The sequence below is a fragment of the Erythrolamprus reginae genome, chromosome 7 (genome assembly GCF_031021105.1).
Source record: "Erythrolamprus reginae isolate rEryReg1 chromosome 7, rEryReg1.hap1, whole genome shotgun sequence".
Taxonomy (NCBI): Eukaryota; Metazoa; Chordata; class Lepidosauria; order Squamata; family Dipsadidae; genus Erythrolamprus; species Erythrolamprus reginae.
The window spans coordinates 7,572,290-7,682,289 of record NC_091956.1 but is presented as its reverse complement, the minus strand read 5'-3'; the positions used below and the strand labels follow the sequence as shown (position 1 = coordinate 7,682,289).

The following is a 110,000-nucleotide window of genomic DNA, read 5'->3' as shown; positions in this document are numbered from 1 at the left end:
CGGCCCTATTTGGACAGGGGGTCATTGCTCACAGTCGCTCATGCCTTCGTCACCTCGAGGTTCGATTACTTCAATGCTCTCTACATGGGGCTACCTTTGAAGAGTGTTCGGAAACTTCAGATCGTGCAGAATGCGGCCGCGAGAGCTATCGTGGGCCTTCCTAGATTCGCCCACGTTTCTACAACACTCCGTGGGCTGCATTGGCTGCCGATCAGTTTCCGGTCACAATTCAAAGTGTTGGTAATGACCTTTAAAGCCCTTAATGGCATTGGACCAGAATACCTCCGGAACTACCTTCTACCGTACAAATCCCAGCGGCTGATAAGGTCCCATAGAGTTGGCCTTCTCCAGGTCCCATCGACCAAACAATATCGTTTGGCGGGCCCCAGGGGAAGAGCCTTCTCTGTGGTGGCCCCGGCCCTCTGGAATCAACTTCCCCCGGAGATTAGAACGGCCCCCACCCTCCTTGTCTTTTGCAAGTTACTTAAGACCCACCTATATCGCCATGCATGGGGGAACTAAGACATCTCCCCCAGGCTTATTATATTTCATGTTTGATGTGTATGTGCTGTATGGTTTTTAATTGCTGAGGTTTTTATATATTTTATTATTAGATTTGTTCCATTGTTATACTGTTTTTATTCTGTTGTGAGGCGCCCCGAGTCTTCGGAGTGTATGTGTGTATATATATATAAATATTTCTGTTAACTAATCAAATTAATCCCCATTATTTACTTACTTTGAAGCATACTTTCTGCTGGGAACAAGTAAGTTGGTAAAATAAGGAACCACTGCAGGATACTGAACAATTCTAGAGGAAATATGGCTAGAACTCTGAGCAAAAACTGTAGAAAGACAAAAACAATAACAATCCAAAATGCTATACCAAAAGAAAAGATATTGCTGGTCATATCACTTAATTGTATAAATTGGTATGGCTTTTCTAGACCTTTGTAACAGAAAAAGATCCAGAGACAACACAGTGCCGATATCTGCAAGTACTCCAACATGTTTTGGCAGAACTAACTAGACTTTTCCGTTCTCAAATTTTAAAATATATTTTAAATAACTGTTGGATGATTTTTTTTCCCCCAAATTAAAAATTACAACCATTTACCTTCATTTGATCTGCAGCCAAATGAGACACTGGAGAAATCAGTTTACAATTAAGAACTGCTCTCAGAACTGACCGTATTTTATATAAGAATAGAATCTAAAATGTCTATTTCTTCAGAAGTACTCATAGGTTTTCTTTAGAATTATTCACCCATAGCCAGGCTCTGTCATTTTTGATGGCTGGTGGGGAGGATGAAGGCCAGCCTGCTCTGAGTACAGTATATCTATAATTAATAAAAACACACCCTAGATTTGGGGAAATTAGCTTTACTTTTAGATTTCACACCAATTTCACCAACTTCCCTACTACAAAATAATTTGTCTGCTTTCACCCTTTTACCAATGACCGAAGGATACCACTAAAAAGACACTCTTTGAACAGTTGACACACCTGGATTTACAATTAACACTTAATCAAAAAGCAATTACGGTAAGTAGCTTCTCATTCAATGGGGAAAAAATCCCTTCTGGGTTAGATATAAATTGTATATTACAGTATATTAGAATAGTTAATAATTACATGTAAGTCACCCAAAATAATAATAATAGTAATAGTAGTAGTAGTAGTAATAATAATAATAATAATAACTTAGATATTAGATTAGATTAAATATTAGATTTGTATGCCGCCCCTCTCCGCAGACTCGGGGCATCTTATAGAGAGGTAAAAATGTAATAAAATAATTATATTTTATACTGCAGTTATATTGCAATATTTACATTATACATATATTATATGCATTAATCATATAAATTGAGCATGACCAACTAGCCCGGCCCAAAAAGTATGAATGTTTGTTGAACGATTGTTGTATTTTGGAGTTTTTAAACTGTCTAATACTGTCATTGTCTTATTATGTTGTTGATTATTGTTTTTATATATTATCAATTTTATTACTGTACACCGCCCAGAGTCCGCAAGGAATTGGGCACCTTAAAAGTCAATTAAATTAAATTACATTACATTAAATTACATTAAATTTAATTTAATTGTTAAATTATGACGGTGGGTTCAATGAGCTTTAAATTAGCTCCATGGCTTTGCTGGCAGGCATGTGTTCGTAGAATATTTATCTTGCAAACCTAACCATATTAACCCCATTAGATATTACCATAAATATATTTTCATTAAAAATCCTACTTTCAGCAAATTAAAACAATATGATTTTTGCAAAGACCTTTACTATTTGGCAACTGATTAAGAAACGCTGCAATAACCCCATTTCAAACCACCGTTCCTGATCAATGTATTTCTCATCAATGGAAAATTCCAAGCTGAGACATTTTGGAGACAAATTAAGCTGGGAAGGGGGTGGGGGAGGGCTTCTACTGATTTAATCCATCGGCGGATCGAGACTCTCACCTCTCTGGAAGCAGAATCGTACTACGGGCAGCGCCATCTTGGTCGGGGGGGGGGGGGGAGCGCAGTGGTGCTTTACCAAAAGCGGTCCGACCAGAAACACGGAGTCGGCAGGAAAGGTTCCGCCTCCCGGGAAAGAAAAAGTGGGACAACGAATTGTTGCATTAATTTAACGGGGTTGCGCGAACAAAGGCTGCTCTGGTGCTTGTTTGTCTGAAACTAAAGACTTAATTCAGGCATGGCTGTTAGGAAAGACACCTTACAATCCTTTCAGTTTCAACTCCCTGTGGTTTATAAACCATGATTTATTAACCAACAGCAGTTTACTGAATGAACTGTGGTTGCACCAAAGACAAATTCCTTGTGTCAGAATTGGCCAATAAAGAATTCTATTCTATTTTATTCTAATCTAATCTAATTAAATATTGCATGATTGTAGTTAGAATGAATGGGAATGCCTGGTTTTTATATCTTTGGGATTTTAATATTAGTTTTATATTTGGGTTCCTCTTGCTATAGTATTTTGTATTTTATTCCCATTTTGTAAGCCGCTCTGAGTCTGCGGAGAAGGCCGGCATTGAAATCCAAACAAACACATAAACAAACAATGACTTAGCCTGATATGTAAATGTTTAAGTGATGCATTTGTTAATGCTAGTAGAGGCACCACTGTATATTGCTCAAAAAAATAAAGGGGGACACTCATGTTGTTAAGCCGCCCTGAGTCTAAGGAGAAGGGCGGCATAACAATTAAATAAATAAATAAATAAATAAATAAATAAATAAATAAATAAGACACATCCTAGATCTGAATGAATGAAATATTCTCATTGAATCCTTTGTTCTGTACAAAGTTGAATGTGCACAACAGCAGGTGAACTTGATTGTCAATCAGAGTTGCTTCCTAAGTAGACAGTTTGATTTCACAGAAGTTTGATTTACTTGGAGTTATATTGTGTTGTTTAAGTGTTCCCTTTATTTTTTTGACCAGGAAGCAAATCCCAGACTCACTCACACTGATATTACCTATTTGGGTAATGAGACATTTGCAAGTAAGCAACCAAACAAACTCAGAGAGCACTAAGGAGAACACAACACAACCCTGAGCTACAAATATGATTCACCAAAACAGATAGTTGTCTGTGTTAAATAAATGTTACCATTTTATCAGTTGTACTAAGGATGTTTTTTCATAGAAACATAGAAGATTGACAGGAGAAAAAGACCTCCTGGTCCATCTACTCTGCCCTTATACTATTTCCTGTATTTTAACTTAGAATGGATCTACAGTATGTTTATCCCAGGCATGTTTAAATTCAGTGACTGGGGATTTACCAACCACGTCTGCTGGAAGTTTGTTCCAAGCATCTACTCCTCTTTCAGTAAAATAATATTTTCTCACATTGCTTCTGATATCTTTCCCCCAACTAACCTCAGATTGTGTCCCCTTGTCCTTGTGTTCACTTTCCTATTAAAAACACTTCCCTCCTGAACCTTATTTAACCCTTTAACATATTTAAATGTTTCGATCACCTCCCCCCTTTTCCCTTCTGTCCTCCAGACTATACAGACTGAGTTCATTAAGTCTTTCCTTGTAAGTTTTATCCTTAAGACCTTCCACCATTTTTGTAGCCCGTCTTTGGACCCGTTCAATTTTATCAATATCTTTATTATCTTTATTATTTTTATGTATTACTCATTAATTTGTGCTGGATGAAAGGAAGGGAAGAGCCATAACACATAAAAAAGGGGGACATGATCGAAACATTTAAATATGTTAAAGGGTTAAATAAGGTCCAGGAGGGAAGTGTTTTTAATAGGAAAGTGAACACAAGAACAAGGGGACACAATCTGAGGTTAGTTGGGGGAAAGATCAAAAGCAACTTGAGAAAATATTATTTTACTGAAAGAGTAGTAGATCCTTGGAACAAACTTCCAAGGTTGATAAATCCACAGTAACTGAATTTAAACATGCCTGGGATAAACATATATCCATCCTAAGATAAAATACAGAAAATAGTATAAGGGCAGACTAGATGGACCATGAGGTCTTGTTCTGCCGTCAGTCTTCTTTGTAACACTTGAACAACTGTAATAAAAGGGAAAATCCCTTGAGGTCTGACAAACCACAATGTCTGTCTAAGAAAGCTACAAAACTATTATTACACATCATTAACTGGTTCAGTTGCCAGACCTCTTAATACTAGAATGTTGAGTTTTGATAGAGAGGTCAACAATGTGAGATCTGCAGAGGCAGCGTAGGTAGAAGAGACCTATCATTTTACCTGGAGTGGCTTAATGGGATTCTTTTAATCTATCTTTTGTGGACAAGGAACATGTTACCCAGGTAATAAAAGACGATCTTAAAGTAGTAATTGCAGAAGTAAATCTTGATTTTTACTCCCATAAGGGTCATGTATTTGCTATTTTTTCTCCGATGGGCTGGGAAAAAGTATAATACAGCAGGATATTATGTTATCAGATACAGCCTAATAGATTGAAATCTAGCAAATGGGCCGATGATCCCTGCGGAGACAGGCAGTTGATGATGATTCTGTTGCAGCTTGTAGACAAAAACACATGATTTATTAAGAGTTAGGAGTCACACTGTCTAGAAGCAGCCTTACCAGGTATCCCAAGTTGAAGAGATGAATCATTAAGATCCCGATTTTGTGAAATATCTGAGTGTTGTGGTTGGCTCTGGCCCAGCTCCTGCCCCAAGGAATGTGGAGGTGGAGGTGGGGAAAATATTCACATGCCACAGGTCTGTTTTGCTCCCGATAGAATCTCCCGACGAAGTCTCCTCTGACGAAGGAAGTGTGAGTAGCAGGGAAGGGGGGAGTTTGGCAGACAGCCCAGGAGATCAATCATCCTTATCATCCCTGGATTTTGAACAAGAACCTATGACAGATCCACGCATGCGTAGAGTGATGCATAGGAGAGAACAACTGAAGGATTATTACAAGAGAAAATGAGGCCACCTGTGGTTGGGTGGGGCTGCTGTAATTAGTGCTACAGATAAAAAGAGCAGCGTGCTGGTTTAGCCTCGTGGACGTTTATCTGATTCATAGTTTCGTCAAGATCGTGGTTTTGCTGTTTCCCTCTTCAAGACTTTGTGTGGACTTACTGGACTTTGGAATTTGGACTCAATTTCCCAGTTAGTGGATGAGAAATTGGATTGCATTTCACCTGTGCCTTGTGTGTACCAGAAAATCCCTTTGACATTTAAAAAGGGAGTTTTTTCTGCTTTTCTGTTGATAAAGACTTTTGGTTTTCCTTCTATCGTGGGGACACACCGGCAGAACAGATACAAGCAACAAATTACAGTCATAAGTGGGAGGAGATGGGTGATAGGAATGATGCGAAGACTAATAGTAATGCACCTTAGTGAATAGTTTGACAGTGGTGTGGCTTAATGGTCATGTGACTGGGTAGGAGTGGCTTGCCGGCCATGTGACTAGGTGGGAGTGGCTTGCAACCTGACAAGCAAAGTCAATGGGCTGCGCACAAGATATATGAAATAAATAGACTAGGCCATCAACCGATAGAAATAAACCTTACTTAAAATACAATTTGATACAGAAACGAACAAATACTGTATTAACCCGCTGACCACATGACAATATATATTGCCTCTGCTTTTATCTTTATTCATATATTACTCTAAATAACTGTATCTTACTGTACAAAAACGATGTCTATAGAAATTAAGAATTCACTAATAGCATAAATCTATTCGGAAACAGTTGGCTTAAATACGTGAGTCAACGGAAACAGTTGACCAAAAATATCTCTTTCTTTTTCTATCTTCCCCTTTCTTTCCTTTCCTTTCCCTTTCTTTATCATGTACAAATTCAACTTAGGCTTATTATAACAAATATATTTAACGGATTTAGAATCTATATAGAAAAAAGAATGATAAACAGCTGAAATAAAAGCCTAAAAACTTCAACCAATGTGAAGCATGTTTGTCAACTTTAATTGTTTAATAAAGTCTGTTTTATTTATTTATTTTTTAAGTCGCTTCCTGTGCATGGGCAGAAGCCGAGTCTAGCGTCAGCGCATGCACCCACCCTCGCCAGTCACTAAGAGCGCACTGGTAACGCACTGGATATAGGCTAGAATTGCACATGGATCCACCCACAGATCGCCACTACCGGTTCCGGCTGAACCAACCCGAACGGGCTGAATCCCATCACTGGTGGTGACCCAACACAATTTCTCAATCCATTAGCCACACCGGCTTCCCTTCTTTGACACATAATCTTGCAATTTTCAGATCTGATGCAACGTATTGCCACAGGCTTCCTTTGTCACCTACAGTATAGCCCTGTGGGCTGCAGAGGTTGTGTACAAAAATAGACTATAAACATGAGCCAAGTTTGAAAAATTAATGCAAGAAAACATTTAAATTCTTTTTGGAGGAGGAAAAGGGCGATCCGAGCAATATATTATTTGGAAGGAACAAATTATAGAGTGGATCCAATCAGGTTTCACGTAAGCCAAGGTTCCCTCAAAATATGCCTGCAGACCCTTGAAGGTCAAAAAGAAACCCAGCCCAGCGTGAGTCATTTCCTGTTTTAATAATTCTCTTGTATAATTATAAGCATTCAGATTTCACAGGTTACAATTATTTAGGACAGTTGCAATGATATCACAATACAATTGTCAAACTATACTTGGTTTCGAATAAATTATCCTGGCACTGCTTCAAATTCAGGATCAAGATGATTTTGGAGTGGGTTTTTCCAATTTTCAGTTGTATTTTGACAGTACTTGGTTGTCATCTGAATCCATCAATCTATATTTATTTATTTAAATTAATTAATTAATTAAAAATTCCTTTCTTTCTTTCTCTTTCTTTCTCTCTCTCTTTCTTTCTCTCTCTCTTTCCTTTCTCGCTCTCTCTCTTTTCTTTCTTTCTTTCTCTTTCTTTCTCTCTCTCTCTCTTTCTCTCTCTCTCTTGCAGAGTCTCCTTACTTTTTGGTATAAATTTTCTACATTTCCACAATTTTGGAAGTTCTAAAATAGAAATAGGCAAACCTGTGGCCCTTGCCCAAATTCTTTCAAAATCCCAGTGTAACTAGGATTATTCTATCTGCCTCTTTCCTGCATTGCCCTATTTAAAACAAAAGGCAGTATCAAAAACAGCCTTCCTCAATTACTTTTGGTATTCATTCATTCATTCATTCATTCATTCATTCATTTACTAGATTTGTATGCTGCCCCTCTCTGTAGACTCGGGGCGGCTCACAGCATACAATAAGACAATTCATAACAAATCCAAATAAATTTAAAAACCCCATTATTAAACCAGATATATACACAGACACACCATACATAAATTATATAAGCCCGGGGGGAGGGAGGGGGAATGCCTCAATTCCCCCATGCCTGATGGCAGAGGTGGGTTTTAAGGAGTTTCCGAAAGGCAAGGAGTGTGGGGGCAATCCTAATCTCTGGGGGGAACTGGTTCCAGAGGGTTGGAGCCACCACAGAGAAGGCTCTTCCCCTGGGACCCGCCAGATGACATTGTTTAGTCGACGGCACCCGGAGAAGGCCAACTCTGTGGGACCTAATCGGTCGCTGGGATTCGTGCGGCAGAAGGCGGTCCCGGAGATATTCTGGTCCGATGCCATGAAGGGCTTTATAGGTCATAACCAACACTTTGAATTGTGACCGGAAACTGATCGGCAACCAATGCAGACATCTTGCAGGCAACACTCAACAGTTTATCTCTGGAAATGTAGTTTTCAACATCCACAAAGATTTTCCACTTCTGACCCCCTAGGAAGGAGGATAATTCGACTGGAAATGTGGAAAGTCATGTAAAAACTGAGGCTTTGAATAAAATACTCGTGGATGAAGGAAGAGTAAAGAAACACTTAATAATCAGAGAAGGGCTGCCCGTCGGCGGTGCTACCGGTGCACTCCTGGTGACCGGTGTGGGCACAAGATTCAGCTTCTGTGGATGCGCCACAAGCAAAATCTCACGTGAGGATGCTCGCGTCCGTGAGGTTTTGTTGATTTGTGGCGATTTCTTTGCTTCCGTGCATGCGGAAGAGTTCGAAAGGGAACTCGGAGGTCATCTAGTCCAACCCCCTTGCTCAAGTAGGTGATCCTACAAGTGAACCTGGCTTCCCCATTGTCAGGTCGCAAAAGGGGATCACACCATCTGAGGTCACTGCAACCATCAATCTTGGTCACGTGACCATGATTATTATTATTAATATTTATTGGATTTGTATGCCGCCCCTCTCCGCAGACTCGGGGCGGCTAACAACAATGATAAAAAACAACATGTAACAATCCAATTTCATAAAACAACTAAAACCCCTTATTATAAAAACCAAACATACACACAAACATGCCGTGCATAACTTGTAATGGCCTACGGGAAGGAATATCCTAACTCCCCCATGCCTGGCGACAAAGGTGGGTCTTGAGTAATTTGCGAAAGACAAAGAAGTTGGGGGTCGTTCTAATCTCTGGGGGGAGTTGATTCCAGAGGGCCGGGGCCGCCACAGAGAAGGCTCTTCCCCTGGGGCCCGCCAAACGACATTGTTTGGTCGACGGGACCCGGAGAAGGCCAACTCTGTGGGACCTTATCGGCCGCTGGGATTCGTGTGGTAGAAGGCGGTTCCGGATGTATTCTGGCCCAATGCCAAGTAGGGCTTTAAAGGTCATTACCAACACTTTGAATTGATGATGATGCTGCAACCGTCATTAAGTGTGAAAAGCAGTCATAAGTCATCTTTTTCAGTTCGAACAGGCACTAAACCCAACTGTAGTTAAGTCGATGTTGTGGTTGGCTCTGGCCCAGCTCCTGCCCCAGGGAATGGGGAGGTGGATGCAGGCGGAAAATTCAATATGTCACAGGCCTGTGTTATTGCCGATAGAGTCAGTTCAGAGTTTAGTTTCCTCGGACGAAGAAGGTGGGAGTGACTCGGCAGAGGAGGGCTTGGCACACAGCCAAGGCAGTCAATCTTCCTTATCTTCTATAGCTTCAGATAATGACATTTTGGATCCCCGCAAGTGCAGAATTATGCGTAGAAGAGACCAAGTAAGAACATATTACAGGAAATAAGGGAGGCCACCTGTGTTTGGGTGGGGCTCCAGCAATTAGGGCTGCTGCTATAAATAGCAGCATGTGGGTTTGGCCGTTGTGGAAGAATATCTGTTGCAGTTTCGTCAGGAATCTTGTGTGCTGGACTTTGTTGCTTTTTCAAACGCCTTTGAAACCAAAGCAGAGCAGCGTGTCTTTGTTGGAAGAAGGGGTGTGAAGTTTCTCCGCAGCTGCTGGCTAAGTACTTAATGACTGCTTAAGGGAAATTGTACAGACTACCTGGTTGTTTTGGGAAGAGTGCTCTTTGCAATACAAAGAGAGTGCTTAGTTTATTTTGACTTTTGGGATAAAGAACATTGTTTTGAATTTTCAAATGTGTGTGTGTGTGTCTGAAATTTGTATCATTGAATTTTCAGGAGGCTCCTATCAGAGACCCCGACAGAACAAGTCGAGGACTACTTTTACAGAATATCAAGAGCTGGAAGGGACCCCAGAGGTCTTTTAGTCCAACCCCCTAGCTCAAGCTGGCCTGTGACAAGTTGGCTTTTCTGTGACATGTGGACTTCAACTCCCAGAATTCCTGAGCTAGCATGATTGCCTCAGGAATTCTGGGAGTTGAAGTCCACAAGGCATAAAAGAGCCAAGTTTGCCTACCCCTGGCCTATACCATTCCAGCCAAATGGCTTTCCAGTGGGCTTAAAAAAACCTCCAGTGACGGAACATCCATAGCTTCTGCTCTGGCAATCTCACACTACTCACCAGAGCCTACAAAACCTTTGCCAGACCCATCCTTGAATACAGTTCATCTGTCTGGAACCCATACCACATCTCGGACATCAACACCCTTGAAAATGTCCAAAGATACTTCACCAGAAGAGCCCTTCACTCCTCCTTTCAAAACAGAATACCCTACGAAAATAGACTAACAATCCTGGATCTAGAAAGCTTAGAACTACGTCGCCTAAAACACAATCTAAGTATTGCCCACAAGATCATATGCTGCAACGTTCTAGCTGTCAATGACTACTTCAGCTTCAACCGCAACAACACAAGAGCACGCAACAGATTCAAAGTTAATATTAACCGCTCCAAACTTGACTGTAAAAAATATGACTTCAGCAACCGAGGTGTCGAAGCATGGAACTCATTACCTGACTCAGTAGTGTCAACCCCTAACCCCCAACATTTTCCCCTTAGACTATCCACGATTGACCTCTCCAGGTTCCTTAGAGGTCAGCAAGGGGCGTGCATAAGTGCACCAGTGTGCCTTCCGTCCCCTGTCCAATTGTCTCTCCTTTATCTTTTCTTCCTTTCAAATTTGTTCACCTATACTTTTATATCTTTTCTTCTATTCTTTTCTTTACTTATATTACTACATATCTATTCTCGTCAATGTGTATTATGTATTGGATCTAATAAATTAATTAAACAAACAAACAAACAAACAAATAACACGTTGCAAGGCCAAGCCCTTCCCCTTCTGTCCCCCTTTTCACCTGCAGCAGCCCACCGGCACCCTTAAGGCCAGCTCTCCTCTAGTATTTCAGGCTAGGGCCCGGGGGTAGGCAAAGTTGGCTCTTCTACAACTTGTGGACTTCAACTCCCAGAAGTCCTGAGCCCATCATGCTAGCTCAGGAATTCTGGGAGTTGAAGTCCACATGTCACAGAAAAGCCTACTTTACTTAACCCCTGGGCCGCTAGGCCCGAACTAGGCCTTACCCTGGCGGGGGGGAAAAGCGCGGGAAGGAAGGAGGGAGGGGGCGCACGAGGGACCCGCCACACGCCCCGAGGAACCGGCCGGGCCGAGAATCGCGCAAGCGCGCGCGCGCTCCCCTCACGGAGAGAGAAAGCGCGCGCGGGGTGGCGGTGGGTGAGGGGGGGGGGACAGGAGGAAAGCGCGTGCGAGGGGGGGTTCCCTTCATGGTTGGTTGGGGGGGAGGGAGGAAAAAGGCGCGCGCCATGGCGCGAAATGGGCCTGCGCGAGGCGCGGGAGGAGGAGGAGGAGGAGAAAGGCGGCGGCGGCGAGGCGGGAAGGAGAGGCGCCGCCGCAGGAGGAGGAGACGGCGGTGGCGACGGACTGAGCGCTCCTCCTTCTTCACGCCGCGGCGTCGAGGCAGGCCAGGCTCCTCCTTCGGCTGTAATCCCCGCGCTGACGCCGTCGCTGCTACTGCTGGTGCTGGCGAGGCCTGAGGAGAAAAAAAAGAGGAGGAGGAGGAGGGAAAGACAGCCCGGGGGGGTGTCCGCCTGCCCGCTTCGCCGCCAACCTCCCCCCCTCCCCGCCGCCGCGTCAGGCCCGTGGCTTCTTCGAGCCCGCCCTGCGCTCGCCCCGGCCCGGCCGCTGCCTCCTGCATGTCTTTCTCGCCCTCAGCCCCGCCGCCTGAGCAGCCGCCTCAGCCCCGTCGACAGACGCCCCAGGGGCTGGATGCAGGTGAGCGCCCAGGCAGGGCCACACGGGGCCTGGTCGGCGGCGAAGGGAAGGAAGGGATCAAGGGATGCCGGCCCGGCTAGCCGGCCAACCTGCCTCTGAGGGGGAACCCCGGGCGTGAGGAGAAGGGAGGTCAAGCGCGCGTTAAGTCACGCCGGCGTGTATGTATGTGTGTGTGTGTGGGAACGCGCTGGCCGGACACGCGGGGAAGGTTGCGTGTCAGCCGAGGTTTTGCGCAGGCCCGTGTGTGTGTTTGTGTATTTGGTGTGTTCGCTGGCATTACAACTTTCCTGGCTTTTTTCGGGATTGCGTTTGTGGTGGGTTTTGTTTCGTTCCGCAACTTTCCCCTTTTCGGTGCTTCCACGCGCTTTGGACGTGTGGAAAGGCCTTTCTTTCTTTCTTTCTTTCTTTCTTTCTTTCTTTCTTTCTTTCCTCCTCTCTTTCTTTTTCTTTCTGCCTGTCTGTCTTTCTCTTATTTCTATAATAATGATAATAATAATAATAATAATAATAATAATAATAATAGTTGGATAGGGGTCTTCTAGTCCACCCCCCTGCTTAGGCAGGAAACCCTACACTGGTGTTTCCCAACTGTGGCAACTTGAAGATATTTGAACTTCAATTCCCAGAATTTCCCAGCCAGCAAATGCTGGCTGGGGACTTCTGGGAGTTGGAGTCCAGATATCTTCAAGCTGCCAAAGTTGGGAAACACTGCCCTACACTACCCTCCCTCCCTCCCTTCCTTCCTTCCTTCCTCTCTTTTCTTTCTCTGTCTTTCTCCCCTCTCTCCCTCTCTTTTCCTTCCTATTACTATTACTCACCCTTAAAAGTTACTCCAGCTGCACATGCGGCCCAGAAGTTGCTTTGGAAAACTCCCCATGTCACTAACTTTTACTTTTGCTCTGTAATGTGGTTTCCTCCCCTTCCCATTCCAGTTGCTGTTGCGAGCCTTCCCCCATAACAGCACGTAACTTATTGCCAATATATAATCTGGGTGAAAATTTAGGAAGGAGAATGGCTCTGGGGTGTGTATGTGTTGCGGGGTTGTTAAAAGGCTGTTTCCTTACAAGAGACCTCGGTCTACAAGTTTGCTTCGCATTGCATGACATTTGTCCCACGTGACATGTTTTCAGCCAAAACTGTGTACAGTAGATGGAAGGAAACAATGCTCACTTCTGAAGACTTTGTGCAAGTGTGACATGTATCCACGACAATGTGGTCTTCCAGGTTTTTTATTTGTGTAGGCTTTTATACCCTGCCTTTTGGCCCTTGCAAAAGGCTTTTTTCAAGATTTGTAGTTAATGTTTAGAATGTTTGTATTCAAGGGGGAGGGAAACTCCAACTCTGAATAAATGTGTTCACTCCAGAGGAAGAATTTTGTGTGTACCCGCAGCCACTCGGTCTTGTCTGGGTTAAGTCTGATCCGGTTGATACCCATTCAAATCCTCACAGCATCCAGGCACATCACATGCACTGCTTTACTTAAGTGACATGGGGTGGAGACATACAACTGGATATCATCAGCATATGGTTGCTACCTCACCCCAAAATGTCAGCTGACCTCACCCAGTGGTTTCATATAGCTATTAAATATGACCTAAAAAGCCCTTCATGGCATCGGACCAGAATATCTCCGAGACCGCCTTCTGCTGCAAGAATCCCAGCGACCGATTAGGTCCCATCGACTAAACAATGTCGGTTGGCGGGCCCCAGGGAAGAGCCTTCTCTGTGGCGGCCCCGACTCTCTGGAACCAGCTCCCCCCAGGGATTAGAACTGCCCCTACCCTCCTTGCCTTTCGTAAACTTCTCAAAACCCACCTTTGTCGTCAGGCATGGGGGAACTGAGATATTTCCCCCGGGTCTATATAATTTATGTATGGTATGTTTGTATGTACAGTATGTCTTTTTAATAATAGGGTTTTAAAATATTTTAAATTGTAAATTATTAGGTTTGTCATGAACTGTTTTATTGTATTGTGAGCCGCCCCGAGTCTACGGAGAGGGGCGGCATACAAATCAAATAGATAGATAGATAGATAGATAGATAGATGGATGGATGGATGGATGGATGGATGGATGGATGGATGGATGGATTGGATTGGATTGGATTGGATTGGATTGGATTGGATTGGATAGGATAGGATAGGATAAGATAGATAGATAGATAGATAGATAGATAGATAGATAGATAGATAGATAGATAGATAGGAGGGGAGAGAGGACCGAGACCTGAGGTACCCCACAAACAAGGGGTCGACCTCTGTCCTCCTGCCAGCATTGTCTGTGAACGACCAGAGAACTAGGAGGAAAACCACCGCAGCACAGTGCCTCCCAACCCTAGCGCCCTTAATTGTCCCAAAAGGATATCATGGTCAATGGTATCGAAAGCCACTGAGAGGTTAAGTAGCACCAAGATACAGGAATGGCTCGCGTCTCGGGCTCGCCCAGAACATCCATCAGCATGACCAAAGCAGTTTCCATGCTATAGCTAGGTCTGAAGCCAGATTGACAAAGAGTCCAAATAATCTGTTTCCTCCAATGACCATAGGAGTTGACGTGCCACCACTTTCTCTACAATCTTTCCCACATCTTTTTGTCCCACTGGATGGAAGTTTTTTAATTCCGCTGGATCCAGGGAGTGCTTCTTGAGAAAGCGTCTCACCACCGCCTCCTTTAAAGGTTGCGGGGGGGAACCCCTCACTCAAGGACATGTTAACTAAAACCTGAAGTCAGCCTCATGTCACCCCCTTGCTGGTTGAAACCAGCCTGAAGGGGTACGGGTCCAACAAACAAGTGGAGGAACTCATAGCTTCCACAGCCTTGTCTATTTCCTCAGGAGTCACAGGCAGTGTTCCCTCTAATTTTATTTGCGGGTGGGCTGAAAAGTATAGTGTCTGAGCGGCAGTCCCTTCGGGACTGGGCGGCACAGAAATAATAAACAAACAAACAAACAAATAAAAAACCCACCCTGTTTTGCCTCAGAGAATTTCAAAATAAAATACTGTACTGTGTGTCTATAACAGTGAGCTCATAATAGGGCAACTCTATCAATATCAAAATGCCACTTAAATAGTTGAGCTAGTTTCAAACTAGATTTTGATTTTCTTTCTCTCTTCCTTACTCCCATTCTTTTTCTTTCTCTTTTCCTTCCTCTTTTCTATCTGTTTCTCTCTCTTCCTCTCTCTCTTCTTCCCTCTCACTCTTTCCCTCTCGGCTTCTGGGCAGGTTTGGAAAACTCTGAGTTGATGATGATTTTTAAGTGAGCGATTGCTCACTGCTCAGCTTAGAGCAGGGGTCCCCAAAGTTGGCAACTTTAAGACTTGTGGACTTCAATTCCCAGAATTCTTCAGCCAACTATGCTGGCTGGAGAATTCTGGGAGTTGAAGTCCACAAATCTTAAAGTTGCCAAGTTTGAAGACCTCTGGCTTAGAGGGAACTATGGTCACAGGCTCAAATTTATCCCATATAATAGAACTAAGACCTGCCCCTGTCATTTCGTTTGGAATTGCCCAATCGGAGTCCAGGTGCATCCAAACAATTTTATCCGATAGAAACCGAGCAGACTTCTCAGTTCTACCCTGCAGGGGCTCTTCCGTTTCCCCTACATTAAGGAGAGAACGAGTCACCCTAAATAGGGCGGATGCAATCAGCAGATGCAATAAGTGCGGGAAAATGTTGGGAATGATATGGGCAGCAAACGTAAGTTGGGAAACAGGCCATTTCGGGCCTCCTGGGTGACATGGGGAAGGCTGTTTTTGCCCTCCTCAGGCTCCTAGAAAGGCTCTGAAGCCTGGGGGAGTTTAAAAAAAAAAGGAACTTCTGGTTCAACCAGAAGTTGGCAAATGGAACATTTCCAGCCTCCGGAGGGCCTCTGGGGGTGGGGTGGAGGAAGCCATTTTCACCCTCCCCAGGCTCTTAGAAAAGCTCTGGAGTTGGGGAGAGCATAAAATGGGCCTTCTCACCATCTCCGGGGGCTGAAAACAGGCTGTTTCCTGACTCCTAGTGGGCCCAGAAGGCCTGAAAATCAGCTGACCAGCGCATGTATGCACACTGGGCCTGAGCTTGCATGTCCACTGATATGTCTCCGTGTGGCACGTGTGCCAATGTCATTTGGCGGGACCCAGGAGAAGAGCCTTCTCTGTGGCGTCCCCGACCCTCTGGAACCAGCTCCCCCCAAGATATCAGAGTTGCCCCCACCCTCCTTGCCTTTCGCAAGCTCCTTAAAACCCACCTCTGTCGTCAGGCAGGGGGGAAATTTCCCCCCCCTTCCCCCTAGGCTTATAGAATTTATACATGGTATGCTTGTTTGTATGATTGGTCTCTTAAATTGGGTTTTTTTTAGATTACCCTCTGGAACCAGCTCCCCCCAGATATCAGAGTTGCCCCCACCCTCCTTGCCTTTCGTAAGCTCCTTAAGACCCACCTGTGTCGTCAGGCATGGGGGAACTGAGACATCTCCCCCGGGCATATACAATTTATGAATGGTATGTGTGTATGTATGTGTGTTTAGAAAATGGGTTTTTTAAATGTTTTTAGTAGAAATTTAGATTTGTTGTAAATGGTTTTTTCACTTTGTTGTGAGCCGCCCCGAGTCTGCGGAGAGGGGCGGCATACAAATCTAAATAAATAATAATAATTAAAAAAAATATTAGATTTGTTACATTGTCTTCTTTATTGTTGTTAGCCGCCCAGAGTCTTCGGAGAGGGGCGGCATACAAATCTAATAAATTAATAATAATAATAATAATAATAATAATAATAATAATAATAAACTATTAAATAAGGATGTGATTTGATGGTTGGTTTTTTTTCAAAACCAGGGGCCTTTGCCTTCTTAGTTGTTTATTGTTAACACATTTTTAATGGTAGCAAGTAAAATGAATTTTAACCTTTTGCATTTGCTTGTACTGAATGGTTTTCTTTCTATTGTTCCTTATTGTATTGTCAATTGTCCAATTAGAATGTCAAAACAATCTAAGGTATGTTCTGTGATATTTTCAGAATTGCCCTATTGGGAAATTTCAATAGGCTTTCTGGGTGAATGGCAATTCAAGTGCTTACGTTTCAAGTTTAATACCATATTTATTTATTTAATAACAAAGAGGCAAAGAACATACATAATATTTCTTTCTCCACAACCACCCTATGAGCTGAGATGGGCTGACAGAAAGTGACTGGCTCAAAGTCATCCATCCAGCTTTCATGCCTAAGGCAGGATTAGAACTCGTGGTTTCCCACTTTCCACCTGGTGTCTTAACCACTAAACCAAACTGTCTCTCCAGCCCTAAATTAGAGATGTGGTGGAAAATAATATGAAAACCTACACCGATCCTGTTTTTCCTCAGTCTACGATCTGGAACATTTTTGCTCAGCAGCACATTTTGTAGTTAAACTTTCCAAATTCGCTAAAATTATTTTAACAGGCTTATTCCATGCTGCTGTATTATTTTTCGGGTATCTTGTATCCTGCTTTTATTGTCCTTTAAACAAAAAGGACATTCCACATTTTCTTTATGTTTCTTTCAGATAAAAATTGCACAGCAGACTTTGATGCCATGAAAGCAACATGTTTGTTCTTCCGAAATATCATTTTTAATTCTTAGGGGAAAATTAAGGAAGACATATATATATATGTCTTATATATATACACACACATATATATACACACACATACAACTATATTCAAAGCAGCACGAAGCTAACAACTTCAGCCTGATGATGGTGAATGTGATTTCACCGAAACGTCGCATAGACACTCAAAATATTACACGGGGTAAAACCCGAACTCAGAACAATCTACATACATACATACATACATTTCATAATTTTGCATTAATTGTAAAATTACCTAATAATGACACTTTTTTCAAAAAAGAATTCTTTTGAAATACTTTTAATTTCACTAAGCATTGCATTTGCCTAACATATTTTTACAATTTACAACAGTTGAGCCCAACATTTATGTTGTTAAGTGAAACAGTTAAATAAATGTTGCCCCATTTTATGACCTTGCCATAGTCGTTAAGTGAATTAGTGCCATTGTTAAGAGAGTAACATGGCTATTATTAAGTCAATCTGGCTTCCCCATTGACTTTGCTTGTCAGGTTGCAAAAGGTGATCACATGACCCCAGACAGTGCAACCATCATAATTACGAGCCAGTTGTCAAGCGGCCAAATGATTGGTTGTAATTGTAAAAAATGATGATAAATCACTTTTCTCAGTGCTGTTGTAACTGTGAAGAGTCCCTAATGGACAGTTATATCTATCGCTGATTTGAGATGTTTGTGTAGAAGCTCTGAATTCTCCATTTTATCTGATTTTTCCATACACTTAATTATATGAAATAGCACTCAGTTATCTTTATCTTTTAAGAGAGAGAAAAATCAGTATACATTCTGAGTTCCAAGTTGGTTTTGACTTATTAGTCTTGACTGTTATTCAACAGCAGTTCTGTTTTTAAATTTTCCATAACCCCAGTGAAATTTCCTGTGTAAACAAGTAAGACCTTCATAATATAGCAGACACAATTAAGTGCACATGTCGCTCATAAAAAATAGCCCTGTTTTCTTTAAATAGTTTTCAAGAACTAATCATTTTAACCTGCATTGTGTCTAGCTCTTGACAAATTCAGGTGTTATATTTACTTTATAAAAGATTGCTATTTGGAGTTAATTTAGGGAAGGTTTTATTAAAAAATAACATTATTGGGAGAAATGTAACTGGTCCTCCAGTAGAAACCTAACTGTCAAATAAACCAAGAGCAATTTTGTTTTTCTGAAGTCATTAACTACTGATTTCTAAAAGCTCTCTTTGGGAGAACCTTCCGTGAAATTAACAATAAAGTATTAACCTGATCTTTAAAAAAAGTATAGTAATAATGGCTGAAAGACTTTTAACGAATCCCAGCGACCGGTTAGATCCCACAGAGTTGGCCTTCTCCGGGTCCCGTCGACTAAGCAATGTCGTTTGGCGGGACCCAGGAGAAGAGCCTTCTCTGGTGCCCCCAACCCTCTGGAACCAGCTCCCCCCAGATATCAGAGTTGCCCCCACCCTCCTTGCCTTTCGCAAGCTCCTTAAAACCCACCTCTGTCGTCAGGCATGGGGGAATTGAAATTTCCTTCCCCCTAGGCTTATAGAATTTATACATGGTATGCTTGTATGTATGAGTGGTTCTTTAAATTGGGGTTTTTTAGATTGTTTTTAATATTAGATTTGTTTACATTGTCTTTTTATATTGTTGTTAGCCGCCCCGAGTCTTCGGAGAGGGGTGGCATACAAATCTAATAAATAATAATAACAATAATAATAACAACAACTATATGTCCAAAATACAGGTGGTCAGTCCTTGACTTACAACAGTTCATTTGAAGTTATAAACACAACAAAATAGTGATTTATGACTATTTTCCCACACTTAATGACCGCTCTAGCATCTCCATAGTCACATGATCAAAATTCAGACACTTAGCATCTGATTCATATTTATGACGGCTGCAGTGTCCCATGGTATGTGACCATCTTTTGCCACCTTCTGACCAAGTCAGTGGGGAAGCCATTGTTACTAACATAGAAACTGCTGTGATTCTCTTAACAACTGTGGCAAGAAAGGTCATAAAATGGAGCAAAACTCACTTAACACACTCAGCAACAGAAATTTTAGGATCAATTATGGTTGTAAGTTGAATACTTAAGCATAACAATATACTTTAATATTTCTGCGTGGTTTGTTTAATCGTGAGAGTCTGTTTTGCTTGATTAATTTTCTGACAGTAAAACACTAAAAATACTCTAAATAAACAATAATGGTGGGATCTTGGCATAAACTATACAAGATTTTCTGCTCTCAATTGAATCCTTTGACATACTAAGAATATACAACAGATGTTTTTGAGCAATTGGTGTTTTTCATCGAATAAGGGTTACAGACATTCAGGCTGAACATCAACTGCATTTCTTATTTTTTTTCAATTCTTTTATTTGATTTGGAAATAAATAAGCATTTACTAAATAACCAGGACTTACTTGCGCAAGTTATGTTTCAAAATTAAATCTAATGTTCAGTTTACTCAATTCTCTAGGCTTTTTTTAGCATCATCATTCAAGGTTGCTCTAATCAATACAGTACATGCATCAACAGAGTAATCATAGATTTTAACCTCTTTTGTTTTGTATTCTTCTTGAACTTTGCTTCTCTTTGGGAAAAATACGTTTAACCTGTATGTTTTAAAGATAATGGCCCAATGTCTTACAGTACGTCATAACTAACCCTGTGATGTAGATAGACTGTTTTGTATTCGTCAACTCTAGGGAGAAGTTAGAGATAGGGAATCCTATGTCTTTGCAGTATACATATGATAAATCTGTTTGGGTAACAACCAAAGCTTTTTTTTAAACATACATTTCCATGACAAGAAAAGCTTCATTGACCCATACTTCATTTTAGGTCTTATTTACAATTGTTAATGGTTTTTGAAGATGAATTATATGTCTAATTAGAAAACCTCTTCTTTATATTTGATGTGACTGCCAAGCTGACTTATTGTGCTTAACCTTGCAGCATTAGTACATTATTATCTCTCTATAACAATTAAACACGGTAATAACTTTGAATGGTATCCTTGGTTACTGGAGCAAGAAAAGTGGACACTGGTCAGCTTCTCTGCAGAAATGTCACAGAACAGAGTGTGGTATCAACTCTATGAAATTACTTAGCCTGTTATTACTTGATTCTTTTTCTAACACATCCTTCCAGAGTAAATCTGTTATGAAAAATATGCTTCTGAATCACTAATTTGTTGCATCAGCATTGCATAATGATCAGTTTCTAGTTTAGTTAGGCATTGCACCTGTACAAGAAAATCAGATGCCATCTTTTAAGTGCAACCTTCTTAGTCTTAGACGTATTAGTGTTTTAAAGCAATTCTGCAAATTCATTACAAGTAGACCTCTTGTAATTAATATTTAGTACTTTAGTAGACTACTAAACAAACTTACAATAGTTTGTTTAGTGACCTTTTGCAATTATAATGGCAATGAAAAAGTGACTTATGATTTTTTTTTTAACATTTATGACTGTTTCAGCATCCCTAGATCAGGTGATCAAAATTTGCTTGCTTGGTAACTGATTATTTATTCATTTATTTATTTATTTATTTATTTATTTATTTATTTATTTATTAGATTTGTATGCCGCCCCTCTCCGAAGACTCGGGGCGGCTCACAACAGCAATAAAAACAATATAACAATGGAACAAATCTGATATTAAAAACATATAAAACCCTATCATTACTTAAAAACCAAACAGCAACATTCATACCAAACATAAAGTAAAGTATAAAAAAGCCTGGGGGAAAGGTGTCTCAACTCCCCCATGCCTGGCGGTGTAAGTGAGTCTTAAGTAGTTTAAGAAAGACAGGAATGGTGGGGGCAGTTCTAATCTCCGGGGGGAGTTGGTTCCAGAGGGCCGGGGCCGCCACAGAGAAGGCTCTTCCCCTGGGGCCCGCCAAACTACATTGTTTAGTCGACGGGACCCGGAGAAGGCCAACTCTGTGGGACCTTATCGGTCGCTGGGATTCATGCAGTAGCAGGCGGTTCCGGAGGTACTCTGGTCCAATGCTATGTAGGGCTTTAAAGGTCATGACCAACACTTTGAATTGTGACCGGAAACTGATCGGCAGCCAATGCAAGCCACGGAGTGTTGAAGAAACGTGGGTGAATCTTGGAAGCCCCACGATGGCTCTCGCGGCTGCGTTCTGCACAATCTGAAGTTTCCGAACACTTTTCAAAGGTAGCCCCATGTAGAGAGCGTTGCAGTAATCGAACCTCGAGGTGATGAGGGCATGATTAATATTTATGTTGGTTACAGTGTCCTGTGGTCATAGGATCAACTTTTGTGGCCTTCTGACAAGCAAAGGCAGTGGGGAAGCCAGATTCACTTAGCAATATTGGTACTAACTTAACTAAAGTGACTGTCTTAACTCTGGCAAGAAAAGTTGTAAAATTAAACAAAATTCACTTAACTTTTGTTTAGCAACATAAATTTTGGGCTCAATTGTGGTTATAAGTCAAGACTGCCTTTATAATGTTTAGAGCGATTCTTTTTTGTTTTGTAATTAGAAGGCAAAAACATCCCACTTTTTGTGAAAAACTGGCTTTTTTTGCCTGATTTTTTTGTGAAAAAAATGGGCTGGGCAAAGGGTATGGAAAGCCTACAGAGAGTTCCTGGGTTCTGGAGGATGGCAAAAATGCCCCCATTTTTTGCCCATTTTCCCACAAAAATTGGGGAAATTTTGCCTTCCCAAACTCCCCAGGAGCTCTCTGTGGGCTTCACAGACCCTCTGTCCACCCCGTTTTTGGGCTTCCCAAAAATGGGATATGGGGATGGCCAAAAACGGCTGTTTTCAGTGTATAAGATGCACAGACAGTTTCACCTTCTTCTCTTTTTTTGGGGGGGGGGGTGTGCATCTTATACACCGAAAAATATGGTATTTGAAGCATTAGGGTGGTAAATATTCCATAATACCCAATTTGATGAAAAGGAGCCTGATCTTGCATAGGGTTTCTTAGATATCTTGGTTTAAACTAATAGACTGCCATGTTTATTCCCCTTAAAACACTTCTCTAAATTATTTTAAAAGAGATCCAAGGAGTTTGGTTAGTTTGTTTAATATTTGTTTTGGGCAAATTGGTAGCAGTCATAATAAAAATAAGCACATAGACTTTCTGGCTAGCCTTGTTTCACCAATCTTCTAAACTTTTTAAGGGCATCAGCAGGCAGATAGATGAAGTTGATTGATCCGTTTTGTATGTTTGGTTTTTCAAAAAAGCCTTTGACAAAATTCCATCATCAAAGACTCCGAGACTAAGTAAATCACCATCTCCATTCTTCATACTTGCAGGGTTTTTTTGTCACACTTAAAAGATATACATTTGATCTGGAAAAATTTAATTACTTGATTCAGCTGGTTTCTTTTTCTGAAAATTCTTCCGGGGCTGTTTATTTATTACATTTGCTTGGCAAACATGAGACAATAATCAATGTTCTGGCCGAACATGGCTTCCATCTTTCTGTTCTCTCATTAATACAATTTTTGTCCAATGCCAGGGGGCCATTAATGGTTGAAGTAAGAGCCCTGTAGACCTCTGAGTGTTGTTCTGACATTCTTTGTTGATTTTGTCAATAATTTTACGCTGCACTCATGTTTCAAAGTTGTCCCAAACCTTCTCCATTTAAAGGTTGTGTCTCTGAATGTAAATCAGTGAAGACTCAGAGTTTTACAAATGATTTTATAATTTTTTGTAGAGTCAAGAGCATGAACTACTTTCTAACAGAGGCATTCAATCCTTAGAACTTTATTTCCCAATTGTGGCAAATTTTCTTGGTGTATGAATTTCAGTGATCGGTACTCTCATCAATGCCAGTGCAATAGAAACCTGGGGTTTGAAGTTCCTTCAAGAAGAAATTGCTGAAGTGGGGAAATAGTGCTCTATATTAAGAAATTTACAAGAGGAGAGTAAAAGTTTGTGAAATTTATGAAGTTCAGTTGTTAGGCTAGATATATGAAGGCTTCATTAAAATACATTCCTCTTTTAGTAACATAGAAACATAGAAGACTTACAATGGATATATGTTTATCCCAGGCATGTTTAAATTCAGTTACTGTGGATTTACCAACCACGTCTGCTGGAAGTTTGTTCCAAGGATCTACTACTCTTTCAGTGAAATAATATTTTCTCACGTTGCTTTTGATCTTTTCCCCAACTAACTTCAGATTGTGTCCCCTTGTTCTTGTGTTCACTTTCCTATTAAAAACATTTCCCTCCTGGACCTTATTTAACCCTTTAACATATTTAAATGTTTTGATCATGTCCCCCCTTTTCCTTCTGTCCTCCAGACTATACAGATTGAGTTCATTAAGTCTTTCCTGATACGTTTTATGCTTAAGACCTTCCACCATTCTTGTAGCCCGTCTTTGGACCCGTTCAATTTTGTCAATATCTTTTTGTAGGTGAGGTCTCCAGAACTGAACACAGTATTCCAAATGTGGTCTCACCAGCGCTCTATATAAGGGGATCACAATCTCCCTCTTCCTCCTTGTTATACCTCTAGCTATGCAGCCAAGCATTGATTGAACTAGGCTAGGGGGTCAATAAATTTTTCACATTGACATATCTCACAGTTTGTTTTTATTTGTGTTTATATAATATATGCAACAAGTACCAACACATAGATAATTATCTAGCTCAGCAGTTCTCAACCTGGGGTTCACGACCCCTTTGGGTGTCGAATGACCATTTTGCAGGGGTTGCCTAAGACCATGGGAAAAGACAAATTTCCCATGGTGTTACGAACTAAAGCTTCTATTCTGGCGACTTGGAACCTATTTTTACAATCTGACCAATCAGGCATTTACAGTGGGGGTGTCCCTCTGACCTTCCTTTCAATCAGCTTAAAGCTCTGATGGAGAATTGGCACTAGACTTATGGTTGGGGGTCACCACAACATGAGGAACTGTATTAAGGGTCGTGGCATTAGAAAGGTTGAGGACCACTGATTCTAACTCAATCCTCTGCTCAACTCAAGGGTCAATAGTACAGCATTGTCAACGGATTTAGCCTGTGTTGAATTGATGGAAACACTCCATTGATGGGAACGCTAGCACCCGAGGCAAAAATATAAAAAATAGCGTTTATTGTTAGGAAATTCTTCTTCATGTCCACCGGAGATAATTTGAAATTTGCATTTCTTATCCTGTCTTACGGAACATTCCTGAGTAGTTTTGTTCCACCTCATAGCTTTTCAGACGCTTGAAGACAACTACCCTGTTTCCCCGAAAATAAGACGTACAGTGATCCCCCGATCATTGCGAGGGTTCCGTTCCAGGACCCCTCGCAATGATCGGGTTTTCGCGAAGTAGCGCTGCGGAAGTAAAAACACCATCTGCGCATGCGCAGATGGTGTTTTTACTTCCGCCGCAGCAGCGAGGAGCCGAAGATTGGGGTTTTAAAACACTCGCGCGGCTTACAAACTGAGCCCTAAAGCCAAGCGCCAAAGGCGAACTTCTGCGCTTGGCTTCAGGACTCGGTTTGGAAGCCGCGCGAGTGTTTTAACAGGTCTCCGCCATCATGGGGAGCTTCCTAGCACCCCCCCCGAGCCCCCAACCCGGGTTTGGGGGGTGCTAGGAAGCTCCCATTGTTGGCGGAGACCTTTTAAAACACTCGCGCGGCTTCCAAACTGAGTCCTGAAGCCAAGCGCCAAAGGCGAACTTCTGCGCTTGGCTTCAGGACTCAGTTTGGAAGCCGCGCGAGTGTTTTAAAAGGTCTCCGCCAACAATGGGAGCTTCCTAGCACCCCCCAAACCCGGGTTGGGGGCTCGGGGGGGGGTGCTAGGAAGCTCCCCATGATGGCGGAGACCTGTTAAAACACTCGCGCGGCATGCGTGCAGATGGTGTTACTTCCGGGTTGAAAACTCGCGATATAGCCGTTTCGCAATGATCGGGGTCGCGATACCCGGGGGATCACTGTACCCCGAAAGTAAGGCATGTCAGAGGTTTTGCAGAATTTGCTAATATAAGGCACCCACAGAAAATAAGGCGTAGTCAAGGTTACATACGGTACGGTGGAAAAACATACGGTACCATTCAAAGCTGTTCATAGCGGTACCGTAATAATGTGGCGTCCCCTGCTGGCCCCTTCCATCGCTTTGTACCGTCCAGTACAGCAGACACAGTCTGCTGCTGTCTCACCGCCATTACAGTCTCTACTACAGTGCGTAGACTGTAGTTCCTCTGGTGGCCGGAAGCTGCAATAGCGGGAGTATACGGTTGTACCGTATAAGTGCCGTCGTTTGTGTGTGTGGGTGCCATACTGACAGGTACCGTACTGTAATCAGTGTATCGTACGGTACACTTCCTTTGGGGGTGTCAGCTTTTCTGCCTGTGAATTTGCCTTATTTGAGAAATGTAAGGCACCCCCCAAAAATAAGACGTAGCACAACTTTTGGAGCAAAAATTTATATAAGACAGTGTCTAATTTTCGGGAAAACACAGTATCATGTCTACCTGCAAGTTAAATATACCTAACACATCCATTGGCATTGACATTTTTTTTCTTTTGACCCCTTATTATTGTTTTCCTATGAACACAGTCCACTTTGTTAATGTCACTGTAAAATAATTATCTGAAGCTTTATTTACTCAGACTTCCTTTATGTATTTAAGTAGGGCCTACCAGTAACATTGATAACATTTTTTAAAAAAAATTCCAAAAGGACACAAATACTTCACAAAGGATTACTATCTGTTTAATAATGAGAAAGCAAGGCATAGGAGTAAACGGGTAGTTTTTTCAAAGAAGAAAGGGCTGGAATTCTTTCCAGAAGAAGTTTCAGTATTGAAAACAACGATTTCCAACTTGTTCATAAATCTTCTTGACTTGAGATAAACAATGAGTTTTGGGATGAAAACCAAAACTGATGGTAAAAAACTCTAGGTTCAGCTGGATAAAAATTAACCAAATAGCCATGCTCTTCAATTCTGAAAGTTGAGGTCCACAAGTCTTTAATGTTGCCACGATTGGACACCCGTGCACACAATGAGTACACATAGCCCTCAATGTACATGGGGAAGGGCCTTCTCTGTGGTGGCTCTGGCTCTCTGGAACATGCTGCCCCTGGAGATCCGTACCCTCCCCACCCTACTGTCCTTACGCAAAGCTGTAAAGACCTGGCTTTTCCAGCAGGCCTGGAGCCGTTGACCGAGTGAGATACCATCTAGATCTGGCCATGAGAGATACAGTATTGAGATATATGTATGGCTTTTACTAGGGCAGTTATGGCAAACCTATGGCACGAGGGCCACAGGTGGCACGCGGAGCCATATCTGCTGGCAGGTGAGCTGTTGCCCTAGCTCAGCTCCAACATGCATGTGTGTACTGGCCAGCTGATTTTTGGTTCACACAGAGGCTCGGGGAGGGCATTTTCGGCTTCCAGAGAGCCTCCGGGCTTGGGGGGTGGAAATGATGGAGGGTGTTTTTATCCTCCCTCGGCTTCAGGGAAACCTTTGGAGCCTGGGGAAGGTGAAACGTGAGCCTACGTGGCCCACCAAAAGTTGAGAAACAGGCCATTTCCAGCCTCTGGGGGGGGTGGGGAAGCTGTTTTAGCCCTCCCCAGGCATCGAATTATGGGTGTGGGCACCCGCACATGAGCGATAGTGTGCACGCGTGCTCTTTCAGCACTTGAGGGGAAAAAGATTTGCCATCACTGTACTAGGATTTTGTAATTGTTTTTTAAATTGTTCTTTTAAATACGTATTCTTTTTACTTGTTGCAAGCCGCCCAGAGTCATTGAGTTGGCCGGCATTTAAATTAGAGAGAGAGAGAGAGAGAATAGAGTCCAAAATCTATGTTACTAAGTGGGACATTTTGGTAAGTGAGTTTTGTCCCATTTTATGACATTTATTTATTTATTTATTTATTTATTTATTTATTTATTGGATTTGTATGCCGCCCCTCTCCGTAGACTCGGGGTGGCTAACAACAGTAGGATAAACAGCATATAACAATCCAATATTAAAACAGTTAAAAGCCCTTATCATAAAACCAAATATACATACAGACATACCATGCATAAAATTGTAAAGGCCTAGGGAGAAAGAATATCTCAGTTCCCCCATGCCTGGCGGCAGAGGTGGGTTTTAAGAAGCTTACGAAAGGCAAGGTGGGTGGGGGCAATTCTAATCTCTGGGGGGAGTTTGTTCCAGAGGGCCGGGGCCGCCACAGAGAAGGCTCTTCCCCTGGGTCCCGCCAAGCGACATTGTTTAATTGACGGGACCCGGTCGCTGGGATTCGTGCAGCAGAAGGTGGTCCCTTTTCCTGCCACATTTGTTAAGCAAATCACCGTAGTTGTTAAATTAGTGTTCTTAAATGAATTTGTTTTCCCCATTGACTTTGCTTGTGAGAAGCCCGCAAAAGAGGACCACATGATTCTGGGACACTGCAGCTGTCATACATGTGAGTTTGTTGTCAAGCATCCAAATGTAAATCACATGACCACGGGGATGCTACAACTGTCTACACAACTGTGAAAAATGGTCATAAGTTACTATTTTCAGTTCCATTGTAACTTTGAACAGTCCCTAAGGGAACTTTTGTAAATTTAGGACTACCTGTATCTGACTTTCCACCATAAGACACACATGCAACACTGGGATGAGTCTTTGCCGGATCTAGAAGAGCTATTCTTATGTTCTTAGCAGGAAATATCTTTAATGGAACAGTCTTGCTATAAATAAAGACATCACACCACTTCAGATATAGCACAGTTTGCATTGCAACATCAGGATTATTATAAAGGAAGCACCTGCTTCTACTACAATACTAAAAGAATAAGAGTGGGAGCTAATTAGAAATACTGCTTATAAGATGTAGGAAATGTTAAAATGTGTAAGGTTTTTATTTCTGTATACTGTAATCAATTGCATGGCTTTTTTTTTAAAGGCCACAGATCGGCACATGTGCTATTTGGAACTAACCAATGACGATTTTGTGATAAATGAATTTATGTAATTTTCACACACACACACCCTTAAATAATAATTTATTTCTGTTAGGTCAGGGAGTGGGAGTAGCTATTTTAGTCTATATAGGCAAAGAATATAAAGACTGAAGCTTGCAACTTTGTAGAATAAAAGTTTATCTGGAAAAACAGTAAAATCTTACTTAAAATTGTATTTCTGACGGGCAGAATAAATGTTTTCTGTTGAAGACATTTCGCTTCTCATCCAAGAAGCTTCTTCAGTACTGATTTTTCTTGGATGAGACGCGATTGTTTTTCCTTAAGTAAACAGGTAGTCCCTCACTTATGACTGGTTGCATAGCTACCATTTAGACATGGCCCTCCAACTTATGACCCAGTCCTGATAGTCACACACATGTTTGCTTTGCATTTACAACCATCTGTAACATCTGGGGATCTAGAGCTGTAGAAAATCATATTGGGGTGCTATAAATTATTACATTGACCGATCGTGGCAATAATGAATTAGTACAGGCAGTCCTTGACTTAACAACAGTTCATTTAATGATTGTTCAAAGTTACAATAGCACTGAAAAAAGTGACTTAGAAACATAGAAGTCTGACGGCAGAAAAAGACCTCATGGTCCATCTAGTCTGCCCTTATACTATTTTCTGTATTTTATCTTAGGATGGATATATGTTTATCCCAGGCATGTTTAAATTCAGTTACTACCACGTCTGCTGGAAGTTTGTTCCAAGGATCTACTACTCTTTCAGTGAAATAATATTTTCTCATGTTGCTTTTGATCTTTCCCCCAACTAACTTCAGATTGTGTCCCCTTGTTCTTGTGTTCACTTGCCTATTAAAAACAAGACTTATGACTGTTTTTTTCACAGTTACAACCTTTGCAACATCCCCATGGTCACGTGTTCAAAATTCAAGTGCTTGGCAACTGGTTCATACTTACGACCCTTGAAGGATCCCGGGGTTGTGTGATCCCCCTTTTGCAATCTTCTGACAAGCAGAGTCAGTGGGGAAGCCAGATTCATTTAACCAGATTACTTAACCGTGATAAGAAAGTTTGTAAAAGTTCACTTAACAAATTTCTCACTTTAAAAACAGAAATTTTGGGCTCAATTGTGGTTGCAAGAGGACTACCTATCTATCACTTTCTTCTTGACTACTTCTGTTGCAGTGATGGCGAACCTATGACACGCGTGCCACAGGTGGCATGCGTAGCCATATCTGACGGAATGTGAGGCGTTGTCCTATGTCAACTCCCGCATGTGTTTGCAAGTTGGCCAGTTGGTTTTCAGCCTTCTTTTCACCCGGTTTTGCTGACCCCGGGCTTCGAGGAAGCCTCCTGAACACTGGGGATTGTGAAAAATGACCCAGCGGGCCAACCGGAAGTTTGGAGATGAACTTCCGGTTGGCCCGTTGGGTCATTTTTCACTATCCCCAAGGTTCAGGAAAGCGTGGCGGGGTGGGGTTGTACACATGAGCAGGATGAGGAGGGCATTACATTATGGGTGTGGGCACATGCCTGCTATTGCACACCCTTTTAGATTAGATTACATTTATTGGATTTATATGCCGCCCCTCTCCGCAGACTCGGGGCGGCTCACAACAATGGCATAAAACGGTAGGGAAAGCAAGTAGGATGCTTGGCTGCATAGCTAGAGGTATAACAAGCAGGAAGAGGGAGATTATGATCCCGCTATATAGAATGCTGGTGAGACCACATTTGGAATACTGTGTTCAGTTCTGGAGACCTCACCTACAAAAAGATATTGACAAAATTGAACGGGTCCAAGGACGGGCTACAAGAATGGTGGAAGGTCTTAAGCATAAAACGTATCAGGAAAGACTTCATGAACTCAATCTGTATAGTCTGGAGGACAGAAGAAAAAGGGGGGACATGATCGAAACAGTTAAATATATTAAAGGGTTAAATAAGGTCCAGGAGGGAAGTGTTTTTAATAGGAAAGTGAACACAAGAACAAAGGGGCACAATCTGAAGTTAGTTGGGGGAAAGATCAAAAGCAACATGAGAAAATATTATTTTACTGAAAGAGTAGTAGATCCTTGGAACAAACTTCCAGCAGACATGGTAGATAAATCCACAGTAACTGAATTTAAACATGCCTGGGATAAACATATATCCATTGTAAGATAAAATACAGAAAATAGTATAAGGGCAGACTAGATGGACCAGGAGGTCTTTTTCTGCCGTCAGACTTCTATGTTTCTATGTTTCTACATAGTGACAAATCCAATACCCACCAATCCAATTACAATTTTAAGTTAAGAAATTCATAAAACAATCCCAATATATATATAAAACAAGCACACAATCAATCAAACACCAAAACAACATGGGCAAGGGGGAGATGTTTTAGTTCCCCCATGCCTGATGGCAGAGGTGGGTTTTAAGGAGTTTACGAAAGGCAAGGAGGGTGGGGGCAATCCTAATCTCAGGGGGGAGCTGGTCCCAGAGGGTCGGAGCCACCACAGAGCAGGCTCTTCCCCTGGGTCCCGCCAGACAACATTGTTTAGTCGACGGGACCCGAAAAAGGCCGACTCTGTGGGACCTAACCGGTCGCTGGGATTCGTGCGAGCTAAAAAGTTTTGCCATCACTGTTCAATTGTGACCAAGAAGGATGGTTAGACTTATTATGAAGTATCACTAGAAGAATGGATCCAGAAATTTCATCTTATTTAGACTAATGAGAAAGAGAAGGTCCAAGCTGTTCAAAATTTGAGATGGAAGCAATTTCATAGAAGCATGCGGGCTCCTCCTCCCAAACAATTCTACAAGTTGCAAGTTTTGATAGGTTCTATTACAATGCAGATTAGAAGGAATTGAAGCGCTTTGGTCTAAAAGGGAGGAGTTTTGCTTGTTTGATAGGACAAGAAGAAGCTTTTTTTAAGTCCTGCCTTTTCAACTTTCGATTTTACTTTTTCCAGAGGAAGCAACCCTTTCCTGTTGAATCCATCTTCGAGTGAAAAGTATTTTTCAGCTGGGTTGATATGGCACGGAGGTTAGTTTGGGCAATCATCCCTTGCTGTGTAGGAGCTTCAAGATAGTGACAGTTATAGGCAAAGCAAGATGGATATTTGAAATCCTGTCGTGATTTTTGTATGCTATTCCATCATCTTTATAAAATACAGTACTTACAAAAGATTTAGAGTTTTATAAGCGGGAATACCGGATTAATTTTAGGAGCCAGAATTGATTATGTGACAAGTATGAGCTTTTTAAATTTAGACACACATTTCATGATGTTTGAATCCTTTAAAAAAGATCCTTTGTTGATTAAATTTGTTTGCTTCGAGGCATTTTTCTTCATCATGTAGACTTTTAAATAAGTTTTCAGTTCACCAGATGAATTTCTTAGTATCCGTTGTTTTAAGATAGAGGTTATTTATTCTATAATGCAATAGAAATATCTTATTGTAACTGAAATTGGATGTCAAAAGGACTTTTGAATTATAAATTTGTGTCTGATAATTGCTGTTATGTATAATTATAAAGCTGGGTTTCTGAGGTCTGGCAGAATTTGGGATAGAGAATGTTTTCTCAGAAATAGCATTATTCAAAGTTCACGAAATATCTTCCAATAGCCTGATTAGGAATGGCAATATTTTAAGAAATTGGGGAGTTTGATTAAAGAAATGCATTAAGAGTATGTTACGATGAGAGCTTTCTGTCTTGTGACTGCAGGTATAACATACTCTTTCCTTGTTCAGAAATAGCCTTAAAAGCATTGCTTTTCTCAACATAGCTGAGATGTTTGGCAGTGTGAAATTTTGGGACATTTAGAGAAAGAGTTTTTGCAGAGCAAGTCAAAATCTGTTTATATAAAGGCTACTTGGATCAGATCCAAATTCTATGTGGATCTGTGACAGTGTAGAATGAATTATTATTACACACTTGTGTGAAAGTATCATATGATCCTGCCCTAAGTTCCTTTGCCATCTATTTTAGAATGTAATAAAATTAAATTTCTTGGGGTGTTTTTTTTTTTAAAATAATCTTTGAAGAGGAAGTAAAATTGAAATGGTGCGTTTTGCAGATTTTCACCATGGCAGATAACTGAATGGAGATTTGTTTGTGTGGATGGACATCATTTTGTTTCTCGGAATGAGCGGCTCGGGTTTCAAAGGGCCCTGTTCATTCCAAGAAACCTGAGCAAATGAAAAAGCCGCTCAGTTTTGTTGCTGTATAGATTCAGTAGCTTCTACTCAGGTTAAGTAAAAAGAGGTTGTAAATTGAAGGTACCTGATGAATAGGTTGTTGGGCAATTGTACATAAGACTTATAATGATTTAGCTTTACTAGATAAATGGTCAAAGCAATGGAAACTGCAGTTTAATGTTTCCAAATGTAAAATAATGCACTTGGGGAAAAGGAATCCTCAATCTGAGTATTGTATTGGCAGTTCTGTGTTAGCAAATACTTCAGAAGAGAAGGATTTAGGGGTAGTGATTTCTGACAGTCTCAAAATGGGTGAACAGTGCAGTCAGGCGGTAGGGAAAGCAAGTAGGATGCTTGGCTGCATAGCTAGAGGTATAACAAGCAGGAAGAGGGAGATTTTGATGCCGCTATATAGAATGCTGGTGAGACCACATTTGGAATACTGTGTTCAGTTCTGGAGACCTCACCTACAAAAAGTTATTGACAAAATTGAACGGGTCCAAAGACGGGCTACAAGAATGGTGGAAGGTCTTAAGCATAAAACGTATCAGGAAAGACTTAATGAACTCAATCTGTATAGTCTGGAGGACAGAAGGAAAAGGGGGGACATGATCGAAACATTTAAATATATTAAAGGGTTAAATAAGGTCCAGGAGGGAAGTGTTTTTAATAGGAAAGTGAACACAAGAACAAGGGGACACAATCTGAAGTTAGTTGGGGGAAAGATCAAAAGCAACATGAGAAAATATTATTTTACTGAAAGAGTAGTAGATCCTTGGAACAAACTTCCAGCAGACGTGGTAGATAAATCCACAGTAACTGAATTTAAACATGCCTGGGATAAACATATATCCATCCTAAGATAAAATACAGAAAATAGTATAAGGGCAGACTAGATGGACCATGAGGTCTTTTTCTACCGTCAGTCTTCTATGTTTCTATGTTTCTATTATTATTATTATTATTTATTGGATTTGTATACCACCCCTCTCCGTAGCCTCGGGGCGGCTAACAACAGTAATAAAAAACATCATGCAAATCCAATACTAAAAACAACTAAAAACACCCTTATTATAAAACTAAACATCCATATAACAAACATACCATGCATAAATTATAAAGGCTTAGGGGGAAAGAATGTCTCAATTCCCCCATGCCTGACGACAGAGGTGGGTTTTAAGGAGCTTACGAAAGGCAAGGAGGGTGGGGGCAATTCTAATCTCTGGGGGAGTTGATTCCAGAGGGTCGGGGCCGCCACAGAGAAGGCTTTTCCCCTGGGCCCCGCCAAGCGACATTGTTTTGTTGACGGGACCCGGAGAAGGCCCACTCTGTGGGACCTAACCGGTCGCTGGGATTCGTGCGGCAGAAGGCGGTCTCGTAGATACCCTGGTCCGGTGCCATGAAGGGCTTTATAGGTAATGACCAACACTATTATAGGCATCAATTCATGTAGCAACCTTATTTAATAAAGTCAACATGGCAGATATATTGCAGAAACACTCCGTTCTATAATATATTAAAATAATTATCTAATCTCTGCTTTTGAAGAACAGTTTGCAGCTGAGAAGCTTGTTTTGACCCAGGGAAAAACCTTGCATCACTTGGTGACCTGACACTGAATTAACAGAAGTATTTAATATCTTTTGGAACAAAAGGTACCTCACATGTGGGCACAAAACCTTGATTTATAGACCAGCCAACTGCCAGCTAATTACCCCTATTGCTTTGCTGCTCTCAGTCTGATATGTGGATTAACAGCTCGCTGTGTGATCTTTTTGGTAATCCCATCCAGATTTCATGTTGTAAAAAATCAGTTCGTGCAAGCTGTTAACCTTGAGTAAAGTTGAAGCAGTCCTTTCAAAGTACAGAGAGTTAAAAAAAAAAAGTGGGGAAATTCGACGTCTGGAAAAAATCCCAGGGGCTTATAAATGCCTTTTCCTCTCACAAACCAAAATAAACAGGATACAGCTAAATGGCCACAACACAGAATTAATGCATGCCATATTAATAATTGGAATAGCTCAGTGTGGAAGTAAGTGACAAGGAAAGTCACTCCAGTAGTTCATTTATTTAGATAAGTTGCATTCACGCTGGCTTTTTGGGTGTTGTTGAGCTATATTTTCTGCTGTTCTCCACCATTTATTATACTGTTTCGGGTTGCTTGGGGTTCTAGCTCCATAGCAACTAGATAGTCACAAATTCTCCTTCCTACACAAGCATATATATTAACCATATATAATTATACATATTTCCCATTTCTGTAAAAATATATATATGTGACTATGCAGTTACTACACTGCATTCCTTATGGGTTTGATAAAATTGGCCAGGCAGATAGTAAGAGAGGTGAGTGTTCCCATATGTAGCCAAGACCTATGCCATGTAGAGTTGTATAGGCAATAATCAATGCCTTCATTCTGCATGGCATCCAGTGCAGCTTGCGAAGCAGAAAAGTTACACAGGCAACGTGAGGGTATGTCCATCACTGTCTGTGCTGCTTCATTCTGGATCAGTTGAAGTTTCTGGATGGTCTTCAAGGGCAGCCCTATGTAGATAAGAAAGAATGTGGCTTATAAGCCTGATTCTATCATCATCATGGTTTTCTCCAAGGCAGTGCCAGTTGATACATAAATACTATAAGTTGACTAATCCTAAACTTTTATTTATTATAAATGAGATGTGTTTATCTATCTATCTATCTATCTACCTACCTACCTACCTACCTACCTACCTACCTACTTACTTACTTACTTACTTATTTATTGGATTTGTATGCCGCCCCTCTCCGGAGACTCGGGGCGGCTAACAACAGTAATAAAACAATGTACAATAATAATCCAATAAATACTAAAAATGATTTAAAAACCCATTAATATAAAAAAACCCCAAACATAGATACAGACATACCATACATGAAATTGTAAAGGCCCATGGGGAAAGAGCATCTCAATTCCCCCATGCCTGGCGGCAGAGGTGGGTTTTAAGTAGCTTACGAAAGGCAAGGAGGGTGGGGGCAAGTCTAATCTCTGGGGGGAGTTGGTTCCAGAGGGTCGGGGCCGCCACAGAGAAGGCTCTTCCCCTGGGTCCCGCCAAGCGGCATTGTTTGTCATAGCCAGTCACACTAATTGTTCATTTTAGCATGAGCATGAATAGAGCACAGTTTGCGCCATAGATTTAAAACCGTGCTATCTGGAATTTCAAAGCCGGCCTTTTTCAGCGAATGCAGATGCAGATAGAAAAGAATATTTGTACTTCATGGTTGGAACTGTGAGGTCCTTGCTGCTCTCAGCAGAACATCTGCAAGATAACCAACCTCAGAGCACCAAGGACCTCACACATGCTGATAATACACTTGGCCGGAGATTGCACAAAACATAAACAGGATTGTGGGCAGAAGTTCACATCTCTATCTTACTGGCCAAAGAGTTGTGCTAAAGGCATCTCAAGGCCAGTACAATACACAGGCACATTTCTTTAAGATAAATCGTTAAAGCTAGCTCTAAAATCAGGTTGGTCTCCAAACTGTGGCAAAGCTAAGATAAGCTACTGATACATTTTGGTCGTGACAGTTTTCAAGTTGCCCTTTGATGGAAATTATGGTATATTTCCTCCCTTCCATTGAGTCTTGTCTAATGGTTAAGAAGTTACATATCAGGCGGTAGGGAAAGCAAGTAGGATGCTTGGCTGCATAGCTAGAGGTATAACAAGCAGGAAGAGGGAGATTATGATCCCGCTGTATAGAGTGCTGGTGAGACCACATTTGGAATACTGTGTTCGGTTCTGGAGACCTCACCTACAAAAAGATATTGACAAAATGGAACGGGTCCAAAGACGGGCTACAAGAATGGTGGAAGGTCTTAAGCATAAAACGTATCAGGAAAGGCTTCATGAACTCAATCTGTATAGTCTGGAGGACAGAAGGAAAAGGGGGGACATGATCAAAACATTTAGATATGTTAAAGGGTTAAATAAGGTCCAGGAGGGAAGTGTTTTTAATAGGAAAGTGAACACAAGAACAAGGGGACACAATCTGAAGTGAGTTGGGGGAAAGATCAAAAGCAATATGAGAAAATATTATTTGACTGAAAGAGTAGTAGATCCTTGGAACAAACTTCCAGCAGACGTGGTAGATAAATCCACAGTAACTGAATTTAAACATGCCTGGGATAAACATATATCCATCCTAAGATAAAATACAGGAAATAGTATAAGGGCAGACTAGATGGACCATGAGGTCTTTTTCTGCCATCAGACTTCTATGTTTCTATCAGAATAGCTCATATCCAATGTCACTTCTGGCTGTTTACTGGAAAGTAATATATCTCTGACCCAACAGGCTACAAAGGCTTGTTTCTCCCCCTCCCCAAATAACTGGATTGTTTATTATATTTGCTATAAATTGTTCAAGGTGGGCTTTTCGCAGACATCAATGGGAACAGCATCAAAGAAGAGAGAAAGTGTTTTAGCCACTGCAATGTATTTATAGCTACGTATATATGTATGATGTAGATACAGACTGGCTACTTAGCTTGTTTCCCACGTATTTTATTAATGTTTTAATTACCAGGTTTTGCACCCCCCCTCGTTTTCTAATGTAAAATGAAGGAGGCAGAGCCTACTTATATTGCAAATTCAATCCTTTAGGTAATGAGTGATGGCGAACCTTTTTTCCCTCGGGTGCTGAAAGAGCATGCACGCACACTATCGCACCTGTGCGAGTGCCCACACCCATAATTCAATGCCTGGGGAGGGTGAAAACAGCTTCCCCGGCCCTCTGGAGGCCTCCTGGAAGCCCCCTGAAGGATGGAAATGGCCTGTTTCCCAATTTCTATTGGGCTTGTTTTTTTGCCCTCTCCAGGCTCCAAACGCTTCATTGGAGCTGGGGGAGGGTAAAATACCCTTCCCCATCCCCCTGGAGGCTCTCTGGAAGCCAAAAACGCCCTCCGGAAGCCTCTGTGTGCGCCAACAATTAATCAGCTGGCTGGCACACACATGCACATTGGAGCTGAGCTAGGGCAATGGCTCTCGTGCCAGCAGATATGGCTCCACGTGGCACCTGTGCCATAGGTTCGCCATCCCTGGCCTAGGACATCTTCATTTATACATACAGTTTGAAATCTACAAATAGAAGCTACTGCACTAGTTTTATTTGGGAGAGATACCACCGTGCCATAACAATTTTAAAAGTTTACATCAAGTGTAGAAAATAAAAATGTATAGGGGGCCTAGTGTAAAATTACTAAAAAATGGTATTACAAATGCATAGTCAAAGATTGTTTGAAATTTTTTTAAACTCCTTAAGAACAGAATTCAATAATTAACTTTTTGCCAGATTTTTTCCATAGCTGAGCCTACTTTGTGGAAAAATCTCTTCCCAGCAGACTCCATGTTTCCAATAAGCATTGGAGCTACTCTCCAAAAGATCCTGTCCCTGGAAATATTCAATTTTGAGCTTTTGGTTTTAAATCAGGATATTAAATTCAACTTGGAAACGAGCTGATTGTCTGTCTATCCATCCGTCTGTCTGTCTATCTATCTATCTATCTATACCAGGGGTCCCCAAACTTTTTACATAGGGGGCCAGTTCACTGTCCCTCAGACTGTTGGAGGGCCGGACTATAAAAAAAACCTATGAACAAATCCCTATGCACACTGCACATACCTTATTTAAAGTAAAAAACAAAATGGGAACAAATACAATATTTAAAATAAAGAAGAAGTAATAAGTAATTAAGTAATTAATAATTAAGTAATAAAGTAATTTATATTTCTTTATTAACAAGTAAATTTAAACTTAAATCAACAAACTCCATTTCTCCTTCCTTCCTTCCCTCCCTCCTTCCTCTCCACTTCTCTCTTCCCTCTTCCTTTTCTCTCATTTGTTTCATTTTCCTCTCCCTCGTTCTTTCCCTCCATCATTTACTAATTTTTCTCTCTCTCTCCCTCTCTCCCTCTTTCTCTTTCTTTTTTCTCTGTCCCTCTCGCTCTTTCTTTCTCTCTCTTCTCTTTCTCACTCACTCTCTTTAACTCTCCCTCTTTGTATCTCTCACACTTTCTCTCTCTCCCCCTCTCTCTATTTCTCCCTTTCTCTTTCTCCCTTTCTATCTCTCCTCTTCATTTCTCTCTCCCTCTCTATTTCTCTCTCTTATTATATCGATCGGTAAAATCTCGTGTGCTGCCACGGGCCGGTTAAAAGACCTCAGCGGGCCGTAGTTTGGGGACCGCTGATCTATACTGTTCGGCTTATATCTTTGTAGTTCCTGGTCTCGATGTCACTTTAGACATCAATCCCTTTCACCCCAGTTGTTAGGGTGAGAAAAGTTGTAGTCTAATAACAACTGGGTCTCTAAGACTGGAATAGTTCCAATGGTTGTGTGTTGTAGCAGTTGGAAATTTCCAAGTGGTCTTTAAAGGCAGGATGTCTTTGTGCATTGTAACAACTGTTTGAGAGCTAAATGAAAGAAATAGATCAAATGATCTTAAGATAGTAAAACTCCAGATCCAAATGCTTGTGCATCTGAATTCGATAGAAATCTGATTTCACAGACAACAATTCTCCAGGTTGTGTCAGGTTTAAAGCCTTCTTTGATCTTCTACCCCAAATCGTTTAACTTGAAAATCTTGGATTGAATCTAGAAAAGTTTTTGTGCAGAGAAACATATACAGTGATCCCTCGATTATCGCGAGGGTTCCGTTCCAAGACCCCTCGCGATAATCGATTTTTCGCGATGTAGGGTTGCGGAAGTAAAAACACCATCTGCGCATGCGCACCCTTTTTTTCATGGCCGCGCATGCGCAGATGGTGGAGTTTGCGTGGGCGGCGGGGAAGACCCAGGGAAGGTTCCTTCGGCCGCCCAACAGCTGATCTGCTCGGTAGCGCAGCAGCAGCGAGCAGACGAAGATCGGGGTTTCCCCTTTGCGTGGGCGGCGGGGAAACCCCGATCTTCGTCTGCTCGCTGCTGCTGCGGCCGCCCAGCAGCTGATCTGCTTGGTAGCGCAGCAGCAGCGAGCAGACGAAGATCGGGGTTTCCCCGCTGCCCACGCAAAGGGGAAACCCCGATTCGGCTCCTCGCTGCTACCGCGCTGCCAAGCAGATCAGCTGCTGGGCGGCCGAAGGAACCTTCCCTGGGTCTTCCTCACTGATGCCCCCGCTCGCCCGCCCACCCGCCGCCCGCCAGCAAGAGGGGGAGAGATAGAGAAAGAGAGAGAAGGAAAGAAAGAGATGAGAGAGGGAGGAAGAGAGTGTGAGAGAGGAAGAAGCAAGATAGAGAAAGAGAGAGAGAAAGAAAGATGAGAAAGGAAGGAAGAGAGTGACGTCATCGGGTGGGAAAAATCGCGATATAGCGTTTCGCGAAGAACGAGATCGCGAAAATCGAGGGATCACTGTATTTCATATTGAGATGGTGTCCTTTCCATAAGTCACCAAAAATCTAATTGCAATGGTCCAGAACTCAATTATGTATGTAAGTTGTACTGGTTGTTAAACAGGTCAACACATCATCATGTCTGTAATTGTACCCAATTTTATGTCCCTTTTTTGTGACAGTCATTAAGTGCCATAGTTATTAAGTATAGCCATTGTCCACAGTGGGGAAATGCTGGTTTCTTATTTTTTTAAAAAAGGTTGTAAATCATGCTTATGTGACTGGTCCCCTAAATGGGATCACATGACCATGGAGGGGGTTTGGCCATTGGAACTTCAAATCTGAGACTTGACCACATTTTTGGAGGTGTATCATACATTCAAATTGGTTGGTAAGCAACTGATTGTAAATCAAGACTACTTATATATGATATACAGTGATACCTCGTCTTACAAACCCCTCGTCATGCAAAATTTTCAAGATACAATCCCGGGGTTTAAGGTTTTTTTGCCTCTTCTTCCAAACTATTTTCACCTTACAAACCCAAGCCACAGCCACTGGGATGCCCCACCTTCGGACTTCCGTTGCCAGTGAAACACCCGTTTTTGCGCTGCTGGGATTCCTCTGAGGCTCCCCTCCATGGGAAACACCACCTCCGGACTTCCGTGTTTTTGCGATGCTGCAGGGGAGCCTCAGCAAAATCACAGCATCACAAAATCATGGAAGTCCGGAGGTGGGGTTTCGAGGATTTCCGTGTTTTTGCGATGCTGCAATTTTCTTGAGGCTCCCCTCGTTGGGAAACCCCACCTCCGGATTTCCGTTGCCAGCACCCATTTTTGTGCTGCTGGGATTCCCCTGCAGCATCACAAAAACACAGAAGTCCAGAGGTGGGGTTTCCCATGGAGGGAAAGGGTAGTAGATGCTTGGAACAAACCTCCAGCAGACGTGGTTGGTAAATCCACAGTCACTGAATTGAAACATGCCTGGGATAAACATAGATCCATCCTAAGATAAGATACAGGAAATAGCATAAGGGCAGACTAGATGGACCAAGAAGTCTCTTTCTCCTGTCAATTTTCTATGTTTCTAAAGTGACTTGTGTCTTTTTTTTTTTAACTAAGACCATTACAATATTCCTATGGAAATGTGATCAAAATTCAGATGTTTGAGAGCTGGCTCATATTGATGACATCATGTGATCCCCTTTTGCAAGCATAGTCGTTTAACAGCCGTCTTACTAACTGAACAACTGTGATGATTAAGTAAAAGTAGCCAGAAAGTTCATAAAACGAGATAAAACTCACTTCACAGCTGCCTCACTTATTAGGAACCGAAGTTTTTGGCTCAGTTGTAAGTCGTACACCGAGGGCTACCTGTAAAATGTTTCCAGCTCATGGATTAAAGCGCACAGTGATATTTGTGCCAAGTGTTAAGGATGGATAACACAAGACAATTGTGCTAGGTTCAGGTTGCAGGAATGGTTTTAGGGTGTTCGTTTTTAAAATGAACTTCTGTATAAAGTTCACATTTGGGTGTTGTTCCTCTGAAGTTGCATGGAAAAGAGGATTTGACTGCAGTGGTTATGGTTAGATCTGGAATGGTGGCTATTTTAAGAAAACAATCCACCCACTCCCTTTTGTCCTTGATACAATTTGCTTCACTGGGGAATGCAAGTCTTTTGGCAGCTTGTGTTTTCAAGGATGCCCTTGTAAATCTATAGCCTGGAGTGTAGCTTTGTCTTCAGTGTGTACAAATGCCAGTTGCTAAGGTACATATTTTGTGCTCGTGTATTTTTGTGTGTCGGCCAAATAGAGCCACTGTGCATAAAATTCTTTGAAAACTTTTGAGTTCGAATAGAGTAAGCATAGGGCAAAGAGCAATTAACCATTAAAAATAGTCTCAAAATGGGTGAGCAGTGTGGTCGGGCAATAGGAAAAGCAAGTAGGATGCTTGGCTGCATAGCTAGAGGTATAACAAGCAGGAAGAAGGAGATTGTGATCCCCTTATATAGAGCGCTGGTGAGACCACATTTGGAATACTGTGTTCAGTTCTGGAGACCTCACCTACAAAAAGATATTGACAAAATTGAACGGGTCCAAAGACGGGCTACAAGATTGGTGGAAGGTCTTAAGCATAAAACGTATCAGGAAAGACTTAATGAACTCAATCTGTATAGTCTGGAGGACAGAAGGAAAAGGGGGGACATGATCGAAACATTTAAATTTGTTAAAAGGTTAAATAAGGTTCAGGAGGGAAGTGTTTTTAATAGGAAAGTGAACACAAGAACAAGGGGACACAATCTGAAGTTAGTTGGGGGAAAGATCAAAAGCAACATGAGAAAATATTATTTGACTGAAAGAGTAGTAGATCCTTGGAACAAACTTCCAGCAGACGTGGTTGGTAAATCCACAGTAACTGAATTTAAACATGCCTGGGATAAACATATATCCATTGTAAGATAAAATACAGGAAATAGTATAAGGGCAGACTAGATGGACCATGAGGTCTTTTTCTGCCGTCAGTCTTCTATGTTTCTACCTTTAAAAACAAACACATAACAACAACATATCTTAATTCTGAATGGAGCCTCACAATGTACAGCTGTTTGGAGAAGAAGAATGTACATGAGCTCAACCCAGCTGCCTGAGTTATAGAAATTATAGTTAAATTCTTCTATTTCGTTTGCTTAAGGAAATCTATGTCCACAGTTGTATGTGTCTCTCCATACAGGTAGTCTTCAATTTATAACAGGTCATTTGGTGACCATTTGAAGTTACAATGGCACTGAAAAACCTTACTTATGACCCTTTTACACACTTAGGACCATTACAGTATCCACATGTCACGTTATAAAAATTCAAACACTTGTGCCACTGATTCGTATTTATAATGATGGGAGTGTCCTGGTGTCACGCCGTCACCTTTTACAACCTCCTGACAAACAAAGTCAATGGGGAAACCAGATTCACTTGGCAACCGTGGTGCTACTACTACTACTATTATTATTATCATTATTATTATTATTATCATTATTATTATTCATTAGATTTGTATGCTGCCCCTCTCCGTAGACTTGGGGCGGCACATAGCAACAATAAAACAATGTACAACAAATCTAATAATTTAAAAAACACTAAAAAACCCATTATTTAAAAGCAAACATACCCACAAACATACGATACATAAATTGTATAGGCCTGGGGGAGATGTCTCAATTCCCCCATGCCTGACGGCAGAGGTGGGTTTTAAGGAGTTTATGAAAGGCGAGGAAGGTGGGGGCAGTTCTAATCTCCGGGGGGAGCTGGTTCCAGAGGGTCGGGGCCGCCACAGAGAAGGCTCTTCCCCTGGGGCCCGCCAAACGACATTGTTTAGTCGACGGGACCCGGAGAAGGCCAACTCTGGGACCTAACCGGTCGCTGGGATTCGTGCGGCAGAAGGCGGTCCCGGAGATATTCTGGTCCGATGCCATGAAGGGGCTTTATAGGTCATAACCAACACTTTGAATTGTGACTGGAAACTGATCGGCAACCAATGCAGACTAAGACTAACTTATCAATTGCAGTGATTCGCTTAACAACGGTGGCAAAAGAGGTCATAAAATGGGGCAAAATTCACTTAACAAATGTCTCACTTAGCAGCAGAGATTTTGGGCTCAATTGTACTTGCAAGTCGAGGATGATTTGGGTCTGATCCAGGATTAGGACCGAGTGTTGAGGAAGTTGAATACACGTCTGTTGCTTGAGACTTCTAGACCAGTGTTTCCCAACCTTGGCAACTTGAAGATATCTGGACTTCAACTCCCAGAATTCCCCAGCCAGCATTCGCCGCCTGGGGAATTCTGGGAGTTGAAGTCCAAATATCTTCAAGTTGCCAAGGTTGGAAAACACTGTTCTAGACCAGTGTTTTTCAACCAGTGGTGCCGCGAGACATGGTCAGGTGTGCCGCAAAGCTCAGCAAGAGAGAGAAAGCGAGAGAGAAAGAAAGCGAGAGAGAAAGAAAGCAAGAGAGAAAAGAAAGCAAGAGAGAAAGAGAGAGAAAGAAAGAAAGTAAGAAAGAGAGGCAGGGAAGGAGGGAGAGATAGAAAGAGAGCAAAAAAGAGAGGAAGGAAGGAGGAGAGAAAGAGGGAGAGAAATAGAGCGAAAGGTAGGAAGAGAGAGAGATAATTTTTTTGTCCAAACTTTTTTTAGCCCTCCCACTCCTCCCCGCTCAATGTGCCCCATGATTTTGTATATGTAAAAAATGTGCTGCAGCTCAAAAAAGGTTGCAAATCTCTGTTCTAAACAACGTCTAGACCAGTGATTTTCAACCTTTTTTGAGCCGCGGCACATTTTTTACATTTACGAAACTCTGGGGCACATTGAGGGGGGGGGGGGGCGGCTAAAAAAAGTTTGCACAAAAAATTCTCTCTCTCTCTTCCTCCCTTTCGCTCTATTTCTCTCTCCCTCCCTCCCTCTTTCTCTCCCTCCCTCTTTCTCTCCCTCCCTCTTGCTTTCTCTCTCTTTCCATCCCTCTTTCTTTCTCTTCCTTCCTTCCTCTCTTTTTTGCTGTCTTTCTCTCTCCCTCCCTCTTTCTCTCCCTCCCTCTTGCTTTCTCTCTCTTTCCATCCCTCTTTCTTTCTCTTCCTTCCTTCCTCCCTCTCTTTTTTGCTGTCTTTCTCCCTCCCTCCCTCTATGTCTTTCTCTCTCTCTCCTTCCCTCCCTCTCTTTCTCTCTCTCTTGTTTTCTTTCTCTCTCTCTCTCTTGTTTTCTTTCTCTCTTTCTTCCTTTCTTTCTCTCTCTGAGCTTCGCGGCACACCTGACCATGTCTCACGGCGGCACACTGGTTGAAAAACACTGGTCTAGACAGCTGGCTTCGCATTTCCTTGCCACAGACAAGTGTAATATCAACCAAACGGTTCCTGATTTTGAATTTCAAAATTCCAAATTTGAGCTTTATTCCTTTTTCCTAGTTTCTTTTACAACTTAAATGTGGAAAAAATAGAAGTTTCGTCTTCTAAAAGTCCACATTATTTTTCTAAACCTAAATGCCACCTTTTTGCCATTGTTACGCTAAGGAACAGCCTGATTAATTCTGTGCTATATTTCATAATTTGAAAGCCTTAATTTACCCTAAGTATTCATTTAGACCACTTCTGTGTGGCAAAATAAAAATTAAAAGTCTCTAAGGAAAAAAATGGCTAGTATTTCTAGCAAATTAATGTTTCTATTTTGAGAACAAAATGTAATGACTCTAATTAAATTGCCACAGTGTGGCATTTCTATAGAGATGGCAGATTTTTGAGAAAGTAAATTACCCATAAAAGTTACTTGCAATAAATTTATCATTTTTGGTTCGCGTTACTCATTTTCTTGGCATGAAATAATACTAGAGCTTTGAAATTTGTAGGAGCATGGTTAGATACACAATACAATAATGCATACTTAGGGGAAGGTATTGAACAAACTTTTTTTTTGCTTATTCTATTTTTACTTCAGAAGTATTTACTTAGATATGATAGTAGTATTTCCATGTGAAGCAAATCCAATGGATAGGTAAAATGTTTAAAATTATACCCATGCATTATTTATTGAAATTGTTTCTATATCATTTTTCTGTGCACTTAAGCTTCAAAGTGATATACCGTTTTTAAAATGCAATAACAGTAATATCACACAGAAGAGCACAACCAGTGATATCATAATAATATAAAGGGAAAACATTTTAAATTTAAAAAATCCAGCAAAAAAGCTGCCAGATAGGACATGAATTTGGTTAATAAATAAAATCTGTTTGACAATGAAATATAGAAATGTATTTATTTGTTTGTTTATTTATCCAATACACAATGAGGGTTTTAGTGGGTATATATCTATATACACACAGTAAAATACATGATGAAGGTTATAGAGGAGATACTGATAGTAAAATATATCTAAGAAATAATAGAAAAGAAGGTATAGTAATGGAACGTATCAATGAAAGAATAGAAGAAGAGATATAGGAATAGAAGAAAGGTATAGGAGATATAGGAGAGCAATAGGACAGGGGACGGAAGGCACTCTAGTGCACTTGTACTCGCCCCTTGTTGAATTGAGGCTTGTTGAAGGGTCTTGCTACCAAAGTAGTTTTATCTGCTGGTATCCAGAACAGGACTTCCTTAGTTCTGGCCTCCTCTTTTATGAAACAGTTTGCTTTTACCTAAAGATTAATTCATCCCTGTTAGATTTCAGAAGAGCCATAAACACATGGCTAATTGATAATGAGCCGGGGTGGCGCAGCAGGTAGAGTGCTGTTCTGCAGGCCACTGAAGCTGGCTGTAGATATGTAGGTCAGCGGTTCAAATCTCATCACCGGCTCAAGGTTGACTCAGCCTTCCATCCTTCCGAGGTGGATAAAATGAAAACCCGGATTGTGGGGGCAATAGGCTGGCTCTGTTAAAAAGTGCTATTGCTAACATGTTGTAAGCCGCCCTGAGTCTAAGGAGAAGGGTGGCATAAAAATTGAATGAATGAATGAATGAACCAACCAACCAACAAACAAACAAATAAATACATAAATAAGTAAGTAAGTAAGTAAGTAAGTAAGTAAGTAAGTAAGTAAGTAAGTAAAGTAAGTAAGTAAGAAAGACCTTCAGGGCATTGTTAGGCTGAGCGGGTCTTCCATTATAGCATAATTTTAGACTTTTGCTTTTACTCTTGTTTTTCATAGTCTCTTTTTTTGCAAGCTTTTCAAAGCCAGTCCAGAGTGGATGGTACAGCTTGACTTGCGGCCACAATTGATCCCCAAATTTCTGTTGCTATGTGAGACATGTTAAGCGAGTTTTGCCATGTTTTACAACCTTTCTTGCTACATTTGTTAAGTGAATCATGGCAGTGGTTAAATTAGTAACACAGTTGTTAAGTGAATCTGGCTTCCCCATCAAAGGTGGCCAAGGGTGATCCCACGGCTTCATAACCCTGCAGCTGTCATAAATATGACAAGCGGTTGACAAGCGTCTGAATTTTGATCACGTGACCTGTTGCTGTAATAGTTGTAAATGTAAAAAAAGAAGAAGCTCATGCTATTTTTCCCCAGTGTGCTGCTGCAACTTTGAATAGTCACTCAATGAACTGTTGTAAGTCGAGGATTACTTCTTGTAATAATTACAACATTTTAAGACTAGAGCAGGGGTCAGCAACCCGCAGCTCTGGAGCCACATGTGGCTCTTTCATCCTTCTGCTGTGGCTCCCTGTCACTCAGAATATGCGTCACAACTTCCAATGCGCAATACTCACTGACGTGCAATTTATTAAGCTTTTTAACCCCCAGTAAGCCAACTATGGATAAATGCAAGAAAATAAAAGTTTCAGTAGAAAACATTTTCTAATTCATATATATGCCAATAGTCAAGCACGGGAAGAGTTTTGAGGCTCCTGGTGTTTTCTTTTCTGTGGGAAATGAGTCCATATGGCTCTCTGAGTGTTTAAGGTTGCTGACCGCTAAACTAGATTGCCTTCCATTATAGCTAGCTTAATTTTTACTGCAGCAAACAAGCCTTTCATGGCATACTGTACACCATTTGTGCTTATGAGACATATAATGATGTGCTATTATAACTTCTTTGGAGAGGGGCGGCATACAAATCTAATAAATTGTTGTTGTTGTTGTTGTTGTTGTTGTTGTTGTTGTTGTTATTATTATTATTATTATTATTATTATTATTATTATTATTATTATTACAAACTACTAATGAGACCCTGCTTCTTTCAGACTAACAGGGATGCCAAAGGAAAAATATGATCCTCCAGATCCTCGCAGAATATATACCATCATGTCAGCAGAAGAGGTAGCCAATGGGAAGAAGTCCCACTGGGCAGAGTTGGAAATCTCGGGTAAGGAATCCAATAGATGATCAGATCGAAGGAAAGTAGAACAATTAACACCCTGTGATCTGGACTCTGTGCTCTTATTAAACCTCTTTGAGTAACTGTGTGTCTTTAGCAAATCCTTCTTATACAGGTAGTCCTCGATCTATGACCATAATTCAGGAATATTTAATTCTTTGGTCTTGACATCTATCTTTGCCTGGGAGAAATACAGATTTTGCCTCTTCAGTTAGCCAACAGGAAATTCTGATTCAGGAATAACTTTTAATTTTGTGTATATATATATATATATCAATAGTACTGTCACTGTGACTGCTATATATGTGCCTGTGTGAAAGAGTGTCAAATTAGCTAAACAAACAATTAAGAATTATTCTTGAATCAGAATTTTCTATTGGTTAACCCAGGGGTCGGTAAACGTAAACACTCGAAAGAGCCATTTGGACCCATTTCCCACAGAAAAAAAAACCTGGGAGCCACAAAACCTGGGTGTGCATGGCCAACTTGACATCACTCACTCCCACCCAGTCACATGATCCCCTAGCCACGCCTACCCAGCCAGTCATTAGGCCAGAGAACTGGGAACCACAAAACCCTTCTCTCTCCCTCAACGTTTGAGCCTCTTCCCCCTTCCATCTTGGTCATCGTCCATGGCCGGAGTGCCACTTCTTTCGGTCACTGACCCCCTTGCGCTCCTGCTCAGCCGATCCTTGGTGCTCGTCACTGAACGCCTTGACTTCTCTCCCTCCCCTGCCTGTCTCACATGCACATTGCCTAGAACTACGACGCCTAAAACATGATCTGAGCATTGCCCACAAGATCATATGCTGCAATGTCTTACCAGTCAATGACTACTTCAGCGTCAACCGCAATAACACAAGAGCACGCAACAGATTCAAACTTAATATGAACCGCGCCAAAGTTGACTGTAAACAATATGATTTCAACAATCGAGTTATCGAAGCTTGGAACTCACTACCGGACTCAATAGTGTCAACCCCTAACCCCCAACACTTCTCCCTTAGACTCTCCACGATTGACCTCTCCAGGTTCCTAAGAGGCCAGTAAGGGGCGTACATAAGTGCACTGGTGTGCCTTTCGGCCCCTGTCCAATTGTCTTTCCTTTTTTTTCACCTATCTTATATATTCTCTTCCTTTCATATATCCTCTCCTCTAAGTTCACCTTCACCCTCTTTTTATATTATCACATGTCTATTTTCTTCCTGTGTATTTGTGTATTGGACAAATGAATAAATAAATAAAAAATAAATTGTTATCGCAATGCTTCCTCTACCAGCGACTTCGCAGGGACTCGACCAAACCCCCCCTCTGCCTCCTGAGGCCTTCACCTCAGTCTTCTTCCCCCCTCACGTCATTTAAAAAAAAAAAAGGTAAAAACAAAGTGGTGGCACATGCACATTGCCGTAAATTCTTCTGCAGAAGAGCCACACTCAAGGGGCCAAAGAGCTGCATGTAGCTCGCGAGCTGAGGTTTGCCAATCCCTAGGTTAACTGAAGAGGAGTGTGTGTGTAGTAAAATGTTATTTTCACACTGAATAGGATAAATGCTGTTGGCTTGAAATCATTGTTTGGTACATGATTGGTAGATTTTGTTGCAAGATCAAGTATATGAAGGATGAAAGCTCCACATGTGGCTCCAGAGCTGCGGGTTGCTGACCCCTGCTCTAGTCTTAAAATTAAATCCCTTCATGGCACCGGACCAGAATATCTCCGGGACCGCCTTCTGCCGCATGAATCCCAGCGACCAGTTAGGTCACACAGAGTTGGCCTTCTCTGGGTCCCGTTGACTAAACATTGTCGTTTGGCGGGACCCTGGGTAAGAGCCTTCTCTGTGGCGGCCCTGACCCTTTGGAACCAACTCCCCCCAGATATCAGAGTTGCCCCCACCCTCCTAGCCTTTCCTAAGCTCCTTAAAACCCACCTCTGTCGTCAGGCATGGGGGAATTGACATTTTCCCTCCCCTTATGCTTATAAAATTTATGTATGGTATGCTAGTATGTATGATTGGTTTCTAAATTGGGTTTTTTTAAATTAACTTAAATATTAGATTTGTTTACATTGTATTATTATTGCTGTGAGCCGCCCCGAGTCTGCGGAGAGGGGCAGCATACAAATCTGATTAATAAATAAATACATAAATAATAAATATCTGTTGAGCTTGTAGAAGAAAACTCTTAACTCCCTCTACCTGTTTCTGATTTTAGGTAGAGTGCGCAATTTAAGTCCATCCCTTTGGTCACTGACACACTTGACGGCTCTCCACCTCAACGACAACTATTTAACTCGCATTCCACCTGATATTGCCAAGCTTCATAATCTGGTTTACCTGGATCTCTCATCCAACAAACTCCGAAGTTTACCAGCAGAACTAGGAAACATGGTTTCTCTCAGGTCAGAAGTCTTGAATTCTCTTCCCCAATAACCTCAAATCTAAAAGCGTCTTTGCTGATGTTCTTTTGGCCACTGTATCGAAACTGAACGTTAAAAAGTTATGATTTTTTGTGTAGTTACTTACCAAGCACATCTAAATTATATTGAAGTATCGGTAACCAAAATATCTTTACAATCCCCAAGGCATGTCTCAACATTTGAGCATCCCTAATGTTTGGAAATTGAACGTTGAAAAATTTGATACACCTTTGCACTGAATTGATGAAAAAAATTGTACTGGGGGTAGTAATATTTTTAAATTTTAGCTCTTTGGCATAAGAGCATTGCGGAAGGAAAATGATTTAAGCTATGGATAAATGTTCTGTCGGGCTCTCTGGTAGACTCCTCCCAAAAATTCACAGGTACAAATTTCAGACACACACACGTTTGAAAATTCAAAACAATGTTCTTTATAATGAAAATTCACTTAAACTAAGCCCTCTTTTGGTATAGCAAAGAGCACTCGTCTCCAAACAAACTGGTAATTTGTACAAGTCCCTTATCAGTTCTGTGATACTTAGCTTGCAGCTGTGAGGCAATTCACAGTCCTTCTTCTTTCACAAAGTGAAACACACTTTGCTCTGGTTTAGTTTCCAAGCGGGGAAAAATCAGCACACAAAAAGTCAAAGTCAGTAAAACAGTCACGAAACACAACGATCAGATAATCCTCCACAATGGCCAAACCCACAGGCTGCTCTTTATAGCAGCCTCACTAATCACCACGGCCCCTCCCAACCACAGGCGGCCTCATTTTCTTTGATAATAATCTCTCAGTTGTTGTTGCCTATGCATCGCTCTCCGCATGCGTGGCTGTATCATTAACGCTTGTTCTGAATCCAAGGAGGAGCTAGAGAATTGATCTCCTTCTGAGCTGTCTGTCACACTCTCCTCCTCCCTGTCACTCATGTCTTCTTAGTCAGAGGAGCCTTCATCAGCAGATCCACGGGGGGGGAGGGGGAAACAGGCCTGCAGCATGTGGATGTCTCCCCCACATCCACAGTCCTTGGGGCAGGAGCTGGGCCAGAGCTAACCAGCGCAGATAAATGTCACTACATATGGTAGAAAACTCAACCTGGGACTCCTATTTTGGATAACACTTTATTTTCTAATGTGCCATTCTGGCATTTTTATGTACTTTGGAACAAGCCTACTATCTGCAAAACTACTTGTTCGAAATCTTTTAAGAATTTCTAAGCATCCAAGTAAGGATGTTTATGATCTTGAAAAACAAGCCCAGCTACTGTTCTAAAGCCCGAGGTATTTTTTACATATTCCCCTAAAAATTGGCAATAATTCTTCTAATGTATTGTCCTACTTTATCTGATCCTTTATTTCAATCTGAAATAAAGGTTGGCTACATTTGTGGATTTTCTTTAGCTTTTTGATTAATCCATTGTGATAGCAACTCCTAAACAAGTTATTTTGTTTGTCAACATTGCGATCCAACACTCACTGTATACTTTTATCCTTTATCATCCTTAATGATTGATTTGGAGGTAGCTGATTATACTAACAGACATTCTGATAGGTTTTTCCATATCACTACTTAGAAAAATTTCCCAATGAATGCAGATGTGTAAAACCTCTTTTAAACTGCCTTTATTTACTCTGCTTTTAGGGAATTGCTTTTAAACAACAATTTGTTACGAGTTTTGCCTTATGAACTTGGACGGCTCTTCCAGCTACAAAACCTAGGTCTGAAAGGTAAGGGGTAGTAAGAAATACATATATTTTTTTTGTGCTTAGATCAGGGATGTCTTATTTTGGGGGAAACAGGGTACACTGATGTCAAAACCCCAACTTGTGTCCATATACCCTGTTTCCCCGAAAATAAGACGTACCCCGAAAGTAAGGCATGTCAGAGATTTTGCAGAATTTGGTAATATAAGGCACCCCCCCAAAAATAAGGCGTAGTCAAGTTTACATACAATACGGTGGAAAAACATATGGTACCTTCAAAGCTGTTCATAGCGGTACCGTAATAATGTGGCGTCCCCTGCTGGCCCCTTCCATCGCTTTGTACCGTCCAGTACAGCAGACACAGTCTGCTGCTGTCTCACCGCCATTACAGTCTCCACTACAGTGCGTAGATTGTAGTTCCTCTGGTGGCCGGAAGCTGCAATAGCAGGAGTATACTGTTGTACCATATAAGTGCCGTCGTTTGTGTGTGTGGGTGCCATACTGACAGGTACCGTACCGTAATCAGTGTACCGTACGGTACACTTTCTTTGGGGGTGTCAGCTTTTCTGCCTGTGAATCTGTCTTATTTGAGAAATATAAGGCACCCCCCGAAAATAAGACGTAGCACAACGTTTGGAGCAAAAATTAATATAAGACAGTGTCTTATCTTTGGGGAAACACGGTAGTTGCCAGGAATCAAGGTTAACTCAAGAAACACTTAGATTGGTCTCAGTTAGAGAGAGTCAGCAAAGTGGGTAGGGAAGGTTAAAGTTATTCTCCTGTTAGGAGCAAGATCAACCAGGTACATTTTCCTTTAAAAAAAAAAGCAAGTTCTGTTGGCAAATAGAAGGCCTCTTTGAAGCCCACAAGCATTCTTCGCTTTTGTTTCCCAGTTGCATATACTAATAAGGTTTCTGACCTGTTTACCAGCCCTAAAAAAAGAATCTTAAGCCAAGGAATGTCTTCAAGGACACAACTGCCTTTGAATAATACTTTGAAAACTCCAGTTGCAGATAAAGAGAGGAAAACATTGAATTCCCATGGTTTCCATTAATCTAGTAAAGATGACTTCTGCCCGTATTGTTTTAATTCCAGCCCTGTGACTTTAAAAAATAAAGTTCCAAATACTTCGGCCAAAACATTAAGAAAATAAATTTCATGAAGGACAAAAAGCAGAAAGACTCCGTTTTGGAAGACAGAGCCAGATAAAGAGAGGTTGAGATAAATCTCTTCATTTGATGGGGCGATGGCAAAATATTTTCTGATTGTGTACCAAAATGGATTTCACAATAACCCCTGCTTTCCTCTTAGCATTACTTTAGAATGCCTTGTTAAGACCATCCAGTTTTGGTCACCACGATGTAAAGAAGATGTCGAACCTCTAGAAAGAGTGCAGAGAAGAGCAACAAAAATGATTAGGGGGCTGGAGGCTAAAACATACCAAGAACAGTTGCAGGAACTGGGTATGTCTAGTTTAATGAAAAGAAGGACTAGTGGAGACAGGATAGCCGTCTTCTAATATCTGAGGGGCTGCCCCAAAGAAGAGGGGGGTCAACTGTTCTCCAAAGCACTAGAAGGCAGGACAAGAAACTAATCAAGGAGAGAAGCAACCTAAGCAATGTCATTTGTCGGGACCCAGGAGAAGAGGCTTCTCTGTGGCGGCCCCGACCCTCTGGAACCAGCTCCCCCCAGATATCAGAGTTGCCCCCACTCTCCTCGCCTTTCGTAAGCTCCTTAAAACCCACCTCTGTCGTCAGGCACGGGGGAATTGAAATTTCTCTTCCCCCTAGGCTTATAGAATTTATACATGGTATGCTTGTAGGTGTGAGTGGTTTTTTAAATGGGGGTTTTTTAGATTGTTTTTAATATTAGATTTGTTTACATTGTCTTTTTATATTGTTGTTAGCCGCCCCGAGTCTTCGGAGAGGGGCGGCATACAAATCTAATTAATCAATTAATTAATTAATAAACAAACAAACAAACAAACCTAGAACTAAGGAGAATTTCCTGACAGTTAGAACAATTAATGAGTGGAACTGGCCTCCAGAAGTTGTGAATATATATTTATATTTATTAGATTTGTATGCCGCCCCTCTCCTAAGACTCGGGGAGGCTCACCACAATAATAAAACAGTGTACAATGAAACTATCTAATATTTAAAAGAAAATATCTAAAAACCCATTATTTAAAAAGCATACAACACAAGCATACCATACATAAAACTATATAAGCCTGGGGGAGATGTCTCAATTCCCCCATGCCTGGCGATATAGGTGGGCCTTAAGCAATTTACGAAAGACAAGGAGGGTGGGGGCAGTTCTGATCTCTGGGGGGAGTTGATTCGAGAGGGCCGGGGCCGCCACAGAGAAGGCTCTTCCCCTGGGGCCCGCCAGATGACATTGTTTAGTCGACGGGACCCGGAGAAGGCCAACTCTGTGGGACCTAACCAGTCGCTGGGATTCGTGCGGCAGAAGGCGGTCTTGGAGATATTCTGGTCCGATGCCATGAAGGGCTTTATAGGTCATAACCAACACTTTGAATTGTGACCAGAAACTGATCAGCAACCAATGCAGACTGGTGGAGTGTTGGTGTGACATGGGCATACTTGGGGAAGCCCATGATTGCTCAATACTGAAAGTTTTTAAGAAGAGTTTGGACAACCATTTGTCTAAATAGAATAGAATAGAATTTTTTTTTTATTGGCCAAGTGTGATTGGACACACAAGGAATTTGTCTTGGTGCATGTGCTCTCAGCATACATAAAATAAAATATACATTTATCAAGAATCATGTGGTACGACACTTAATGATTGTCATAGGGGTCAAATAAGCCATGAAGAAGCAATATTAATAAAAATCTTAGGATATAAGCAACAAGTTACAGTCATACAGCCAACATGGGAGGAAAAGGGTGATAGGAATGATGAGAAAAACTAGTAGAATAGAAGTGCAGATTTAGTAGAAAGTCTGACAGTGTTGAGGGAATTATTTGTTTAGTAGAGTGATGGCGTTCGGGGGAAAAATGGTATAGGGTTTCCTGCTTGAGCAGAGAATGGACTAGGAGGTCCCTTCCAAATCCGTTATTCTGTTATTTCACTTGAGCCTTTATGAAGCATTTTCCCTGGGGATGAAAATGTTATCAGGTCTCCTTTCATTTTTCTAGAAATGAAAAATAGATTACTAAGTTAACCTGTCTCCCAAGATAAATGAAGAATTAAGGATAATCAAAGATTAAGCACAATCAAGGATTGTTACAGTAAACATTAATTCATCCAAACGGAGAATATTGTGGAAGGCATTTCTTTTTAAAATCTTGCTTTGATTCTAGGTAATCCTTTATCACAAGATTTTCTCAGCCTCTACCAGGACCCAGATGGGACACGTAAATTGTTGAACTACATGCTTGACAATCTAGCAGGTAACAATTCTTTTTAAACGACGACACCAGAAATCTCTCCCACTTATGATATACAAGCTTTGTCGGAGGAATAATTTTGTATTCAGAGTTCTCCTAAAAAGGATATGCCTGTCTCTTTGAACACACTATATTTTAAATGAAATACACTTGCTAAGAAGAACTGGCTACATGGTATCACACAGGTACCATGTTCCTATCATGCACGAGTCTGGGGAGAGGGGCGGCATACAAATCCAATAAATAATAATAATACAGTGATCCCTCGAGTATCGCGAGGGTTACGTTCCAAGACCCCTCGCGATACTCGATTTTTCGCGATATAGTGGTGCGGAAGTAAAAACACCATCTGCGCATGCGCGCCACTTTTCCATGGTGTTTTTACTTCCGCTACATACAGCCCGCCGCTTGTCCGCCGCCTGCCCACCCGCCGCTTGTCCACCCGCCGCTTGTCCGCCTGCCCGCCCGCCGCTTGTCCGCCGCCCGCCCACCCGCCGCTACCCGCCCCTCTCACCGCCGAGTCCTCCTGCAGCAGCGCTGGCGGCCACCGTTCCCTGTAAGCACCCACCTGCCCGCCACTCGTCCGCCCGCCCGCTCGCCGCTACCGCCCCCTCTCACCGCCGAGTCCTCCAGCAGCGCTGGCGGCCACCGTTCCCCGTAAGCACCCGCCCGCCACTCGCCCGCCCGCCTGCTCACTCGCCGCTACCGCCCCTCTCACCGCCGAGTCCAGCCCTGGCGGCCACCGTCCCCCGTAGGCACCCGCCCCCCCCGCCGCCCCCCCCGAAAGAGATGAGAGAGGGAGGAAGAGAGGGAGAGAGGGAGAAAGAGAGAGAGAAGAGTGGAAGGAAGAGAGAGAGAAATGATAGAAAAAAAGACGTCATCGGGTGAGAAAAACCATGGTACAGTATAGCAAAAAAAACGGGGAGTATTTTTAATTTATTATTTTTTGAAAAATCGCGATATAACGTTTCGCGAAAATCGAGATCGCGAAAATCGAGGGATCACTGTAATGATTATGACATTAAATTCCAGATCTTCAAGGGATTTGGCTTGTAACCCTCATTAACATTCAGTCTCTTATCATTATTTCAGTTCATCCAGAGCAGCTGCCTCCAAGGCCATGGATTACATTAAAAGAGCGAGACCAAATTCTGCCCTCAGGTATTACTTCAGCCATCTTTGATTGACAGGCTGTATTCTCTCTGTGCTCCAACTCACTCAAGGCATTGCTGGGCTTACAGAAGAGCCCTTATACTTTTTTTTAAATCTTAAATTGAAGAAAGTACAGTAGTACCTGTAAACTCTACTTAAGAAGTTTTCTAGATAAGAACCGGGCGTTCAAGATTCTTTTTGCCTCTACTTAAGAACCGTTTTCTACTTAAGAACCCGAGCCCGGAAAAATTTCCCAGGAAATTTGAGAGCAGCATGAAGGCCCGGACAGTTTCCTGCCATTTCCCCTTTAATCCCGGCCACCTCGGACTTTTCTGGGCTGCCAGAGGAGCCTTTCGGTGTCACTTAAGGAGGCTTTGGCAGTCCAGAGAGAATAAAGCATTTTCCTTTCTCTTGGCACCACCTCAGAGTACCTCTCTTTTTTTTTTAAGCCTTAAACTTTTGGATTTTTTTTTATTCACCTCACCTCCCCTTCTTCCCTCGGCAGTGACCGTCCTCCTCCTCTTCCTCCTCCTCCTCCTCCCATCCAGATTCCGAGCTTTTATTTCTTTCCTAATGGGTTTGCACATATTATTTGCTTTGATTCCTATGGGGAAAATTGCTTTACTTAAGAACTTTTCTACTTAAGAACCTGGTCACGGAACGAATTAAGTTCTTAAGTAGAGGTACCTTGAATGTCTTAAAATAAGGACCAAGGAGTGACAATAAGAACATGCTGAGACTATGCTCCATTTCATATTATTACAGTATTTCTATTCATGTTTCATTCTTTGTTTACATTCCAATGAGCAGATTTATTATCTATACCATACGTTACTTAATAAATCTATTCAAAACATTTAAATATAATTAGTCTTACTGTGTTCCATGATTATTATTTTTTTGGTCCAGTATATAATATGCTTAGGTTAGTAAGGGATTGTAATTTTTAGAGAGTGTTTAAAGGGGTGGGGATTGGGTAGAAAGGAGGAAGTGGGGTGGGAAGGGGGTTGTCTGCATCAATAGCAGATATTGAGTTTTAACGACTTGTAGTTCTTATTAAGTGGTGAGTATAAGAAATGAGAATAGTAAAAGATGTAAGAGTTAAAGTTAGGATAGGATTAGTTTTTTAGTGATTATGTAGATATGTCAGTAGATATATCTACATAACCCTCAACACTTCTTCCTTAGACTCTGCACGATTGACCTCTCCAGGTTCCTAAGAGGCCAGTAAGGGGCGTACATAGGTGCACTGGTGTGCCTTTTGTCCCCTGTCCAATCGTCTTTCCTTTCTTTCACCTATCTTATATATTCTCTCCCTTTCATATATCCTCTCCTCTAAGTTCACTTTACCCTTATATATATTACCACATGTCTATTTTTCTTCCTATGTATTTGTGTATTGGACAAATGAATAAATAAAATAAATAAATTGAACCCAGACAGCTTTTTAGTTGTTTCGTATTCTAGATATCCATTGATACGATTTCTCAATGTTGTTTTATTTACTTTTGCATTTTGTATTTTATAATACTTCATAGCTTAAGAAAAATGTTTGGCAAAAAAGAATATTGGCAGCTCTCGGTCACTGCCGATCTCCGTAGTGCTGTATAATATGGTCCTTTTTTCAAAAAGAAATACTTGACATATGTCATTGTTCTCATCATTGGCTTTCTTTTCTCCAGCTTCGTTTACTGTCATGTGCTACAATGTGTTGTGTGATAAATACGCTACCCGACAGCTCTACGGTTACTGTCCTTCCTGGGCTTTAAACTGGGAATATAGGAAAAAGGGAATCATGGAAGAAATTGTGAACTGGGATGCAGATATCATTAGTCTTCAGGTAATTATAACTAAAATTAGGTGTCTGACTCACAAACACCTGAAGAGCTGTTTACAGATATAAAATTGTTTTTAAAATTATTTCTTGGAAGAAAAGGACAATTCGGTTTGGCAGAATTAACTTCATGCCTTTCCCCGGGGAGTTAAGATAGTGTACATTACACCCTCGCCTTCAATCTGTACTCCACAATACCCTGGTGAGGATAGGTTGGACCAAGAGAGGAGGAAAGCATCTTTACCCAGGGGACCACTGTGATTAAAGGAGGCTTTGAACTTCTGTGTCCTCAGCCATTTATTTAATATGCTATAGGGCATTGATGGCAAACCTATGGCATGGGTGCCACAGGTGGCACGCAGAGCCATATCTGCTGGCACGTGAGCCGTTGCCCTAGCTTATCTCCAACATGCATGTGTGTGCCGGCCAGCTGATTTTTGACTCACACAGAGGCTCTGGAAGGGTGTTTTTGGCTCCCAAAGAGCCCCCGGGGGGATGGAGGAGGGAATTTTTACCCTCCAAGGAAGCCTTTGGAGCCCGGGGGAGGTTGAAACACGAGTCTACTGTGCCTACCAGAAGTTGGGAAACAGGCTCTTTCCGGCCTCCAGAGGGCCTCCCGTCGGGGAAGAGCTGTTTTCGCCCTCCCCAGGCATTGAATTATGGGTGGGGGCACTCGCACATGCTTGATAATGTGTGTGCACACTCTTTTGGCACCCGAGGATAAAAAGCTTCGCCATCACTGGTATAGGGCCTCCTGCTTGAGTAGGGGGTTGGGCTAGAAGACCTCCAAAGTCCCTTCCAACTCCGTTATTCTGTTGTGTTCAGTTGTTCTCTATCACCGTGTTTCCCAACCTTGGCAACTTGAAGATATCTGGACTTCAACTCCCAGAATTCCCCAGCCAGCATTTGCTGGCTGGGGAATTCTGGGAGTTGAAGTCCAAATATCTTCAAGTTGCCAAGGTTGGGAAACACTGCTCTATCACTTTAAGTATTACAATACACTGACTTTTGGTGGGCCTAGAGCAGGGGTGTCAACCTGGATTTCTTCAAGGGCTGGATCAACATTGTAGTTCACTTCCGGGGACCAGCTGGGGAGTGGGGGGGAGAGAGGGGGGACAGATGCCTCCTGCAGCACCCTGCTGGCCAAAAGGGGACAGGGTGGTGGTGGTGTTTGGGGGCCCTGTGCCTCGTTTTGATTGGCAGGAGGCTGTCCAGGCCAAAAAATAAAAAATTAAGGGGGCAGCGTGCCTTTGGGCTGCCAGGGGCACCATAGGCTAGTCCTTTGCTATTTCCAGGCCAGCCCAACGGGCCATATTTAAGCTTTCCATGGGCCGGATCCAGACTGGATGATAGGGAATTCTAGTCCGAACTGAAGAAGCTTCTTGGATGAGAAGTGAAACACCTTCAGAGCAAAACAAGGAAGTCCAGCTGTCTCTTGAAAAAAAAGCATCTTTGGGACAACCATGACCTGGATGACTGAGAGTCTCCATAGACATTCCTTTCTGTAGACTCTCTGCAATCCAGCGTAGGGGTTTGAGAAACAAGTAGAAGACAAAGTACTTGCTGTTTTTTTTGCACCATTTTTTCTCTTGTGCACCACTGTAACCCTGCCCTGTTCACTTCCAGGAAGTAGAAACCGAGCAATACTTCACCCTCTTTCTGCCAGCATTAAAAGAGCGTGGATATGACGGATTTTTTTCTCCAAAGTCACGTGCCAAAATCATGTCTGAGCAGGAGCGAAAACATGTGGACGGTTGTGCAATATTCTTCAAAACCGAAAAGTAAGTTCATTCCTCCGTATTGCGGCTCGAGTATGCAAACCAGCCCTGTTCTTTCCCAAATCAGTGTCTGTTCTTTCCATTGATGCAACAGTTCTGAAATCACCACATCCATATAAAAAAATGCAGAAGGGATGCTTAGAATCCTTGCTGGTTAATTTTTATTTTTATTTATTTCTTCCAAATGACAGCCCTTTTTTCCAGATTTTTAATCAATATTCAATTCAATTTATTAGATTTGTATGCCGCCCCTCTCCGAAGACTCGGGGCGGCTCACAACAGTAATAAAAACAGTATAACAATGGAACAAATCTAATAATAAAATATATAAAAACCTCAACAATTAAAAACCATACAGCACATACATATCAAACATAAAATATAATAAGCCTGGGGGAGATGTCTTAGTTCCCCCATGCCTGGCTATATAGGTGGGTCTTAAGTAACTTGCGAAAGACAAGGAGGGTGGGGGCTGTTCTAATCTCCGGGGGAAGTTGATTCCAGAGGGCCGGGGCCGCCACAGCCACAGTGAAGGCTCTTCCCCTGGGGCCCGCCAAACGACATTGTTTGGTTGACAGGACCCGGAGAAGGCCAACTCTGTGGGACCTTATTGGCCGCTGGGATTCGTGCGGTAGAAGGCAGTTCTGGAGGTATTCTGGTCCAGTGCCATGTAGGGCTTTAAAGGTTATTACCAACACTTTAAATTGTGACCAGAAACTGATCGGCAGCCAGTGCAGGCCACGGAGTGTTGTAGAAACATGGGCGAATCTAGGAAGCCCCATGATAGCTCTCGCGGCTGTATGTAAAATACAGAAACACAAAGAAAAACGAAAAACGATGGATAGAATAGAAGAGGATAGGTTGGTTTTTAAGTTTTGGGGGAAGATCAGAAGCAACGTGAGAAAATATTATTTGACTGAAAGAGTGGTAGATGATTGGAACAAACGTCCAGCAGACGTGGTTGGTAAATCCACAGTAACTGAATTTAAACATGCCTAAGATAAACATAGATTTATTAGATTAGATTTATTGGATTTATATGCCGCCCCTCTCCAAAAACTCGGGGCGGCTCACAACAATAATAAAAAACAGTACACAATAACAAATCCAATGCCCACCAATCTAATTACAATTTAAAATTAGTAATTTCATAAAGCAATCCCAATATATATAAAAAACAGGCACACAGTCAATCAATCAACAAAACAGCATGGGCAAGGGGGAGGTGTTTTAGTTCCCCCATGCCTGACGGCAGAGGTGGGTCTTAAGGAGTTTACGAAAGGCAGAGAGGGTGGGGGCAATCCTAATCTCAGGGGGGAGCTGGTTCCAGAGGGTCGGGGCCCCCACAGAGAAGGCTCTTCCCCTGGGTCCCGCCAGACGACATTGATAGATCCATCCTAAGATAAAATACAGGAAATAGTATTAAGGGCAGACTAGATGCACCATGAGGTCTTTTTCTGCCATCAATCTTCTATGTTTCTATTTCTTCTTATAGAAATGTATTATTATATAAAACTAAAAATTTGAGGTTGTATATTATTCTATTGCGCCAGAAGGAGTTTGAAATCATTGCTTCTCTTTTCCCCTTTACAAACAACAGGCATTATAGATCTGTTTCTTCCTCTCTTTCTCAATTGGTGAGTTATGCATAGGATGTTGGTTTTGATTCCAGGTTCACCCTGGTGCAGAAGCACACGGTCGAGTTCAACCAAGTGGCGATGGCCAACTCAGAAGGCTCTGAAGCTATGCTGAACCGAGTTATGACCAAGGACAACATCGGAGTTGCGGTTGTGTTAGAGGTGCACAAAGAACAGTTTGGGGCAGGTGGGTGTTCTGTGTTTTCATCCCCCAAATGAGGACGGTTGCAGGTTGGACTTTATTTGTTATTTATTTATTGTTAGAGTTGAAAGGGACCATGAAGGCCATCGAGTTCAACCCCCTGCCCAAGCAGGAACCCTATAATACACCAGTCAAGTGGCAGTTCAATCTTCTCTTAAAAATGTCCAGAGTGTTGGAGTTCACAACGTCCGCTGGTAGGTTGTTCCATTGGTTGATCGCTCTGACCGTCAGGAAGTTCCTCCTTATCTCCATGTTGAATCTCTCCTTGGTCAGCTTCCAGCCGTTGTTCCTCGTCCGGCCCTCTGGTGCCCTGAAGAATAAAGTGATCCCCTCCTCTCTGTGACATCCCCTCGTATACTTGTAGACTGCTATCATGTCCGCTCTGGCCCTCTTTTTCTCTAGGCTATCCATGCCCAGTTCCCTCAGTCTCTTCGTAAGTCTTGGTTTCCAATCCCTTAATCATCTTGGTTGCTCATTTTGCACCTTCTCCAGAGTTTCAATGTCTCTTTTGAAGTGTGGTGACCAGAACTGAATCCAGGACTCCAGGTGTGTGTCGGACCAGGGCGTAGTAGAGTGGTATTAAGACTTCCCTGGTCTTGGAGTGTATTCCCCTGTTGATGCAGCTTAGGATTGTGTTGGCTTTTTTAGTTGCTGCTGCACATTGTTGGCTCATGTTTAGTTGATTGTCCACCAAGACTCCGAGGTCTCTTTCGCAGTCGCTACTGCTAAGAGGGGTTTCTCCCAGGTTGTATGTGTGTCCAGGGTTTTTTCTGCCTAGGTGAAGGACTTTGCTCTTGTCGATGTTAAACATCATTTTGTTGGTTTGTTATATTTAGAGCTGAGAGTTGTCTCTTGAGAGTTTGAGTTGGCTTCATGTGAGTCTCCATCCACCATTCCTGCCACCACCACAACAGCAACCCTGAAAGAGAGTGACTGGCCTAAAGTCATTCGAGGCTTCTGTATCTTGAGGCCAGTCTAGAATCTGGGAATTTACACAACCAGCTTTGTAATTCGGAGACAGGAAGGGCTCTGCCTGTGAGTCAGTCTTGATTTATGAAGACTGCCTGGACAAGTCCCTGCAAGCGACAGAGATGATTAGGGGACTGGAGGCTAAAACATACGAAGAACGGTGGCAAGAACTGGGCATGGCTAGTTTAATGAAAAGAAGGACCAGGGGAGACATGAGAGCAGTCTTCCGATATCTCAGGGGTTGCCCCAAAGAAGAGGGAGTCAACCTATTCTCCAAAGCACCTGAGGGTAGGACAAGAAGCGATGGATGGAAGCTGAACAAGGAGAGAAGCAACTTAGAACTAAGGAGAAATTTCCTGACAGTTAGAACTATCAGTGGAACAGCTTGCCTCCAAAAGTTGTGAATGTTCCAACATTGGAAGTTTTTAAGATGTTGGATAACCATTTGTCTGAAGTAGTGTAGGGTTTCTTGCCTAAGCAGGGGGTTGGACTAGAAGACCTCCAAGGTCCCTTCCAACTCTGTTGTTGTTGTTGTTGTTGTTGTTGTTGTTATTATTATTATTATTATTTTCATAGCCAGATTGTAGAAGTGCTTTGCAATTGCCTCCTCCTCTGGTTGAGAAAGGGGGAGAGGGGGGAAGGAGGAAGGGAGGGACTGGTCCATTCATTCAGATAGCTTCACATCTAAGGCAGAACTAGACATAGTTGTCTCTTGGTTTCTAACCCTGTGCCTTAAGTAACTACATCAAACTGGCTCGCTACGGGCTAATTACGTCTTACTTAGCTTAAGAGAAGCTGACAAAGCATAAGATTTTTGACAATGACAATAAATTTATTATTATTATTATTATTATTATTATTATTATTATTATTATTATTATTATTACTTTGTTTTCTTGGAGGTATGTGTGTTGTGTCAAAATAGGCTGTAGGGGGAGAAATACATTGTGTCACAAACTCCATCCCGTTTGTAAGTGCCTCATCTGGCCGTGAAGGTAACTTAACACTCATTGCAAACCTTGAATCCATAAAGTTTACTGTGCACAAATGGAATTCCACATCTCAGGATGAGTTTGTTTAATTTTGGCAACTCTGCCTCGATCTTAGGTATGAAGCCTCTCCATCCCATGGACAGCCAGCTGCTTATAATAGCAAACGCCCACATGCACTGGGACCCTGAATATTCGGATGTAAAGCTTGTCCAGACAATGATGTTTGTCTCTGAACTTAAAAATATCCTGGAGAAAGCCTCTGGTCGGCCTGGGAGCCCAACAGCAGACACAAATTCCATCCCTCTGGTGCTGTGTGCAGACCTCAACTCACTGCCTGATTCAGGTAATTCGGAAGCAATTGCCTTGACCTTGGAGTTTGGAATTGATCCTCGTCTTTGTTTTTTTTTAAGAATAATTTTAATATTTGTGCAAAACCACTTTCAGTGTTTATGACACTATGTTTAATTAGAATAGAATAGAATAGAATTTTATTGGCCAAGTGTGATTGGACACACAGGGAATTTGTCTTGGTGCAGATGCTCTCATCATACATAAAATAAAATATACATTTGTCAAGAATCATGTGGCACAACACTGAATGATTGTCATAGGGGTCAAATAAGCAATGAAGAAGCAATATTAATAAAAATCTTAGGATACAAGCAACAAGTTACAGTCATACAGTCAACATGGGAGGAAATGGGTGATAGGAATGATGAGAAAAACTAGTAGAATAGAAGTGCAGATTTAGTAGAAAGTCTGACAGTGTTGAGAGAATTATTTGTTTAGTAGAGTGATGGCGTTCGGAAAAAAACTGTTCTTGTGTCTAGTTGTCTTATCTTAGAATTGTTACTTGAGTGATGGGGAATTAGAAAGCAGGTATTTTATGCCTACTCTGGTTCCCCCGCCCCCAGAAGCTGTTATTTAGATAATAAAGATCAAAATAGATCAAGCAATAGTGGCATCTACTATTCTTTAAGTATCTCAGGGTTTTTAAAGAGAACAACTAGAACTCGGACCACACGTTTCCTGAATAGTTTTTATCCCAGAGCTATACTCGCACTTAACAACGAACGAAAGGGTCACCATCAGTGAACCATTGGACAATATTACTCGGTTTGTCATGTAGATGGTTGAGTGGTTCTATTTTTTATTCTATTTTTAAATTTACCTATTCTGATTTTATGTATGGTCTCTGGGTGTCACACGACTTTTGTTGCCAATGACAATTCGTTGTTTTGACAATGACAATAAATTTATTATTATTATTATTATTATTATTATTATTATTATTATTATCTCAACATGATTAAATTTGAAAAAAAGGGGGGTTTATTTGGGAATGCCATTGTTTTGAGTAGAAGAAATTGATATTCCATAAAGTCGTTTGTTTGTTTGTTTGTTTATTTATTTATTTATTCATTCATTCATTCATTCAATTTTTATGCCGCCCTTCTCCTTCGACTCAGGGCGGCTTACAACAGGTTAGCAATAGCAGTTCTTAACAGAGCCAGCTTATTGCCCCCACAATCCGGGTCCTCATTTTACCCACCTCGGAAGGATGGAAGGCTGAGTCAACCTTGAGCCGGTGATGTGATTTGAACCGCTGACCTACAGATCTACAGTCAGCTTCAGTGGCCTGCAGTACAGCACTCTACCTGCTGCGCCACCCCGGCTTATTTCACTCACTTATGTCGCCAGGCTTGGGGCAATTAGATCTTGGGCCCCTGGCCAATGAATGTTATGTATGGCTGAGGTCTGAGTGTGTATGATTAATGCTGGCTGGGGAATTCTGGGAGTTAAAGTCCAGATATCTTCCAGTTGCCAAGGTTGGGAAACACTGCTCTAGAGAATATCTTTTAACAAAGGAATAAGGTTGTTGCAATATTTTTTATTAAGAAAATGCTTAGAATAAAGAAAGGTGACTTTTATATGTATATAGGAGTGTTCAAAATTTTCTTGGAGAGAGAAGCATGCTAGAAAATGCATTTCTGCCAAAATAATTGCAGAATGATTACATAGTTATTAGCCACTCCGGCTTTTGCCAAAGTAGAAAAATGAGGTTTCAATTGAATAAATAAAACAGTAATTGGAAAAAGGCAGCCTATAATTGAACCAGGTCAGCTGTGGAGAAAATGTTGAAATGTTCCGAGTATTGAGATGCACACCCAAATTTTGTGTTGTTTTTTTTTTTGGAAGTTTATTCTCTCCTATGCAGTGAAAAACAGGACTTGCAGCTTCACAATTAAACTCTGATCTGTGTTTTTGAAACAGTGTGGCTTCACTTCTCAGAGCTAAGCTTTGTCTGACATATTTAAAAAGCTTTGCACAGATTAGTGTTTTAATATCGACAGAGATTTTTGGAGTAGTCTGACCTGAGCGAATATGCAAAAGTCCTTGGTCAAACTAGTAATTTCTCATTTGGTGTACCAGTTTATTTTTATCCATAAACAAGGACATTAAGCAATTTTCTAATTAATAAAAAAATTGGAAAAAAAGAGAGCAATTTTCTAATTCCACTGAAGTAAATCCAGTTAGCGAGTCTTCCAAAACAATTGTGGCTCAAACTATTGGATAATATTTTTTTGTAAATTTGCATTTCTGGAGACCTCACCTACAAAAAGATATTGATAAAATTGAACGGGCTACAAAAATGGTGGAAGGTCTTAAGCATAAAACTTATCAGGAAAGACTTCATGAACTCAATCTGTATAGATAGATAGAGCCGGGGTGGCGCAGCAGGTAGAGTGCTCTACTGCAGGCCACTGAAGCTGACTGTAGATCTGAAGGTCAGCGGTTCAAATCTCATCACCGGCTCAAGGTTGACTCAGCCTTCCATCCTTCCGAGGTGGGTAAAATGAGGACCCGGATTGTGGGGGCAAGATGCTGGCTTTGTTAAAAAGTGCTATTGCTAACATGTTGTAAGCCGCCCTGAGTCTAAGGAGAAGGATGGCATAAAAATCAGATAGATAGATAGATAGATAGATAGATAGATAGATAGATAGATAGATAGATAGATAGATAGATAGATAGATAGATAGATAGTCTGGAGGACAGAAGGGAAAGGGGGAAACATGATCGAAACATTTAAATATGTTAAAGGGTTAAATAAGGTTCAGGAGGGAAGTGTTTTTAATAGGAAAGAATACAAGAACAAGGGGGCACAATCTGAGGTTAGTTGGGGGAAAGATATCAGAAGCAACGTGAGAAAATATTTTACTGAAAGAGTAGTACTGTAGATGCTTAGAACAAACTTCCAGCAGATGTGATTGGTAAATCCACAGTCACTGAATTTAAACATGCCTGGGATATTTATTTATTTATTAGATTTGTATGCCGCCCCTCTCCGCAGACTGTGCAGATAAACATATATCCATCCTAAGATAAAATACAGGAAATAGTATCAGGGCAGACTAGATGGAGCACGAGGTCTTTTTCTGCCGTCAGTCTTCTATGTTTCTATGTTTCATAATCGCCTAACGAAAAAGAAATTGTTTGCACAATAAATGTTGAAGAGTTAAAAGGTGCAATTCAGTCTTTTTAACTTTGTTTATTCAACCCAGGTGTTGTGGAATACTTAAGCAATGGAATAGTGGCCGAAAACCACAAAGACTTCAAAGAGCTGCGTTACAACGAGTGTCTCATGAACTTCAGTGGCAATGGAAAGAATGGGGCTTCTGAAGGAAGAATCACCCACGGTTTCCAACTCAAGAGCGCCTACGAAAACAACTTGATGCCTTATACTAATTACACTTTTGATTTCAAGGTAAGTGCTGTTTGATAATTCAATGCCTGGGGAGGGCAAAATTGCCTCCCCTGCCCACCCGGAGGCCCTCTGGAGGTCAGAAACAGCCCATTTCCCAACTTCTGGTGGGCCCAGTAGGCCCATTTTTCACCCACATTGGCTCCAGAGGCTTTCCCGGAGCCTGGGTAGGGCAAAAACGCCTTCCCCCACGCCCAAGGCCCCTTCAGAAGCCGAAAATGCCCTCCCAGAGCATCCGGGCGAGCCCAAAATCAGCTGGTAGGCACCCACATGAAGGCTGGAGCTGAGCTAAGGCAACGGCTTGCATGCCAGCAGATATGGCTCCGCGTGGCACCTGTGCCATAGCTTTATTTTATTCATTTATTTATTTATTTATTTATTCATTCATTCATTCATTCATTCATTTATTATATTTGTATGCCGCCCCTCTCTGTAGACTCGGGGCGGCTAACAATAATAAAACAGCATATGACAAATCTAATATTTAAAATAATTAAAAAACCCTTATTAAACCAAAATCATACACACAAACATACCATCCATAAATTTTATAAGCCTAGGGGGAAAGGAATATCTCAATTCCCCCATGCCTGACAACGGAGGTGGGTTTTAAGGAGCTTACGAAAGGCGAGGAGGGTGGGGGCAATTCTGATCTCTGGGGGGAGCTGGTTCCAGAAGGTCGGGGCCGCCACAGAGAAGGCTCTTCTCCTGGGTCCCGCCAAACGACCTTGTTTAGTCGACGGGACCCGGAGAAGGCCAACTCTGTGGGATCTTATCGGTCGCTGGGATTCGTGCGGTAGCAGGCGGTTCCGGAGGTAATCTGGTCCAATGCCATGTAGGGCTTTAAAGGTGATGACCAACACTTTGAATTGTGACCGGAAACTGATCGGCAGCCAGTGCAGGCCGCGGAGTGTTGGTGAAATGTGGGCAGATCTTGGAAGCCCCACGATGGCTCCCGCGGCTGCGTTCTGCACGATCTGAAGTTTCCGAACACCTTTCAAAGGTAGCCCCATGTAGAGAGCGTTGCAGTAATCGAACCTCAAGGTGATGAGGATATGACAAATCTAATATTTAAAATAATTTGAAAACCCTTATTAAAAACCAAACATACATACAAACATACCATGCATAAATTGTATAGGCCTAGGGGGAAAGGAATATCTCAATTCCCCCATGCCTGACGACAGAGGTGGGTTTTAAGGAGCTTACGAAAGGCGAGGAGGGTGGGGGCAATTCTGATCTCTGGGGGGAGCTGGTTCCAGAGGGTCGGGGCCGCCACAGAGAAGGCTTTTCCCCTGGGGCCTGCCAAACGACATTGCTTAGTCGACAGGACCCGGAGAAGGTCAACTCTGTGGGACCTGACCGGTCGCTGGGATTCGTGCGGCAGAAGGCGGTCCCGGAGATAGATTCGCCATCTCTGACCTAATCTATTGGCAGGTTTGTGTTTTCTGTCTGTATTTTTATTTTTCCCCTTCTCTCTCTCTCCCTCTCTCTAGGGTGTAATTGACTATATTTTTTATTCCAACACTCACATGAATGTGCTTGGTGTGCTGGGGCCTTTGGATCCTCACTGGCTGGTTGAGAACAACATCACGGGGTGCCCCCACCCTCACATCCCTTCCGACCACTTCTCACTGTTGACTCAGCTTGAGCTCCACCCTCCGTTCCTGCCTCCGGTCAACGGCATCCACTTGCCCAACAGGAGATAGTGCTGCTCTTTCGGGAGAGCAGGGACACCCCCCACCCCCCCGTTCATTTGTTTATGGACTTGTACAGTTGTAAATCAAAGCCTGTAGGAGTGAAGTATGGCCAACCTTTTAATAGCTGCTGCTTCGTGCTCCTTTCCGTTTTTCTCGTGTGTGTTGACAAAAGTACAATTTTGCACATCTTTTTTTCCGGTGCATATTGGTACCAATTGGCACTAGGGCTGGAACCAAAGTTGTTGTTCGTTCCCTTTTTCAATGGGGTTTTATTTTTATTTTTTTCCCCTTTTTCTCGAAGGTACAGACACAAAGTATACGCAGAGAAAAGGCAGCGGGCTTTATGTGTTTTAACAGGAAAGCTGCCTTAATCAACGGTCAAATCAGAAAAGGAGGGATTTGCTTACATGTATACATCCATAGCTAAAGGTTTTGTATCCCCTCCCCATTTTTTTAAAAAAATCTGTAATAGCCTGAGATGCCCTTTCCCCCTGCTCCCAAATCACTCGTATTTTTTTTTTGAAAAAAAAAATCCTCTGCAGTAGGATTGTATTGGCCCTGTAGGGCAGTGTTTCTCAACCTTGGGAATTTAAGATGCTCCTGAAATGAAGTCAACCTGCCTTTTAAAATCCCCAAAGTTGAGAAACGTTGCCGTAGGGAATTTTGTGTATCATTGGAAATAGCACTTAAACTGTTTTTAATGTTAAACTCCAAGTTCAAAATTTGTTTCATTTCCCATTTGACCACGGGAACAAAAGTTGTGAGATGTTAGTCTTCCTGCCATTAAAAAGAGAGAAAAAAATAATAATTGCTCCATGCAGGAGGGAGCCTTTCCATGAATATCCGATTGCGTCTGTGCACCACCTCCATTTCTGAACTATAAAAGCTTGCGTGCTCTGGTCCGAAATTCACCGAATCGCCTCCGTTGTGCTAAGGAGCCGGGATGAGCCTGAACTTTTGGCTGGAAGCCGTGTTCTCTACCAGGAAAGTAAGGTAGCACCCATCTTTTACTCGAAGGGAGTTACAAATTGGATCACCTTCAGAGAAACACAGGCAGGGAGGCAGAGATGACCGACTGAGAGGGAACCCCAATAATTGAGGACAGAATCCTGCATTTAAAATCAGTGACCAGAATTCCTCCTGTCCGCAGCCGTATACAGAGAGATTCCATCCCTTCTTTTTACCTTTTGTAAATAGTAATCCCCTTCCGTTGCCCTTTTGGTTAAGAAAAGTTAGTTAGTAGAAGCAAAGTTTGAGATAAATACTCAGTTCCAGCCTCCTTCAGGCAGAACAAGCATTTTTTTTTCCCTTGGTGCAATTTTTTTTTGTTTCAGTACAAAAAAGTGAGAATAATGTTAACCTTACCATTCCCCCACCCCCATTTTTTCCTTCTCCTGAACCCTAGTCGCCAAATAGCCATGTCATGCTTTTAATTCTTTCTTTTCCTTCTATCAAGTTGGATTTGTTTTTTTGTGTGTGTGTTTTTTTAAAGGGAACCTGCTTGTTTGTTCCCAGCTGTTAATTTTCTTTCTTGGGGAAATCTTTAAGCATCCCCCTCGTGTGCATGTGTGTTTCTGGTGGCCATTTTAAAACACCCCCCCCCCTTTTTTTTTGTGGGTGGAAAAGTAACCCATTTTATCCACTTCGGGGCAACTGTTATTGAGCAAAATAATAGGGGTTGGCTGTTCCAACAGAGAAGGAGTACTAAGCTAATAAGATGGTGGATGCATGCCCCTTTGAATTCCATAGTGGCTCAGGAATTCTGGGAGTTGAAGTCCACAAGGGCTAAAAGAGCCACAGTTCCCCACCCCGTGCCTCAGTGGATAGAGTTAACACTTAAGTTTTTCAACAGCAGCAACAAAGGCAAATTAGTTTTTTTTAATGTTTTTGGGTGCTTCTGCTTGCTGCTATATGAGATTCCTCGAGCTTATTTTTTAAACTTTTCATGCACTTTACTATTTCTAATCTGAAAAAAAAGATGTGATATTTTTAATAAATGAGGTTTCCATTATGTGAATGAAAATTTTTAAAGGAGCTATATTTGTCTCACGAATTCGCTAAAAAAAAAAAAAGAAAATCAAAAGAGTCAAGTAGTTAATTTTAAATCCTAAGGAACCCGTCTAGTCGCTTCTGTAGACTTTTAAGGCAGGGGTCCCCAAACTTGTCAACTTTAAGACTTGTGGACTTCAACTCCCAGAATTCTCCAGCCCAGAGCTCTGGCTGAAGAATTCTGGGAGTTGAAGTCCACAAGTCTTAAAGTTGCCAAGTTTGAAGACCTCTGCTTTAAAGTGTCTCCTTTTTCCTCTGTCCTTGCTGTTTGGCTAACTTCCTCTGAAATAACAAAAGGGGAAAGAGAGCTTGCTCGTAAGTAGTGGAGGTGGAGCGGAATGAACGACTGAAGAATGCAACCCACTTTCAAAACGAATTGGTCTCCATCCATTGCAACTTGCTGCGTTGCTTAGTAGAAGAAAAGAAATATTAAGCAGAGCAATTTTCCTCCAATAATCGCCCTGTGGCTTAAGCACTAACTTTCTTGGTGGCTGTTCTTGCAAGTCAGTGCAGCTAACAAACCTCAAGCCGCATCCTCTGTGGGTTGTTTAATGCGGTATGTGAACCAGGAATTCTGTTGTGTTTTTGGACTTTCTTTTCGTGGCTGGTTCCAAGGGAAACAAGCTAGAGTTTTGGATTCACACAGTGCGTTAAACACATCCCCAGAGGTGCGTTTATTTCCAGCTCAGCCTTGTTGAATCTGAACGTCACTCGTGTAACAAAACTCAAAGTGACAGCCACACTTCCTGCAATCTGGAGAAGGACTTTGATAGATCCATTTAGCCTTTCAATGTGTGTCCTTTTTTTTACAGATCACTGCCCCCTCACTGTTGGCTCCCCCTTTGGATCAGGGAGGGAGGCAACACACACTGCACACGCAAGCTAAGTTTACGCCTCTGTTTTAACCTCGTTCCATCCTCCCAAAGGCTAAAATGGATTTATGAAGCACGAGGTCTCTCTCCTTTTAAAGCTCACATCCCCCCCACCCTCAACATTGGTGCAGGTATTTTCTCTTACATACCTCAAAAAAAAAAGAGTTCTATATAAATGGCCCTGTATATAGATACATTATATAGTTGTGTACCTTCCTTTTCATTATCAGCAAAAAAAATGTTACATGCATTATATAGATACAGTATATAGATATATATAAATGGACAAGCCAATTACGATACAGTACTGGGAAGTTGACCAGCATGACAAAACTTAATTTTTGTGGACATTAACCCTTTTTGGTTTTGTAAGGGCACAACCTTTTTGAGAATTGGTCTTTTGCTCCAGCCATGGATTCGGTGTGAATATAAGAGTCCCCAACTCTTGTTTGCTTTCGTAGGGCTGGAACAAGAGAATTCCCAGTCCAGGTTGTGCTACCGAGTTGTCGTCTGTATCATTTTGGAGGCTTTTTTTTTTTTAAAAATCCCTTTTCCTTTGTGCTCTGGAGGTATGCACTAACCAATTCCCGTCCTCCTCCTCCACCTCTTCATCTGTGCATGTTAACTAGCAGAGTGAGCAATAGTTCCCACCATACTTCACTCCCAACTATTTTTGGAGATGTTTGTATAAAATGGAGTTTAAAAAAAAAAATATTGCCTTTGATTGTATATGAACTGCAAAGGAGCCGGTTTATTAAATAATACAAAAACAACAACAACAACCCCATGCCATGTTTTGTAATGTTGTTGGGAGGGTAGGAAGCAGGAGACAGAATTTAAAACTGGGAATGTTTGTGTACCTCTTAAATTTCTTTCTTTCTTTCTTTCATTTTGGTTGCTCTTTTCTGCACCTTCTCCAGAGTTTCAATGTCTCTTTTGAAGTGTGGTGACCAGAACTGGATGCAGTACTCCAGATGTGGTCTGACCAGGGCGTAGTAGAGGGGTATTAATACTTCCCTGGTCTTGGAGTGTATCCCTCTGTTGATGCAGCTTAGGATGGTGTTGGCTTTTTTGGCCGCTGCTGCACATTGTTGGCTCATGTTTAGTTGATTATCCACCAAGACTCCAAGATCTCTTTCACAGTTACTGCTGCTAAGTGGGGTTTCTCCCAGGCTGTGTGTCTAGTTTTTTTTTTACCAAGGTGAAGGACTTTTTACCAAGGATAATGTCCTTTTTCAGTCCATTATAGGTGCTAGGTCCCTGTGGACCAAATTCAACCCACCCATGGTCTCTTTTTGTGTGAACAAAAATTTCAGATCTATTCTTAATATATTCTCATTATTTCCACGCACAAGCCACAAGGGCCAAGAAATTGAGGTGCTTCTCAGAAGCTTTTTCCTGCTGTTTTATTTTTTAAATTTTTTTTATTTTTATTTAAATTTACAAAAATAACTTGTAATATATAAATCATACAAGAAGTAGCAGTAACAACCCTGCTTTTTTCCTGCCGTTATCTTTACGTCAAAAGTTAAAATGCTCTCCAAGAAGTCAAATTTAATGGAGTTTTAAATCGGCATTACACCTTGTGGGGCTCCTATTATTCCTGTGTTGGTTTTTAAAAAGAAAAGATTCAATTGACAGGCAAAATCTTCACCACGATGACAAATATATCCTTTAATTTTAGGAATACAAACATTTTATAATTATGTTCCAATAACATAGTAATTACCGGTATATCGATGTACAAATAATTGACAGCGATTCCGTTAATGTTGAAGACAAAAGAATCGGAAGAGATTACAAAATCCTGAGATTGGTGAAAATAAAAATGCAGAAATGTAAGAAATGTACAATGGCACAATTTTTACTAAGTCTACAATGTGTTCTGTCGGGCTCTCTGGTAGACTCCTCCCAAAAATTCAGAGGTACTGTACAAATTTCAGACACACACACGTTTGAAAATTCAAAACAATGTTCTTTATAATGAAAATTCACTTAAACTAAGCCCTCTTTTGGTATAGCAAAGAGCACTCATCTCCAAACAAACTGGTAATTTGTACAAGTCCCTTATCAGTTCTGTGATACTTAGCTTGCAGCTGTGAGGCAATTCACAGTCCTTTCACAAAGTGAAACACACTTTGCTCTGGTTTAGTTTCAAAGCGGGGGAAAATCAGCACACAAAAAGTCAAAGTCAGTAAAGCAGTCACGAAACACAAGGATCAGATAATCCTCCACAATGGCCAAACCCACAGGCTGCTCTTTATAGCAGCCTCACTAATTACCACAGCCCCACCCAACCACAGGTGGCCTCATTTTCTTTGATAATAATCTCTCAGTTGTTGCTGCCTATGCATCGCTCTCCGCATGCGTGGCTGTATCATTAACTCTTGTTCTGAATCCAAAGAGGAGCTAGATAATTGATCTTCTGAGCTATCTGCCACACTCTCCTCCCTGTCACTCATGTCTTCTTGGTCAGAGGAGCCTTCATCAGCAGATTCCACCGGGGGCAAAACAGGCCTGCAGCATGTGGATGTCTCCCCCACATCCACAGTCCTTGGGGCAGGAGCTGGGCCAGAGCTAACCACAACACAATGGAACAGTTTTTACTAAGCAAGCATCAGATGCAACATCCTGACGACTAAAAAAGAATTTAGATTTCCTAAATTTCAAACAATTTGGTCATAAGTGTGGAAAAACAGCCCTAAGTCTCTTTTCAGTGCCGTTGTAACTTTGAGTCACTAAACAGAGATGTTGCAAATCAAGAACTATCTGTAGTAAAAGCTGCTGATGGAATTCTGGGCAGCATGAACAAACAGTGATCCCAGTTTGCTGATGGGCTCAAAACGTGTTTTCAAGCAGTGAAAGAAGAAAAGATGAAGAACTGTATAATCTCCAAACGTCTCTGGCTATATAGAATTTCTAAAATGTTTCCTAACGTCTCTCCCACCTGTTGGAAATGTAAAAAAGAAATTGGCACATATTTTCATATATGGTGGACTTGTTCTGAAGCCAAGAATTATAGGAATAGAGAAATGGTTAAAGGAAATAACGAATGAGAAGATTAGGAAGACTCCAGAATTCTTCCTACTAGGTATCTCAAATATGAAATATAAAAAAGAAATATATTATTTAATAATTCACATTTTAGTTGCGGCAAGGATCATATTTCCGCAAAAATGGAAAGAAAAGGAAATACCAAAGGATGAAGAAGTATTTTAAAAAATTATGGAATGTGCATATATAGTAGAGTATTAAGAAATTAAATGGATGCTTTTGTATCTTTTTAATAGACACAGTGACTCCTATTTTATAAATTAGGTAATCCTCTCGCCAGGCTCCATTATAAAGATCTGTTTTGCAACAACTCCTAAAATTTGTTTCGAAACTCCAAATGTATCCAACATGTGAAAAAGAAGAAAAAAAGGCTGATGGCACTTTTTGCCAAAGGAATATGTTTTCATCACATAGCCAACACAACATTAGGCATTGTTATAGTTTGTGACAAATATTTAATAGGAAAGAGAACCCAAGAACAAGGGGGCACAATCTGAGGTTAGTTGGCAGAAAGATCAGAAGCAACGTAAGAAAATATTATTTGACTGAAAGATGCTTGGAACAAACTTCCAGCAGACGTGGTTGGTAAATCCACAGTTACTAAATTTAAACATGAGTGGGATAAACATATAACCATCCTAAGATAAAATACAGGGAATAGTATAAGGGAAAACTAGGTGGGCCATGAGGTCTTTTTCTACCATCAATCTTCTATGTTTCTATATCCAAAACAATAATACATGGTGAATATGTGCGACCAGCAGAGCAACAAATAGTGGTTGAAAGTTAAAGTCATAAAGAGTAGGCCTGCCTTGGTTACCTATCAGCCATAACCTGAAAGGTTAATTTCATTCATGTGAATTTTAGCAGCGTGGTCGGGCAGTAGGAAAAGCAAGTAGGATGCTTGGCTGCATAGCTAGAGGTATAACAAGTAGGAAGAGGGAGATTGTGATCCCCTTATATAAAGCACTGGTGAGACCACATTTGGAATACTGTGTTCAGTTCTGGAGACCTCACCTACAAAAAGATATTGACAAAATTGAACGGGTCCAAAAACAGGCTACAAGAATGGTGGAAGGTCTTAAGCATAAAACGTATCAGGAAAGACTTAATGGACTCAATCTGTATAGTCTGGAGGACAGAAGGGAAAGGGGGGACATGATTGAAACATTTAAATATGTTAAAGGGTTAAATAAGATTCAGGAGGGAAGTGTTTTTAATAGGAAAGTGAACACAAGAACAAGGGGACACAATCTGAAGTTAGTTGGGGGAAAGATCAAAAGCAACATGAGAAAATATTATTTTACTGAAAGAGTAGTAGATCCTTGGAACAAACTTCCAGCAGACGTGGTAGATAAATCCACAGTAACAGAATTTAAACATGCCTGGGATAAACATATCCATTGTAAGATAAAATACAGGAAATAGTATAAGGGCAGACTAGATGGACCACCGTCAGTCTTCTATGTTTCTATTTATTAAAGGTAGATGAAAGTTTGGCGATGACATACGATGTCATCGGGTGGGAAAAACCGTGGTATAAGGGGGGGAAACCGCAAAGTATTTTTTAATTAATATTTTTGAAAAACCATGGTATAGACTTTTCGCGAAGTTTGAACCTGTGAAAATCGAGGGAACACTGTACATTGTAAATATGTGCCACCAGCAGAGCAACTAATAGTGGTTGAAAGTTAAAGTCATAAAGAGTAGGCCTGCCTTGGTTACCTATCAGCCACAACCTGAAAGGTTAATTTCATTCATGTGAATTTTATTTATTCCAATCAATTGCCACGCTTCTGAATATGTGAATTCCCCTTTTTCTTTCAGCGAAACTGCTGAGACATTCTTGCAGAGTACAAAATAGAAAATATTTCAAGGAATCTAGGATACGAGCAGGATTATTATCACTATGCGAAGTCCTGGGGGTAGAAAGATCACATGCTGAGTACACCGTAATTATTAAAAACTTAACTATAGAAGCAAGACTGCTGTGAAGTCGTAGCTCTGGGCGGTAACTGCAGAGTAGCTGCGTAGTACAATGATTAAACAGTAGCTTTGATAGAATTGTTGGTGAAGCAAATACACAATATCTTGCATTTTATTCCAAAATAGTCATTGTTTTCTTGAGTCTGCTTTCTGCCACCAGCTTTTTCCCCAAAAATGTGCAATCTATACATATGGAACAGTAAACCTGATGCTTGCAAGGCGGACTGATTTCTCAAGACATCTTAAGGATGTGTTCATCCCCAGAAAATCCGTTTGCAATTATCTGCAATGAAAGCAAATTTGTTGTTATTACATAGCCTAAAGTTTTTGATGATTTTAGTTTAGTTAGTTTACCGTGTTTCCCCGAAAGTAAGACAGTGTCTTACTTTCTTTTTACCCCCAAAAGCCCCACTACGTCTTACTTTCGGGGTATGTGTTACATTGGAAAAAAATTGAAAGGGTCGCGTTCCCGAAGGCATCTCCCCAGAGTCCAGAAGGGCAGCTGCGGGACAGGAGCCTCGTGAGCCCTTTTCCAAGTTCAACCTCAGGGCTCCAAGCGGCGTGCACGCGTGGAGCCACAGACGCGTGTCAGGGAAGCGTGTGTCTGGAGGGGAGGAGCCGCTCTGCGCAGTTGGGCAGCCCCACCTGCCTGCCGGAAAGGAGGCGGGCGAAGGAGGGCGCAGCTCCGGCCGCTCGCCTCAGAGCTGGTCGGTCTCGCTGGCCGCTTGCAGCCGAGCCTCGGCAGGACTCGGTTGCTGGAATGAGCGCCTTCGCTGCAAGCCGCCGCCCGCTCGGCTTGCTTCGGACCAGCGCCGTCCTTCGCTTTGCCAAGCCGGGGAAGAGGCGGTGGCGCCGCGGCGAAGGCGAGGGGCGCGCGGGGAGCTTGGAAGTGACGTCATCGGGCTCCCCCCCAGCAATACCCTAGTGTTTCCCCGAAAGTAAGACATATGTCTTACTTTCGGGGTACGGCTTATATTAGCCGACCCCCCTGAAACCCCCGATACGTCTTACAATCGGGGAAACAGGGTAGTTTAGTTTAGTTTAGTTTATTTAGTAAATATTATTTAGTATGCTGCCCCTCTCCGAAGACTCGGGGCGGCTAACAACAATAAAAAAACAATGTAACAAATCTAATATTAAAAAGTAATCTAAAAAACCCAATTTAAAGGACCAATCATACCAACAAATATACCATGTATAAATTGTATAAGCCTCGGGGCAAGGGAGAAAAAATTTTCAACTCCCCCATGCCTGACGACAGAGGTGGGTTTTAAGGATATCTGGGGGGAGCGGATTTCAGAGGGTCGGGGCCGCAACAGAGAAGGCTCTTCTGGGTCCCGCCAAATGACATTGTTTAGTCGACGGGACCCGGAGAAGGCCAACTCTGTGGGACCTAACCGGTCGCTGGGATTCGTGCGGCAGAAGGCGGTCCCGGAGATATTCTGGTCCGGTGCCATGAAGGGCTTTATAGGTCATAACCAACACTTTGAATTGTGACCGGAAACTGATCGGCAACCAATGCAGACTGCGGAGTGTTGGAGTAACATGGGCATGCCTTGGGAAGCCCATGATTACTCTCGCAGCTGCATTCTGCACAATCTGAAGTTTCCGAACACTTTTCAAAGGTAGCCCCATTTAAATGTTAAATAAATAAGAGTTCCGTAATAAAAGGACTAGAAGAAACCTAGAATTGTTAGAATTTTTTTTTGGAGTATAAGATGCACCGGAATATAAGACACAGTTTTTGGAGAGGAAAATAGAGAAAAGAATCTGCTTACCAGGTGTTCCTCTGGCTAGCATGCTTAGTCTGGTCAGCTTCAGCACATTATTTTATCCCCTGGTTAAGGGCTTAAAAAAAAAAGCCTTATTCACAGTGAGTTGCAATGAAAAAAAACCCTGCAAAGAATTAGGGCTGGGGAAAAAAACTTCACAGAGAGTAGCAATGAAAAAGCCTGCAAACTGGTAAGAGCCAAGAAAATCATTTGCGCCTCGTTAGGGCTGGAAAAAAGCTTTGACAAAGCTACAATCAGTGTATAAGACGCACCCAAATTTTCAGCCTCTTTTAGTGCGGGGGGGGGGAAGTGTGTCTTATACTCCAAAAACTACAGTGCATAATGCAAAAAAGAGTTTTGGATTATGGCCGTTACTCACATACACTGAAACTGATCAAGTTGACAGGGTGAATAGCCCAGGGTCCCCCAAGTGGCCTTCATACCTAATAATAATAATAATAATAATAATAATAATAATAATAATAATAATAATAATAATAAATAATAAAATTAATAAAATAAAATAATGAAATAAAATAATAAAATAAAATAATAAAATAAATAAAATAAAATAAAATAATAAATAAAATAAAATAATAAATAAAATAAAATAAATAATTTATTAGATTTGTATGCCGCCCCTCTCCGAAGACTCGGAGCAGCTCACAACAATAGTGAACAATGTAAACAAATCCAATACTTAAAAAGACATCTAAAAAACCCCATATCATTAAAATAACCATACAACTCAATCATACCATACACAAGCCATATTAGCAAGGGGATACCTCAATTACCCTATGCCTGGCGACAGGTGGGTTTTCAGCAAGTTAAAAAAGGCAAGGAGGGTGGGAACGGTTCTAATCTCCAGAGGGAGTTGATTTCAGCGGGCTGGGGCCACCACAGAGAAGGCTCTTCCCCTGGGGCCCACCAGATGGCATTGTTTAGTTGACGGGACCCGGAGAAGGCCAACTCTGTGGGACCTTATCGGCCGCTGGGATTCGTACGGTAGAAGGCGGTTCCGGAGGTATTCTGGTCCGATGCCATGTAGGTCTTAACAGGTCATTACCAACACTTTGAATTGTGACCGGAAACTAATCGGCAGCCAGTGCAGGCCGCGGAGTGTTGACGAGACGTGGGCGAAACTAGGAAGGCCTACAATTGCTCTCGTTCAAGTCTTAGCCATGAGAGCCAGTTTGGGTGACTTTGGGCCAATCACCAGAGATTTGGAATTTTAGTCTCGCCTTAGGCCCGAAAGCCAGTTGGGTGTCTTGGGACCAATCACAAGGAGACTGTGAGTTCTAGTCCCACCTTAGCCACCAAAGCCAGTCAATCACTTTCTCTCTCAGCCCAGCCCACCTCACAGGAAGAAGAAGGTGTGTTGGACAGGTCCGCCATTTTATTTGCAAAAATAAAGACAAAGAGCACAAGTAAATAAAAATATACAAGACTCTACCTTGCGGTCAACTTTTTAAGCAAGGAAATCACCCAAGGCGCGTCAGGGTGGACACAATATTTCCATTCATTGATCAGAGTAAATCTGAAAGAGAAAGGAGACTGTTAGTCATTCCACATCAGCGGCCCCTCAATCTTTTGGGCACCAGGGACCAGATTGGCCACCTTTAAGCCAGTCACATGACCTTTAAGCCACCCCCACCGGTCACATGATCATCAAGCCGCTCCCACCTGGTCACACCCACAAAATAAACCACACCCACAGTGTGGTAGTAAAATTTTTTGCAGGCCTTCCCTGCCCCATCCCATTTTTGGCCACAGCCTCCTGCAGCACACATTTTGGCCAGCAGAGGCACTGCAGGCCAGCCCTTTGATATTTCCAGGCTGTCCCTGGGGGCCAGTTCTAACCACACCGCAGGCCTCGAGTTTGACACCCGGGCTCTAGATTGTTCTAATCCAGATTGAAGCTCACTTACATAATCTCGGTTCTTCGGCAGTGTATTCCTCCGGGGATGACTTGAATGCGTTTCACTAGTCTGGCTCCAAAAAACCCCGAAACTTGCCGTAAACACTTGCATCTTCCCAAATGGGCGACGTGCCCTTCCATTCCCAGACCTGTTTGCAAACCAATACACACATTTTATCATACGGCACTATATTAAAATAGACTAACAATCCTGGGCCTAGAAAGCCTAGAACTACGGCGCCTAAAACACGATTTGAGTGTTGCCCACAAGATCATATGCTGCAACGTCCTACCGGTCAATGACTACTTCAGCTTCAACCGCAACAACACAAGAGCACGTAACAGATTCAAACGTAATACGAACCGCTCCAAACTTGACTGTAAAAAATATGATTTCAACAATCGCGTTATCGAAGCATGGAACTCATTACCGGACTCAATTGTGTCAACCCCTAACCCCCAACACTTCTCCCTTAGACTCTCCACGATTGACCTCTCCAGGTTCCTAAGAGGCCAGTAAGGGGCGTGCATAAGTGCACTAGTGTGCCTTTCGTCCCCTGTCCAATTGTCTTTCCTTTCTTTCACCTATCTTATATATTCTCTTCCTTTCATATATTCCTCTCCTCTAAGTTTACTTTCTCCCTCATTTATATTACCACTTGTCTATTTTTCTTCCTGTGTATTTGTGTATTGGACAAATGAATAAATAAATAAATAATAAATAAATATTCTTAGTGTGTTCTTGACATCTTGATCTTAGGTTTCTCCTCCAAAGGAGAAATATCACGCCGTGCAACTATTTAGCTTCTTTGATTTATCGCAGGACTTACTTACGCCCCGAGTTTGCGGAGAGGGGCGGCATATAAATCCAATAAATCTAATCTAATCTACTTTCGCGAGCTCTGCGGGCTGGAACTGAAAGGTAAGGCCACAATTTTGGCCTGCAGAAACATTCTGGAGGCGAGGAGGTGAGAAACAGGACACATAGAATACCCTACGAGACTAGACTTTCAATCCTGGGCCTAGAAAGCTTAGAACTAAGACGCCTTAAACAAGATCTAAGTATTGCCCACAAGATCATATGCTGCAACGTCCTGCCTGTCGGCGACTACTTCAGCTTCAACCACAACAACACAAGAGCACACAACAGATTTAAACTTAATATTAACCGCTCCAAACTTGACTGTAAAAAATATGACTTCAGTAACCGAATTGTCGAAGCATGGAACTCATTACCGGACTCCATAGTGTCATCCCCAAACCCCCAACACTTTACCCTTAGATTATCCACGATTGACCTATCCAGATTCCTAAGAGGTCAGTAAGGGGCGAGTACAAGTGCACTAGAGTGCCTTCCGTCCCCTATCCTATTACTCTCCTATATCTCCTATACCTTTCTTCTATTCCTATATCTCTTCTTCTATTCTTTCATTGATATGTTCTGTTACTATACCTTCTTTTCTATTATTTCTTAGATATATTTTACTATGAGTATCTCCTCTATAACCTTCTTCGTGTATTTTACTATGTGTGTGTATATATATATATATATACCCACTAAAACTCTCATTGTAAATTGGACAAAATAAATAAAATAAAAATACATAAAAATCAAGCAAGACTTATTTAACCTCTGACTTGTATAGTGGTAGGAATTCTGTTCTCAACTGTAATTGGAAGTCAAGGGCTACCTATATTGAACACACCAGAAGTGAGTTTATAAAAGAGGGGGAAAGAGACAACCTTAAGAGGATAGCATTTTTTAAATTTAGTTTTGACATGAGCCTACACAGTTCTAGGCTGCATTAACAGAGGGATAGAATCAAAATAATGTGAAGTGTTAATACCACTTTATAAGTATTTGGAATACTGTATTCAATTTTGGTCGCCACAATGCAAAAAGGATGTTGTGACTGTAGAAAAAGTACAGAGAAAAGCAACAAAGATGATTAGGGGACTGGAGGCTAAAACATGTGAAGAACGATTGCAGGAACTGGGCATGGCTAGTTTAATGAAAAAAAGGATCAGGGGAGACATGATAGCAGTCTTCCGATATCTCAGGGGTGGCCACAAAGAAGAGGGAGTCAGGCTATTCTCCAAAGCACCTGAGGACACAAGAAAAAGCAATGGGTGGAAACTAAACAAGGAGAGAAGCAACTTAGAACTAAGGAGAAATTTCCCAACAGTTAGAACAATCAGTGGAACGGCTTGCCTACAGAAGTTGTGAATGCTCCGACACAGGAAGTTTTTAAGATAACCAATTATCTGGAATGGTACAGAGGGTCTTCTGCTTAAGCAGAGGGTTGGACTAGAAGATCTCTAAGGTCCCTTCCAACTTTGTTATTCTGTAGTTAAAGCCCAATGGGGTCAAGCTGAAACATAGAAGACTGACGGCAGAAAAAGACCTCATGGTCCATCTAGTCTGCCCTTATACTATTTCCTGTATTTTATCTTGCAATGGATATATGTTTATCCCAGGCATTTTTAAATTCAGTTACTGTGGATTTGCCAACCATGTCTGCTGGAAGTTTGTTCCAAGGATCTACTACTCTTTCAGTGAAATAATATTTTCTCACGTTGCTTTTGATCTTTCCCCCAACTAACTTCAGATTGTGTCCCCTTGTTCTTGTGTTCACTTTCCTATTAAAAGCACTTCCCTCCTGGACCTTATTTAACCCTTTAACATATTTAAATGTTTCGATCATGTCCCCCCTTTTCCTTCTGTACTCCAGACTATACAGATTGAGTTCATTAAGTCTTTCCTGATAAGTTTTATGCTTAAGACCTTCCCCATTCTTTTAGCCCGTCTTTGGACCCGTTCAATTTTGTCTGTATCTTTTTGTAGGTAAGATCTCCAGAACTGAACACAGTATTCCAAATGTGGTCTCAGTAGCGCTCTATATAAGGGGATCACAATCTCCCTCTTCCTGCTTGTTATACCTCTAGCTATGTAGCCAAGCATCCTACTTGCCTTTTCTACTGCCCGACCACACTGCTCACCCATTTTGAGACTGTCAGAAATCACTACCCCTAAATCCTTCTCTTCTGAAGTTTTTGCTAACACAGAACTGCCAATGCAATACTGAAATTGAGGATTCCTTTTCCCCAAGTGCATTATTTTACATTTGGAAACATTAAACTGCAGTTTCCATTGCTTTGACCATTTATCTAGTAAAGCTAAATCATTTACCATATTACAGACCCCTCCAGGAATATCAACCCTATTGCACACTTTAGAGTCATCGACAAATAGGCAAACCTTCCCTACCAAACCTTCCCCTATGTCACTCACAAACATATTAAAAAGAATAGAACAGACCCTTGTGGCACACCGCTTGTAACCTGTCTCTGCTCAGAATACTCGCCATTAACAATAACTCTCTGATGTCTATGCTTCAGCCAGCTTGAAATCCACTGAACTATCCAGGGATTAAGTCCAATCTTCACTAATTTATCTATCAGCTCTTTATGTGGAACCGTATCAAAGGCTTTGCTGAAGTCCAGATAGGCAATATCCACGGCACCACCTTGATCCAACACCTTTGTGACATAGTCAAAGAACTCAATGAGATTCCAATGAAAGGAAAGAGACTTACCATAGGTCTGATTGATGCGATTGGCTATTAAGGCCAGCACCAGTATCAAAACCAGGCCCTTCATTACCGCTGGTTCGCAGCGTTTCCAATAAGGATGGTTTGAAGAAGTGTTTTCTCCTTATAAACCTTTCCTTCCTGCAGGGAACTTGCAGATATGGCTGAATAGGAAGAAGAAGAAAAAATCCCCTTGAGAGCATATGTATCTTTGTCTAAACTTTGTATAAACTTCCGTGTGCATTTATTTTTCCTGGTGTTCTCCGAAGCAGAAGGAATTATATCATTTTTACCTGCTGACTAGGGGGGAAATTTAAAAGAAGAAGTTTCCTGTAAAGGCCCAGAAATCTTCCTTCATTGTATCTGGGCACCTGAGAAGGACCTACTCAACCAAATTGACTCTGCTTTGGTGGATACCTTCTGCGGTGTGATCTCGGTTAAAATGCCAGTGTACAGTGTTCCCTCGATTTTCGCGGGTTCAAACTTCGCGAATAGCCTATACCACGGTTTTTCAAAAAATATTAATTAAAAAATACTTCATGGGTAGCAAGGTGGACGGGGTGAAACACAGTTCCACCAGTGGAAATTTATTTATTTATTTATTGGATTTGTATGCCGCCCCTGTCCGAGGACTCAGGGCGGCTCCCAACATAAATGAAGCTGTGTGCCCAGCTCCAGCTGACCAGCCCACCCTCCCATCCTCATCCTCCTCGGAAAACGGCAGGGAGACCAGCACCGGCAGGAATTGCAGGGGGCCCATTCCCTCCCCCCTCTTTTCTCAACAGCTGATTGGCACCCGTTCGCCTAGCTACCCAGCCTGAGGCAGGGGGGCGACCCAGGAAGGAGAGCGCGGGATACGCGAAGCAAATTGTCACCCCAGAGAGCGACACAGGTGAGGTTGTAAGTCGAGGACTTAACAGTTCACTTGAACGATGATGATCGTTCAAGCCACTCCCACCCGGTCACATGGCCGACAAGCCACTCCTATCCAGTCACATGACCATCAAGCCACACCCACAAAATAAGCCACACCCACAGCATGGCAGTAAAAATTTTGGCTGCTCATTACTGGCTCCGGTAGCGAAAATGGAGCTGTGCACCCATCTCTGTTGGATGATAAACCAGTGGAACAGCTCGCCACAGGAGGTGGTGAGCTCGCCTTCACTGGAGGTCTTCAAACAGAGACTGGACAGTCATCTTTCTGGGATGGTTTAGTGCATTGAGCAGGGGGTTGGACCCGATGACCCCGGAGGTCCCTTCCAACTCTATGATTCTATGATTCATGTGTGCGTCCAAGTGAGATTTTGCTCCATGAGTGGACGAGCACATGCATGAGATTTTGGCAATTTTGCATGGGCGGAAGCAAAAAAAAATCACCGAAATCTCTCTCTCGTGTGCACATCTCCTTACGAGATTTTACGAGTTGGAAGGGACCTTGGAGGTCTTCTAGTCCAGTCCGCTGCTTAAGCAGGAGATTATAAAGATGCAACAGCGAGGAGAGATTTGGCATTACCATTTGCATGGGGTAGTGATTTCTGACAGTCTCAAAATGGGGTGAACAGTGCAGTCAGGCGGTAGGGAAAGCAAGTAGGATGCTTGGCTGCATATCTAGAGGTATAACAAGCAGGAAGAGGGAGATTGTGATCCCCTTGTATAGAGCACTGGTGAGACCCCATTTGGAATAATACTGTGTTCAGTTCTGGAGACCTCAGCTACAAAAAGATATTGACAAAATTGAATGGGTCCAAAGACGGGCTACAAGAATGGTGGATGGTCTTAAGCATAAAACGTATCAGGAAAGACTTCATGGACTCAATCTGTATAGTCTGGAGGACAGAAGGAAAAGGGGGGACATGATCGAAACACTTAAATATGTTCAAGGGTTAAATAAGGTCCAGGAGGGAAGTGTTTTTAATAGGAAAGTGAACACAAGAACAAGGGGACACAATCTGAAGTTAGTTGGGGGAAAAGATCAAAATCAACATGAGAAAATATGATTTGACTGAAAGAGTAGTAGATGCTTGGAACAAACTTCCAGCAGACGTGGTTGGTAAATCCACAGTAACTGAATTTAAACATGCCTGGGATAAACATAGATCCATCCTAAGATAAAAATACAGAAAATAGTATAAGGGCAGACTAGATGGACCAGGAGGTCTTTTTCTGCCGTCAGTCTTCTATGTTTCTATTTCCACAACTAAAGAAATACCCCCAAACAATGGAGCTCTTCTCTTTTTGGACAGCAAATATGAAAACTTCCTCTTTTGCCATTGTATTAAAAAAATGGCTCCTTTCAGGCTGTTATAAAATACTTTTTAAAAAAGCAGCTTGGAATACCCAAGCAGCAGCCAAAGGAAAGTCCCCTCAGGTACCCGTCTACGAGGATGCCATTTGTATGCTCCTTAAGTTTCTTTTTCCTTGCAGCCTGAGAGCAGAAGTATCAAAGAGCAAGAGACACTCAAAATAACACACACGTAAAAGAAAACCCCTAACAAGTTAGCAGGTCTAGTAGACGGAACAAGCTACATTGTCAAACCTCATATATAAACTGAATAAACAAATTCTCACAGCCAACCCACACTCAGTAAAAGACCTTGGAATACTAATATCAAATGATCTACGTGCCAAAGCCCACTGCAACAATATCGCCAAAAAGGCTTCTAGAGTTGTAAACCTGATCCTACGTAGCTTCTGCTCCGGCAATCTCACGCTACTCACAAGAGCCTACAAAACCTTTGCCAGACCCATCCTTGAATACAGCTCATCTGTCTGGAACCCATACCACATCTCGGACATCAACACCCTTGAAAACATCCAAAGATATTTCACCAGAAGAGCCCTTCACTCCTCCACTCGAAACAGAATATCCTACGAAAATAGACTAACAATCCTGGGCCTATAAAGCTTAGAACTACGGCGCCTAAAACACGATTTAAGTATTGCCCACATGATCATATGCTGCAACGTCCTACCGGTCAATGACTACTTCAGCTTCAACCGCAACAACGCAAGAGCACGCAACAGATTCAAACTGAATATTAACCGCTCCAAACTTGACTGTAAAAAATATGACTTTAACAATCGAGTTGTCGAAGCGTGGAACTCATTACCGGACTCAGTAGTGTCAACCCCTAACCCCCAACATTTCTCCCTTAGACTATCCACGATTGACCTCTCCAGGTTCCTAAGAGGTCATTAAGGGGCGTACATAAGTGCACTAGTGTGCCTTTCATCCCCTGTCCAATTGTCTTTCCTTTATCTCATATGTCATATATATTTTCTTCCTTTCATATATCTTCTCTATTTTTACATATTATCTTTATATATATTACTTCATGTCTATTCTCTTCCATATGTATTGTGTATTGGACAAATGAATGAATGAATGAATGAATGAATGAATGAATGAATGAATGAATGAATGAATAAATAAATAAATAAATAAATAAATAAATAAATAAATAAATAAATAAATAAATAAAAATAGTCACCCAGTGTGTAATTTATGGTTTCCATCTTGGACTTTCAACCAGTCATTTCTCCTTAAAATACAGGTGATGCCTGACTTACAACAGTGCTTCTCAATTATTTTCTGTTATGCCCCCGTTAACAGTAATGGGAACACTTAGTGGAGGTAGTAAGTTTATGCACTATTTATTGAATACTTAATAGTTTTTTTTATTGTCCTTCTTTCTCTAGTACCTTAATATGATCCTTAATTACTTTTAAAATAGGAAATAATTAAAAAGTATGTTTTTACCCATAAATGCTTTAATCATTATCTAGAACTGAACTTTTATAGCAATGAAAGAAAATTGAGCTACTTGCCTAATCTGTTATCATATCGAACCTTGTGGGCTCAGGACAAAACCTTAAAATGTTACTGTGCTCCTCAACATATAATGCTGTCTATCATTTGTCCTTTTTGTGGCTTTGAAGAGTCTTCGGAAACTTCAGATCGTGCAGAATGCAGCTGCGAGAGCAGTCATGGGCTTCCCCTAATATGCCCGTGTCACACCAACACTCCGCAGTCTGCATTGGTTGCCAATCAGGTTCCGGTCACAATTCAAAGTGTTGGTTATGACCTATAAAGCCCTTCATGGCACCGGACCAGATTATCTCAGGGACTGCCTTCTGCTGCACGAGTCCCAGTGACCAGTTAGGTCCCACAGAGTTGGCCTTCTCCGGGTCCCGTCAACTAAACAATGTCATTTGGCGGGACCCAGGGGAGGAGCCTTCTCTGTGGCGGCCCCGACCCTCTGGAACCAACTCCCCCCAGAGATTAGAATTGCCCCCAGCCTCCTCGCCTTTCGTAAGCTTCTTAAAACCCACCTCTGCCGTCAGGCATGGGGGAACTGAGATATTCTTTCTCCCTAGGCCTTTACAATTTACGCATGGTATGTTTGTATGTATGTTTGGTTTTTATAATAAGGGTTTTTTTAAGTTGTTTTAGTATTGGATTGTTACATGCTGTTTTTTATCCCTGTTGTTAGCCGCCCCGAGTCTACGGAGAGGGGCAGCATACAAATCCAATAAACAAATAGATAGATAGATAGATAGATAGATAGATAGATAGATAGATAGATAGATAGATAGATATAGAAATAAAATAAAATAAAATAAAATAAAATAAAATAAAATAAAATAAAATAATAAAATAAAATAAATAAAATAAAATAAAATAAAATAAAATAAAATAAATAAAATAATAAAATAAAATAATAAAATAATAAAATAAAATAAAATAAAATAAAATAATAAATAAAATAAATTCAAATAATGTGACTTCATTAACTGAAAAAGAGTCCAAGCATCTATTTGAAAATTTTATCTTGGTCGGTAAGCCACTCCCACCCAGTCACATTACCTTTACTCCACCCCCCAGTCACATGATTGTCAAGCCACTCCCACCTGGTCGGCAAGCCACTCCTACCCAGTCACATGGTTATCAAGCCACACCCACAAAATAAGCCACACCCACAGTGTGGCAGTAAAAATTTTGGCAACCCATCACGGGGCGCGCCCCACTATTTGAGAAGAACTGATTTATGACCACATTGAGTCTAAAATGTCTATGGCTATGTGAGACATTTGTTAATAGCAATACCAATAGCACTTAAGACTTATATACCGTGAAGTAAGCTATTACTGAGGAAATGGGAAATGGAGTAAATAATGGGTTATTAAATGAGATAAGAAATTAAGGGCGTATAATGGTATAGGGATTTTCAGTATGTTCAAGCAACAAAATGGATTGGAGCCGTACTAAAAAATGTGGGGGGAAACGGTTCTTCGTGTATATAAAATTGAAATAAGGTAAATGAGTTACAGATGGTGGAATACCTCGGTAGATGAAATGGGAATTGAAATTAAGATTGGCGTTTGATTGTAGAATTAATTTAAGATGTAAATTTGGAGGGTGAAAGAGGGGAAGCTTAAAAGGCATTGGGAGAAATGGAAATAATAATTGTTTAATACAAAAACTAGAAATGAAGAACACATAATGATGTGTGACATTAAGAATATATAAGAAAAAAAATAAGGATAAAGAACTAGGGAAAAAGCATAATATGGCTGAAATTGCAAACAACGAGTCTGCGGAGAGGGGCAGCATACAAATCCAATAAATAATAATAATAATAATAATAATAATAATAATAATAATAAGATATATTATTGATCATCTGTAAGAAATGTTATCTTTCAGCTGTGGCGAGGGGGGCGTTTGCCCAGGTTCGCCTGGTGCACCAGTTGCGGCCCTATTTGGATTGGGAGTCACTGCTCACAGTCACTCATGCCCTCATCACCTTGAGGCTCGACTACTGTAATGCTCTCTACATGGGGCTACCTTTGAAAAGTGTTCGGAAACTTCAGATCGTGCACAATGCAGCTGCGAGAGCAATCATGGGCTTCCCTAAATATGCCCGTGTCACACCAACACTCCGCAGTCTGCATTGGTTGCCGATCAGTTTTCGGTCACAATTCAAAGTGTTGGTTATGACCTATAAAGCCCTTCATGGCACTGGACCAGATTATCTCAGGGACCGCCTTCTGCTGCATGAATCCCAGCGACCAGTTAGGTCCCACAGAGTTGGCCTTCTCCAGGTCCCATCAACTAAACAATGTCGTTTGGCAGGACCCAGGGGAAGAGCCTTCTCTGTGGCGGCCCCGGCCCTCTGGAACCAACTCCCCCCAGAGATTAGAATAGCCCCCACCCTTCTTGCCTTTCGTAAGCTTCTTAAAACCCACCTCTGTCGTCAGGCATGGGGGAACTGAGATATTCTTTCCCCCTAGGCTTCTACAATTTATGTATGGTATGTTTGTATGTATGATTGGTTTTAAAATAAGGGTTTTTAGCTCTTTTAGTATTGGATTGTTGCATGTTGTTTTACCACTGTTGTTAGCCGCCCCGAGTCTACAGAGAGGGGCGGCATACAAATCCAATAAATAATAATAATAATAATAATAATAATAATAATAATAATAATAATAAATAATAATAATAATAATAGAAAGGATCCGGACAACACTTTGTCCATAAAAGATATACAGTTTATGCTGTTTTAAAAATAAAAAAAACTTAATTTAAAAAAACACGTATATACCACTTTACAGTGCTTTACGGCCCTCTATAAGCTGTTTGCAGAGTCAGCCTATTGCCCCCAACAATCTGGGTCCTCATTTTACCTTAGATCTTGGAAGGATGGAAGGCTGAGTCAGCCTTGAGCCTGGTGAGATTCGAACTGCTATATTGCAGGCATCCGGCAGTCAGCAGAAGTAGCTTGCAGTACTTCACTCTAGCCACTGCACCACCAAGGCTCTTGTCAAGTGAGTTTTGCCCCATTTTTCGACCTTCAATTTAATTCAATTCAATTTATTGGATTTGTATGCCGCCCCTCTCTGAAGACTGGGGGCGGCTCACAACGACAATAAAAACAACATTCTAGCGAAAACAAATCTAATATTAAAAAGCACATAAAAACCCCATCATATTTAAAAAACAAACAACACATACATACCCAAACATAAATATAAAGAAGCCTGGCGGAAAGGTGTCTCAATACCCCCATGCCTGGCGGTATAGATGGGTCTTGAGTAATTTACGAAAGACAAGGAGGGTGGGGGCAGTTCTAATCTCCAGGGGGAGTTGATTCCAGAGGGCAGGGGCCGCCACAGAGAAGGCTCTTCCCCTGGGGCCCGCCAAATGACATTGTTTAGTCGATAAGGCCAACTCTGTGGGACATTATTGGTCGCTGGGATTCGTGCGGTAGCAGCCGGTTCCGGAGGTACTCTGGTCCAATGCCATGTAGGGCTTTAAAGGTCATAACCAACACTTTGAATTGTGACCGGAAACTGATCGGCAGCCAATGCAGGCCACGGAGTGTTGCAGAGACGTGGGCGAATCTGGAAAGCCCCACGATGGCTCTCGCGGCCACATTCTGCACGATCTGAAGTTTCCGAACACTTTTCAGAGCTAGCCCATGTAGAGAGCGTTGCAGTAATCGAACCTCGAGGTGATGAGGGCATGAGTGACTGTGAGCAATGACTCCCTGTCCAAATAGGGCCACAACTGGTGCACCAGGCGAACCTGGGCAAACGCCCTCCTCGCCACAGCCGAAAGATGATGTTCCTTGCCACTTTGAAAATTTGATCACATGATTGTGGAGATGCCACAAAGATCATAACTGTGAAAAACGGTCATAAGTCATTTTCCCCCCCAATGCTATGGTGCCTTTGAATGGTCACTGAAGGAGCTGTTGTAAATCGAGGACGGCCTGTATTTGAGATTGTTTTCATAACAATGGCAAACTGGCTTGCTACGATTGTACCGACCACTAGAGGGCAGCACATTCCTGTGTTGATGGTGGAAACGTTTTCCTTCTGTGGATTCCGGGCTGAAAATGCCTCAGTTTCCCGCTTTCCCTTTCAGTGTAGCCCAATCCGACCCAGACGCTGGGGGATGAGCAAAAGAGAGGCCTGGCTGCGACTCCCCATCTTGGCTACAATTGGGGAATGGGGGTCCCTCTCCAACCTCCTGGGGGGAGATGTGAGGAGGAAGGGGGAGGGGACCACATAGAGAGGCCGTTGGGAGCTCTGGAGGCCCATAAGCTTTCTTCCCCCCACTGCTGGCGGTCTTTGCGACCCCCTCCTCCCCCTAGCCCCCTTCTGCCCCCCTGCCCAGAAGCCAAATCTCATGCAGGGTGTGTCGCATCCGGGATTTTCCTACCGGAATCATGTACCCAGGAACATCTGTGCCTTCAGAGAAGGGCGGCATATAAATTTAATAAATTTAATAAATAATAATGATAATAATAACAGCAACAACAACAACACTGGCTGCTGCCTGTCAGTGGTAAAGTCTCCTTCTAGAAGTTTCTTGCCTCAGGAAATGGAATCTAGAAAACTGTAAAGGAGGTGATATTCCTTGTTCATCTTTAAACAGTAATTATTGGATGAATTTGTTTGCTAAAACTGCTTTCACCATTCTGATTATATTAGGAGCTGCTGAGTGACATAAATTATCATATTCTAATCTGGGCAGAGGTGGGTTCCAACTTACTTCGCTACCAGTTTGCTTCTCCTGCGGCGCATGGCCGCAATTTGGGGGAGCGCTTTGTGCGTGCGCGTATGCGCAGCGCCAAAAATCCTCCCCAAAAATTTCCACCCAAATAATAATAATAATAATAATAATAATAATAATAATAATAATATAAAAATAAAATGAAAAAAAAATGAAAATGAAAATGAAAAAGATAAAGTTATACATAATAAAAATGAATAAAAATGAATAAAAATAAAATAAAAATAAAATGAATAAAAAAATAAAATAAAAATAAGATATAAAATAAATAAAAATAATAAAAATAAAATAAATAAAAATAAAAATATAAAAAAATAAAAATAAACAAACATGGCAGCATCCATAGACCAAACGGGATCCGTGACTCGCTGTAGCTAACCAAGTTTTAATGATTTGAGCCTGATTTTACGACTTTTATTTTTTGGCATGGTGGTTAAGGGAATCATTGAAGTTGTTAACTGGTTGTTAGTTTCACGACCACTCGTAACCCACTTTTTTCAGCGCTACTGCAACTTCAAAAGGTGGCTAAAGGAATGATTTTAGCAAGTTGAGGATTATCTGTGTTTATCTTTTCAAGATTTTAGGCAGGAAAGAGAAAGCAAGCAGTGATGTAACTTTACGATGGCTGTTTATATTTAGTTCATAGCAGGCACTCGGACCATTCGGTTTGAACAATAACATTTCCGCAGAATTTGAAAAGGAGAAGTTTTTGCATTTAATAGCAGAGGGATTACTTCCTTGTTTTCAGGTATCAGAGAAATGAAAAGGGAACATTGGTGTATTCATTTTATTTTATTGAAATATTTTTCTTTAACATACATAAGTGCTTAGTAAATATATTGTCTGGGTCAATCTACTTATCAATAATAATATTAATAATAATAATAATATTTACTTGTACATAGTGACATTTTTCCAATTTCTAATTTCTACCTCTATTATCTAACCGTTGTTCAAACGAATCCCATGTTTTTTAAAAAAATATTCTGTATCTTCTTTATCCTTTAATATTAACCTAGCTATTTCCGCAGATTCTAATATTTTTAAAATTATATTTTCATCTGTAGGAATTTTCTCATTTTTCCAGTGTTGTGCAAATGCCATATGTTCCCTTGGTCATATTTTTTTTCTGGTAATATACCTAACAAAAATATTTCTGGTTATAAATCTTTAAAAACTTTAAAGATTGGGTAACCGTTTGTCTAAAATGGTATGGAGCTTTCTTCTTGAGCAGGCGGTTAGACTAGAAGACCTCCAAGACCCCTCAGAACTCTGCTATTCTATTCTATTCTATTCTAATTCTACTCTATTCTATTTATTCCATTCCATTCCATTCTATTCTATTCTATTTATTCCATTCCATTCCATTCTATTCTATTCTATTTATTCCATTCCATTCTATTCTATTTATTCCATTCCTTTCCATTCCATTCTATTCTATTCCATTATAATTTCTTTTCTCTTCTATTTTACAATCATGGCAATAAAAACCACAAAATGGAGCAAAATTAATTTAACCACTTAGTAACACAAATATGGCCCTCTGTTATGATGATACATCAAGACAAAAAAAATAGGCCTATGCCACATACTTTTTTTTAAAAAAAAATTGATCTAACACAGAAATACAAACTTGGCCATTCTCACGCGCAATTCACATTCAGATTCCAGATTGCATGTTTCACATTGTTTCCGGATTTCCAAAAGTCCAAACTACCCATAACAATCAGGAAAAATTAAGGCACAATCAGCATCACGTAGCAGAAAAGCAAAAAGAGTCACATTTGGGATGAGTGGATTTTCCAGGACCCTTCAAACTCCATTTCAAGAGGAACGTTGGGGCCCATTCCTGTAGGGAAAAGAGAGAAGAGTGGGTTTTGCCGTAAAAATTGAGCCTCAACAACTGGGTTGTCAATAGTCCTCGGCTTACGACCACAATTGTGCCCGAAATTCCTGTCGCTAAGTGAGAAAGTTGTTGGTTGAATTTTGCTCCACGTTTGCCAAGTAAATGAGACCGCCTTCTGCCGCATGAATCCCAGCGACCGGTTAAGTCCCACAGAGTTGGCCTTCTCCGGGTCCCGTCAACAAAACAATGTCGTTTGGCGGGCCCCAGGGGAAGAGTCTTCTCTGTGGCGACCCCAGCCCTCTGGAACCAACTCCCCCCAGAGATTAGAATTGCCCCCACCCTCCTCGCCTTTCGTAAGCTTCTTAAAACCCACCTCTGCCACCAGGCATGGGGGAATTGAGATACTCTTTCCCCATAGGCCTTTACAATTGTATGCATGGTATGTCTGTACGTATGTTTGGTTTTAGAATAAGGGTTCTTAACTGTTTTAGTATTGGATTATTATTATTATATGCTGTTTTATTGCTGTTGTTAGCCGCCCCGAGTCTGCGGAGAGGGGCGGCACACAAATCCAATAAATAAATAAATAAATAAGTGAGTGAGTGAGTGAGTGAGTGAGTGAGTGAGTGAGTGAGTGAGTAAATGAGTAAATGAATAAATAAGTAAATAAGTAAATAAACAAACAAATAAATAAATAAACAAATAAATAAATAAATAAATAAATAAATAAATCTGCTCAAAAAAAATAAAGGGAACACTTAAACAACAGAATATAACTCCAAGTAAATCAAACTTCTGTGAAATCCAACTGTTCACTTAGGAAGCAACGCTGATTGACAATCAATCTCACCTGCTGTTGTGCACATTCAACTTTGTACAGAACAAAGTATTCAATGAGAATATTTCACTCATTCAGATCTAGGGTGTGTTCTTTGAGTGTTCCTTTTTTTTTTTTGAGCAGTGTATTTTTCCAACATCAATCTTTCCCAGAAAAATAAAAGAGACTCATGGATGCCCCCTCCCACCAGAAGTCAAGCCTCAATTGAAACCATTTTGATTTGACTTACACATTTCCCATCATTGTCAATAATTTCTCCACCCATTTGGCTTTGGGATCAATGCAGACTTTGTGGCTATTATTCTTCAGTGTGATTCTGGAAAGCAAGCAAAATTGTGGAGGTGAATTTCCCACACCAAATAAGAAACCTACTTTTGGGAGGGAGTTAACTAGAATTGTGCTAAGTCTGCACTACTAATAGTCTTCTCATCATTCCCATCACCCTCCTCCTCCCACTAATGACTGAATGATTATAACTTTGTTGCTTGTATCCTTATGATGTATATTGACTGGTTCCTAATGTGATTGGATTGTTTATTTGTACCCTATGACAACCATTAAATGTTGTACCTCGTGATTCTTGATAAACTTTGGAGGGGTCTGTAATATGGTAAATGATTTAGCTTTACTAGATAAATGGTCAAAGCAATGGAAACTGCAGTTTAATGTTTCCAAATGTAAAATAATGCACTTGGGGAAAAGGAATCCTCAATCTGAGTATTGTATTGGCAGTTCTGTGTTAGCAAATACTTCAAAAGAAAAGGATTTAGGGGTAATGATTTCTGACAGTCTCAAAATGGGTGAACAGTGCAGTCAGGCGGTAGGAAAAGCAAGTAGGATGCTTGGCTGCATAGCTAGAGGTATAACAAGCAGGAAGAGGGAGATTATGATCCCGCTATATAGAATGCTGGTGAGACCACATTTGGAATACTGTGTTCAGTTCTGGAGACCTCACCTACAAAAAGATATTGACAAAATTGAACGGGTCCAAAGACGGGCTACAAGAATGGTGGAAGGTCTTAAGCATAAAACGTATCAGGAAAGACTTAATGAACTCAATCTGTATAGTCTGGAGGACAGAAGGAAAAGGGGGGACATGATCGAAACATTTAAATATGTTAAAGGGCTAAATAAGGTCCAGGAGAGAAGTGTTTTTAATAGGAAAGTGAACACAAGAACAAGGGGACACAATCTGAAGTTAGTTGGGGGAAAGATCAAAAGCAACATGAGAAAATATTATTTTACTGAAAGAGTAGTAGATCCTTGGAACAAACTTCCAGCAGACGTGGTAGATAAATCCACAGTAACTGAATTTAAACATGCCTGGGATAAACATATATCCATCCTAAGATAAAATACAGAAAATAGTATAAGGGCAGACTAGATGGACCATGAGGTCTTTTTCTGCCGTCAGACTTCTATGTTTCTATGTTTCTATGTTTATGTACACTGAGAGCATGTGCACCAATGACAAATTCCTTGTGTGTCCAGTCACACTTGGCCAATAAAATTCTATTCTGTTCTATTCTATTCTGTTCTGTTCTATTCTATTCTATTTTATTCTATTCCATTCTATTCTTCATTCCAATATTCTATACTATTCTGTTCTGTTCTGTTTTATTCTCCGGGACCGCCTTCTGCCGCACGAATCCCAGTGACCAGCTAGATCCCACAGAGTTGGCCTTCTCCGGGTCCCGTTGACTAAACAATGTTGTTTGGTGGGACCCAGGAGAAGAGCCTTCTCTGTGGCGGCCCCGACCCTCTGGAACCAGCTGCCCCCGGAGATCAGAACTGCCCCCACCCTCCTTGCCTTTCATAAAGTTCTTAAGACCCATCTTTGCCGTCAGGCATGGGGGAACTGAGACATCTCCCCCAGGCCTATACAGTTTGTACATGGTATGTTTGTGTGTATGCTTGCTTTTAATAATGGGTTTTTTAGTGTTTTTTAAATTATTAGATTTGTTCTTACATTGTCTTTGTTATTGTTGTGAGCCGCCCTGAGTCTACAGAGAGGGGCGGCATACAAATCTAATTAATAATAATAATAATAATAATCATCATCATCATCATCATAATCATAATCATAATATTCATTCCAATATTCTATTCTATTCTATTCTTCATTCCAATATTCTATTCTATTCTATTCTATTCTTCATTCCAATATTCTACTCTACTCTACTCCTTTATATTCTTTATATTCTATTAAAATTAAGAAGGGCATCCAACATGTTAGCAACAATTTTTTTAAAATCTTGATTTAGCTGTGGTGATGATTCAACTTAAATCTGAAGGGAACCAAACAAGGAAACTATAGAGAAACATAAAAAGACACATTTATCCCTTTTAGAACAGAAATTGGGAAATTTGATAAAGTGGCTAGGATGCTGGATTTTGGCTGTTAAGTGCCCCAATCAGGGTATCCAAAGGAATGGGTGTTTAAAAAAAAATTCACAATGGTTGCAACCGCACAATTGAAACTTTGATCCTTTTGAGCTGCATTATTTATTTATTTATTCATTCATTCATTCATTCATTTATTGGATTTGTATGCCGCCCCTCTCCACATAGCATTGCAACACACACACACAAACACACACATACACACACACACACTAAACTATGTTTAAAGCTGAGAAACACTGATATACATAGAAGATAGACAAGGACTAGATGTGTGCTAGAAGACAGGGCAGAAAATGCCTGGGGAAAAAATTTCAGAATCTAAATTTTGCATAAACCCAAATATATTTACATGATTTCCATTTTTCTGCAGGAAACCCCAGCTGGAAAGATCTCGACTCTTGCATATTTTGCTGGACGAATGAAGGCGCTCGTGACTCTGTGACATTTGCAGCTTAAATTCGCCGGGTCAAAGATAGCTGTACAATTTCAGAAAAGATTATAGTTAATTTTAGATGCACAACGGAGTATTTCAAAAGTGCTGCTCAAAGATGATTAGGGGCCTGAGGTCTTAAATGTATAAAGAACTTGGTATGTCTTGTCTGCTGAAAAGAAGGACCAGGGGAGACATGATAGCAGTGTTCCAATATCTCAGGAGCTGCCACAAAGAAGAGGGAGTCAAGCTATGCTCCAGAGCATCTGAGGGCAGGACAAGAAGCAATGGGTGAAAACTAATCAAAGGGAGAAGCAATTTGGAACTAAGGAGGAATTTCCTAACAGTTAGAACAATCAATCCGTGGAACAGCTTGCCTCCAGAAGTTGTGAATGCTCCAACACTGGAAGTTTTAAAGAAGATGTTGGAGGTGAGTCTTGGAAAACAGGTTTATTTTATTTATTTATTTTGTCCAATACACAATGAGGGTTTTAGTGTGTATATATCTATATACACATAGTAAAATACATGATGAAGGTTATAGAGGAGATACTCATAGTAAAATATATCTAAGAAAGAATAGAAAAGAAGGTATAGTAATAGAACATATCAATGAAAGAATAGAAGAAGATATATAGGAATAGAAGAAAGGTATAGGAGATATAGGAGAGCAATAGGACAGGGGACGGAAGGCACTCTAGTGCACTTGTACTCGCCCCTTACTGACCTCTTAGGAATCAGGATAGGTCAACCGTAGATAATCTAAGGGTAAAGTGTTGGGGGTTTGGGGATGACACTATGGAGTCCAGTAATGAGTTCCATGCTTCGACAACTCGGTTAATGAAGTCATATTTTTTACAGTCAAGTTTGGAGCGGTTAATATTAAGTTTGAATCTGTTGTGTGCTCTTGTGTTGTTGTGGTTGAAGCTGAAGTAGTCGCCGACAGGCAGGACGTTGCAGCACATGATCTTGTGGGCAATACTTAGATCTTGTTTAAGGCGTCTTAGTTCTAGACTTTCTAGACCCAGGGTTGAAAGTCTAGTCTCGTAGGGTATTCTGTTTCGAGTGGAGGTTGGCCCTCTCCCTTAATTTTCAAATCAGTTTAAATACATTTCACATAGATTATTTAAAATAAATAAAGTTCTGAACTTATTTGGAAGTTCTCAAACCACATAAACGTCAATGCTATTATCAGGATGAAAGACTTATTTATTCTATTAAGCCCATGGCACATATGCTAATTTGTGCCGCACGAATCCCAGCGACCAGTTAGGTCCCACAGAGTGGGTCTTCTCCGGGTCCCGTCAACTAAACAATGCCGCTTGGCGGGACCCAGGGGAAGAGCCTTCTCTGTGGCGGCCCCGGCCCTCTGGAACAAACTCCCCCCAGAGATTAGAATTGCCCCCACCCTCCTTGTTTTTGGTAAGCTTCTTAAAACCCACCTCTGCCGCCAGGCATGGGGGAACTGAGATACTCTTTCCCCCCTAGGCCTTTACAATTTTATGCATGATATGTCTGTACGTATGTTTGGTTTTATAATAAGGGTTTTTAACTGTTTTATTATTGGATTGTTTATATGCTGTTTTTATTACTGTTGTTAGCCGCCCCGAGTCTACAGAGAGGGGCGGCATACAAATCCAATAAGTAAGTAAGTAAGTAAGTAAGTAAGTAAGTAAGTAAGTAAGTAAGTAAGTAAGTAAGCAAATAAGTAAGTAAGTAAATAAGTAAGTAAATAAGTAAGTAAGTAAGTAAGTAAGTAAGTAAGTAAGTAAGTAAGTAAGTAAGTATGTAAGTAAATAAATAAATAAATAACACATCACCATTATTTATTTTTTTATTTTATTTTATTAGATTTGTATGCCACCCCTCTCTGAAGACTCGGGGCGGCTAACAACAATGAAAAGACAATGAAAACAAATCTAATATTAAAAATAATCTAAAAAACCCCAATTTAAATAATGAGCAAATATGAAACTACACTATTTACAAGTTCAAAGGCAGGCTATTTATACAGTCGGTACATGATGTAGAGTGAAACAGCAGAGGAGGAAGAGAAAAGCTCAAGAGGTTTACTACTTACTTGCACCAGTGAGGTGGCAGGCGATCAGCAGAAGCGAAAACCCAAGGAAGACACGACAACTCATTCTGACTATCGAAGAAGGCTCACACTTCCACCAGAAAGCTCACCGATGTGGATTTGTGGTGGCCAGCCACCTCCAATTTATTGCATAGATCCCTCACTGCACGTCACCAGCAAAAGGGCTATTTTGGGAAAACATGCAAAGTTGCATCACACACCATTTCCCATCGGTTTCCCTCGGAATTTGCAATGCTGAGGTTTGCAATTTGATCATCGAACCCATTCTTAATTTAGGAATTGCAGAAGTGGCGCTGGCAGAATACATCAACTCTTCTTTAAATTCGAAAGGTAAATATAACGTCTGTTTAAAAAAAAATCCCCAACAACCCAGAATTGAAACTTATTTATTTTATTTTATTTATTTATTTTGTCCAATACACAATGAGGGTTTTAGTGGGTATATATCTATATATACATATTAAAATACATGATGAAGGTTATAGAGGAGATACTCATAGTAAAATATATCTAAGAAATAATAGAAAAGAAGATGAAGTAATAGAACATATCAATGAAAGAGTAGAAGAAGAGATATAGGAATAGAAGAAAGGTATAGGAGATATAGGAGAGCAATAGGACAGGGGACAGAAGGCACTCTAGTGCACTTGTACTCGCCCCTTACTGACCTCTTAGGAATCTGGATAGGTCAACCGTAGATAATCTAAGGGTAAAGTGTTGGGGGTTTGGGGATGACACTATGGAGTCCGGTAATGAGTTCCATGCTTCGACAACTCGGTTACTGAAGTCATATTTTTTACAGTCAAGTTTGGAGCGGTTAATATTAAGTTTGAATCTGTTGTGTGCTCTAGTGTTGTTGTGGTTGAAGCTGAAGTACCGTAGTCGCCGACAGGCAGGACGTTGCAGCATATGATCTTGTGGGCAATACTTAGATCTTGTTTAAGGCGTCTTAGTTCTAAACTTTCTAGGCCCAGGATTGAAAGTCCAGTCTCATAGGGTATTCTATTTCGAGTGGAGGAGTGAAGGGCTCTTCTGGTGAAGTATCTCTGGACATTTTCAAGGGTGTTAATGTCTGAGATGCGATATGGGTTCCAAACAGATGAGCTGTATTCGAGCTGTATACCTACAGCACCATAAGTAGTCCAGAAGTTACAATCATTCCTTTAGGGCAGAGGTCTTTGAACTTTTTATTTATTTTTATTTATTTATTTATTTTATTTATTTATTTTGTCAAACAAGTATAGGTTGATAATTTGTATAAATAAAACATTAGATAAGTAATGATAAAAAGTAACAAAAGAAGACAATAGGACAGGGACGGTAGGCACAATGGTGCGCTTATGGACCCCTCTTACAGCCCTCTTAGAAAAGAGGAGAGGTCAATTGTAGATAGTCTAAGGTTAAAAGTTTTGGGGTTAGAAGTAGAAACCACAGAGTCAGGTAGTGCATTCCAGACGTTGATTACTCTGTTGCTGAAGTCATATTTTTTGCAGTCAAGTTTGGAGCGGTTGACATTTAGTTTAGCGATTTCGTGCTCGTGTGTTGTTGTGGTTGAAGGTGAAGTAGTCGTTAACAGGTAGGACATTTTGGTATATGATTTTATGAACTATAATTAAGTCGGAATGGAGACGACGGAGTTGTAAGTTGTCTAAGCCAAGAATTTCAAGTCTGGCGGAGTATTTATTTTATTTATTTATTTATTAGATTTGTATGCTGCCCTCTCTGTAGACTCGGGGCGGCTCACAACAGCAATAGAACAATTCATAACAAATCTAATAATTTAAAAATATTTTAAAAACCCCATTATTAATCAGACATACATACAAACATACCATACATAAATTGTAGAGGCCCAGGGGAGATATCTCAATTCCCCCATGCCTGGCGGCAAAGGTGGGTTTTAAGGAGCTTACAGAAGGCAAGGAGGGTGGGGGCAGTTCTAATCTCCAGGGGGAGCTGGTTCCAGCGAGTCGGGGCTGCCACAGAGAAGGCTCTTCCCCTGGGACCCGCCAAACGACATTGTTTAGTCAACGGGACCCAGAGAAGGCCAACTCTGTGAGACCTAACCGGCTGCTGGGATTCGTGCGGCAGAAAGCGGTCTCGGAGATATTCTGGTCCGATGCCATGAACGGCTTCACAGGTCATAACCAACACTTTGAATTGTAACTGGAAATTGATAGGCAACCAATGCAGACTGCGGAGTGTTGGTGTGACATGGGCATACCTGGGGAAGCCCATGATTGCTCTCGCAGCTGCATTCTGCACGATCTGAAGTTTCCGAACACTTTTCAAAGGTAGCCCCATGTAGAGAGTGTTACAATAGTCGAGCCTCGAGGTGATGAGGGCATGAGTGACTGTGAGCAGTGACTCCCGGTCCAAATAGGGCCGCAACTGGTGCACCAGACGGACCTGGGCAAACGCCCTCCCTCGCCACAGCCGAAAGATGTTCCAATGTCAGCTGTGGATCGAGGAGGACGCCCAAGTTGTGAACCCTCTCTGAGGGGGTCAGTAGTTCCCCCTCCAGGGTAATGGATGGACAGATGGAATTGTCCTTGGGAGGCAAGACCCACAGCCACTCTGTCTTGTCTGGGTTGAGTTTGAGTTTGTTGACACCCATCCAGGCCCCAACAGCCTCCAGGCACCAGCACATCACTTCCACTGCTTCGTTGACTGGACATTTTCTCTGTTTTAAAATAACACGAAGGAAAATCTCTTCAAATCCCCACCAATTTGATTTGAATTGGGGCCAAGTGGAAAGGCCCTGGTGCCAGTAAGCTCGGCAAACATAGGAAGTATTTTTTCCCCCTCTGTTTCCCCTTCTGTTGTTCTGTTTGCACAGGGGAGCCATTCTCATCCATCTGGCTTCAATAAGTGAGACGGCCGTCAATTTCCTCTTTGGATAAAATCTTGTGTCGGAAGGTCCCTCTTTCAATAGCCACTAGCCTCAGTTCCTTTTCTCATAGGGGATTTACAGCCATCGCTGAAGGAAGAAAGATCAGCAGAAAAAAAAATATGATGAGAGTATGGGAGGCAAATTTAGTGTCGTAAGATGGCTTCTGGGACCAATCATCAAGATTTGGAGAAAACACGGTACCCACTGTGGGAGAATACAGCTTTTTCTGTCGAGCTCTCAGGTAAAATCCTCCCAGAAATGCACAGATACAATTTCAGACACACACCCGTTTGAAAATTCAAAACAATGTTCTTTATAATGAAAATCCACTTAAACCAAGCCCTCTTTTGGTATAGCAAAGAGCACTCGTCTCCAAACAAACAGGTAATTTGTACAAGTCCCTTATCAGTTCTGTGATACTTAGCTTGCAGCTGTGAGGCAATTCACAGTCCTTCTTCTTTCACCAAGTGAAACACACTTTGCCCTGGTTTAGTTTCAAAGCGGGGAAAAAGCAGCACACAAAAGGTCCAAGTCAGTAAAGCAGGCACGAAACACAATGATCAGATAATCCTCCACAATGGCCAAACCCACAGGCTGCTATTTATAGCAGCCTCACTAATGACCACAGCCCCACCCAACCACAGGTGGCCTCATTTTCTTTGATAATAATCTCCCAGTTGTTGCTGCCTATGCATCGCTCTCCGCATGCGTGGCTGTATCATTAACTCTTGTTCTGAATCCAAGGAGGAGCTAGATAATTGATCTCCTTCTGAGCTGTCTGCCACACTCTCCTCCTCCCTGTCACTCACGTCTTCTTGGTCAGAGGAGCCTTCATCAGCAGATTCCACTGGGGGCAAAACAGGCCTGCAGCATGTGGATGTCTCCCCCACATCCACAGTCCTTGGGGCAGGAGCTGGGCCAGAGCTAACCACAACACAGCTCATCTGTCTGGAACCCACACCGCATTTCGGACAGAAACACTAGTAGAAGAGCCCTCTACTCCTCCACTTCGCCATAAGAATACCTTATGCAACTAGGTTTAGAAAGCTTAGAAATATGTCACATTTAACCTGATCTAAGCATAGCTCATAAAATCGTCTGCTACCATGTCCTTCCTGTCGATGATTGCAGCTTCAACCACAACAACACACGAGCACACAACAGATGCAAACTTAAAGTAAACCGCTCTAAACTTGACTGCAGGAAATACGACTCTAGCAACCGAGTAGTGGGTGCATGGAACTCACTACCAGACTCTGTAGTATCATCACCTAACACACACACACACACAAAAAAATTTTGCCCTTAGATCAGCGAAGGGCTACCAAAATTTTTACTACCACACTGTGGGCATTGCTTATGCAGGATGCCCTGCATTTTCTTTCAACATCTTTCCGTGCAAATTGGGTGCTCTGGGGTGGAGCTCCATTTTCGCTTCCCCACTGTGTTTCCCCCAAACCAGGCAGTAGCCCATCCCTGCCATAGACTGTCCACTGTTGACCTCTCCCCGATTCCTAAGAAGTCAGTAAGGGGTGTGCATAAGTGCACCAGCCTGCCTGCCATCCCCTGTCCTAATGTTTCTCTCTTACTAGTATCACGTATATAAATATTGTTATATCTTCGTACTTGACAAAAATATAAATAGATAGATAGATAGATAGATAGATAGATAGATAGATAGATGAGAGAGAGATAGATAGATAGATAGATGATAGATGATACATAGATAGATAGATAGATAGATAGATAGATAGATACATGATAGATGATAGATAGATGGATGATAGATAGATAGATAGATAGATAGATAGATAGATAGATAGATAGATAGATGGATGATAGATAGATAGATAGATAGATAGATAGATAGATAGATAGATGATAGATGGATGATAGATGGATGATAGATGATAGATGATAGATAGATAGATAGATAGATAGATGATAGATAGATGGATGATAGATAATAGATAGATGATAGATAGACAGACAGACAGACGATAGATAGATAGATAGATAGATAGATAGATAGATAGATAGATAGATAGATAGATAGATAGATAGATAGATAGATCCATTCAAACCATACACAAATCGAGATAGTTGGGGATATGTCAGTTTCCCCATGCCTGGCTAAAAATATGAGTTTTTAATAACTTACGAAAGGTGAGGAGGGTGGGGGCAATTCTAATCTCCGGGGGGAGTTGATTTGAGAGGGCCGGGGGCCGCTACAGAGAAGGCTCTTCCACTGGGTCCTGCCAGACGACATTGTTTAGTTGACAGGACCCAGAGAAGGCCAACTCTGTGGGACCTAAAACAAAGTATCTGCTGTGAACATCGAGCAGGTGTCAGGAAGGAAACCCCTGTTCCATCTCATCGGCAATTTATACGTCGTAAACCATAGCTTTTACCCAGTTCCAGCTTTTCTGGCCAGCTTCCTCTTATTTTTTTCATAAATACATTTTTTTTCCACAATCTCCAAATACTCATCCGTCCATATATCATAAATGGTATCAAGATATACATCATTATACATTTCTTTCTTTTTTTAAAAATAATTTTTATTGAATTTCTTCATTACAAAAACATAACAAACAAGTAAAGACAACACAACACGCAAATACACATATAAAAATAAGGGGGGGAAACTAACCACAACAAACACTTAAGAACAATATATTGACTTATAATTATGTTTTGTGCTTTGTGAGAAGAAAAAACTAAACCATTCTCTATTACTATTATCAATGAAATTTATGATCCATTCCGTGAAATTAATATATAATATTTCTTTCATCTGGCATTGAATATTCGGTGTTCGATTATTTATTATTTATCATTATGCATTTCTGTTGTGGTTAGCTCTGGCCCAGCTCCTGCCACAAGGACTGTGGATGTGGGGGAGACATCCACATGCTGCAGGCCTGTTTTGCCCCCGGTGGAATCTGCTGATGAAGGCTCCTCTGACCAAGAAGACATGAGTGACAGGGAGGAGGAGAGTGTGGCAGACAGCTCAGAAGGAGATCAATTATCTCGCTCCTCCTTGGATTCAGAACAAGAGTTAATGATACAGCCACGCATGCAGAGAGAAATGCATGGGCAACAACAACTGAGAGATTATTATCAAAGAAAATGAGGCCACCTGTGGTTGGGTGGGGCTGTGGTCATTAGTGAGGCTGCTATAAATAGCAGCCTGTGGGTTTGGCCATTGTGGAGGATTATCTGATCCTTGTGTTTCATGACTGCTTTGCTGACTTTGACTTTTTGTGTGCTGATTTTTCCCCGCTTTGAAACTAAACCAGAGCAAAGTGTGTTTCACTTTGTGAAAGAAGAACGACTGTGAATTGTCGCACAGCTGCAAGATAAGTATCACAGAACTGATAAGGGACTTGTACAAATTACCAGTTTGGTTGGAGACGAGTGCTCTTTGCTATACCAAAAGAGGGCTTGGTTTAAGTGACTTTTCATTATAAAGAACATTGTTTTGAATTTTTAAACGTGTGTGTGTCTGAAATTTGTACCTGTGAATTTTTGGGAGGCGTCTACCAGAGAGCCCAACAGAACACATTTCTATCCCATAACCCAGTGTTTCCCAACCTTGGTAAGTTGAGTATATCTGGACTTCAACTCCCAGAATTCCCCAGCCAGCATTCGCTGGCTGGGGAATTCTGGGAGTTGAAGTCCAAATATCTTCAAGTTGCCAAGGTTGGGAAACACTGCCATAACCCATAAACAAACCTTCTAATTTTGCACTTTTTATACTTTTATTGCCTGTCTGTTTCACCCTCCCCCCAGTAAAAGTTCCGTTCCATCCAGTCACCCCAATTCTACCTCGAATTAAAGGATTACTACAGAGTCATAAAAAGGGAGTTTTATTCTACCGAACTGAAGAGAGTTTAAAGCCAATGCTTTCCTCCCCCTTTTCCCACTTCCTATTTCTGTCTTATTTTTTCCCCCAGTTCCCCATTATTTTTAAAATTCTTTTGTATTTCACTTAGGGAATCATGCCTTGTGCTTGCTGTGCACAGCCAGGAAGAAAATCTTGCAAGAAGGGGCGTGTGAGATTTCAATGATTTTTTTTGTTGCTTCCGTGCATGTATGGAAACAAAAAAAAATATAGCTGAAAACCGCCAAAATATCACACATGTCCTCCTGCAAGATTTTGCTTCCTGGACATGCGCAGAAGGCAAATCACGCTTTGAAGTGTGCGGCCAGCCGCTGGTCACCTTCTGCTACCGGTGCGCCATGCCTCCATCCAGATAGGAACCCAATATCGGAGGGGAGTGATATGAAGTATGATGGTGGTGGGGGAAATGGACAGGCAATAAAAGTATAAATGGTGCAAAATTAGAAACATAGAAACATAGAAGTCTGATGGCAGAAAAAGACCCCATGGTCCATCTAGTCTGCCCTTATACTATTTCCTGTATTTTATCTTAGGATGGATCTATGTTTATCCCAGGCATGTTTAAATTCAGTTACTGTGGATTTATCTACCACGTCTGCTGGAAGTTTGTTCCAAGGATCCACTACTCTTTCAGTAAAATAATATTTTCTCATGTTGCTTTTGATCTTACCCCCAACTAACCTCAGATTGTGTCCCCTTGTTCTTGTGTTCACTTTCCTATTAAAAACACTTCCCTCCTGGACCTTATTTAACCCTTTAATATATTTAAATGTTTCGATCATGTCCCCCCTTTTCCTTCTGTCCTCCAGACTATACAGATTGAGTTCATGAAGTCTTTCCTGATACGTTTTATGCTTAAGACTTTCCACCATTCTTGTAGCCCGTCTTTGGACCCGTTTGTTTAGGGGTTTGTTTATAGAAGGTTTGTTTATGGGTTATGGGATAGAAATATTCTGTATAATGATGTATACAGTGGTACCTCTACTTAAGAACGCCTCTACTTAAGAACTTTTCTAGATAAGAACTGTTGTGGTTAGCTCTGGCCCAGCTCCTGCCCCAAGGAATGTGCAGGTGGATGTGGGGGAGACATCCACATGCTGCAGGCCTGTTTTGCTCCCAGTGGAATCTGCCGACGAAGTCTCCTCTGACCAAGGAGGAATGAGTGACAGGGAGGAGGAGAGTTTGGCAGACAGCCCAGGAGGAGGTCAATCATCTGTATCATCTCTGGATTCTGACCAAGAATTAATGACACATCCACGCATGCGTAGAGTGATGCATAGGAGACAACAACTGAAGGATTATTACAGGAGAAAATGAGGCCACCTGTGGTTGGGTGGGGCTGCTGTAATTAGTGCTGCTGCTATAAATAGCAGCGTGTGGGTTTGGCCGTTGTGGAGAATTATCTGATTGTTGTGTTTCATGAATGTCTTGCTGACTCCGGCCTTTGTTTGTTGACTTTTCACCACTTTGAAACCAAAGAAGAGCAAAGTGTGTTTCACTTCGTTGGAAGAAGAAGTGCTGTGACTTTCTTCACAGCTGCAAGCTAAGTACTTAAGAACTGATAAGGGACTTGTACAAACTACCAGGTTGTGTTGGGACGAGTGCTCTTTGCAATACAAAAAGAGTGCTTAGTTTATTTTGACTTTTGGGATAAAGAACATTGTTTTGAATTTTCAAACGTGTTGTGTGTCTGAAATTTGTACCTTTGAATGAACCGGGTGTTCAATATTTTTTTTGTCTCTTCTCAAGAACCATTTTCTACTTAAGAACCCAAGCCCGGAAAGATTTCCCAGGAAATTTGAGAGCGGCACGAAGGCCCGGCCAGTTTCCTGCCATTCCCCCTGCGTTTCTCTCTCTGGTGCAGTGTATGGGAGGCAGCCTCACGCCGGGTGTATGGGAGGCGCCTGCTCCTCCTTGCCATCTCAGAACCCCTCTTTTTTTTTAAGCCTTAAAGTTTTGGATTTTTTTTGATTCCCCTCACCCCCCCCCTTCTTCCTTCAGCAGCGACTGTCCTCCTCCTCTTCTTCCTCCTCCTCGTCCTCCCACCCAAATTCCGAGCTTTTATTTCTTTCCTAATGGTTTTGCACACATTATTTGCTTTTACTTTGATTCCGAATGGGAAAAATTGCTTCTACTTAAGAACGTTTCTACTTAAGAACCTGGTCACGGAACGAATTAAGTTCTTAAGTAGAGGTACCACTGTATCTTGATATGATTTATGATATATGGATGGATGAGTCTTTGGAGATTGTGGAAAAAAAAATTAAAAAAATGTATTTATGAAAAAATTAAGAG

The 110,000-nt window shown here is 41.5% G+C and overlaps 4 protein-coding genes across 4 annotated transcripts in view; 1 reads left to right on the top strand and 3 right to left on the bottom strand.

The window, feature by feature from the left end:
- MRPL1 (mitochondrial ribosomal protein L1) overlaps positions 1-2,623 on the bottom strand; it is a 17,138-nt gene extending 14,515 nt beyond the window's left edge. The window contains exons 1-2 of the mRNA XM_070756541.1: positions 2,480-2,623; positions 740-845 (exon numbers count right to left, since the gene is read on the bottom strand). Of these exons, the coding sequence (XP_070612642.1) occupies positions 740-845; positions 2,480-2,516 (143 nt within the window). The 5' untranslated portion in view covers positions 2,517-2,623. The remainder of the gene's footprint in view (positions 1-739; positions 846-2,479) is intronic.
- An 8,916-nt stretch (positions 2,624-11,539) lies between these two features.
- On the top strand, positions 11,540-73,162 carry CNOT6L (CCR4-NOT transcription complex subunit 6 like). Its single transcript, XM_070756922.1, has 12 exons — positions 11,540-11,970; positions 47,774-47,895; positions 50,114-50,300; positions 51,958-52,043; positions 55,349-55,438; positions 56,528-56,596; positions 58,270-58,427; positions 60,048-60,202; positions 61,872-62,023; positions 64,115-64,342; positions 67,563-67,765; positions 69,259-73,162. The coding sequence occupies exons 2-12, from the start codon at positions 47,784-47,786 to the stop codon at positions 69,469-69,471; spliced, it is 1,653 nt and encodes a 550-aa protein (XP_070613023.1). The 5' UTR covers positions 11,540-11,970; positions 47,774-47,783; the 3' UTR covers positions 69,472-73,162.
- Positions 73,163-77,695: 4,533 nt separating this feature from the next.
- On the bottom strand, positions 77,696-84,776 carry LOC139170132 (platelet basic protein-like). Its single transcript, XM_070756924.1, has 4 exons — positions 84,713-84,776; positions 81,127-81,265; positions 80,652-80,735; positions 77,696-77,706 (listed from the first exon to the last, which is right to left on the bottom strand). Exons 1-4 carry the CDS (start codon positions 84,774-84,776, stop codon positions 77,703-77,705), a joined length of 291 nt encoding a protein of 96 aa, XP_070613025.1. The 3' UTR covers positions 77,696-77,702.
- A 9,998-nt stretch (positions 84,777-94,774) lies between these two features.
- On the bottom strand, positions 94,775-100,975 carry LOC139169877 (alveolar macrophage chemotactic factor-like). Its single transcript, XM_070756540.1, has 4 exons — positions 100,888-100,975; positions 98,727-98,853; positions 96,201-96,287; positions 94,775-95,136 (listed from the first exon to the last, which is right to left on the bottom strand). The coding sequence occupies exons 1-4, from the start codon at positions 100,949-100,951 to the stop codon at positions 95,112-95,114; spliced, it is 303 nt and encodes a 100-aa protein (XP_070612641.1). The 5' UTR covers positions 100,952-100,975; the 3' UTR covers positions 94,775-95,111.
- Between the last annotated feature and the right edge of the window lie 9,025 nt (positions 100,976-110,000).

What these genes read in the sequence shown, in the direction of transcription:
- CNOT6L (XM_070756922.1), top strand. Translation starts at nt 47,784, where the DNA reads ATGCCAAAGGAAAAATATGATCCTCCAGATCCTCGCAGAATATATACC. An exon ending in CATGCTTGACAATCTAGCAG is followed by an intron (nt 55,439 to 56,527) that starts GTAACAATTCTT and finishes TCATTATTTCAG; the next exon opens with TTCATCCAGAGCAGCTGCCT. An exon ending in ATATTCTTCAAAACCGAAAA is followed by an intron (nt 60,203 to 61,871) that starts GTAAGTTCATTC and finishes TTTTGATTCCAG; the next exon opens with GTTCACCCTGGTGCAGAAGC.
- LOC139170132 (XM_070756924.1), bottom strand. Translation starts at nt 84,776, where the DNA reads ATGAAGGGCCTGGTTTTGATACTGGTGCTGGCCTTAATAGCCAATCGC. An exon ending in TCGCATCAATCAGACCTATG is followed by an intron (nt 81,266 to 84,712) that starts GTAAGTCTCTTT and finishes GTTTGCAAACAG; the next exon opens with GTCTGGGAATGGAAGGGCAC. An exon ending in TGCCGAAGAACCGAGATTAT is followed by an intron (nt 80,736 to 81,126) that starts GTAAGTGAGCTT and finishes TTTCTCTTTCAG; the next exon opens with ATTTACTCTGATCAATGAAT.
- LOC139169877 (XM_070756540.1), bottom strand. Translation starts at nt 100,951, where the DNA reads ATGAGTTGTCGTGTCTTCCTTGGGTTTTCGCTTCTGCTGATCGCCTGC. An exon ending in CTGCCACCTCACTGGTGCAA is followed by an intron (nt 98,854 to 100,887) that starts GTAAGTAGTAAA and finishes GAAATTGTACAG; the next exon opens with CTATCTTTGACCCGGCGAAT. An exon ending in TTGACAATGATGGGAAATGT is followed by an intron (nt 95,137 to 96,200) that starts GTAAGTCAAATC and finishes TTTTCCCTACAG; the next exon opens with GAATGGGCCCCAACGTTCCT.